This window comes from Sciurus carolinensis, chromosome 14, assembly GCF_902686445.1.
Source record: "Sciurus carolinensis chromosome 14, mSciCar1.2, whole genome shotgun sequence".
NCBI classification, from domain to species: domain Eukaryota; kingdom Metazoa; phylum Chordata; class Mammalia; order Rodentia; family Sciuridae; genus Sciurus; species Sciurus carolinensis.
The window spans coordinates 13940365-14083132 of NC_062226.1; the positions used below are offsets into that span (position 1 = coordinate 13940365).

Sequence of the window (142768 nt, forward strand, 5' to 3'; positions counted from 1 at the left end):
CGCAGAGTGCAGACCTCGCGGTCCTACATGTTGTAGGGACAGGTCACAAATTGCTCATTGAGCAGCCGAAACTTGATCCCATACAGTTGACAGTGTGCATAAACCACTGATATACCAGTTGCTGAGGCAAAATAAAACTCTCAGAGGCCCCGAGACCAGAGAGGTCTTTTTCTAGTGAGTTGGCATGAAGAGAACACTGTTGAGTGTAAGAAGCAATGTCCCAAAACAGCTTTCTAATTGCACGTACAGCACAAGTCTCAGGGGCTATTTCCTGAACCCCCCTCCAGGCTGGCCCGCATCCCAAAGAGGAAGGCTGCACTGAGAAGCTATCTGCCCCGCCTGAAGCAAGCCGCTCTTGCAGCCTGTGCCACGGGTCTGTTCAGGCAGCCTAGCACTTGTAGCACATGCTAAGGCTCAACGCAGTCTGCAGGTGAGCTTTGTTTGGCCTGACCTTTTTATTTAAATGATCTGCACTAGTTGTTAACTTGAAGCAGTTTTCTTCTTCTTCTTCTTCTTCTTCTTTTTCGCGTATGCTAGGTGAGTGCTCTCCAAGAGGAACCACCGCTTCAGCTTCTTCTTCTTCTTAAACAAACAAAAATAGACATTTTTGTCAGTCCCTAAAAAAAATTTAAAAAAATAGGATATGACAACAGGGGGATCCAAATTCTCAAAGAACTAGAATTAGCTAGAGCAGGCCACTTCCTCCCTCCGTAGCTCCCTGAAGGAGCCTTGCTTTCACGGTCCCTACCTGGCCCTGCAAGTCTTGAGTTGCCAGAGTGCATTAGAATCACCATTTCAGGGTCCCAGGTCTGCTCCTTGGATTGGGGAGTATAGGGAGGTGGCAGTGGCATACAGGTGACTGATGCAGATGGTCTCTCCTAAAGGGCACGGAGGGCTAGGTGGGGCTCGCACACAATTATACGACCACCACTGATCCAGACAAACAGATGCATAGTTTTCTTGCTGCACAACTTTTGGCAAATACGTGGGGTTGGGAGTTCAGTGTTGCAGTCCCGGACGGTGCGTGCCCGGAGTGCAGCACCGGTAAGTGGCTGGGGCAGTGCTGAGTCCCATGCTGTAAATCAGTGCCCTCCACCCAGCTGCACAGGAGAACCACTCCGGGGAGTCTCAGACCCCCTGCCGAAGCCACTGGCCGGCCCAGTTAAACGGAGTCTGCGAGTTGGAGAGAATGGACTGCGCGCTCTACCTGGCAACAGATGATCGTGCACAACCGAATGTGAGGAGCAGGGCTTAAAACAGCACCCTTTGCAGGCCCAGGTCTGGTTTTGACTGTGGATGAGCAAGAGATGAGCAGAACTCCCAAGGGAGGGGAGAAGGGGGGCAGGTGAGCAGCGGGACTATTACATGATGAGTGGGAGCATGGGGACTCTGGGGGCCCCAAGCAGGGACACCTAACCCAGCCTGCCGGACTCTGACCCCCCACCCCCAGGAGAGGTTTGGGCTGAGTTTAGGAATGATACCACCCAGCCACGTAAAGAAGGGAACAAATCCCAGCCAAGGCGAGAATACAGTCCAAGGCTCTGAGGCCCAGAAAGAGGGGCCGGGGAGTTAGAGGTTGTCAGGCTCAGCTGGGTCAAGGGGTGGGGGTGGGGAGTATGAGAAGAGGTCACAGAGGCAGGAAGGGGCCCTATGATAAGGGTGTTTAATATACCAAGCTAAGGAGACTGAACTTGACCTTGAAGCTCAGAAGATACCCCCCCTTCCCCCAGGGCTTTAAACTAAGGAGCTACACGGATAAACAAACCCCTGAAGGGCAGGGGTCACCCAAGAGGGCTTCCTGAAGGGGGTCAGGCTTGAGGTAACCCAGGGAGAGGATGAGGAAAATGGGGGTTCTGATCAGCCGCTTCAGTTAAAGCTGCGGAAACCCTTCCCTCCCCCATGCCCTTTGAAACAGTTTGAATCACAGGCTGCCTGCCTTAAAGATGTGTTTGTCTGTTATTTGAAAACTGCGGTTTCTCTTTAACAGATTCTGGGCCCCATCCTTCGACTAGGAACCAGGAAGGAATGAAGGCTGCACTTTCCTGCCCAGAGCTAATTACTGAGACGCAGCGGCCTCTGGGGTCTGGCGTCACCGTCCCTTCCTCCAACAGTTCCTAATCTCTGACTGGTCAAAGTTTTCAGTACATTTTTACGGGCCTCTCCAAAGCCAGCTGGAAGCCCTTTTTCCATAAACTCTCCCTGAGACAAGTAGCCAGGTTTCACATATTAAAATGAAAATGTCAAAAGAGTTGCTAAGAAGGGGGAACAAAAAAGCTCACTGTGAGGCCTCAGCTCACGGAGCTGGGATCGGGGTCCAGCAGCAACTGCCCATCTGGTTGGGTGTTCTCTCCTTTCTTTCTTCCTTCTTTGTTCTGTTTGATGGTCAAGTTAAGCCCGTGATAATAATCATTTGTTTATTGATTCACTCAGAAAACACTTCCTGGACATTTCCTGGATGCCAGTCTTAAACTGGGTACCAAGAAGAGAAGCTATCTCAGGCATGACTGCCCCTCCCGATGGCCCTCCAGGCTGAAAACACTTGATCATTTCCAGTGTTTTCAGAGGTAATATTTCCAGCTGCATGTGAGATTATTGCCTCATTCTTCAGAGGAGGAAATTGAAGCCCTTAGAGATTAGATATCTTGCCCAGAATCACAATGCTAGTCAGTAGTAGAACCTGACCTTGGGCCATCCAACTCCATATCCAAATCCAGGGGTGCTCTACCTCTGAGCCACATCCCAGCCCTGTTTATTTTTTATTTGGGGACAGGGTCTTGCTGAGTTGCTTAGGGCCTTACTAAATTGCTGAGGCCAGCCTTGAACTTGTGATCCTCTGGCCTCAGCCTCCTCAGTTGCTGGGATTACAGGCATGTGCCATCATGTGCCTGGCCTCTTATTCCTTCTTAACACCATTGAGTCACAGCTCCAAGAGGTTTAGCTGTCACTTACAATCTGCCCAGCATCTAGATCCACCTTAAATCTCTGGCTTCCCTTTTGCCTGGAGACCCCATTTTTAGAAAGGAAAAGCTAGCACCCACCATCACACTACAAGCCCAGTGGAGATACCCAGATACTTCCCCGGTATGTCTTCCTGCCTGGAGAGTGGACAGACATGTGTGAAATGCAGCCCCAGCCAACCAGACAAGAGTCTTAGAGTTGATTTGTGAGTGAATGGTGGAAGGACCCTTGGAGAGGACCCTGGATCAGACTGTGCCTGCAGCCCTCCCTTGGCTGGAGTTCCTGCAGCAACCTGGGGCTCTGCCCTTTGTCCAGGACTTTTCTCCAGCCTCTAGTTGGTTCCCTAGTGGGTCCTTCCTATCCCTTAGTAAATTTGCCTCTCTGATTAAGATGCTAATAGCCAAGGACTTGACAGACAGGTCATAGCTCTCTGTCCTGTTTACAGAGCTGGCAGGAAATAGCCACCTCCTCGGTGCTTGGGCACTTTGGGATGCTGTGAGAATGTTGGCACAATCTGTCTCGCCAAGTTCTGAGACTACAGCAGACAGGCCTGGTGCTCAGGCTGCGGCATCCTCGAAGCCAGGTGGACTCTCCCTCTCCCGCTCCTGTCTCAGTCCTGGTTCCCACCTCTCAGTTCTTCCAGCTGCCATTGAGCTCACTCCTCTTGACGTTCCATTCCCATCTGGGCCCTTCTGGCCTTTCAACGGTCACGTGTGTGGAGAGGAGTCTGAAGTAAAGGCCTCGGGTGGGTCTGCTGAGGGAGGAATGCCAGGCTCCACAGACAGAGGGTGGGAGGGGCTCAGAGTAGAGACACCCACACAGGCAGCATGAGATGCTCAGGAGGGACTTGAGCATCTGCCCTCAAGACCATGAGAGATGATATTTTAGTCTCCGGAGAAATAGAACCAATAGGACATATATATTTATAAGATATATTCATTTTAAGGAACTGGCTTATGTGATCATGGAGGCGGCAGGTCTGGAATTTCCAATAGGCTGGAAACTCAGGCAGGAATCAACAGTCTTGAGGCAGAATTTTTCTCCGGGAAGCCTCAGTTCTTACTCTTAAGGCCTTCAACTGATAGGTTGTGGCCCACCTATACCATGGCGGGGAATGTCCTTAGTCAGTTGACTGTGGATCTGAACTACATAGTAAGATTCCTTCACAGTGACACCCAGACTGGCATTTGATTGCCTAACAGGGACCATAGCCCAGCCAAGTCAATGCAAAACATTGACCCACACAGAGGACTTGGTCCAGATGATGGCTCCTGGTGATCAAGAAAGGGTGATTGCAGCCCTGACAGATCAACTGACATGGGGTCACGAAGAGGACCTGTCCCCACAGTCACACCAAGAGTGCACTGCAAAACCCTGGGGCTGGCCGAGGAGTGTGGGTGATACATCACTCCTGGTTTGAATCTGTGCCTTGCGTTCCCTGTGACCTGCACAGATAGAGCCTCCGTGGCAAGGCCTGTCTCTTGCAGCTCCCCTCCTCCTCCCAAACCTTTTTTTTGCCCGGCTTTGGTAGCTCTTTTGGTTTGATGTGAATCTGAATAACGCATGCCACCCTGCTGCACACCTCCCGAGAGCCTCCCCCGCATGCATGCCGTCTGCTCCAGGTTCCCCGCCCTTATCTTCTGACCACCACACAGGCACCCTGGGCCTTTTGAAGCCTCACAGGTGGGATCCAGACCCTGTGGTCTGAACCACATCTGGAATGAAGCACTGTCAACTCGCAAGCTCCTACCCCAGGGCGTCTTCCCACAAGACCGGTTCCCTCCACGCAGCTCCGGCCCACGTGTTCCTTCCCGCTGCAGCAGGAGGCACACGGGACCTGAATCGTGATCTTCACAGAAGCGACTCAGGCGGATGTACAGGTCACAGCTAAACCTCTTGGAGCTATTGCCCCAACCTAGGCCGAAGGACTAGGAGTGGAATGGGCAGGGGGAGGGGAGGCGCAGAGTTTCTTCTGGAAGCCAGAGTGAAGGTTATCTCTGAAGAGCCGTGGAATTCTGGTGACAGAATTACAGCTCTCCAAGCAGAAAGAGATCCCAAAGGGGACTCAGATGTTTCCTGGCCCAGGAGGGATTTCCTGTGAAACTCATGAGAATGTGACATGTCAGAACACTCAACACAAGGGGTTTTGAATAATTTTGGCAATAGAGAAACTCAGAGGACTGCTAAAACACCATCCGCCTCCGGCAGGGGAGAGACCTTGACCAAATTTCAACTCGTCCGCTGACTTTCTGCTTGACCTTGAAGAAGCCTCTTCTGCTGTCTAGACAACAGCTCCTCACCTAAAAATCAGGATTTGAGAGACGACTTGGTCCTTTCTAGGTGACCACTGACCTGAGTCTGTCATCTTAACACTTCCCAACTGTGTGACCTTGGGCATGTCACTTAGCCCCCTTAGACCTTGATTTCATTATCTACAATATTAGGGGGTCATAGCGCCCTAATGCCTTGCTCCACCTGCAGATTTGCAATGGGGATGGGATGGGAGAAGGGAAGCACTTTGCATAAACTCCAAAAAGCTACGCATATCTGAAGTGTGGTTGTAAATGAGATATCATTACATGCCATCTAGGATGTCCAAAGCTTCAGAAGGACCTATGAGACCAGCGGTCACAGGGCCAGAGAGATGCGGTGGCTAGAGACTGACCAGTGAGACCACCGGGTTCAGGGCTCAGCTCTGCCACATTTATCCATTCCCTCATCCATAAAATGGGGTCACAACAGCACACATGGGACGCAGGGCGGTGCCTGGTATGTGGTATGCTGGGGATGTCCACACCAGGGATCACCATGATTGTCAGTCATGGCACGTGGGAGGCAGAGGATGGGCAACAGAGTGGGCACTAGCTTTTGAACACTCGGGGCCTGAGTTCGTTACCAGCTGAATCCTTTCAAGGACTGTGATGTGCCCGTTCTCCTCTGATTATTTCTTGACCAGTTGCACTTGCCTCCTTCTTTGGGGTCAGTTCTCCTGTGTGACCTCTGCCTCCTTTATGTCCACCTTGGGCTGGGAGCTCAGCCACCTCGAGCTGATTGATTCATGGACTGCTCTATTCCAGAAAAGATGCCTTGTAAATATTGGAGTTTGCTAATAAAATGACTCCTCTGTATTTTAATGTGGGGACAACTTGAAAGATATTTTCAATCCTTTCTGGAAACATCTACTATAAAATAGCATACATGAACAAATTACCCAGTATCCCAGGCTAGAAATCTATCTACCTACCATCTGTTTTTATTATGCTAACTAAAAGCTCTGATTGAATACTCTATGTTGACTTAATTCATAAAATCCAGACACAGTAACTCTCAAATTTAAATATGCAATGTTTTGGCAAGTCAAATCTTTATGTAAGACTCTTTACTGAGATTGATCAGGAACCCCTCATTTGTCCTAAACTTTATAGTTCCACCCAGTGAGGAAATCTGAGGCCCTGATTAGGGAAGTGACTTATTAAAGGTTACCCAGAAATAAACCTTGAACTAAGTTCATAGGATCAAATAATTTTGCCATCAGGGTCACCTTAGAGGCCTCAGGATGTGCTCAGAGCTGACCACTCCTTGTCTGATCCCCTCTCTTCACAATGACCCACTGATGTGTCTGTCCCCAACCCCGGGCACCAGCTCTGGACCAGGAGCCTCTGGCGGTGGGAAGCAGGTTCTTCCTCATGCTCAGGACACACCCCAACTCCCGGCAGAGTGCCTGCCTGAAGCACAGTTCCCGAAATAGCTGCTGCATGTAGGAAGTGTGAATAATGGACCACTTTTCTTTCTAACAGGTGTAGAGACTGAAATTCAGAGAAGGGAAAGGACCTGCCCTGTTTCACCACCATGTGGAGGGGCGACCCGGAGGATGTCCTGCCCCCCTGGTGAAGGTTCTTTACTGCACCTCCTGGGCTCCCACACAGGACAGACCTTCTCTCATTTCCCCACAAAAGCCACAGGTACAGGTGTTTATGGTTTGACCACTAACCAGAGCCAGACATTTCAGTAGGTCACAGTCTGACCCCATCAACCCACTTTTTAAAATAGTGTTAACGATCAGCCTTTCTAATATAATTAGAAAAACTTCAACACCTGCATGCTGAGGACATTATAAAGTGACCCCAAATTCAGGCAATGAAACACAGACCTGTCTAACTGGTCACCTGTGTTATAAGTATTTCCAAAGACTACTACAATAATAATTTTTCATGTTTGTGCAAAGCGTGTTCAAGATGCTCAGATGCTTGAACAAATGCTTCCCAAACAATATGTTCTTTCAGAATAAGTTAGTGGCTATACTGCTAAAATAGGTGAATTTATCATGTGTGAATTATATTTCAGTACGACTGACAGAGTGTAGTACAGAGAGGCCTTCCATGGGGTTCTCTGGCCTTTGTGCCATCACCTCTAACAGGTAGGTGTTGAGACACAGCAGAGGGGAGGTCGACAGGGTGCCCTGACACTCTATTGTACATGCCCCCGAGGAAATCACTCCAATGTGCTGAGAATTATGTCCCCAAGTTGTGACAAGACTCAGGAGGGTCACAATGCCAGATATGACAGGACACTGCAAACTACCCTGCACACCGAGCAGCTAGCCCTGCATCCAAAACCTCCACTGCACAACCCTGTGCTCATCTCCCAGACCCTCCCAACTTTACAAGGACCAAATAATTCAAATGCACAGAAAATGAATGAAAAGTTGGAGACAAAGAAAAAGGATCAGAGAGAACAACCGTGGACCAGCCACACAATGGGGTCGAATCTTGACACTTTGCTATATTTACTTCAAATCTCTTTGTTTTCTTTTTTTTTCTCCTAAGGAATAAAACATTACAGATATAATTCAATTCTCTGTCTACTTCTTCCTGATCTCATCCCCATTCCTCCCTTCTAAACTTGGTGTCCTTCATTTCCCTTGCAGGTTTTAACCCTTCTACATACCACCTGACTATGTCACTAAAACATAGGCAGCATACTTGCAAGTGTTTTAAAAAGACTTTTTTGTATCACCCTGTTCCTATGCTAGGACTCAATGTTCCCTTTTTCCTAAGTGTATCTATGTTAAGGTTTACAGCCTTGTTTAAATCATGGACCGAGAGCCTTAGTTTTGCTACCAGTGTATTATTTCGTTGTATGAATGTATCCATCTGGACTGCTCCTGATAATTTCTAATTTTTTACCATTATATACCAAGTGAAGCCATTATGTTGTAGATATGAGCATCTTCAACTTTATTAGATGTTGCCAAAATGTTTTCCAAACTCACTGTGTCCATCATAGGAGTATTAGGGTCCAGAGGTCCCACATCCATCCCCACACCCCCAAATTGACAGACTTTTTACTCGTTTCCAGTCTGAGGGATGTGAAGTGGTGTAACACGGTTCTTTTCATTTGCATCTCTCACAAAACCAGTGAGGTTGAACATCTTTTCATATTTTTGGCTACTTGGGCCATTTAGGCTTCCTCTTTTGTGAATTACCTGTGGATGCCCTTCACTCATTTTTTTAAAAAACTTGGAATTTCTGTCATCTGATTAAATTTCCTCCAGCTGGAATACCCACCTCCCTGTTTCTACATCCTATCTTCTAAATGTCACCTTCATGAAACAACCTCTAAACGACCACAAATGACACTCTACCTTTCTTGTGGCATTATAATTTCCTGTCTTGTAATTGTAACAACTTCTCATTCTACATGCCGCTTTGTAGTTTACCAAAGCACCTGCTCCTTCATTATTCTAGCACTGTTACCCCTTAGAACAGAGAAGAAAACATGGTGTAAACAAGGACTAAGTCACCCAAGACCCTATACTGGCTCAGAGGCTGAGCTGCACTCAGAGCTGAGACTCCCCAGTTTCACATTCAGGTCACTGCACGTGTCCCTTTTAATTGCACACAAGTGTTGTTGCTTGCTTGGACACTGACACCCATGAGACTGTGGGCCTCTTGTCTGCTATGCCCTTGTAGGTCCCTAGCCCCTAGCTCCAGCCCCATACAGGGGAGCATCAGTGAGTACAGAATTCTTGAGGAAGTACAACACTCACCTCTGCACACCCACTAGGTCGGGGGAGGGGGGTCTGGAAACAGGCTAACCCGTTGAAGGGCCACTCAGGGCTCCACAGCCAGTATAGGTGGAACTGGTTTGTGAACCCCAGAGGTATGCACTTCCCTACAGTCCTAAAGCAGACCTGGGAGGGTCCTACTTGAATTTCTGTCCTGCCCCGGTTGGACTCTCTGTCGAATGTGGGTAAAAAACACACTCCTGCAGGCCCCTTTGGGATTTGCAGGTTTACTCACCGGGACTGGGAGACCCTTTCCCATGGGGCTGCTCAGTACTTTTTTCCCAGGCTTCAGCAGAAAGGAGGCAGGTTCTGTGTTGGTTCAAGGAACCAGAATGGGGTAGTGAGATGGAAGGGACAGCAAGCCCCAGCGGTGGAAAAAAGTGAGGGAGTGCCTGAGAGGACCCCTGGGTCTCAGCTGAGGAAGTGAGGGGGTGATGGGCCTGCCGTACTGACCACACCCTAAAGAGGCAGAGGACGAGGTGAACACCGAAGGGGCTCTGCGGGGAAAGTGCTGTCCACTGGCCACACCCATGAATGCACACACTCCCCCAGCCTCGTGATGGTATCTGCAGCGTGTGATGGCAGCAGGTGGGGCGGGCAAAGGGGACCGATGGCAGGATGCAGGTGAGGGAGGATTTGTTGCCCAGGGTTCTTTCCAGCCCTGCCCCTGAGAGTGAGTCTGGGTGGGCACATGTCTGCCTTTTCTCCAGAGAGCTGGGTCCTTATATGTCGGAGCTAAGCCCATTGCCCCAATGTGCTATCCCGGGACTGTTGTCCTTCATTGGGTGTCATTTTACTTATATGTCGTATTTGTGCGTACGGCATATGCATCCTCTCTTGTGGCTATTTCTGTGCACTGTGTGTGTGCATTTTGCTGTTGGCACAGCCCCGTGTCTGCCTCTCACTGTGTCGCGGCTGTGTGCCTGCTGTGCTTGCCTCCTTGGCGCGTTCTTCTGGCTCTGTGCTCTCTGCACCTCTCCTTGGTGTGTCTATGTCTAGGCACTGTGTCGTGTCCACGGTGACTTGTCTGTGCTGTGCACTGCAGCGTGTCCGGCTGTGCCGGGTCTGTCTGGGCGAGTGTCTAGGCTGTAAAGTGCAAGGTGTTGGGCGACCCGCTGGGGCTGTGTCCCAGCCTGCGTCCGCAACGCCCTGCCGCGTGTCTCCTAAGCTGCGTGCCGGCCTTGAGCGCGAGCGGCGTTTCCTGCACAGCGAGCCCGCGGGCCGCTCAGCGCGCCGGGCGGCGTCTCGGGCGTGCGGCGGGTACCGCGCCTCCGCCGTGGGACCGAGTCCGGCGCGGGCTCTGTGCGTCTGCGCCCGCGCGGGCGGCGGCCGGGGGCGGGGGCGAGGGCGGGCGGCGCTGCGGGGCCGGGGGGCCGCGGGCTCCAATGGCGAGGCCCGCGCGGCCCCTGCTAATTACATAAGCGGGACGTCAATAATTCGCGGGAAAACGCGAAAAAGATGGCGCCCCGCGCCCGGGGGGCCCCTTCCTGAGCGCCCCGGCCCCTCCCTCCCCCGCCTCCCCTCCTCCCCGCGGCGCCCCCGCCCCGCCCCGCCCCCGCCGAGACCCCGACCCCGGCCCCACGGGCGGACACTCGGCCAGGCAGCCGCGGGCCGAGCGCAGTCGCCTCCGCCTCCGATGCGCCTGGTGGCCAGACTCCAAGTGGGACCGGCGGACACGCAGCCTCGCGGTAAGTTCCGCGCTGCGGACAGCTGGCCCCGGCCGGGGACTCCCCGCCACACGCTCCTCTCCCTGCACACATCCTTCTCTTTCCGAAAGTTCTCTGAACTTTGGCGGGTCGAACGCCCTTAGGGGGTTGGAGTACTGCGGAGCCGCGCAACCGCGGGAGGGGGAGAGGGAGCGAGTGGAGCTCGCAGGGCAGCGGGAACCCCCTCTGGGCCTCCGGGCCCTGGGGGGGCGTGGGTGACAGGTCGCTGTTCCTGGCCCCAAAACTTTTCTTTTCCTGTTGGTGGGGACGGAAGGAGGGTCGACGGGGCGTTTGGATTTTGCTCACGTCCGAAGTCAGGTCGCAGAGGGTTGGGACAGGGGAGGTTTGGCGTCGGAGCAACCGGGGAGAGGAGCTCTTGAGCCCGAAGGGGGCACTTCTGCAAGCTTTCCCCTCCTGAACACCCTTTTTAAAAAACCAACGGCCGCCCTGGGAGAGGCCGCGGCGCATGAATCATCCTCGCTTCCTGCCCCCGCCCGGCCCCGCGCTCCGGGTGCCACGGATTTGAACTGGACGCCGACGGGAACCCGCAAACAGGCATTTCTTTGCAGATGGGTTTGAATCAGCCAATCACAGGCCGCGGGGGCCCGCTCCGGGAGGATGGAGGCGGGGGTGGGGGCCGCCACCCGGGGGCCCCCGCCCGGTCGGGCAGGGGGCGCGGCCACCGGGCCAGCTCCCAAAGGCGCAGCGGGGGAGGAAGTGTCAGTTTGTGAACCTGCTGCGGCCTGGCCCTGGCGGCCGCAAGCCAAGCGGGCGGGGACCTCGCAGCGCCCAGGGAGCCAGGTGGCAGGGAGAAGGCAGGGGTTCAGATGGCATCCCCCGCGGCCGCCCGGTCCCTGTGTGCTCTGCTCTGAGAAAAGAAGAGGAATGGGAGGGGTGAAGGGAAGTGACCACCCACCCTCTGGGAAGCCAAGGCTCCTGCAGTGAGTGCCCTTCCTGCCCCAGGGCGCCTCACATGCACACACATGTGTTGAGTTTCACACACTTGCGTGCACACTGCTGTAAACATTATGGTACCCGTCTCCCCGGAGTACAGACGCGCTCACGTGGAAACTCGCACCGGACTCCATCCTTGTCAGCGGATAGTCATGACACCAGCTGCCCAGCGCAGCGGCAGAGGGAGGGGACCAGAGTAGGAGGTGCAGGGAACAGAGCAAGGCTGTGTGTGGCTGTGGTGAGGAGTGTAGGGAGGGGCATGGAGCCAGGGGAGCCTGGAGAGGGAGCAGGGGGCGCAGAACACCAGTGAAGGCACTGGGGAGTCGCAAGGTTTCTGGAGAAACCTGGGGGCGAGGCAGGAAAGCGGGAGTGGGGACTCCTGGGAGTGCCGTTCCCCATCCAGGCTGCCCAGCGTAGGTGAGCCCCAGGCCCAGGTAACGGTATCAAAGGGTGAATGAATGGCCCAAGAAAGATGAGGCCTAAACTCAGACCAGGACAGAAGACGGAAAAGAGCACAAAGGCCAGAAGTCATTGCGCTCAAAGTAGACTGTGACCTGTGACAGTTCATTGGTTGAAGTCTGAGATGCGGGGGCTTCTGGGGGGCCATGGTAGCACCCTTAGCGGGGAGAAGGAAGACCCAAGCTAAGAGCATATCTAATAGGATGGCGAGAGCCAGGTGTGGAGGGGCTGGCAAGCGAATGACTGACTGCTTGAAGCAAACGCACATCTGGGTAAAGGCACGAGCCGGTTTAAACCTCCCAGAATTAAATCAGCACACAATTGAGAACAGAAAAGCGGATAATCAGAGACATAGACGGCCAAGTCACAAGCCACCCATGAGTTTTCCTTCCTAGTTGTTTTCTCTGGATGGATCTCAAGGTGGACACTGGGGTGGGGGTGTAAAAACTTCCCGGTGCTCCCTTGGAGAAGGCCCTGGACCTAGAGAACATGGAGTACTTCTGCTAAGGGATAACAAATGCCTCGCCTCTGGCACAGCGAGAGCAGGCCAGGCCCCTTGGGCCTCTGCTCTGTGTTAATTGAGAGATTCATTTTCTTTAAAAGCAGCATGGTATGGAGCAAGACAGCAGGACTTAGAATCAGCTCACCTGGTCATCAGCCATAGCTCTGCCTCTGACTGTCACCCACTTCTTGTCACACTTCAGTTCCCTATCTGCCAAACGGGAGTAATAATGTCTCCCACCTGTAGCTTCATCATGCAGATTCGGTGAGAAAATAAACATGTGTGACACTTGGAAAAAGGTAGTTTCTTCCTTCCCCTGATGGGCTTTTGGGAGCAGGGAAGCAAGAGAACGCCATTCTCTTTGTTTCTCAGTGTCAGCAGAAGCTGATGGAAAATCGGGCTCTGGATCCAGGGACTCGGGATTCCTATGGTGCCACCAGCCACCTCCCCAACAAGGGGGCCCTGGCTAAGGCCAAGAACAACTTCAAAGACCTGATGTCCAAGCTGACAGAGGGCCAGTACGTGCTGTGCCGTTGGACAGATGGACTGTATTACCTCGGGAAGATCAAGAGGGTAGGTCTTTCCTCTGGTCCCTCTTCTCGGGCTTGCCATCTCTACTCGTCCCCTGACCTGACCAGTGATGAGGGAAGGGGAATTGCTGGGAAGTCCCCTTCTTGTCCTCATGCCCAGAAGCTAAAAACAGGGAGAGCCAGAGCCTGGGTTTGCAGGTGCCATCCTTGGGGCCAACATCAGCCAGTTCTTTAGGAAAGTGTTGCGAGAGCCTACAGAGCGAAGAGGAGCAGGGATGACCATCTGGCCTGTTCTGCCCCCAGTATTCCTACCAAGTTGTCCCCTGCCCTGACTGTCCAGTCCAGGGTGCAGGAGCTGCCGTCCTCCCTCCTCTGCTAGCCTGGCTCTGCTTCTGAAGCACAGGGAGGCGGGAAGGGGAGGAAGACTGCAGCTGCTCTCTCACCTCGCTCCCCTCGCGCCTCAGGTCAGCAGTTCTAAGCAAAGCTGCCTCGTGACTTTTGAAGATAATTCCAAGTACTGGGTCCTGTGGAAGGACATACAGCATGGTGAGTATTCCTAAGATTTGGGGTGCCCCACCTTCCCCTGTTCTCCCTCCTCCACCACCTTGAGTTTTTCCTTCTATCCTTCATCTCTTCTTCCTGGCACCTGCCCTGGTTCATGAACCCCCAAGCCCACCTGAGATGGTGATCAGATTACCAGTTGTGTCACATCCGTGTCCTCCCCTTGAGCGCTCATGCTTGTGAGGGAGGCAGGGCAGATGGGGAAGTGGCTCACGGGGGTACCGTGAGATCCAGGGCTAGAACCCGTGTCCTTGTTGTACTTCATCTCCTTCTAAAGCTCTGGGTCCAGTGGAGCTGGGAATGAGGAGGCCAAGCAATCAGAATTGTCACCTGTCGGTTTGAGCAGTGCCCCAGTCAGCATGTGAAGGAAACTAGTGGAGCAAGGAGTTGGGCACAGGGAAAGATGAAGGAAGCAGGTGGGGGGGACCAGTTAACACGAAGGTGGACATGCCTCTGTGGAGCTGGACAGCCTCCAGGATGGATAGGGAGCAGGAGCAAGTGCCATCGCTGTCTGCAGAGAGCTGACATCGTCTCATGGCAGATCAGGCATTCTGACGCCATGCTCCTTTCTGTACATATGACCCAACACTCAGATTTTTTTTGTTTTTTTTGTTTTTTTTTTGTTTTTGGAACTGGGGGTTGATCCCAGGGGCACTCGATCACTGAGCCACATCCCAGCCCTATTTTGTATTTTATTTAGAGACAGGGTCTCACATTTAGTGTCTCGCTTTTGCTGAGGCTGACTTAGAACTCAAAATCCTCCTGCCTCAGCCTCCCAAGCTGCTGGGGTTACAGGCATGCGCCAGGGTACCCAACTGCTCATAGATTTTTAATTTGAAGCTCCCAGCAGCTACCATCTATCAGGGTTGTCATAAGAGAAGAAATCTGTTTGCCATTTATGCTTCAGGAGAATGGATATCCCTGCAGAGGGAAGAAGTAGGTTTTAGGGTCATAAGGACCTTGGACCAAGTTCTAATTCTGCCATTAATAGCCTTGTGCAACTGAGTCTGGGTTTCTCATCTGACATAAGGAGAGTAAAGTGTTGGCTTCATAGGGTAGTCAGTAAGATTAAATGAGATAACCATGTAAAAAACTTAGTCTAGTGCTATTGAGTTACGGGGAAACAGTTTCCAAAGAATGTGTCACCATAAAAGATTTAAATACCTCCTTTTTGCAAGAAATTGTGGCCAAGGCAGACTGATACCTTCTCCCAGCCCCTCTCATCCTAAAATTATTATATAAAGATCCAAAGCTATGGAGATCTCTCCTGGTTACCCTTTTATTGAAAGTTTAAGGAGCCAGCTAGAGACGGTGGTTCACCTTAGCAGGGCTTGCATAGAAGGCTCACTATGTGCCAGACACCATCGTGTCGCCCAGAACAACCTGTCTCCCAGCCAGATGACTGCTCCTCCAGGCAGAATGGTGGCCCCCTGGTGTTGCTGGACATGCTGTAGTTATGATCCATCTCATTGCTTCATTAAGCCAGCGAGGATTTCCTGAGATCCATTGTGGGCACCACACTCCTGGGGCACATTCAGGAAGAAGAACCAGGTCCCTGCTTGACCATTTATTCAACAAGCCTGTCTTAAACACCTGTTCTATATCCCATATGGGTTCCTGGGGATACCCAGATGAAATGACATCATTTCTGCTATTACAAAAAGATGAGGCTGGGTGTGGTGGTGCATGCCTATTATCCCAGCAGTTCAGGAGGCTGAGGCAGGAGGATCACAGGTTCAAAGCCAGCCTCCGCAACTTAATGAGGCTGTAAGCAACCTAATGAGAACCTGTCTCAAAATAAAAAATAAAAAGGGCTGGGGATGTGGCTCAGTGGTAAAATGTCCCTGGGTTCAATCCCTGGTACCAAAACAAAAAACAAACAAAAAATCCCATGAAACCCACAGATGACTGGAGAAATGAGATAGAAGCATATCAAAATGTATTTAGTGTTTCCATATAAGCATTTCAGATATAAAAACATTAAAATGGAAAGAAAATCAATGGAGAGGGAACCAGTAGATAAAAAGCAATTCTAAAAGCATATTAACTGGTCACCATATGTAGACTTTTTTGGATTTTGATTCAAAAGCAAAAAACAAATTTAAAAAACAAATTTAGAATCATGACATTTTTATTTAAGAGAGAGTTGGGAATATGAACACTAACTGAACTTGTTGATCTTAAGGTTCCATTGTGATTTTTTTTTTCTTTTTGTAATGGTGGGAATTGAATCCAGGACCTTATGCATGCTAGGCAAACACTCTACCCCACAGCTACATCCCCAACCCTATAGAGATGCCTTCTAAAAAAAAAAAGTCCTAACCCTAACCCTAACACTAACCCCCCCCACCCCTGATAGCAGCTGAAATATTTATGGAAAAATGGTTGAGTATCAGGATCTTGATTCAAAATAATGACGAGAGAAGTGGATGAGAACCTAGTCAAAATAAAGTTAGCTGTGAGTTCATAATTGTTGATGAGAACATGGAGTTACAGTGTAGCATACCATTATTATCCTATAATAAATGTTTTTTTTTATTGTAAACAAATGGGATACATTTTGATTCTCTGTACATGGAGTAAAGGCATACCATTCGTGTAATCATAAATTTACACAGGGCAATGTTGTTTGATTCATTCTGCCATTTTTTCCCTTCCCCCCGACCCCACCCACCCCTCTTTTCCCTCTCTACAGTCCTTTCTTTCTCCATTCTTGCCCCCCTCCCTAACCCTAACCCTAAACCTAACCCTAACCCTAACACTAACCCCTCCCACCCCCCATTATGTGTCATCATCCGCTTATCAGCGAGATCATTCGTCCTTTGGATTTTTGAGATTGGCTTATCTCACTTAGCATGATATTCTCCAATTTCATCCATTTGCCTGCAAATGCCATAATTTTATCATTCTTTATGGAGGAGTAATATTCCATTGTATATATATGCCACAGTTTCTTTATCCATTCATCAATTGTATAATAAATGTTTTAATTGTTATTCAACATAAAAATGTAACAAAACAAGTTAAATTAGGAGAGAGAGCATGCTGTGATCAAAAGAACAAAAGATTTGATGTCAAACAGCCATGAGTTTGAATCTCACCTCTTGTTAGCTGAGCAAGGGACTTCCTCTCTTTAGCCTCAGTTCCCCTTCGTTAGAATGGGATATGGGCAGTGAGCACCTCAGAAGTTGGACAGACTCAGTGAGGTGGCATGGGGACCTGGTTCTAGGTCCACTGTGCAGTAGAAGTCCGGGACCTGTACTATCATTTGAACTCTTCTAATTGCTGTGAGCCAGACGTGACCTGGAAGGGCCTCTCTTTCAGCTGGTGTTCCAGGAGAGGAGCCCAAGTGTAACATCTGCCTGGGGAAGACCTCGGGGCCCCTGAATGAGATCCTCATCTGTGGAAAATGTGGCCTGGGTGAGTGGGGTGAGCAGGGCACTGAAAAGGCACCATCCTGTGAGTCTGCCCTGCACTGGCCTGACGGTTGCTCTTCCCCACTGCTGGGGCCTCTGGTGGCTCCCTGTTTCTCTTGAGCTCCGGATGAAAGGGGGCCAGCCTCTGAATGAGGGCCCAGAGAGGTGACTTTGGGGAAGTTGAGGAACATGCAGTTTGGGACCCACCTAGGTGGAGAGGAAGAACGGGAAGGAAGGGGTGCAAGTGCTGAAGCCAGACCTCGGTGCCTCCCCTTCTGGCCAGTGCTTTCGTTCCCCAGCCTGGATGCCAACTTGGCTGCCTGGGTGGGCATCACCAGCCAGTCCCCAGCAGCTGGCAGGCAGAGCTCCCAGGGCTCTCTGCCACCTTCCCAGCCTTGCTGTCTTTGAGCGTACTGGCCTTGAGCCACTGCTTCCTCCAGGGTCCTCACCACCCCCTCCTCTGCCGTAGGTTACCACCAGCAGTGCCACATTCCCATAGCAGGCAGTGCCGACAGGCCCCTGCTCACACCCTGGTTCTGTCGACGCTGCATCTTCGCACTGGCTGTGCGGGTGAGCCCTCCATCCTTCCCAGACCCTGCCTCTTTCTCCTTCTCCAGTCCAGCAGCCCAAAGTACCCCTGGGCTCAGGCTGGACTTCCCATCCCAGACTCTGAGCTCCAAGCAGAAGGACCCCACTTGGGCTTCAGAGATAGATGTGCCTCTGCCACTTAGGAGCTGTATGTCCTTGATCAAATTCCAGCGCCTCACTGAGCCTGGTTCCCCAGCTGTAAAATGGATACTGTTTGATGTCAGGAGTAGCAGGCCCTTGATAGATGGTGCTTTGCTATTAAAAGAGAACATTCATGCCAATGCCGGTGCTCAGTACAGATAGGTCATTACGACCTGTATTGTGCTCATTACCATTAATACTATTAATGAAGATCCTTCTGGGATAGAGAATGGCTTGGGGATTGGTGAAGAAAAGTCCCTTGCCTTTCTGTCTATCTTGGAACATCTGTGGGTTCCCCCAAGCCCTGGGCAGTATTTCCTTTGACAGCCGTGTAATGACACGTGTGGCCCAACCAGGACAGCGGGTGATTGGGGCCCTCGTCTTCCCCCAGAAAGGTGGCGCGCTGAAAAAGGGCGCCATCGCCAGGACGTTGCAGGCAGTGAAGATGGTGCTGTCCTACCAACCCGAGGAGCTCGAGTGGGACTCACCGCACCGCACCAACCAGCAGCAATGCTACTGCTACTGCGGTGGGCCCGGAGAGTAAGGCCACCGGGATGGGGGTGTCCGAGCGCATCAGGCAGCCAGCCTGGGCCTGACCAGGGCGGGCCCGGAGTGTCGGCCGCGGGGGCGGGGCCTCGAGGGGGCCCCCCCGAAGGGGTGGGGGCGGGGCCTCGGGAGGCGGGCCCGAACTGTCAGCCACGGGGGTGGGGCCTCGAGGGGAGGGCCCGAAGTGTCAGGGGCGTGGGGCGGGCCCAGAGGGTGAGCGGTGCTGGGTGGGAGGTGGAGGCAGGGTCCCCAAGGAGGCAGGGTAGGTCCGGGTGCATCCTGCGACTGAGAGTCGCCAAGGGGCCTCCAGGGGCGGGCCCTAAAGGTAAGGCTTCGGAGTGGAGTCCAAGGGGGCGGGACCTCCAGATAAGAACCTGAGGATTGGGCCTCTAGGTGGCGTCTGGCACTTTCAGGCAGTTGGGGGAGATAGAGGTTTTTTGCTTGGAACCCGGGAGGAAAGGAATAAGTATAGAAGAGTAAGAGCCTAGGCCTGATACTCGTCCCAGATCCTCCCGGGACGTCCAAATCCAGGCCCTGCCCTTACCAACTATGCAACCCCCAAGCTTCAGTTCGCTTAAATTTTCCCCATGTGGAGGTTGTGCACCGTGTTAATTAGATATTCACGTAAAGGCATACACAGATCCTGGTACTTGGCACACATTTAAAACACGTGAGAAGCTGGTGGTGGTGCCACCGCTGCATGGAAGTTACGATTATTTATTCATTGTCAGAGCCAATGAAACGAGTGAGATACAAAGATTCTTCTCCCTAGAGAAGTGCAAGCAGGGCTGATTGCAAGTGCGAGCCAGGGTCTGATTGATTCTTCCTTGGTGCCTGGTTCCCCTCCTAGCCATAGTTCTTTGATTCTGCTCCTGAGCTGACTGCACCAGGCATTGTGAAAGGAACCTTAGACATAAGAGGTTGGGATTTTGCCTTAGGAAACAGCCTGTAGGGCCCCTGAAATCCTTAATCTCATACCCCATCTGATGACAAGAACTAGAGGTCTAGAGGCTGTACTTACAGCCCGCTGGGAACCTCAGGCAAATCACTTGAACTACTTAATCTCTATGATTAAGTATTACCTATGATTCCTAACAATAGCAGATGGAGAAATGGTTACAGAAGCCTTTATGGACTTAAGGCAGTGTGTTTCAGTGTTTGATGGGTGATTGTTAAAGATGCATCTCCTGGAGGCTTCCCCAAAGATTGCACAGGTCTGAAGTGGACCAAGGAACCTGCATGTTACCCTGGACCACACCTGACAAAGTGCAGAGCGTTAGTGGTTGTTAAGGGAATATCTTTTTGCTCTTTATTCACAGCTGCTAATTGTTGAATGACCCTAATGAGCTAGTTATAGTATCAGGAGAGAAACACAAGGTGTAGGCCTGTGCCCACATAGCTTAAAAAGAACCATTATTCTTCCATGAGTTCTAAAGATGTGTGTGATGTTAGGGGAGCAAACACAGGCCAGAGGTAGAGGCTCTGATATGGCATGGCAGGAGAATGCAGGCTTTGAAATTGGGGAAACCAGAACTTGAGTCACCATCCTGGACTTTCTGAGTGATCTTGAGCAAGCCATTCATCCTCTGACTCATCTGTAATATGGGGGCAGTGGTTTCATCTTCGACCAGATGGTAAGGTCCAATGAGGTGGCATGCACCTGGCTCCCAGGACCTCCTGGCACAGTCTAAGTGCTTGGTAGCTGGGGGTTTCTCTTCCCTCTCTGGTGGAGGGCTTGGGTAGCTGAACCTCATGCCTAGCTGTGAGTGCGGCTGACTGTTTTTTCTGCCTCTCCAGATGGTATCTGCGGATGCTGCAGTGTTACCGATGCAGGCAGTGGTTCCACGAGGCCTGCACACAGTGCCTCAACGAGCCTATGATGTTTGGAGACCGGTAGGTGCTACTTTGGTCCAGCGTGGCTTTCAGGGTGGCAGCTCCTTCAGATTGCCTGCCAGGCCCACACAGGGGTCTGTGGTAGCCTATACCCATCCACAGAGGCAGCTCAGGGTAAAGGAGGCCCCGCTCGGCTGTTCTGTGCCCCTAATTGCCATGGGTGTGTAAACACTTTAGGCATATCTTTACCTCCCTAAGCCCCAGCTCTTCAAGTGCCTGGGGAGGGAAGGGTGACGTGGTCCCTGCCCCAGTTCTGCCCAGAGGTATCGTAGGAGCCGCCTAAGGAAATGGATGCCTTCTGACCAAATGGCTAGGCTAATGGAATGTACTATATGTCAAACCAGATATTTTGTTTTTTTGTTTTGTGTCATTTGTACATGGGTGTGTGTCAGGGGAGGAGGGTGATCACTACAGTCCAGCCTAGCTCAGTCCACTCCCTTATGAACCCGGCTGCACCCCAGGGTAGGTATTTGGGGACTGAATGTAGGGGATTACTCCTTGGTCCTGTCCAGCCTCGTCCTTAGCCCTCCATCCCCCCAGAGGCCACCTGCCCCAAGAATAAAGGGCTGACTATGAGAAGGCAGGTGTGGGGGGCTGGCCTAGGGTGGAGTGTCAGAGCCCTTCCCGCCACCCACCCACAGGTTCTACCTGTTCTTCTGCTCCGTGTGTAACCAGGGCCCAGAGTACATCGAGAGGCTGCCCCTGCGATGGTGAGAGGGTGGGGCTTGCTTCAAATTCACCCCTGCCAGCTCCTTCATTCCCTCCTCCCTGCGGGTTGCCCCTGCCCCTCACCCGGCCCCACCCCCTTGCCCTCTTGCTCAGGGTGGATGTGGTTCACCTGGCCCTCTACAACCTTGGGGTGCAGAGCAAGAAGAAGTACTTTGACTTTGAGGAGATTCTGGCCTTTGTAAACCACCACTGGGAGCTCCTGCAGCTTGGCAAGGTATGCAGGGCAGGGGCTGACAGAGTGGCAGGAGACAGGTGTCTCTGCAGGGCTGTGCAGTGAGGTCTAGGTGTGTGAGCTCTCACCTTGTGGCCTGAGTCCAGGCCTCTGCTCCCTGATTTTGGCAGAGGGCATATGGGGACTTACCAACTCAGCCCCTGGGAGCTGGAGTCCTGGATCAAATCTGGCCGGAGCAGGGTTCTCTGCTGAGGTGTCTGGCCCACTCCAGATTTCTTAGCTAGGATGGAAAGTAGAGTAGGCCTGCCCCCTGCTGATGCTGTTCTGAACAGTGGGTCACCAGGGGCCCGGGCGCCTCTGATCCATGAGTTGAAGTAACAAATGCAGACTTTGAGAATGTCAGGGCTGGAGCACCATCTGCCCCTGGTCAGCCAGCCTTGAGGCTGAGCCAAAGCTGGGACCAGGACGTTCCTAGCCACTTCCACAGTGGGGATGAGCCCCTTTGTCCCTAATGACACTCAGAATCCTTGCTACTACATGCAAGAGAGGCTTCTTCTTTACTGATTGCCCCAAACTCTTCTTTGGACAAGGATTTTTTTCTTAAGTAGCCTATATGCTCTGCAAAAAAATTTTTACATACCATCTACATTTATGGTGTTGGATAATTTATAAGATATACATATTATAAAGCCTTCAACTGTTTTTTAGTTACTTTGTTCTGATTTACAAAAATATCATGCATGTTACTGGTAGAAAATGTTTAAATTACCAAGAAACCTAAGGAAGTATACTTTTTTAAAAAATCCACATTCCCACATCACATGACCCAGAGATAACTAGAAATGATGCATTTCCTTTGAGCCTCTCTTTATGCTTATTTTTTCTTTTTACATGATTTGGATGATACAATATGTATATATCATTTTAATTTTCCTTTTTTCAGTTTGTTTTATTTTCAGTTGCTTTCCCATGTATTGAAGAATCTTCAGTAGCATTTTTAGTGGCAGCACTGGTTTCTACCATTGTTTACTGGTTTCCTTCCTGTTGGGCACATAGCTTTTTTCCCTCCTGTCCACATGCCATCATGAACATTTTTGTATGTAAAGTTCTGTTTGAGTCCCATGTCCTATCGGTACCATAGGTCCCATGGGAGAGCAAAGTTGGGTCAAAGGTATGTACCGTTTGAAAGCTCTCAATAGAGTTAAGCCGGCAGTTTTTCTCTCCATTTTCCCCTGAGAGTGGGGGAAAGGCTTGCCTGAGATATCGTGGATCAATGGTCCTCACCTGGAGGACTCAAGAGTTTCAGGAGATGGGGGGACAGGGTGGGGCCTCCTCAGACGCCAGGCCCCTGAGTCTGACTGTCTCGCTGGCCTGCTCCCCCAGCTCACCAGCACCCCCGTGACAGATCGAGGACCGCATCTCCTCAATGCTCTCAACAGTTACAAAAGCCGGTATGTGCAGGTGGGAGGGATCCTTTTCTTTGCCTATCCCCTTCCCATCCTTCATGATCCAGGGAACAAAGGATCCTGGGACCTCCCTTTGCAAAGCTTCTCGAGCACCCAGCAGCCTTACTCAGTTTGGTACTGGGCTCAACTCCATAGGGTTGTGTCCCCCTGCTCTCTGAGGGTCCCTCCTGCTTGAGCCAGCTGGGGCTCTGGGCCGTGCACTGAGGCAACTCAGCATCTTTCAGGTGTGCCTCAGCCCCTGGCCCGTCCCCAACCAGTGTCTTCCCATTCTGAGTTCTCAGCATGCACAGCTGGCCACACCACACAGGGGATGCCCAGCTCCCTGTCCCAGCATTCAGGGCCTTTTTTGATCAGGCCCTGCCTGCACATCTTCCACCACTGTCCCTTTGCTTTTTGACTTGGTGCCAGCCAGCCCCACTGAGCTCTTGCTCCCTGACCAGGGCTTTCACTCATCCTCTTCCCTCAGCCCAGGATGCTCTTTCATCCCTTTTATTCATTTGTCTCTTCAACAAGTACTTATTGAGCTGCTGCTCTGTCCGGCCCTGTGTAGGTGCCGAGACCACAGGGGGAGAAAGACAAGACCCCTGCTTCTACAAAAGCTTCCAGACGCCTCTAGAATGACCCACCTTCACATTCACATGGATTGGGGCCCAGACACAGCCTGCTCCTCAGTACAAGGCCACTGCCCAGTGAACAGTCCCCAAGAATGGGCCTGGGTGTGAACTGCCTCTGCAGCTCAGGGCCATGCAGCCAGTGTTGGAAGGAAGTGCCTGGGGGTGCTTGCAGCTTCTGTGAGAGTTCAGAGGACAGCATGGGGTGGAATAAGTGTCCTGACCAGAGTCCCACTGTGAGCTGAAGGAGGTCTTGCTGTAGGAGGTGGTCTTGCAGCTGGTTGAGGCAGAGGGGAAAAGGGAGAGCAGCAAGAACCCCCCCACCATACTGGAGGAGGGATGGGGAGGAGCCACATCCTCAGCCGGGACCCTTCATCCCACTCATGGTTCCTAGGGGCCACTCTGGATTTTAGTTGTGGGTCCAGAGAGGCGGACAACCTCATTTAATGCCCACCAACACTGCCCTGGAGGATGGACTTACTCGGCCTTCTCCCCTGCCCATGCCCAGGTTCCTCTGTGGCAAAGAGATCAAGAAGAAGAAGTGCATCTTCCGCCTGCGCATCCGCGTCCCACCCAACCCACCGGGCAAGTTGCTACCTGACAAGGGTCTGGTGCCAAACGAGAACGGCACCTCCTCTGGCTCCTCCGAGCTGCGTAAAAGAGGAAAGAGCAAGCCTGGGTCAGTGCTGGGGGACCCAGGGGTTAGGGCTGCAGTTGGTTTCTCTGCTCCCAGCTCCCAGGATGATGGCTATGATGTGGGACCCAAGAGCATGGTGACATTTGCATAAGCCAGAAACCCCCTGCAGCTAGTCCCAGCATAGGTGCCCTGAGAGGGCTAGTCAGTGGCTCCCAGGCTCCTTCCGCAGCCCAGGAAAAGCCAGGCCTGCCTCAAGGCTGGGTGAAGAGAAGGGGACGCTGGAGTGTGGACAACGCCCCGGCTCCAGGCTGAGCTGAGACCCCTCCTGGGCATCGGGGGCAGGGCAGCTGGACACACCCGCCCAGAAGCACCTTTTCTTTTTCCACCGACAGCCCTTCCACATCTCCTGCCCCAAAGCACGTGCCCTCCTCCCCAGACTCCTGGTGAAGGCAGCCGTCCCTACCCCAGCCACTGGCCCCTGCCCCTGGGCTCCTGAGGCTCTTCCCTCTGGGGCCCCCTCTGGCCCTCAGGCTCTGACTGAGCCACCCTCTCCCTTTTGTCTCCACAGTTTGTTGCCTCACGAATTCCAGCAGCAGAAAAGGCGAGTTTATAGAAGAAAAAGATCAAAGTTTTTGCTGGAAGATGCTATTCCCAGTGTTAGTTCCTTGTTTTCTCATCCTCCACTTTCACATGCAGGACCGGCACATATTAGGGATTCCTCTGCAGAAAATGGAGTCCCCCAGGTCCAGGGGACTCTCCCATGTCCCATTTCCTATCTAGCAAAACAAGGAAAAGCCAGGTGCTCCCATACCTCTCCCTTGCCTCCCAGTTCTCCCAAGATCCCAATCCTTGTCCCCTTTGTCAGGTGGGGAAAGGAGAACAGGGTTGGGCAATGACTTTCCCGAGGCGCACAACAGTGGCTGAGCCCGGCCTGGAACCAGGGCTCCAGGGCACTTGCTCTTCTTCCCCAGCATCCTCACTGAGGCCCTCCTCCCTGGGGGCAGTGATACCAACCATGCCTCATCTCCCCAGCACTTCACAGTCTACAAGGCATTACTTAATTACTACCTTTGGTAGCCAGTACTTAATTTTCTGGGCTCTCTGACACCTCTAAGAGGGAAGCAGGGCAGGGTGTCTTGTCCCCATTTTGCAGTTGAGGTAACTAAGGCCCAGAGAGGTCAAGGTTACCCAGTGGCTGGAGACAAAGCCAGGATGAGAATCAGGGTAACTTGGCTCTCTGGTCAGGACTTGGAATGAAGAGGAAGTGGCAGGCCTTACCCAGGGAGGGTGCAGCGCTCGGCAGCTCTGGCTGTGTGGCCCTCAGCTGGGGCAAAGGTGCTTGGGGAGGGCAGACTGGACACTGCTGACTGACCCTTCCTCTTTTCTTCCTCTGTCCACAGAGTGACTTCACCTCAGCCTGGAGCACCAACCACCACCTGGCTAGCATATTTGACTTCACGCTGGATGAAATTCAGAGTTTAAAAAGGTAACAGTGGGTCTGGGGTGTGGCTCAGTGGTAGAGCACCTGCCTAGCACGTGTGAAGCACTGGGTTCGAGCCTCAGCACCACATAAAAATAAATAGTTATTTAAAAAAAAAAAAAAGGGTACTGGTGAGGGGCCCAGCAGAAAGGTCTGCTTGAAACTGGGGTGGAGGCAGGGGTGGAGGCTCCCTCCATTCCCACAGCAATGCAGGAGGCTCTGGAAGGGGGCAAGGCAGAAGTGTTCTGAGGGAGGAGTGGGTGCTCCCTTGGGGTCCTCCTAAAACCCCAAGTTAAAGGGTCTTTAGCCCTTTGCTCTGCCCACCCTATCCCATCTGAAAACCCAGGACCTGGATCCCTCCAAGAGGCCTGCACAGATCCTCCCAGGCTGTGTGGGACACCTTTCTGTGTGTGCTTGGGTACACTCAAGGGCAAGGACTACATCTTTTGTCATTTGATTTCCAAAATCACTAAAAGTCATTCAGTGTTTACCTAAGACCATGGAGGAAGGAGTGAGGGATTGAGAATCAGACAAATCTGAACTCCAGACTCTGCTTACCAGTACTAGCTGTGTGGCATTAGCTAAATTTCTTAACGTCTCTGAACCTCCTATGTTTTCCTCAAATAAGATACTGAAAATGCAAACACTTTGACCTGTAAAGTGTTGCAGAAGTGCTTCATGGCTCATTAAGTATTATCTGTGCTTCTGTCACATTTATTTAAAAGCCTAGTGGAGGGTAAGGTGGTAAAGGAAGGCTCTCCTGCCTCCTGGATTGAAGGCGGATGGATGGGAAATGGACAGGCAGGTGTGATGGTGGGAAGCTGAGCAACGGAAAGATGGGCCTCCACTGGGAGGAACAATGCTTAGAGAGGGGCAGAGAAAAGCTGGAGAGGTCCCAAGGCTCCCCGGGAGCAGGTTGGCAGGACTTTGCTGGGCTGGGCCAATGGCAGGCTCACCCTTGCCCCCCTCTCAGTGCCAGCTCAGGCCAGACCTTCTTCTCAGACGTGGACTCCACAGACGCCGCCAGCACCTCAGGCTCTGCCTCCACCAGCCTCTCCTATGACTCCAGGTGAGCCCCCAGGGGTCAGCCCTGACCTTAGGCTTCTCAAGAACCATAGTCCCTCCCAGGCCTCCACCTCCCACTTCTCCTCTGTGGGGCCCAGTTGTGGGGCTCATTTTGCATACTGAGCCCCAGGCTGGAGGACCTGGCCTTCTACAATCGTGAGAATCTGGCCCTGGACCTCTAGTTCGAGTCCCTGGCATTAAAGCAGATAAGGACAGGCATCCAGGTTGCTGTGGTCCCATCTCTTTGGAATGCTCTCCGCCTGCTGCAGAACACGGGGACATCTCTGGCTGGATGGTTCCAATTCTGAGGTCGTCTGACCAGAGATTCTTCCACTGGGGTTCTTGGTCTCTGCACGCCATGATTTTGCATGCCTGTGCCTCTCAGACTGCAGGGTCCCTAACCCTGGTTTTCTGGCTGTCTGAGTTGGGTGTCTGTGTTCCAGGGTCTCTAAGGGAAGAGCATTTGTTAGGAAGCCTGGTGGAGGGAGGATGGCATCCTGTGGACTGCAGGGCTTGGGAGGGGGACAGAAATCTCTGGGGGCCCAGCTGTGGGGCTAGCCTGCTTGGCAGTAGTTGGTTGTCAGCAGCACAGGGAGAGTGGTCTCTGCAAAGCAGGATTTCTTCTGGACTCAGGCTCCTCTACTCTAGGACGCATGAGGCCCTTGCAAGAGTAGAATTAAAAGCACAACACTTATAGACATGTGTCTTGAAGTCTTAGTCGGCAGACGTCTCTGACATGTCTTTTTCTGATGTTGCCTCTGTATTTTATTTATTTATTTTTGGTTCTGGGAATGGACCCCAGGACCTCACACAAGCCAGCAAGCGCTCTACTGCTGATCTGCGCCCCAGCCCTGTATTTTAATTTGTTTCTTCCTGTTTCTTTGGTTTTCACTAGTGCTTTGGGTCTTGGCTTCCATTTCTAAGCATCTGTGGATGTGACTCTGGTCTTGGATCCCTTCTCTAACACATCTGCCTATGTAGTACAAGGTCCTTTAGTCCATGACCCCTGTCCCTATCCCTGTCTGGCTCTTCTAGCTCCACATGAGCACAGGTGAGGGATAAGCATGGTACCCAGGGCCTCCATGCTGCGTGGCCTCAGGAGGCTCAGGGAGTCGTGCGTCTGCACCCAGAGCCCATGCTTTAGAGCTGGGCAGACCGGGGTTTGAACCTGGCTCTGCCGCTCCCCAGCTGGCTGCTTCTCTCCTGGAGCTTCACTTTCCCTCCTCTGGGGTTCTTGCAAGGTGAGATGATCCATGCCCAGGGGCTGGCACAGTGCCTGGTACCCAGGAGACTGCTGGGGGCGAGGGCTTTGTTACAGTCTTCCCACCTCATTTCCCTCATCTTCCTCTCCCCGCTCCTGGTGTAGACGGACAGTAGGCAGCCGCAAGAGGAAGCTGGCGGCCAAAGCCTACATGCCCCTGCGGGCAAAGCGGCGGGCAGCTGAGCTGAGTGGACGCTGCCCCTCAGACAGCAGTGCGGAGGGGACTTTGGGCCCCGAGCGGCCAGATGAAGGCATCGACAGCCACACATTTGAGAGCATCAGTGAGGACGACTCGTCTTTGTCACACCTCAAGTCATCTATCACCAACTACTTTGGCGCAGCAGGACGGTTGGCCTGTGGGGAGAAGTATCAGGTGTTGGCTCGGAGGGTCACACCAGAGGGCAAGGTTCAGTACCTGGTGGAATGGGAAGGGACCACCCCTTACTGACTACCCCTCGGGGGCTAAAGGGAGCCCTGAAAACCAAAGGAGGGACAGCAGAAGCCACAGGTTTCCCTGTTTCCTCCAGGCTGGGTGGCAGAGGGAGGCAGCACAGTGGCAAGAGCCTGGCAGAGGTCTTGCCACAGCTGAGACCTGCACCGCTGCTGGGCCAGCTCTGCTCTACTCTTGGTCCACTTCCCCCTAAGGTCCCACTGCCCTTTTTATTGTCTTCACACTCCACACCCCTCAGACTATTGGTTCTTCCCGAGTTTGTGTCCCTCTGGCTCTGTGACTCTTAACTCCGGAGGCCCAAATCTTTCTCTGTCCTCTCACCCCTTTCCATGTGCACATCTGTCCCTCACTGGACATTCTTTACACCTGATCCATGGAGGCTGCTCCTCCCTGGGACCACATTATGAGTCAGGAACCCCTGAGGGAGAACAGGTGAGGGGGGCCTCTCTCTCCACTTTCCTGCCACTCCTCCGGCCCCTGGAGAGTGGGTAAAAGTCCATGTGGCAGAGATACTTGGACCCAATACCAGAGAGCCAAGAACCAAGTCTCTGTGGCAGAAGGCACAGCTCCTGGGCCCCCTTATTAAAGCTGAGTGTGAAGGCTGCTGGCCTCAGCTCTGAAGGCCCAAGAAGTTTGTCTGTCCCAGACCTCGCCCCACTTAGTTGCCATAGAACTGGGCCTCACCTTCCTGGAATGGAGACATCCATGAAAACCAAGGGGATGGGGGCAGCTGTGGAAAGGGAAGCCATGTCATGCTACATTCTGGACCCACCACACGCAGCCAGACCATACGCATGCCCTTGCACAGAAGCTTCCATTCACATGTGGACTTTTATCCATCAGGTACACGTCTCCTCCCAGCACACCACCAAGCATTCACACACAGCCACATGGCCCCTCAGGGCCGCTGGCTCCTGCCCTTGGCTTCCTCTTGGCCCCTTCCAGGGGCACGGGCTGCAGATGAATATGAAGGTTCAGCTCCTGCCCACTTCCTCCAGCACATGGACTAGCTTTGACCCCATGGGGGACAAAGCACAGAGGGCTCATACTCTCCTCCAGATCCCCAGCCCTGCTGCAAAAGTGATCATCGCTTTTGGAGTTAGGTGAGGAATTTTCAAGGGCCTGTTTCAGTAAGTTCCCTCAAAGGACAGTGGTTGTCACTTGGGCTTGAAATAGAATTCTTAGAACAGACATTCAGACTCAGCCCTGTCTGGAGGGAAACCAAAACTGGGAGGGGGCCAGGACCCCTCATTTTTGCTGCTTCCAGAGATATTAGAAACTGACTCACTTGACTGGGAAATGGGAAGAAGTGCCTTGACTGAGGAGGGTGGGCACCAGGTTGGGACCAGCCTTGCCAATTGCTCTGGCCTCTGGTTTGGCTGGGTTTTCTAGGCCGCCAGCTGGAAGACGAAGGTGGGAAGAACTGAGCAGCAGGCCCAGGAACCAGGTTTCCCATAACTATGCCAAACCCCCTCCCACCCTGAGCACTTGGGGCCTTGGACAGGCTAGGTGGCCCCTGCCTTAAACCTCAGCTCCTATAGTGCCTTCAAAGGAACCTCACCTCAGCCCCTGTGCGTAGCCTGCCCACTTCCCTCTCCTTCCCCTGCATGGCCCAGGCAGGGACAAGCAGGCTCTGGGCCCAGCTCTCAGTCCCACAGCTGCTGCCACTAGGCACCCAACTAGGGCCGGGTGGAAGGGGAGCTGAGAAGCCAGCCCCAGCCCAGCAGGGATGTGGGACCTGGGATTCAAACTGGCTTCCTGCTAGCCTCAGTACAACCTCTGAGGTCTGCCTTCCAGGCTCCGAGAAAGCCAGGATGAACAAGGCCTGTCATCTGTCTTTCCCCACTTAGGCTGGGAAAGGCTCTGGGCCTGAAGAGGGGGAAAGTGGGAAGCGGGTACCTTGCCCACTGGGAGCCAGCACTAGGCCTAACAAGGTCACTCGACTCCCCACCCCAGCTTTCATTCATACCAGATAATAGCTGCATTACTGCCAACTCACCTTATAACCCTGTGCACCTTCTAAGAGATACATGGATTTGAATTGCTGCTTTTAATAATGTTTGTTATATTAAAGTTATAATTAATGTGTCTGGTTTACAATGTAAAAGTTCCCTTTGAGAATCATCTCTACTGAGTGGTGAATTATCAGCTGTTTAACACTGAACTGATTCTGGCTTCTGCAGCTGGCTTCCTGAAGGTTACAGGAGGATGGCGGGACCCCATCCTGTGGCCACCTTGCCACTCCCTATGACATTCAGTAATGCTTCCACCCGTACTGCCAGAGAGAATGTGGGACCTTTTTTCTACTAATTATCTGACCCATAAGGGTAAACAACTAACTGAGGGCTACAGGTAAAAGACAAGAAATAAACTCAGAAATTGAACCTGTTATAATGCCTAAGTGCAGACACTGCCAACACTGCTCAATACACATAGGCACACAATTCTAGAAACTGAATTCCATTCCAGAACCCAGCTCTATGGTTTTAACCAGTAGCACTGGTCAGAGTCTTTCCATTTTCTCACCCTTCAAATTACAGCCATAACTGCCACAGCACCTGGCTCCCAAGTTTGGGAGGGGACCCTTTACATTATTGTAAATGAACCTTTTAAGTTTAGTGTCGTTTAGAGAGAAAAACTGCTGTGAGGGCTGGGCTGTGGCTCAGTGGTAGAGCGCTTGCTTAGCACGTGTGAGGCGCTGGGTTTGATCCTCAGCACCACATACAAATAAGTAAAGGTATTGTGTCCATCTACAACTATTTTAAAAAATTTTAAAAATAGTTGTGAAGGTATAGGGAAAAGGTCGGCTTCAGGAAGATGGCAGCCACGAATTCACCAGGGTGAAGCGTGCCCTGCTAACCCTAGTGGAAGGCTGCCTAGGTGTACTGATAACGCCCATCTTCAGAACTGCTCCTTTGGCTTCCACCTGTTAGCTGCCCTGGAAATGAAACCACAATGGGAGCCAGGGGGCAGCTTGAGCAGCTGTTTAGATGCACCTGAGACCTGTGGGCCTCCTGGGCTGGAGGGTGCCTGCTTCTCTGTGGTCGAGGTTAGTGTTTCCCAATTCACAACACTTATCTTTGGAATTTAGGAATGAGAAATTAGAACTCCTAGAAATTCGAAGTCCCAAGTCATTTTTAAGATATTTCACTCTTCACATGCTTCTTGGAATTATAGGTTAACTGACAAAACTTTGTCTAACAAGCATATTAAGCTTAGTACTATGTACAAAGGACTAGCCTGTAGGGAAAATTAAAAGACTGGAAAATGCTGGACCGTGGTAGATACTATCCAAATAATGTAACATTCGAATATCCTAGAACGGTAAACAGCACATAAAATCAATCACATGTCCAAATAACTAACTTAAGAATTTATTTTGCATCTAAAGTTTATTTTTTGGAGCACCATTCACAGGATTTGTATAATATATACTATGTATACAAATTATTTTATTTACAAGAAAAATTCCCTGATAGCAGCAGACAGGACCAGACACACGCACTTCTGACATGGCAACAACCAAAGCAAGACTGACTAATTCCATGGCGACTGTTTGCCTCTCACAAGCCTGGGCTTGGGATCTCTTCAGCTCAGCATGTTAGTGATTCCTCCTCTTGTTTTCTGCTTGATTAAGGCAGATGCTTTTGAACCAGTAATCTTTCCATACTAATAAGCTTTAATATTCACAGGATAGTTATGATACTTTCCCTCATTTCCTCAACTGATTTTTCTAGGGATTCTAGATCAAAAAAACATGTTATCTAAGAAATTCTGGAAAAGAGTTCCCACATGGACACGCTGGTCTAGGACCCAGCCCTGGCTTCTACAGCAGTGTTCTGGGAGGGTGGTGTGGGATGGCAGCCACGCCATGTAGGCTGGAGTTACGCAGACCCTAAGCATCACTGGACACCTCTAATCCACTCCTTCATTTATGGAATGGGTCACCAGCTGCCAGATCTGTGGTAAGAAGTACACAGTGCAATATATGTACAAGCACCAGGCCAACTGGCTTCTACGTCTTAAGAACTAAAAACTCCGCTGGCTCGGTGTGCACACCTATGATCCCAGCAACTTAGCAAGACTGTCTCAAAATAAAAAATAAAAAGGACTGGGGGTACAGCTCAGTGGTAAAGTACCCCTGGGTTCAATCCCCAGTACCAAACCAAACCAAACAAAAATAACTCTTCCTTTAGAGCTGGCTATAGCAGGTTCTCTGAGTCTGTGACCTTCAAAGGGATCTATTTAGCCTCTTTCAATGAGAGGCAGTAAAAGTTTTAAGTTTAGAATCAGAGATCAGGTTCGCATCTGAGCTCTACTGTCTGATCTCAGATTTCACCTGCAAAATGAGGATAACAAATAAGGACGACTGAAAATATAAGAATAAGATAATGTCAAGAAGCTAGGGACAGTACAAAGCGGACAGAGCTGCTATTTAGTAAATGTCCCTCTCCCCTCCTGTGTCCTACATAGTCAACTCTGACACTGAGACAAAGGCAGGCCACCAGGAAAATTTTCTGGCAATATAATAGCACAGAAGATTATCCAATGAAGGCCACAGATAGAAAAATCTTTGGAATTAATCCCACTTTAAGAAGGTCAAAGGAAAGTTGGATTTTGCCAATTCCACAACTTAATAGTGACTATGTATAGGGAAAGCTTTGGTCTTTTAAATCCTTAAAATATCAGCTTCACAAATATCTGCCAAATCCTGCACAAGAGGTCAAGTAGATTCAGACATGCCCCTGACCTCCAGAAACTCATGATCTAGCAATACGAGGCTGACTGTAATGCAGAAAGACAAAGGGAACACCAAGGTGAGGCTTCAGAAAGGTCTTACAAAGGAGCAGTCACATGTCACAGGCATTTAGGCAGAAGGGCACTCCAGGCAGAGGGAATGGCATGAACACAGGAATAACATCAACAGCAGAGTGAGCTGTCTGTTCCCAGAGTGGGAGAGGAAATGTCGAGGAGGATGATGGAAAGGCGAGGAAAGACTGCAAAGGGCCCAGAAAGTCAGACCTAGAAAAGCAGACTTTAATCCTAAAAGCAATAGACACAGTCCATTTGGGGTTCCCAGTACACTTTTAAGTAGGGTTTACTTTACACAAGATTTGCCAAAGTATCAGCAACTGATTTAAAAATAAAGCAACAAACAAACAAACAAAATCAACAAGGAACATCACCACTAGCTCTGTTCCTCTTTTCAGGCAGCCCCCAAAATTACCACTGGCATCCTCTGGACCTCTGGAAGTGAACTAGAATAGGAGGGGCCCAACACTCCCCAAAGGGTGTTATTCCATTTTTCTATGCTTTTGTGTTTCTCTTAGGTACAAGTTGTTTATGCAAACAGCCAGACCTAAAAGTCACCAAATTCCCTCAAAGCTCACTGAGGGGACTTGTCTGCAGCCTCCACAGGGTAGCAGGTGTGAGCACCTCTGCCACCTTTTGTGAGCCAAGAGCAAATGTACCCAATTCACAGGGGCATGTAGCCAAATCAAGTGCAAACCTTGAAGCTGGGCACAGAAAACATAGGAGATGTGTGCTGAAGTCCTACACTGTGTGCAGTACCCACCAGAGCTCCCACACCAGCCACCAAAGACTGTATTAACTATACCCCACAGTGCCGTTCTGGGAACCCTGTCACACATGCTATCTCCCTTGTGTTTGAGCACAGCCCTAATAAAACCTTGTTTCAGTGACGCTGCTTGCCTCATCAAGATTTCTATATCAAATTGAGCAAAAGAACTTTGCAGTCTCTACAAGGTCTTCATGGCTGGGCCTTGAGATCCTCCCCATTTGTTACATGGAGGATTCTCAGGAAGGAGAAGCACAGCAGCTATCAGAACTAGGACCTGGGGCTGGGTATAGAGCTCAGTTGGTAGAGTGCTTGCTTTGCAAGCGCAAGGTCCTGGGTTCGATCCCCAGCACCGTGAAAAAAAAAAAAAAAAGAACTAGGGCCTGGGACCTGACACTAACCAGCTCACACATCCTCCCTCTAGGAGAGACCAGGATATACCACATCAGTCTTTCAGTCCCCATCCAAACCACCCATGTTCTACTCAGAATGGAGCCACTTTGTGACAGATTCACGGAGGGGGCCTGGGACAAGTCTCTCTGGAGCTCACCACCTAGGGCTCAGTATCCCCTGCTCTCTTCCACCAGAGACTCATGGAGCAGGAAGAGGAGAGTCCCAAACGCAGCTGAGCAGCCATGGCTGTACTGTGTGGAACTGGGCATACCACCCCCTTTATGGATCTCTATGCAGTTCAGTTTTCTTGAATAATCTATAAAATCTACTCTATGGCTTAGAGTAGCTGTTTAAAATTTTTCAATATGGAAAACTTTCAAAACACCCCAAATCTTACAAGGGAACTTACCCAGAGTAAAGCCACAGTTGCCTGGTAGGAGTATGGGTATGTGTGTGTGCAGGGGTGGGGTGTCTTATGCCCTTACCACCACCCATGAAGCAACAGGTTAGTTACCCTCTGACAACCCCGTGAGGAAATGATACAGCAAATCTGAAAAATATTGGTCTCGAAGGTTCCCATGGAAATAGGGTTCCATTTTTATACTTAGAACCTGTTAGGGTTTAGATCCAAAAGCTCATGTGTGAGACAACACAAGAAAGCTTAGAGGTGAAATGACTGGGTAATGACAGCCTTAACCTAATCAGTGTATTAATCCACTTGAGTGGACTAACTGGGTGGTAAAGATAAGCAGGTAGGGTGCAGTTGAAGGAGGTGTGCCTTTGGGGTTTATATTCTGTCTCTGGTGAGCGAGTTCTCTCTCTGCTCCTGAGAGCCACATCCTGAGCTGCCTTGATGTTCTACCTCACCTCAGGCCCAGAGCAATGGAGTTGGTCGTATGTGGACTGAAACCTCAGAAACTGTGAGTGCCAAATAAACTTTTCCTTCTCTAAAATTGTTCTTGTCAGGTCTTTTGGTCATAATTACAAAATTGCTAATCAGAACTGAACCTCTTCACTGAGCAAGGCACCAGAACCTCTGATGTCTGTCACACTCAGGCTAGGAGAGAGTCAAAACTTACTGCCAACCCATGAGTCTGTGTCTAAGCACTAACATTCCCCAGTCACACACATACTCCCAGTCCCACCTCTCCAAGACTCAGGAGCAACGGAAGTCTCTAACTAGGAGCAATAATCCTGTTGATCCCTGAAATTCCACCATTACAATGCATCCTTTTGAACAGAGTACTTTCTAGTCGCTCTAGGATGAGGCACACACTTCCAGGTGAACAAGGCCGTTGGGTCCATTCTTCCCCAGGAGAAGCTGGGGCACAATTATACCTTAGGCACTCAAGGTCATCCTAGGCACTCAAGGTCAGTCCAGTGACCAAAGATGACAAACCTCACCCTGTCACTTTCCCTTGGCCTCTACAAAGAACCATCCTGATCCTCCCATCCTCTGGCAATCTTTAAACAAAGTTTAAAACCACTGGGTTTTGCTGGTATGACTGGTCCAGCCTTCTCCAGCCTTAGGAGCTTTGAACACCTTTAGCCACACAGGTTAGCTGCTCCTCTGTGCTAACAGGAACATGGAACTCACAGATCCTGGGAGGTAGAAAGAGGCCTGCTCTTACCCAGAGTTCAGCTGCTGAGGGCTAGAGGCAGCCAGCATCGTGCACAAGAAGCTTCCCCTACTCAGTCCTCCTCCATGCCCTCCTCAAGCCACTTTAAATAGTGCACATCTCCTTGGTCCATGGGAAGACTGAAGACCTCTGGGATTTCAAAAGGATGCACCAACCTTTGGAAAGAAGGGAGAGCCCTGTGAATGACCATGATTAGAATCAACCCGTGTGATGAAATCCAACGAGCCAGACTCTTGAAAGGCCCTCTGAAATCTGCTTCAGTCCACCTGGCCAGTACCGTAGCCCACCGTTTCTAAGTCCACGTTTCTTAGCAGTCAACAGGTGGTTAAGTTGGGACAGGTGGCTTTAGAATATCACAGACATGGGTTCAAATTCTAAGTTTGTCCTTACTAGTTGTAAGGACTATGCACAAGTCAATTTTTCTGGCGATAAAAATAATTCCTATGTGATTAGATTGCTGAGGACTAAATAAGACAAGGTACATAAAGCACTTACCTAGTACACCAACGGCACCACACTCATTCTATTAAATGTTAGCTACTGTTTTCATCCGTCTCCTATACACATTTTGTGCCTCCCCTGCCTCCCCTTCCACAATATCTCTGCATTCTTCCCCACCTGGAAAGTTCTTCCTGCTCCTGTTGATGAATCAAAAACCTCTCTTTCGGGGCTGAGAAGATAGCTCAGCTAGTAGAGTGCTTATCTTGCAAGCACAAGGCCCTGAGTTCGATCCCCAGTACTGCAAAAACAAAAAAAAAACAAAAACAAAAAACCTCTCTTTCCCTCAAAGCCCAGCTCAACCATTGGCCTTTTTCAAGAGATCCTCACTGACCACTAGGCCACAGAAATCCCTCGCTTCTCTCCTGTTTGTTTCACCTGGCTGTTGTCACACAATATAAGTTCTCTTCACTTTCCAGACTGACCAAAGAAATATGAGAACTGGTTTCAGTTCTCATTTGTCAAACAGGATAATAATTCTCTATGTCCTTTCTGCTGAATGAAACAATTTAAAGTTCTCATAAGATAACCAATCACAATGTGGGTATAGGTGCTTAAACATGTGAAGTTGGATAATTTTATCCAGTGCTTGAGGATAATGGATTTTGTTAACTTATTTTGCGGACATATAGGTAATTGTTTTTTATAAACAAACACACAGAGGTCAAATAATTAGATATTTTAATAAACACTTTAGTAGTAGGAGCTGATTGATGATGGCAAAGCATCATTTCATATATGTACTTCACATATTAATTCTAAAACACATAACAGTATGATCCCCATTTCAAAGACAGGACAGTTGAGGCACAAAAAGTATTTTGCATGTACTTATGGTACAACTAGCTAGTGGGAAGCCACATTTCAACATTAGGAGGTCAAGATCTGGAGTTCTCTCTCTTAACCCTGATGCTGTCCTTCATGAGTTAAATTATTTCTTGACAAGGCAAAGATGTCTTATTCCCTCAACCTGTTGAGATGGTAGCATGAGGGGCTTCTCTATAGCTACATTTGAGACTCAGCTATAGCCATACAGTCACAGAATCCTAGTCTCTAAGAAGTGAAGGGAAATACTTTTATTGTCCAAATAGGTGGTTCGTATCCTTGGTTGCACATTTGAGTCAACCTGGGGTGCTTTTTAATAATACCATGCTAGCTGGGGTACAGCTGTAGTACCAGTTGAGGCAGGAGGACCCTTTGAGCCAGAAATTCAACACCAGTTTGGGCAACATAGCAAGACCCCATCTCAAAAATAACAATAACAACAATACCATGTTTTGTCCCCATCCTAGACAAATTTAAAGTGGTAGTTTAAAATGCCTCCAAGCAATTTAATACCCACTCAGCTTCAAGAACCACTGGTTTAGACCATGAGAACTCCTGGGGAATCTTACTAAGATGTAATCTGATTCAGTAGGTCTGGGGTGAGCAGGAGATTCTGCATTTCTAGCAAATGTCCACTGAGATCAATTCCAAAACTCATCCTTTGAATGATATGAGTTTACAGCACTGGTTCTAAAAGTGAGGTCCACTAACCTCTAGGGGTCTCCAAGACTCCCACAGGGTCCAAAAGTCAAAACTATTTTCATAATACAATCTGTCATTCATCTTTTTTACTGTATCAATATTTGCCATGGTGGTGCAAAAGCAATGATGGATAAAACTCCCTGCATGTTTATATATATCAAGACAGTGGCACCAACCACACTTGCTGTCATTAAACTCTTCACACTTGCATTTTTAAAAAGTCAGTTTCATTTGACATCTTTGAAGTGGTAAAATTATAGCTTTTATTACATTTAACCCATGAATAAATGTCTTTCTAATATTCTGAATGGCAATAAGTCATTACACATAAATAAGTCATTTCTGTTGTATACCTAGGTTCAATAGTTGTTGATAGCTTAATCTGAGTCACAAGCTAAACTAGACTTGCTTTTTTTTTTTTTTTTTTTTTTTTTTGGATACTGGAAATTGAACCCAGGGGCACTTAACCAATGAGCCCCATCCCCAGTCCTTGTTTTTACTTTGAGACAGGGTCTTGCTAAGTTGCTGAGGCTGGGTTTAAACTTGCGATCCTCCTGCCTCAGGCTCCAGATCTGCTGGGATTACAGGCATGCACCATGCCCAGCTAGACATTTTTTTTTTTCAGAACATTTTTGCTTTCACACCTGACTGACTGTAATTTGTCACTTTTACAAATTATGATAACTCATTCTTGAGTATTAGGAACACATTTTCTCAAATAGAAACAAAGTAAGCCCAATACTCAAATGAAGACAATTTATATCACTTATTGCTAGTAATAAAATTCATGTTTTGAAGCAAAAATTAGAATTTTCAAAAACTTGAATTTATTACTATAAACTTAAAACTGTCTCAATACTTAAAGGTGCTTCTGAGGAGATCCGGCTGTTGTACTAGGCCAGATTTTGCAAAAATATAAAATGTTGCTACTTTTCTCACTCTTTTTTGGTTTTGGAAACTATGATTGCTTTCCATAAAAATTCATGTATATGACTGGAGTAAAATTCAGTGGTAGAGTGCTTGCCTAGCATGCAGGAGACCCTGGGTTCAATCTCCAGTACTATAATAAATAAGTAAATAGCATTATTTGTGTTAATATATAATGATTTATTACTGTTATTTTTAATAACCTAAAGCATTTTTTAAATTTCTCAGCTTTAATGTTTAAAACAGTTAACACTTTTTTTTTTTTTTTTTTTTTTTGGGAGAACAGACACAAATTTATTAACATAGAGAAACATGGGAGCCACATACCATGTTTGAAAGCTAGATAGTAGAAGGTTATGTACCTTTTCTCAGAGGGGAAAGGGAGATGGGCATGGATATATGAAAGTATCAGGGAAATGAATGGACCCTGGAGACAGAAATTAGTTCGTGAAACGATATTCTCAAAACAGTTAACTTTGATTAACCCACAACAAAGCTCCTTTTGGTCTAAGTAACTTTTTAAAAGTATGAAGGGTTCTGAGACCAATATTTTGAGATCCACTGGTTTACACTATCTCATTCTAGCTCCCTATTTTATAAATGGAGAATCTATGACTCAGAAAGGGACAGGGACTTCCTGAGTTATATGGGAAGTTGCTGGCTAGGTTCCAGCTCTTCTGTTTCTGAAGCTCACTCACTTGGTCCCCAGAATCTGCCTGTCTGTCCTGAGAATGAGTGAGAAGAGATGCCAGTCTTACCTGATAAAGCTGGACAGCTTGAGGACCTTGGAAGTCTTTGTCTTTATTAACTGTAAAAGAAGAAAACAACCACTACTTTAGTACCTGAGCCCCTTCTCTGCCCTGCTCATTCACCTAGCCATTTAGCACTTAGCATTCCTCCCAGGTCACCAGGTCATGTCATGAGCTCAAAAGTGAACCTCGGGCCCCTGAAGTGAGCAAGAACTGCAGTCAATTGATTTATGCTAATTTTCAATGGAACCTGGGAAAAGGTCTTGGTCTTACTCATTCCCTTACCCAGACCTCCTCTGCTCCTATCCTCACTCACCAACAAGATCTCAGTGGCTTCTTCTATTTCTCCCTTCCAAAAGAACCTGGAAAAGAAAACAAAACCAAACTGTATTGTTCACGAGAGGAGCCCAGTGAATTAAATGTCAAACCTGGCCAGAATAGGTGGCTAACTAAGAAGGAAACTAACATCTTTTCCAATTCCATATCAAGAAGTCTAGAGTTGGCCAAGGCCTCACAGATCATCTAGTTCAATCATTCTATCACATGCATCTAGCATTTTCCAGAACCTTCCTGGAGGTGGGAGTTTCACCATCTCTTGAAGAAGTCCATCTAACTTAAAGGTTTTCACATGAGACTTTTTTTTTAAAATGCAGTCCTAGGGATCAAACCCAGGGTCTCAGGCATGCTAGGCAAGCTCTCTACCACTGAGCTACACCCCAGCCAGAAATGTTTATTCTTGACACATGTTGACATCTGCCACCTCACCGTTTTCCCCAACTGGCTACCTGAAGAACCACCCCAGGACAATTCTGTAGAAACTCCTATATCTTCTGTCCTCCAAGTTCATCTCCAGTTCTTTCAACGTTCATCCCATATTGATGGCTTCCAGTCCTCTCCTCACCCTTTGACTGGTGTTACTATGACCACTGACTTTCAGCTGAGTGTACATGAATGGACGAATGAAAATACTCACAAGGCTTCAGGGGAGAATTAAGTCTTGTAAGATATAGAAACTTTTAGAAGTGAAAAATAAAATCATAATATTCAGAAGAGAGTATAACAGTTGGGCACAATGGCACAAGCCTGTAATCCCAGCAGCTTGGGAGGCTGAGGCAGGATTTTGAGTTCAAAACCAGCCTCAACAACTTAGCGAGGCCCTAAGCAACTCAGCAAGACCCTGTCTCTAAATAAAATTTTTAAAAGGGTTGGGGATGTGGCTCAGTGATTGAGCATGCCTGAGTTCAATTGGAGGAGGGAGAGGAGGACAGTAGTATAAGAATAGCATCATGGGAAAAGGGAGAGATTTAGCCTGAGATGTATATTGACCAGGGCAAATCTAAGATGACCTAGGCCATGGGCCCTGCTCTGTCACAGCTTTGGTAAATATGAGACTGCTAGGCTGATATTTTATTCTAGTTAGAAAACACTCATTTCCAGAATGGATGAATAATGAATCACCTATACAACTTTTTTTTTTTTAATTTTTTTTTTTATTTTTTTATTTTTTTATGCTTGGGATTGAACCCAGGGTCTTGCACATGCTAGTAAGTGCTCTACTGCTGAGCTACCTTCCTAGTAAGATTCAAAGATTCAAAGACCTGGGCCCCCGCCTCAAAGACCAACTGAACAAATCTAGGCTGAAGTTCAGGAATCAAAATTACAGCCAAATTTGGGAGCCATTACTATAGATGATGTGAGTAATAATAGAGTGACATCACTTTTTCCTTCTTTCTCTATAAACAGCACATTTTTGCTTTCCTTAGATGAGATAAACTACCTGATTGATCTCCTCTGAATACAAGTCAACTGTGAACTATTGACTAAATTAATGCCCTTGAGTTATTCTTTGGTAATTCCCATTAGTTTAGTGCTCTTTCCACCAGGCAGGACCTGTCCCTAACACTCCCACTTCCCCTTCTCTGGTCACAGCAAAACTCACAGTGATGATGTCTTGGGCAAGATGTTCACGGAGGCAGCCAATTTCTTAGCCAGTATGGTCCTAAAGCAAAGAGAGAAAGTAGCAGTCATTGGGGTAAGTCCCAGGGTTGAAAGAGAAAGGATGGGGACAGGGGTTCTTGGGAATTACCCTGGAAATCTGAGTCAAAGTAGATAATCATTTAGGATGTCCCTCCCCTGCTTCAGTTTGGTCCCCAGAATTCATGTGTTGGAAATTTTATCCTGTTAATAGTATTTGTGGGTGGGGCCTTTGAGAACTGATTAGCAGAGTAGGAATGTGGGGCTGAAGCTGCTGCAGGATCCACGAGGGCAATGTCTAATAGAGCCACAGAGATTCAAGTATGGAGAAATCAGTTCACCCAACTGAGCTGAGGCTGGGCTGAGCTAGAGGCTGGGCTGCCCATGGCCTCAGGGGTCTACCCCCTATCCCAGTATATCCAGGAAGGGGAACAAGCACTCAAGGAAGATAATTCCAGAGCCTTCAGATTTAATGCTATTCATCTGTTCGGTTTTGGACTTGCATGGAGCTGGTGACTCCTTACTTCTTTCTGTCTCTTCTGTTTGGAATGGGAACGTTGTTCCTATGCCTTTTCACCACTGTGCTTTAGAAGTATGCACCTTCTTTGATTTCTCAGGTCACCCTAGAGTAAGTGTGCCTTTGGCGCGCTTTCAGTCTCACCTGAACATGATTCAGATGAGAAAATGCACTGTGGACTTTTGTATTGTTTCTGGAACCAGTTACAATTGGGATAAGAAGATTGTATTTTGCATGTGAGGACATGGATATTGGGGGCTAGAGGCAGAAGTTATGGTTTGAGTGGTCCCCTAAATCATGTTAGTGGGTTTGGAGGTGGGGCTTTAAGGTAATTAGGATTATGTGAGGTCATGAGGATGGCAGCACCATGAGGGCATAGGTGGCATTATAAGAAAAGAGAGACCGACCTAGCATGCTTGCTCTGAATCACCATGTGACATTCTCTGCCATATTATAAGGCAGGAAGTAGGCCCTCACTGGATGCCAGCACCATGCTCTTGGAGTTCCTAGCCTCCAGAACCATAATTTAGATAAATCTTTTTTGTTTATAAAGGACTCAACCCGTGGTATTCAGTTATAGCAACAGAAAACAGCCTGAGATATCATTTCATCTCCTCCCTTCGGCACATTCCATAAATGCCATGCATAGAGACTCTGAAGACAGAGCTGTTTCTAAGTCCTTTTCTGGGTGAGAAGTAAGAAAACAGCTATGGGAAAGCAGTTTTAAGGAGAGGCCCAGACTGCCCAGGGTATGGGAAGTAATTAACATTGGACCTAAAGAAGATCTGAGTTCCATTTCCAGTCTTGCTGTAAGATGGCTATGTGACCTTAAGTCTTTTTGTCCAGAAATAAGAAAAAGGCACTTTTTCCTCATAATCTGACCTGCTACACAATAGGTTTGGTCAGTGGTTTTCAACCTCTAATATTCCCAATACCTTTTATTATGCTACCTCTATCTTTAACCATCAGAGATACATCTAGCTGATACTAAGTGCTTCTGACTATAGATACCCATGTGACCATGCCAAACTAAAACGACTCCAAGCGAAAGCAAAAAGAAAAAGGCATCACATTCAGTGTTTGTTTTGGCAAATATAGTATCTTTTCACTTTTTTTTTTTACTTTCTTTTATTTATTTATATTTTATGTGGTGCTAAGGATGGAACCCAGTCCCTCCCACATGTCAGGCAAGCACTCTACCACTGAGCCACAATCCCACAATCCCAGCCCTCATCTATCTTTCTTTCTTTCTCTTTCTTTCTTTTCTTTCTCTCTCTCTCTTTTATTTTTTTTAAAGAAAACCAAGGGAGCCTCATCTCTGTTCTCTGAAGTGCTTAGACCAAGCCAAACAAACCTTATCTGTGCCCTGCTCACTGATTCCTCCTTCCCTCAGCTGTTACCAAGAGAACTGACCTCCTTTCTTTTTCCTTGAGTCCAAGCTGAAGAGTATTCTATTTAAGGCTCCATATTCATGTGACATTATCACCACTGGCACTCCCTTGGAAAATTACCAACTGTAAGAAGACCCATCACACTAACTTGTTCAAGCTACTGCTCTGAGCCTTGTTCACTCAATCACCCGCTGAGAAACTACATTTTAGTGGTTCTCCAAGTGTCAAGCAAACGCAAGGAGTGAATTACACACCCATGAAAGACAATCATATTGCCTCAGAAGCCCTTTCCCATTTTTTTTGAATCTGAACTCCTTAGCAACTAATCACAGGAACCTGTCTTTAAGTAAAAGATTTTAGAACTATGGAGGGTTTTTATACAAAAAGTCCCTAGAGTATTAAGAAATAGAGGAGGGGGCAGGCTGGCTGAATTCAATTTTAAAACAGGCATAAGAACACTCGGGACCAGCAGAAAGTCACACAAGGGGTGCTCAGGATCTAGGACGCAGAAGGGAGAAGTGCAGAGCTGCCAGAGCACCTAAGAACTGCAGAGGTCACACAGGTTAGTGACTCACAGACTAGATACACGTTGGTCCTCATGGAATTTTTAAAAATCTTGACTTTGTTACCAATATTTAATATCAGAATATTTCACACCCCAAACAATACAGATTATCTAGCTTCTAGCAAAGAGAAAAAAGTGAATCTTCCAACACTGGGCCTGCAGGTCACATTTAGCTAAGCCAGAGCTGAGCAGCAGCTGCTCCCTTGAGGCATGAAATATGATTCTCAGGTCAACACAATTCCATTGCCCTTTCTTCCCAATGCCTAGGATGCACCAGGGTTGCCATCTATCATTGAACTCAGGGGCACTTAACCACTGAGCCACATCCCCAGCCCTTTTAGCATTTACTTAGAGACAGGCTCTCACTGAGTTGCTTAGGGCCTCACTAAGTTGCTGAGGCTGGCTTTGAACTCATGATCCTCCTGCCTCAGCCTCTCAAGCCACTGGGATTACAGGCGAGTACCACCAGCTACCTATAGGCACTTGACTGTTATTTTGATGCTTAACTAGTTTTAGTCTACGATTAACTTCAAGACGGCTGAGTTGTAAAGCAAGAAGAAAAGGAGCACAGAGTCACACCCATTACTTTCCAGCCTCACTAACTCTCTTCAACCTGTACCTATAGACAGAAGGGGGGAAATTCAGATAAGACACATTTTCTGAGCATCTACTATATTTACTGGGGTATGCATTGTTTATATTTCATCTCATTTAATCCTCACAACAACCCCATGAGTTGGCATAATGCCATTTTATAATTCAGAAAACTGATGCCTCAAGAAGGGAAGCAGATGTGACTCAGTTGTACAGCATGCTCAAGGCCCTGGGTTTATCCCTAGCACTGACAAAAAACAAGAGGAAAAGGAGGAAGAGGAAGAAGAGACAAACTGGTCAAGATCACATACATAGTAAATGGCATAGTCAACACTCAAACCCCAGCCTAGTTCCAAGTCCAGTGCTCTTTCTAGTATATCACAGCTGCTTCTAGAAAACTGCCCAGTGCTTGGAATAGCCTCCTCCTTAACTTAAGAAGAAAGAGAGATGGGTCAGCAATTTGGAGACTTAAATTGCAAACCTGCAGGGTTCCATATTCCTCTTACCTTAACACCTCCAGCAAACCACCTATCTCTCTGGGCCTCACCTCATACCCCTTTTATGCCCTCATACACCACTTGACATTTTCAGGCCCTGGGGCAGGATCATTCAGGGGATCATTTGGCCTCACTTCTTGTATCACCCCAAGCAGACAGCTGTAGAGTTCATCATTGGACAGGCAGGTTAGTGAGAGGCGAGAGAAGGGCCCCGTGTGGCCCCCTGGAGCTTCTTAGAGCTTCCCAAGTCTCTGAGGCAGTATGATAGCCCCTGCACTATACCTGGCAATGTCTCTGGCAATTTGCTCATTGGGACAGTTGACAAAGACGATGGAGTGAGTGCCAGAGATATAGCTGCCGGTGATGGCTGAGTGAAGCTGTAGGCTAAGGGTCCTGAGCATGGGGTACACCAGAAAAGAAGCTGCCAGGATCTACATGGTGGAAAAGAAAAGCACAGGTCAATGACTTCCAGCTCAAGCAGACTGTAACCAAGGTTGATATTTTTTTCACCCCTTTACCCTATCTATAAAATTACCTCTGAGATGTGCATTGAGTTTTTAGAGTTTAAACAAAGTTTTCATATTTTCCTCTACATTTTTTAGATGAGAAAAAAAATGGAGGCTCACAATTCAAAAAAACTTTTTCAAAATCATATAGCTTTAATTGATGAAGCCAGGATTTGAACTCCAGTCCAGATGTCTTCAAATCCTTTTTTATTGTACAAAACTGCTATAGCTGGTGATGCTAACTGGCATCCATTGAACTGCCATAATCCTGAGGGATTATTATGAATGATAAACTCTTAAATCTATCGAGTTTTTTAAGGAGTGATTTCACCTGCATTCACCTGTGTATGCACCAAGGGCTCTGGTACAATCTACTGCAAAAAGTAGGCTTGAAAACAGATCAATTCTGAAACAATGTAACCTGTGCTACCTGGAGGACTAAGAGGAAGGCTCTGCCCCAGGAGCAGGAAAAAGCTTTGAAGAGAAGGTATGAGGTAGGAATGAAGAGAAGATGTCGTCTGAGTTGGATCTGAACTACTAAGTAGGATAATAAGAGGGTGCTCTAAGCAAATGATAATATGTACAAACTCAAGAGGTACAAGGGGGCAGATGAAATACCCAGTCTGTACAGGACTGGCATGTGGGTATGAGTAGATCAGGAGGAAGTGAGGCTGGCTACAATTATAAAGAAAAGGGTCAGGCCACAGAGTTGGGGGTTTGCTTTTAGAGTTTTTTAAGAAGGACAATAATAATATGGCTAAACCAAGTAGTGTTACAAAAGGGCTGGGAATGGGGAGTGACCAGAAGGCAGCCTACATAGCCACTGTAGTGACGTAAGAAACAGACGTTAAGATCCTGAGCTAAGGTGGCACTGACTATGTGAGAGGAAAAGGCATTCAAGATATAATTTTTCTTTTTATTTTAAAAACATCAAAAACTGGGAGGAATAAAAAGAACTGGAGATCCCTTCCATTCCATTATTCTCTGCTTGGTGGATGTAACGAAGCTATTAACAGGGACAGAGGCAACTTGCAAGGAGGCAGGCGGGGACTCAGCAAGGCTAAACAAGAGCTGCTTCTCCTGCCTCCCAGGCCAAGGCTTTGGCCTTGCTCAAACCAACCTTTGTCCTCCCCTTCATTTTACATTATCGCCTGGGTCCTGGCTCCTACTGGTTGGCAAGGCCTGAGTAGGGTTTTTGTATCTTTAGTTTCACTTTGACCTCAGGCCTGTTTGGGTTGGGTTTTTCATCCCCTCCCACTATCTCCACCATGCCTTCAGTCCAACACACCGTATTAGCTCTTTGAACCAAACCAGAGACCATGCAAGAAAAAAAGAACCAGGCTTTTCAAGGACGTTTTTACTGTTATTTCTGTTTTGACAATTCAATTTCTCCATAGGGAGAAAAACAGAAGCACTAGAGGGTGGGATTTAAATGCTAGTGCCAGTACTGACAGCTGCCTATGGCCTCTGACAAGTTTCTTCCTCTCCCTTTTATAATCCTCATCTAAAAACTGGAGATTATGACACTTACGCTGCCTAATTCAAGAGTTTCGAGGGGTCTAAACAAGATAGGAAAAGCAATGTATAATCACTGACTCAATAAAGAGGGGCTGTGTTCAGTTCACCACTCTCCCCACCACAGTCCCTGGCAGACAGCAGCTTCTCAATAAATACTTGTACACTGGTGCATTGGTAGCACACAAGTGAAACGCTGTTGCTAACACTGAATAGCCTTGTGAAGTAAGCAAGGCTTCTGGGTCACCCACTGTGAGCAGTGCTTTCAGAACACTGTATGGTATCTGGCTACATGACTCTAAGGAAGTTTCCAGCACCACTCTAAAGAAAAGGAGCATTCAGTGGGGCATAGTGGCACACGTCTGTCATTCCAGTCTTTGGGGAGTCTGAGGCAGGAGGACTGCAAGATTGAGGCCAGCATGGGCCACTTACGGAGACCAGGTCTCAAAAAAAAAAAAAAAAAAAAAAAAAAGACTGGGGATGTAGTTCCCAGTCAAAGTGCTCCTGGGTGATACCCAGTACTGCAAAAAATAAATACATAAATACCAAGAGGTGGATGGGCCCTCAGGTATTACCCAAGACAACCTTAATTCAACAAAGAAGAAAACCAAGGCAGAACATATAGAAACTCAGTGACAGACCAAGTCTTGCCTCCAAGACCCCCGACTTCCATTCTGATTTTTATGTATTGCAATAAACATGACTATGAATGGATACAGGGGGTCAGGGAAGCTTCATTTTGTCTAGTGCTTCTCAACTTGGGGAGATTTTGCCCTTCTGGGTACATATGGCAATGTGTAGAGACAATTTTGACTGTCATGACTAGGGAAGAGATGTCACCGTCATCTAGTGGGTGGAGACAAGGTTGCTGCTAAACCTCCTTCTGTTGCACCATTCATAGAATACACTGAAATACAGAGTTGTTTCTATGCCTCTCCCATTGGACATCCCTTCCTGTATTCCTACCACATTACTACTCCATGAACAGAGAATATGCCACATGAGCTGAATATCCGAAGCAAGAAAGGCCAGTTTGGTCCCAAAAGTGGACTATAATTTTTTTTTTTTTTTTTTGCGGTACTGGGGATCGAACTCGGGGCCTTGCAAGGCAAGCACTCTACCAGCTGAGCTATCTCCCCAGCCTGACTATAATGTTTTTTAAAGTAACAATGTATGAATGTGAAACTAGTGGAAAATACACACACTACAACATTCCCCAACAGAAAGTTACATAATTGAAAAAGATTCACCATAAATTTTAAAGAAAAGTCTTTTTATTATAAAGACTTCATATTTATGCCCTTTACTATACTATACACCTTTTCATATTTATGTCTTTCATAATATACCTTATCTAATTTAACATTCTTGTGAAATAGTTTACGTACTTTCAGTAGTTTCCTATTGTATTCAACCTTTCTTCCTTTTTTGTCCTAGAGTATGTACATAGTCTTTCAGAGGTCATGGTTGACTTTACAGCCTGTGACAAGGCAGAAGGGGCCTCACTAATCACCTAAGCCAGTGGCACTAAACCTGTAATCCACCTACTTCCGAGGAATCTGTAAATACCCTGAAATTCAATGCAATAATGAGTTTACCTTTACATTTTCCTGGAGTACAAATCCAGAACTTTCAAAAAAAAAAGACATTTACAGTCTCTAAAAGTTAAGAGCCACTGATTTGTGCCAGTTTTGACACATGAGGAAATAATGATCAGCAAATGAAAGCAATCAGTCCAAAAGTGAGAGGAGAGCGGGCTAGAACCCTTGGTTTCTAACCCTCTCCTAGGCTCTTTGCACATTCTCACTTCCAACATTAACATTTTAAGATATTTCAGATGAGAAAACACAGTCCCCAGAAAACTAGAGTCTATCATACAATAGGAAAAGAATTTATCAAGAAACACTTAAGTGGTAATTTACCAGCAGACACCCATTCCCCTCCCCCACTCTAGCAATCAAAGAGCCCAGTCACCTGTCCCCAGGAGACAGAAGTAAAGGTGTGCTGGTAACCTTGAGAACCACCCTGAAACCTCCGAACACTGAGTAGTACTTCCAAGGACCTTACAGTTCACCTCCTACCTATCTGCCCCCAGCTCAAAACCCCAAGAACAGTGGGGAGAAATATGCCTTCTCCTCCTCCATCCTCCTTCAGTCCCCAGGCTGGAGACTTGAGGATGGGGGTGTTCACAGCACTGTATGGGGCACTCACCAGAAAGCATAGGAGGACAGCGGGCCGCGGGCAGCCTGGCAGAGGGCACCATGATCTCAGCCTGTCCATGGCGACGCTGGTAATTTAGCACAAGGTGGTGGCAGTGAATTACAGCCTCAGGCGGGGTGCGGGCTGGTGGGCGGGCACTGAGGCCTTATCTGCCCTCTCCCCACTCGGCCTCTGGCCTGCACACTGCCTGCCCCGCCCCTCCCCGCCCCAGCCAGGCTGGCCAAAGAGCTGTAGGAAACTGGGAAAGGGAGGTTATTTTCACTGGGTGCACCTCTCCCTGGAAACAACCTAAGCACCATACTCAGACCTACAACTCTTGCAAAACTATATGCTATTTTCTCTTCCCATTCCAACAAACAAAAAGGCGTGAAGTCCACGGAGACATACAGAAAAAGAAACCACAGCATAGTAACACTACAACACATACACAAAAACCTCTCTAAAGAGCCTCAAGTCACCTACGACAACAAAGGTAGCATACAATGTGGCCCCCACATTGCCCCTTCCTTCCAGGATCTCCCCTAATTCTCCTTGGCTTAGAATACCCTTGCCCACTACTTCTCTCCCTAGTGAACTTGTTCCTCTTTCCAGGCCAACTGCCCTGGGCAACCTTGCCCAGAGTTAATCTCAGTCCTCTTCTAAGACACACCGCGCATGCTTAAACTAAAGTATTTAGCATACATTATGGAAAGGTGCAAATAAAAGCAGCAAGCCAAGGTTGAGTGTTGTCCCTTGGTAATGTGGAGTCCACTGCTGCCAGGGTTTACAGATTTTTAAATCCAGTTTTTCAATGTGAAATATCCCAGTTTTAAAATGATGACAACTCTGAACCCAAGGGAAAAGATTAGTGCACAGGTAAACTTTGTAAGTTAAGGGAACTATTTTATATCTAGATTGTTCTGGTGGCAGTTACACAGGCATGAAAAAAATTCAACAAACTGTACACTTAAACAGGTGAATTCTATTGCATGTAAATAGTTCCTTAAACAAACCAGGAAATGGTGAGAATCAATTGAAAACATTTTCAAACAGGAAGAAGAACAACTAAATCTTGTCTACAGATTGGCAATTCAGTTTCCCTGTTTATTCTAAATCACCTAGTCACCTATTGGTCTCACTTTTTGAGACTACAAATTCTTTTTCTAGTACTGGGAATTTAACCCAGGGGTGCTTAACCACTGAGCCACATCCCCAGCTCTTTTTGAGACAGGCTCTCGCTAAATTGCAGAGGCTGGCTTTGAACTTGAGATACTCCTACCTCAGCTTCCTGAGCCGCTGGGATTGCAGGTATGTGCCACTATGTCCAACTGGGACTAAATTCTTTTTTTTTTTTTAAACATTAATACGTTTATTTATCTTATTTTCATATGATGCTGAGGATAGAAGCCAGTGCCTCACACATGCTAGGCAAGCATGATACCACTGAGCCATAACCGCAGCCCCTGGGACTACAAATTCTTAAAGGCCTGATAGACTTATGTCTGACAAAGTAGTTAATTATTTTAGTCCTAACGCTGTTTTTTACATTAGCTGTGCAGACTCAGGCAAGTTACTTAACCTCAGTGGGTATGAAGGGAGATTTTCCGTAAAGGTAGGGTTAATACTTCCTTCATGTCTGGAGTGAGGATTAACAGAGATTAAGGTGGAGTGCTTTATAAAATATATGATTGTATCACCATTTCAAGAGCAGTCTCATGTCAACCACTGACCCCTATTTGTAATTGAAAAATTTAACATCAGTAGAAAATATATGGTTAGAGGCTGTATGGTCTTAAGAAAACCTTTGTATTTTAAGCCCTCTAAAATAAACCAGGGCCCTGATCTTTCATACCTATTACATCCATAATAATGGGTACTGTTAACGATCATTACCTCCACTCCTCAGACATTTCCTGAGTTGATGTCCCTAAGTTTAGAATAGGACTTTATAGAATTCACACTCAATATCTGTTGAATGACTAAGTGTTACAGATGTGTGGCTGGTAGTTACAAAGATGACGGCAGTGATGAAGGTGATGTTGAGATAACGAGGGAATGATGACAAGATGAAGTGTTATTTGGAAGAAGCGACCTCTGGATCTCTATCCTTCAACTCTGACACCTCTACTCTTTACAAATTTGATTCCAAGGTTAGATTTTATAAGTCCAATTATGGCTTTGGAGTTTTTTCAGCTAATATCAAGTCTTAGTGCTACTGCCTGAGAGTCTAGGCCATTATTCAGGAAGTTTTTATTCTATACCTTTTCTCCTTCCTTCTCCTCCTCCCTGTGGGATTGATTGAGGCTAACTCTGAACAAGACTCAGACTTCCCCTACAACTTCTAACTTCCCTTAGATATTGCATCCATTCTTATCACTTTATTATTTCTTCCTTCAACTCCTTTCTTTTTCACCTCTTTATAGACATACAGCAATTTACTGAAATCTTTTTTAAACCCAGGAAAGGATCCATATCAACCGCAGAATCAGTGAAATCTGAGGCCTGTGTAAGACAGCAATTTCTTTAGATTTATCTTTACCTCTAGTTTTGGGGACTGGTCTTCTTTCTCATCTATGGATACAGACTCTAAGTTATTCCCAAAGATTGAAACTTTAGTAATTCATTAATTTCACTTTCCTTCACATTGATGAATTTACAACCCATCCATTTTGCAGACTTGGATTTTCTTCAACTTCTTCATCAGTTCTAGGGAAACATGCATAAGCATTCAAAGAGTGTTCTTCCAAAGTTTCCACTAAGCCTTATTAAAAATGACTGGTTTTATATCATTAATCACTTCTTTTATCACTACTTCAGTAGTATAGCAATGTTGTCATGTTTCTTTTAAAGTAAGCTTTGATCAATGCAGTCAGTAAGGTGTCAAACATATGCTTGGTGTAATACCTCCTGGATGCCTCAGTTATACCATGATTCAAGGGCTGGAGAAAGCTAGTGCCTTCCAAGAGAAGAAACACAATAACAACATCAGAATGAGCAAATAATGAGTCTGGGTGACTAGGACTTCTTTCCACAATTGGCAACACTCTGAATTCAAGGTTTTGTTTTGTTTTGTTTTCTGTTAAACTCACCTTAGTTTTCATGGGTAATCTAATTATAAAAACCAAGACACAAAAACATAAGGCACTGTAAAAAATCTTTTTTCCAAAAGAAAAGTGGGATTAGGGTCTTTGTAAAGCAGTAATAGGTTCATCATTTTGTCACCTGAGACACTGACACAAATAATGAAGGAAATCCTGTCCTTGTTTCCTCTAAGCTTTCAGATTATTATCTATTTCCTTAAAAGTATGGGAAGGCATGCATTTCCAAACTAGGCTCAGGACCTGTTGAGGCACATAGCTTTTATCTCTGATCGGTCTCTCCAATCGCTTGGAATACTTGGGTGCCAACTCAGCATTTAATGGTTCTTCCTTCCCCATCGACTTTGCATTTCGCAGACGGTACTTATTTTTAAACTTCTCAGACCATTCCTTGCTGGCAGGAAACGTGTCTGAACTGCCCTGACCACCACATGCCACACAGATGCGTCCAGCCTGGGTGCAGACGGCCTTTGCAGTCCGAGGCCGCCTTCCACACTCTGCCCCTTCACTCAACAGGTTAACGAGGTCTCCATCTTCTTGGAGTCTACCTCACGGGAATCTTGGAGCAGACAGGCAAAACACTTTCCAGGCCGGCCCAAATGGCCCTCTCCTTCTCCATCACGAGTACTGTTCACTCATCGATACCAAAAAGGCGCCCCACGTTCCTACTACTCACGCCTTCGTCCAGCTTCTCGAGAATTCTCATCGTGCCCTCCAGAGGCAGGGCCTTCAGTCTCCTCCGGACTTGCGTGGGGTCCAGGATTTAATTCCCCCAGGGCCCAAACCCGGGCGGCTCCACATAGGCGCTCTTCCCGCTGCCGAAGGCCCGAACCGGCGAAGCCATCTCCCAGGCCGTTTGACTGCAGACCGCGCCTCATCCTCTCCGCTCAGCTTGCTGGGCATCCTGCGAGGGTTCCACTCCGCCTGCTCACCAAGCGGGTAGGAAAGCAGGAGGTGTAACTGAGCACAGTTCTTCGTGACGTCACATCGAGGCCCTCGATCACTGACAACCCGCGACACTTTCAGCAGTGGTTCTATCTCGCGAGACTTGGAAGACCGAAAAGGAGGCTGCGCTCGACCCATCTCGCGAGGCTTGGAGAAGCGACCCGGGAACCTGGTGGGCGGGCGGGCCGGAGCCGGCAAGATGGCGGCGCAGGCGCTGGCGCTGCTGAGGGAGGTGGCGCGGCTGGAAGCGCCTCTGGAGGAGCTGCGTGCGCTCCAGTCGGTGATACAGGCGGTTCCGCTTAGCGAGCTTCGGGAGCAAGCGGCGGAGCTGCGCCTTGGCCCGCTCTTCTCCCTACTTAACGAGAACCATCGGTGAGAGATCCCCGGGGCTTGACCTGGAGTGAGAACACCTCCAAGTGTGGAGACGGGGTGGGTGGGGGCGAGGAGAGTGACTTTCCTTGTTGGGGAAGCAAACATTAGCCGAAATTGCAGAGAGAAAGGACCCCGGGCAAGAGATGGATTCAAGCCCAACCCCTGGGTGTGTGTTCTCCAGTCGCCTGGCCTCGCTCCCTTATCCATGACGTGGGAATTGGAGAAGAAAAGCAAGGTGGTCCACCTACAGAATCTCCACAACCATGTGTATGAGTTCTTGTCTTTTCTCTTTTTTTAAAGAAGGGTCCTGTCCTGGGCTGGGGTTGTTGGTCAGAGATAGAACGCTTACCTAGCATGTGTGAGGCATTGGAGTCAATTCTCATAGCCACATTAAAAAATAAATAAAATAAAGTTATTATGGCCAACTGCAAATAAGAATATATTTTTTAAAAAGGGTCCTGGCCGGGCGCGGTGGCACACGCCTGTAATCCCAGCGGCTCGGGAGGCTGAGGCAGAAGGATCGTTCAAAGCCAGCCTCAGCAAGAGCGAGGCCCAAAGCAACTCAGTGAGACCCTGTCTCTAAATAAAATACAAAATAGGGCTGAGGATGTGGCTCAGTGATCGAGTGCCCCTGAGTTCAATCCCCAGTGTGTCCCCCCCCCCCAACACTGGTAATTCACACACATTTTGAATTCACACACATTTTGAATCATTCCTGTTACAGGATTGCATGTATATTCGCATAATATGTGCTCTATATACAAGGAATATTCATAACAGATAGTGTGTGAGAGCAGAAAACCCAGAAGCAACCTAAATATCCATTAAAAATGGAATATAAATTAATTATATGGTATTACCATATAACACTATGCAGTTATTAAAATATTTGTGATTAAAAGTAAGTGCTAAGATTACTGCTTTGCAACATGGAAGTCAAAGAAGATAGACTGTAGATGTGGATATAGAAGGACCTCTTTTTAATAGGTTCAGTGAGAAAAATATAGCAAAATTTGTGATCCCATTTTCTGTAATTTTTAAAAAGAATAACAGATCCTAACCCACACTTGCCTAAATGGTGTAACATGGGACTGTCAATAGCAGAGATTCAGTAGAAACTACTAATATGGTAATAGAAGTTAAAATGTTAGGACTGCATCTTTTACTTTTGATTAATACACATTTAAAAGATGCCAATTGCAGTTATATCATTTAAAGGAATTTGATATCATTTAAAGGAGTTTTGAAATGTGATACAGAATTTAAAGTGATCTTATTACTTGAAAAGTTAATGAACTTCAGAATCAACTCTGGATGATTTCAGGGGGCTTTCTCAGCTTTGACCTAAGATTTCTCCCTTTTTTTGTAAGTTTATCCCTTTATTAAATCCATAAGTTACCATTATTCAGCTGTACCTATGAAATATCTCTTGATTTTTTTCTCTCTTTGAGGTTCTCATTCTCTCGCTCTTGCTAGGTCTGTTGTATTAGTCTTAATCCTCATTACCTCTTAAGTTTTCTTTTCTGACTAGTCCTTCCCAACTTGTAGCCACAGGGAACGTCTCAGGTCATTTAGCTCAAATTTTTTCCATGGTTTCCCTTGCCTACAGTTTGAAATCATGATGTCTTCATCTAGTATTTGGGCCCTTCCAAGTAGATTTCCATCCTACTTTTCCAGTCTTATCTTTTTCTTTTACTCCACTTATATTTCATCTGTTCCACCTACCATGTGGCATCACTTAACATTCCCTAGAGCATGACTTGCACTTTTCTAACTTAATTCATACCCATCCTACTAACTGAATGCTGTCTCCTCTCTACAGATTCTGTCGATTCCTTAAGGTCCAGCTAAAATGCCATCCTTACCAGAGTGTCTTTCTCACTTATTCCAGTTGCATACTACTGTTCCTCAGATATCCTAAAGGACATCATCATTTCTGTTAATGACACTTGATATAATTGCCTTGTTTTGTTTCTCTGTGTATGTGTTTCTAGTTTGTAAGTATTTTTAAGTCGGGGCTATATTTTGTTTATCTCTGGCCCAACATGCAATACTCTGTGTAAACTTGATACAAAATGAGGTTAATAGAATTTAGAGAGGGCACCTAGGTCACCTTCTTCATATTATAGATGAAGTAACTTTCAAAGGTCATGCTGCAAGTTGGCAGCAGAGAAGCAGCAGAAACTGAAATGATAGAGCTTAAGGAGTAAGGTCTGTGAGGAAGATTGTCCTTGAATGTTGGAGTAGTGTCTTAGGAAATAATATTAATGGAAATTTAAAGAGCAATTCAGAACTGGATACATAATAGATAACAATTGCAATTTGTGGGAATAATTTTTTTCTGGATAATATACTGGCAGTCTCCAGATATATTGCTATTATCCTGCAATAGGTTGCTATGTATTGGGTCAGGTTGTGCTCTTGTAGATATAAACCTAGAATCTTTTTGTTTTTTAATTTTTTTTTTTTCAGTTATACGTGACAGTAGAATGTATTTTGACACGTATACATGGACTTTAACTTCCCCTTTTGTGGTCATACGTGAAGTGGAGTTACACTGGTCATGTATTCATATATGAACATAGGAAAGTTATGTACAATTCATTCTACTGTTTCCCTTTCCCATCCCCCCTCCCTTCCCCACTAAACCTAGAACCTTGACAGGAATTTTTATGAGTGAAATTAAGTTCTAAGATCACTGCTTTATAAAAAAGGAAGTCAAAAAAGACTGATTGTAAGTTACTTACTCTTTGGCTTTTGGTACCAAAGGGCTACACATGACCTGAAATTGACACACTATGCAATTTAACTTAATACTGCTTTTAAAAAGGGGGGGGCTTTATTGAGGGAAAATTTATATACAAAGAACTGCATATAATAAAATGTACAGTTGGACAAGTTTTGATATATGTATATAACCATGAAACCATCACCACAGTCAAGATAATGAATCTATCTTTCACGCCCAGAAGTTTCTTTACTCCCCTTGGTAATCCTCCCTATCTCAGCCAGGCAACCACTGATCTCCTTTCCGTCGTTACAGAGGAGTTTGGTGGTTTGAGTTTGCTGGGGTTTTGGTGGTGTTTAATGAAAGGTGTTTTTTTTTACGTGGAGTCTTGTAGTATGTAGTCTTGTTTGATATCTTTTTACACAATGTAATTATTTTGAGATTTATCCATGTGGCATGAATGAGTAATTTATTCATTTTTATTGCTGAGTTAGAGTCCACTATGTGAGTATACCCGAATTGATATATCTATCCCCTGTTGAGGAACATTGAGTTGGTTTTAGTTTGGGAATATTGTAAATAACACTGCTGTGAACATTGATGTACAAGTCTTTGCCAGGAATGGAATGGTTGGATAGTGTGTAAGTAGGTATATGTTTAACTTTTTCAGAAATTGCCAAATTGTTTTCCAAAGTGGTTATACCATTTTATATTCCCATCAGCAGTGTATGAGGGTAGATTTTTCTACGTATAAAACCTAAAACTATAAAAGTTCTGGAAGAATGCGTACAAAAAACTTTTTGTGACCTTGAGTTTAATGGATTTATTCAATAAGACACCAAAAAAACAAATTGAGAGACACAGAAAGCAGGATGGTGGTTTCAAGTGGCTGGGAGAGTAAGGATGGAAAATGTTCAGTGGGTACAGTGTTTCAGGTTGGGAAGATAAAAAAAAATCTGGAGATGGATGATGGCGATAGTTGCACAAAAATGTGCGAGTATACTTATTGCTATAGAACTGTGTTTAAAAATTATTAAAATGGTGAATTTTATATGTAATCACAATTCTTTTTTGAGCTGGGGTCTTGCTGTGTTCCCCAGGCTGACCTTGAACTCTTTCTGAGCTTAAGTGGTCCTCATATCTCAGCCTCCCAAGTAGGTGGGACTACAGACATGTGCCACTATGCCTGGCTTTGATGGCATTGTTTTTAAAAGGAGAAGAAACCCATATCCAGAAGCAGTCATTCTCCATTTCTCCTGTATTCTTGTCCTCCAGGCAATCAGAAACCTATTTTCCATTTCTATGGATTTGTCTATTCTGAACATTTTATATAAATAGAATCATCAAAATGAAGCCTTTTTGCTGGGCATAGTATCACACATCTGTAGTCCCAACGGCTCAGGAGGCTGAGCCAGGAGGATCACAAGTTCAAAGCCAGCCTCAGCAAAAGCAAGGTGCTAGGCAACTCACTGAGACCCTATTTCTAACTAAAATACAAAATAGGGCTGGGGATGTGAGTTCAATTCCCAGTACCAAAAAAAGAAGAAGCCTTTTATGTCTGTCTTCTTAGCGTAATATTTATAAGGTTTGTTCATATTATAGCATTATGAGTACTTCCTCCCATTTTATGACTAAATAGAATATTGTATGACTATACCACACTGTATTTATCCATTCATCAACATTTTTGTTGTTTCTACTGCTGTAAGTGTTAATATGTAGGTTTTCATGTAAACATGTTTTTAATTTTCTTGGCTGTAAAAAGTCTTAAGTATTCCGTTACGCCTAGTTATGCAAGGCAGAATCCTTAAGTTAAAAAGAGTATTTTTATTTTTTAAGACCTTTGATTTGTATTCCTTGTCATCTAGAAAAGTTGTACCAGTTTAATTGTATTCTCCTGTTACCAATATATTAGCCCATTATTTGTACTGTTTATTAAGAGACAGAAAATTGGTCTTGAAACAGGCTCTTTTCCTTTTGTATTTTTTCCCCCTCTTCCATCCCCACTGCTATTTCTCTGGTCCACTTCTTCGTCACCTCCCACATGAACTGCCTTCATATTGAATATTCTTTCTTTAATGTTGATGAATGATTTTTTGTTGTTGTTGTTGTTTGTTTTCATTTCTATTCTGTTCTGCTGGTGATGGAACCCAGGGCCTTGCACATGCTAAGCTCATGCTCTATAAGTGAGCTGTGTTCTTCAACCCCAGGATGATTTCTGTAAGTTAGATCTCATTGTTACTTCTCTGTCAAAGCTATCTCATGACTTAACATTGCTTTTCTGGAAAAAGTCTAAATTCCATGTATGACATAAAAGATCTCTGGCTTCTGTGCATCTCTCCGGTTTCATTTCTTGCTACTCATGTTACCCTTTTTCCTTCTCTCTATCTCTTCCATTTTGACCCCAGTCATACCAAGTCCCATGTGGTTCCTGAAAGTATAACAAGATGTTTTATTCCTGTTTCTTGTGTGCTACTACTCCCTCTTCTTAGAACACCTTTCTGTCTGAATCATAGTTGCTTTTTATTTTTCTGTATCTTCCATTAGACTGAATTCCTTCAGGCTGAAGAATATATCTTAATCCTTGTTTGTAGCCCCAAAACACGCATAGCAGATGTTATCGGGTACTTACCAAATATTTAATGAGCAAATAGAAGTTGCTTTTTCAAAAAATAAAATCTTTATGGAACTAGTGAGCCAGGCTTCACTACTATTATTAGACTGTTGCTTCCAATGTGGCAGGACATGAACTAATGAAATCTATGGTGTCTCCTTTAGGGAACAGACTACTTTGTGTGTATCCATTCTGGAGAGATTGCTCCAGGCTGTGGAACCAGTTCACGTGGCTAGGAACCTCAAGGTTGACCTACAGAAGGGACTTACTCACCCTGATGATTCTGTTAAAATTCTCACTCTGTCCCAGGTATGAAACTACTAGCACACATAAGAAGGAACCAACATTTACCACCTTCTCAGGGCCAGGTTCTATGCTTGGTTCCAATCTCTCTGTGTTTCTAGGGTGTGTCTATTCTATTCTATTGGGCCTAATGATTTATAACCTGACAAATAGAAGCCGAAGTAAAAAGATCCGCTGAGTACTGTCTCAATCATTCACTCACCAAATAATGACTGAATTCCTTTGACATGCCAGGCATTGTGCCATATGCTGTTGGAGTTACCAACATAAATCTATCATGGGATTTTTTTTTGTAAGAGCCTCCTAGTGCTAGAGAAAAAAGATTAATAGCTACCCTGCCTAACATTGTAGTCACATGAACTAAGTGCTATAGTAAAGGTCATTAAGCCCAAAAATTAAGACAGTAACTCTTACTCTCTTGGAAACCAGAATATCCTACTATTTGAATAAAGAGCTTCTGTTAAGGATTATGTTGTGGAAGTATTAGAAACTAAGCAGTTAGTTCCCTAGTAAATACTCTACTGTTCTTTCTTCTTAAAGGTGCTTATTCAGTAAAAAAGGGAGAAGGTATCAATTTATTCATTGACCACATATGTGCCACACATCACAGTAGGTGCTTTACTTGTTTAGTCTCATTTAATCTTCAAAACTGCCCTGGAATTAAGTGGTATTATTTCCATTTTACAATTAAGAAATTAGGCTCAAAAAAATTATTTAATTTGTCCAAGGTCTGTGCACTAAAAATTGACATAAATTGTTTTCATTCACTAACCTACCAATACTCTTGACCCACTGTGTCTGCTTGTTTTTTCCTGTTCATTTAAAGGTGGTAAAGATATTACTACACCATCTGTGTGTTTGATTTTAATGAATTTGAGTCATTGTGAATTTTTTGTGACCTGTCCTACAGCTGTAAACACTAACTTCTAAACTAATCTCACACTAAGGAAATTAGACCATCATGTATTCACATATTACTGTACCTTGTAAGAGTGTTTCTTATTTTTTTTTTTCTCTCAGGTTGGAAGGATTGTTGAAAATTCTGATGCTGTTACGGAGATTCTGAATAATGCTGATCTACTAAAACAAATTGTGTATTGCATTGGTGGAGAGAATCTATCTGTAGCCAAGGCGGTGAGTTTACTAGAACCATCAACTAACATATAGAGACAGTAGTGTGCTAAAGTCAAAAAAAGTCCTTAGGAATTGAGAGGTGAAGGGTTAAAATGAATGATTTGGTAGTGAACTTCTTTTGTTTTCTAGGATAAATGTATCTACATTATTGGGCTTATATTGGGTTATTTGATCTTTCCCAGTTACAAATAACAGTAACTAAAATGTCATGACTGCTCATTGGACAAGTACATTTTGTGCACTGATTTTCACATCAGTCTTAAGAAGTAAATATAAATACTCTGTATTTTTGTGACTTAAGAGATGTTTTCTTTATCAGGCTATCAAATCCCTGTCAAGAATATCACTAACTCAAGCTGGACTTGAGGCTTTATTTGAAAGCAATCTGCTGGATGATTTGAAAAATGTAATGAAAACAAATGATATTGTTCGGTACAGGGTATATGAGGTAAGTTAAAAACTTTGTGACATTTACAAAACAGAATACAGAATACAGTATACAGTAAACTTGAATTGGAAGGCAAGATGGCTCATTTAATGTGCATGTATTGAATGTATAATCTGTGTTAGGCCCTATCCATGGTGCTAGGAATAAAGGAATTAGTATGAGGGACAGTCATACCAAAAAATAGTGCAGTATAAGTACTTTATTAGAGGAGATAGCATTGAAACTGGACTGAAATATTACTCATCTATTAAAGGAGTATTGACCCAAGGCCACACACTTAATAGACTGCATACTCAAAATGGAACCCTATACAGTTTAATTCCCTCTTCACAAAGCTTTCTTACTTCACGTGCCTTGATACCACAATACCCTTATTTTTATTTTGCATCTCTATTTCTTCTCAAACTTTTGGCTCTTTATTCTCTTAGAACCTTCAATTGTTTGCATTCATGGAGGCAAAATCTCAACCCCAGATGTTATTGTATCCTGTATTCATTTCTAGGCAATTTTTTTTTTTTTTTTGTGACCATCTTCGTTGCTCAGGCTAGTCTGGAACTCATAGTCTCAAAGGGTCCTCCCACCTGAGCTTACTAAGAGCTGGGACTACAGCTTAATTTATCTTATAATTTCAGTTCCCAACTATGTGATGGTGGCTCAAATGTAAATTTCCAACCCAGATCTTTTTTCTGAAATAAGACCTTCATATCCAACTGCCCACTCACTCTTGCCCTAGTGGAGGTATTCCAGTCCTCTCATACTCATGCTCAAACTGAATGCCTGATCTACCCGATCTACCCCATACCCATGATAAAATACAGCAGCAACAAACTGGCCCTGTCCCAAAGCTCACAGAGTTGTGTATTACACCTTGAGCTCATTCTTTATGAGGCCTTGTTCTTGCCACGTATCCATTCAGTCATCACATTGTGTTGGTTTTACCTAAACTTACATATTTCTCTTCATTGGTATATCACCACAACCATACCCTATGATAACCTACCACTACTGCTTACCTGATCTGCTTTTGTCATTCATCTCTCACCTATCTTACATGCAATCAGAATGATCTTTTTTATTTATTTTTTTAAATTGACATGTAATGTATGTATTTATCATGTATAGCAAGATGTTTGGAAGTGTATATGAATGATCTTTTAGGGACTGAATTTTAGTTCAGCAGTTGAGTGCTTGCCTAGCATGTGTGAGGCACTGGGTTTGATTTTCAGCACATAGAAAGAAATAAAAAATAAAGATCCATCAACAACTATATATATATATATTTATATATAAATATGTATAAAAGAATGATCTTTTAAAAATTTTTATCTGGTTCTGTCATTTCTCTACTTAAAACTCTTCAGTGTCCTTTATCTCTCAGTAGGCTCTCAGGACATACTTGTTGAATGAAGAAGTAACTGAACAAATGAACTTTTTTTTCCTTTGTGGTGCTAGGGATCAAACTCAGTTCTTCATACTGCTCTGCAAGTGCTCTACAACTAAACTACATTCCTAGCCCATAAATGAATGTTTTTTATAATCTGCTTATTTTTGCTAATTTAAGTTCTTATACCTGACTGATGATTTTTGGAGACGGGGGGAGGAATGCAGATATACACAGATATAATGGAATATTTTGGTGCCATGGTAATTTTTTATGTGTTCAATGAAGTTTTTCTAGAGACAAATAATGGATTTTTAAAAACTCATCATTTCAAATACATAGTTCTGCATTTAATTTAATGAGATCTACTAGGTTTGTGGCTGTCTTGACTTTTTCTGTTTTGTTTTGTTTTGTTTTGTTTTGTTTTCCAGCTAATTGTGGAGATTTCTTCTGTGTCATCAGAATCTTTAAACTACTGTACCACAAGCGGATTGGTAACCCAGCTTCTGAGAGAGCTGACTGGTGAGGATGTGCTAGTCAGGTGTGTTCACTGACAGAGTTCTTAAAGAGAGTTCTTAAAGAGTTCTTAAAGAGGCCCTCTTTTGGAAGACCAGGAACCAGCCTTGTGACCTGCCATGATCTTCCTTATTAGGGCCTGTGTCTAGTCTGCAACCTCAAGACTTTTAAGCAGGGCATGTTGGTGCACACCTGTAATCCCTGCAGTTTAAGAGACTGAGGCAGGAAGATCATGAGTTTAAAATGAGCCTCAGCAATTAGCAAGGCCCTAAGTAAGTTAGTGAGACCCTGTCTCAAAATAAAATATAAAAGAGAGCTAGGGCCTAGCATAGTGACGCATACCTGTAATCCCAGCAACTCGGGAAACTGAGGCAGGAAGATCGCAAGTTCAAAGCCAGCCTCAGCAATTTAGCAAGGCCTGAGCAATTCAGTGAGACCCTGTCTCTCCTGTCTCTAAATAAAATACAAAAAAGGACTAGGGACGTGGCTCAGTGTTTGAGTGCCCCTAGGTTCCTTCCTTAGCATCAAAAAAAAAAAAATTTGCTGGGGGACAGGGGATGTGGCTCCATGGTTCCGTGGTTAAAAGCCTCTGGGTTCAATTCCTAGTACCAAAAAAAAAAAAAAAAGACTTAAGTGAAATCACTCAAGTTACATTATGACAACATACTGGAACTTAGCAAAGCCCTGCAAGACAATTCAGCTGTTTTCAAATGACTGTGTCCACTGTCCCTGGGCAGGTGTGCTCTTAAACAGCTACAGTCACATGGAACTGCCATTTCTGATTACTTAACATTTTATCAGAGAGATCCATTGACATTGTTAAATAACAGCAGTGTGACTTAATAGAAAAAATATGGGCTTTTGAAAAGGAGATGGATTTGAGCTTGCATACCTCTCTTCTACTTATTAGCTATTTGGCCTTGGACAAATGAGTGTAGACTTTCTATCCCTCAGTTCCTTTATTTCTCTGATGGAACAATAACAACTCTAAAGAAGAGATGAGGATTTGGGCTGGGGCTGTAGCTCAGTGGCAAAGCACTTGCCTAACAAGTCCCTAGCACCCATAAAAATAAACAAATAAAGGCATTCTGTCCATATACAACTATAAAAAATATTTAAAAAGAGAAATTATGAAGATTAAATGAATTGACCATAGAAACCAATACAGTGGTAGATGTGGATCCTCAAATGAATGTTAATTCCAATCTTCTTCCAGCTCCCTAGTCTACTTGCCCCCTAAGTTCGTTTTACTATCTGCCAAACATCTCCTAATGATATTCCAGTTTGCTATTACATCCTCACTGTTGAACAATTTGTTTCAAGTATTTTGCTATTATCATATTAGAGCTGTCATCTTTGTGTATGTGAGTTTTAATTTTCCTCTTTCCAAATGACTTTCTTTTTTTTTGTTTGCTTTGTGGTGCTAGTGTTTGAACCCAGGACCTCTTGCATACTAGGCAAGCTCTTGGCCACTGAACTAACACACTGAGTCCTGAAATCCAGATTCTGATTGTCCTGTGTTCTTTAAATGTGACTGAACTTGTTACACCTATATGCATAAATCAGTCATTAGTTAAATTTCAAAGCACTTGTATATTAACCTAATAAGGACGTATGAAAAAACCTGCAAATAGTCAGTTTTTACATATGTTAGCATCAACTATTAAAATTCTGTTTTAGTTATTTGGAGTAATTTTATCATGGTTGAAAATTAGTTGATACTATAGAATTATTAAGTTGTTAATATGTGGTAATTACAGTATAATTATGTAAGGAAATATTCATGTTTTTTACAGATGCATACTGAAATGTGTAGGGGTAAATGGCACGATAACTAGGATTATCTTTAAAATAGTTCAGCAAAAAATGGGAAAGGAAGATGAAGTAAGTAAAGCAAAATCTTGATAGTTATAAAATCAGGGTTATGAATGCATGGTGGTTTGTTGTACTGATCACTTCACTTTCATGTGTGTTTGACATTTCAAAATAAAAGCTAAAAATTTCTTGGAAAACAGCTATGTTATAATAGAAACAATATACTTGGACCTAACATCAAAAAAGTCAAGATTCAAGTATAAATTCTACCTTGTAACAATAAGTGATATTCCATATAAGTCCTTGTAGGTCTTGTGTCCTCATCTAAGAAGTAGAACCAAGGGTATGAACCTTTCAGATTTGGTAAAAAGATTAACTAATATGAAAGCAATTTTGAAAGCAGGCTATTCATATGCACAATCTCCTTGTTTTTGTTGTTCTTTCATTTTAGAGCCACCTGTATAGAGATGGTGACATCTCTGGCATATACCCATCATGGACGACAATACCTTGCTCAAGAAGGAGTAATTGACCAGATTTCTAATATAATTGTTGGGGCAGATTCTGACCCCTTCTCTAGCTTCTACTTGCCAGGTAAGAAACATTGGTGCCTATGGAAGTGACAGTGCATGTTTTGCTTCTGAGTTATATTGACTGGAAGAGGCCAAGAATTATTTTGCTTTGAGCCAATTCCTTTTAGAAGATACCCATGGCCACCAAATTTAGCAGGATGTTAAAAGGATCATTAATCACAATCAAGTAGGATTTATCCCAGAGATGCAAGGATGATTCAATGTACAAATTCATAAATGTGGTACAAGAAATTAACAGATGAAGGACACAAACTCATTTGATTGTCTTTGTAGATACAGAAAAGGCATTTTGATACATTCGACATTCTTTCATAATAGCTCTTAATACAAGGTGTAGAAGGAATAACCTATTCAATGGTGAGAAGTTAAAAAATTTTCCTCTTTGATCAGGAACAAGACATGGATGCCCACCACTTTTATTTAATATAGTACTAGAAGTCCTAACCAGAGCAGTTATGTAAAAGAAAAAAATAAAAGGTATCCAGATCTGAAAGGAAGACTTTAAATTGCTCTTATCTGCAGGTCACATGATCTTATATATAGAATACCTTACAGACTCTGCCAAAAAACTTGAATGAATTCAGTAAAGTTGCAGAATATAGTAGTAACATACAAAAATCAGTAATGTGTCTATACTCTAACAAATATATGAGAAAGAAAACAACCTCCTGGGCTCAGGATGTAGCTCAGTGGCACAGCACTTCCTAGCATGCTTCAGGGCCTAGATTCCTACAAAAGAAGAGAATAATTCCATTATGATAGCATCCATAAAAATAAAATACTTAGGAATGAGTTTCACTAAGAAGATGAAAGATCTGTACTCCTAAAACTATAAAATAATGAAAATTGAAGACACAAGTGGAAAGATACCCCAGATATATGGATTGGAAGAAATGATATTGTTCAAATTTCTGTGCTATTACCCAGAGCAATTTACAGATTGAATACAATTTCTGTCCAAATTCCAATGACATTTTTCACAGATGTAGGGGGATAAAATCCTAAAATTCATATAGAAACACAACATAGCTGAAATAGTTTAAAACTTTAATAATCAAAACAACATGGTACTGCCATGAAACAGGCACATAGACAAGTGAAATAGAACCCAGAAATAAACTGCATTTGTGGCCAGTTGATTTTCAACCAAGATGCCAAGAACATTTGATGAGGAGGGACAACCTTCTTAATAAATGGTGTCAAGACACCAGATGTATACAGCAGAGAATGAAATTAGATTCGTATTTCACACCATATGCAAAAATTAACTCAGTGTTTTAAAGACTTAAATATAAGACTTGTAACCAGAACTGCCTAAATAAATAAATAAATAAATAAATGTAGGAGAAAATTCAGTGACATTTTTCTAAACCAAGATTTTTGGAATGTGATCCCTGAAAGTACAGGCAATAAAAGGAAAATGAGACAAATGGAATTGTACCACACTAAAAGTTTTTTTGCACAACTAAGTGAACAACAGTGAAGAGGCATCCTATGGAATGGGAGAGATGTTTGCAAGCCATATATCTGGTAAGGTATGAGTATCCAAAATATTTAAGGAATGCAAATGATTTGGTAGCAAGGAAACAATCCAATTAAAAAATGAGCAAAGAATCTGAATAGACACTTCTCAAAAGATGATATAAATACCTGAGAGGTATATGAAAAAATGTTCAGCATTACTCATCAACAGAGAAATATAAAATAGAACCACAAGGAGAAATCATCTCATACCTTTTTAGAGTGGTTTATTTCAGAAGAGATGAAAGATAGCAAGTGTTCACAAGGACAAGGAGAGGGAAAACTCTTGCACACTGTTGGGGAAATGCCAATTAGTATTCAACCATAATGGAAAACAGTATGGAATGTCCTCAAAATGCTAAAATGAGAACTAGAAGATGATCTGGCAATCCTACTACTGGGTATATATCCAAAGGATGTGAAATCAGTATGTCAAATACATACCTATATTCCCATGTTCTTTGCAGCATTCACAATAGTCAAGATATGGAATCATCCTAAGTGTCAGTAGATAACAGATAAAGAAAATGTGGGGTTATGAATATAGCTCAGTAATAAGAGCACTTACTTAGCATGCAGGACTCTGGTTTTGATCCCCACATCACCAAACAAAATAAAGGAAAGAAAATGTGAATCATATCCACAATGGAATACTCTTCAACCTTAAAAAGAAAGAAATCCTGTTATTTTTGAGCAACATAAATAAGGGACATTATGTTAAGTGAAAGAAGCAAGGCACAAAATGGTAATACCATGTGATCTCACCAGTACACAAACTAAAAAAGTCAAATTGACAGAAATAGAGATTAGAATAGTGGTGAGGCAGGGTTGGATAGATGTTGGTCAAAAGATATAAATTTCAGTTAGGGGATGGGGTTATAGCTCAGTGGTAGAGCGCTTGCCTTCCATGTATGAGGCACTGAGTTTGATTCTCAGCACCACATAAATAAATAAAGGTATTAAAAACAAAACAACTAAAAAAACAAAAAATTAAAAAAATAAATTTCAGTTAGGAGACACATTGACTAGTTAATAACAAATGTATCATGTTCTTGATTTTAAAGTGTTCTCATCATAAAAAAGGTGTGAGATAATACACCCTTAATTTGTTCAATGTAGCCATTCCATAATGTATGTAATGTTTTGCTTAATACATAAATGAAATTTGTTAATTCATAAAGTTAATTTTAAAATAATGGTACCCATAGTCCCTTAATAGGTAGAATCCATTGCTCTGAGAACCATGCATGCACTATTGACTGATTTTCTTGAAAAGTTAGTGCTTTTTAGAGCATTAGGGTTATTTTCTTTAGAAGCTCAATTAAAAGAAATGATTAAAATAACGATAATAACGTTTACAGTACATGTCAGATTGATCACATCTCTGAGTTGGAATCTATATGGTATAGGTTCTGCTCCAGCCATTCTATTTTAGGGCTTGATTAATTAATCTTTTTTAAACACTTCTCAAAAGTTGGGGATTTATTGCTTCCTCAGGTAACCTACTTTATTTTATTGAGCATATATGTTTAAAAGTTTCTTCCCAATAATGACTCCAAGCTTGCCTTAACTATAATTTGTATCTATCGGTCCTTGTTCTTTGTTCTTCCTCTGCACCTTTGACACCCGGAGGTACCTGTTTTCTCAGGACCACATATCACCAGTCATTTGGATGTCTGGATGGTCTCGGGTTTCCAGGCAACATACTAGCCTTTCGCCTCTTTCTGTTCCTTGGAAAACATAGAGCCCACAATTTGTACTGTTTAACTCTTCTATTAAGATATATTTTTGTAAATGTCTTTAGGATTTGTGAAATTTTTTGGAAACTTGGCTGTCATGGATAGTCCTCAACAGATCTGTGAGCGTTATCCTGTCTTTGTGGAAAAAGTGTTTGAAATGACAGAAAGTCAGGACCCCACCATGATTGGTGTAGCTGTAGATACAATTGGAATCCTGGGATCCAATGTTGAAGGAAAACAGGTTTTACAGAAAACAGGTCAGTATAACTTGTCTTGACTTTGTTTAGGTGTGTCTTATTTTTTATAAGGGTGCAATAACTCAAGTTCTTTTGCTGGTGGGTTAATTACATTGTAGAAACTACTTATGCTGGTAGGTAGCAGTCTTCATTCATGACTATGAACTCATCCCTAAAAGTCTCATAATTCAAAGTCCAAAACCCTTTCATTTTTTACTTCTCAGTGTTCTACCAATTAGGATGAAATACTCTTTCCTATATGTCTTCTTTGAATAGTAGTAACGGTACAAATACTACTCTAACATTAGCTTTTTTAAAAAATTATTTATTTATTTGTTTTTATGTGGTGCTGAGGATTGAACCCAGTGTCTCACATGTAATAAGCAAGTATTCTACCACTGAGCCACAACCCCAGCCCCTAATATTAGCTTTTTTAATTTCACTTACCTCACTTCTTTGGGCCTTATTTATAAAAAGGGCATAACAATTACTTATCAGGATTGTTGTGAATATTTGATGAATTTTATTTATAATGTCAGAAAGGAAACAAATACTCATTATAAGACTTGTTAAGGAAAATACTTCTATGACACATCCATGACTATCTCTCTCTTTTTTTTTTTTTTTTTTTTTTTTGCGGTACTTGGGATCAAACTCAGGGCCTTGTGCTTGCAAAGCAAGCACTCTACCAGCTGAGCTATCTCCCCAGCCCGACTATCTCTTTTTTAAAAAAATTTTTTAGTTGTAGATGGACACAGTGCCTTTTTTTATTTGTTTTATGTGGTGCTGAAGATGAAACCCAGTTTCTCACATGTGCTAGGCAAGCGCCAAACACTGAGCTACAACCTCAACCCCAACACATCAATGATTATCTTAACGGCACAACAAATTCTGCACAAAATAAAATATGCAGCACTATTATGAAAACCCTTTTGAAGTATATGTTGAAAATTAATATGCCATATGTATTGCAGCTGATATCCCTGCTGCATGTACTTTTCTAAGTGCTTTTACCTATGACATATAATCCTTTTATAGTCCTGCAAAGCACATACCATTGTCATTCTCATTTTACAGATAAGTAGCTGAAACTCAGAGAAGTTAAGAAAATTTTCTAAGATCATACAGACTGGGGCAGCTGTTCTCAAATCCAGGTCCTTTGGTTCCAATCCTATACACTTTGCCTTATGTGTGCTGCATTTCATATAATTGTGTGTTTTAGATCTGTCATGTGATCTCTGACTATATGCTTATTTTTATGTTGATTTAGGTTGATGGGGGTCATAATATATGAAAGTATACTTCATATCCATTAGGATGCTGTTATTTAATTTTTTAAAATTTCACAAAGTAACAAATGCTAGGATATGGTGAAGGTACAATCCTATTTTCTGATGTGAGTATGAAATGGTGCAATCCCTGTGGAAAATAATATGTAAGTTCCACAAAAATGAAGCAATTACTATATAGTCCAGAATTTCACTTCTTAGTATATTGTGAAAAGTATTGAAAGCAAGGACCCAAATTCATTGATGGATAAATGGTAAACAAAATGAACAAAATGTTAATGTACATATAGTGGAATCTTACTCAGCTTTATAAAAGTGTGTGACATGTGCCACAGCACAAAGGAAGTATGAAGACATTGTGCTAATGATATAGACATGGAAAGCATACTCTTAAGAATCTCCTTAGATGAGGCACACAGAATAGTCAGATTCATAGAAACAAAGGAGAATAGTGGTTACCAGCAGATGAGGATAGGGAAGAATGGGAATTATCACTTAATGGGTTCAGAATTGTAGTTGGGTTGTTGAAAAAGTTCTGCAGGTGGATATGGTAATAGTTGCACAATAGTGTGGAGGTATTTAATGACAATGAACTGCATTAAAATGGTTAAAATGGTAAATTTTATGTTGTATATACTTTACCATATTTAAAAAAATCTCAAAATCTCATTGTTATCTTCAAAGGAACTCGCTTTGAACGCTTGCTCATGAGACTAGGACATCAAGCGAAGAATGCCTCCACAGAACTAAAAATTAGATGCTTGGATGCAGTTTCATCTCTTCTGTATTTACCAGTAAGTGGACTGGGAAATTAATGAACAGTGGCTTATGTTTGGGACAGTAAATCTGATCTGTGTGAGTCTACATAATATTAGTTTATGTAAACATTGACCAAATAAGTGCCATCTTCTCACTTCTAGTAAAAGAAGAGAACTTCATTATATGACTAGTGGCATTTTAAGTTAAAGTGGAATCATAGAATATCAGAACTATAGAAGCCATAGTACAAACAGAGAAACAACATGTATCCCATTTGTTTACAATAAAAAAAAAAAAAAAAGAAGCCATAGAGCTTGCCTAATCCTGTCCATCAAAAACTGGGAAGAATCTGGACTGGATTTGAAGATGAGTGCTTCAGACTAAGCTAGGAACACACAGCAAATTAATGAATGAGAACCTTCTAAACCCAGGTTTTCTGACTTTGAAATGCATGGTTTTCTCCAGGTAAGGTAACCTTGTGAAATTTTCCTTTTTTGTCCTGTAGCCTGAGCAGCAGACTGATGACCTCCTGAGGATGGCGGAGTCCTGGTTTTCCTCTTTATCTCGTGATTCGTTGGAGCTCTTCCGTGGTATCAGTAATCAGCCCTTCCCTGAACTACACTGTGCTGCCTTAAAAGTGTTCACAGTAGGTATTCTCTTCTCCTCCTGTCCTTCTGAGGCTCTGCTCATTCAACACATGCTTACCTGGAGTGATTCAGTCCCTGTGCCATGCTTTGGGGATGCACAAGGGTAGAGCACAGATTCTGCCCTCTGCTGCTTCAGAGACCAATGAGGAAGATAGATGTTAACAGATTGTTCAATAAAAGGTATAGGGGCTAGAGATGTGGCTCAGTGGTAGAGTGCTTGTATGGCATGTATGAGGCCCTGTGGGTTCAATCCCCGGCAGCCCCCAAACAAAAAAATATTAGTTTCTTTTTGAAGTTTGAACTGGTTGCTATGAGATCATGGAATTAATTCCAAACTCCTTACCCACCATGCTCAATTGACCCAGCCTTCAGTTTCTTCCTGAGCCTTACTTTCTGCTGTTCCCCTTCTGGCACTGAATGTTCTAGGGATGCTGACCTGCTTTTTTCAAGTCTCTGGACGTTTGCTGTGCTCTCTGCTTTCAACACTCTTCCCTAACCTCACTCGTTAACCTCTTATTTGTTCTTCAAGAACTAGTTCAGGTATCTTTTCACACACTTTGCCCAAACTGATAATTAACTCGATGTTAAATTTGAATTTTAAAATTTAAATAAATTAAAACTTTTAAATTGAAAATGTGGAGAATACAACCCTGAATAAAATAGATTAAAAGTTTTCTGAAGTTTCTTGTGTGTTGAGGGAGCCAGGCAGTAAATGTGATTGTAATGTTACTTATTACCTGTTTCTGGGTACTTACTCTCTTCTCCCATTAAGCAGTTTGTGGAGAAAAGGACCATATCTGATTTGTCTTTGTAAGCTCAGCACTTGCCATGGTGCCTGGGCTCATAGAAATGTAGTTATGTCTTTGATAATCTTATCATAATGGGATTCATGCAGCATACTAGACTAGAGTATGACCAGAGAGGGAAGGCTTCCTGACAATGTGTTTTGTGATCTAAGTCTTGAAGGATACAGATATTCCTATCATCTTCAAGAACATCTGCTTTTAGACTGCTTCACCCTTGTAGTCATTGTATGAGAAGGCCATTTTGGCTCCTGCATTGGTGTCTCATTATTAGTTTATTTTAATTTTGCTATTCTACTTTATCCTCCACTTAGTTGGTCATGATTGTAGAGATAGTTTTTTTATTTACTTGTTGGGATAGTTATTTTTATTTCAGTCCACTTTTCATCCTCAGCTATTGTTAGGTCAGTATTTCTCAAATATTAACTTTAGGGATCTTGTTGAAATGTAGATCCCGTGGTAGTTCTGAGGTGGCGCTTGAGATCCTGAATTTCTAATAAGCTCCAGTTGGTGCTAATGCTGCTGGTCTGTGGAACACAGTTTGAAGGAAAGAAATTATAAGCTTATTACTTGTTCTTTACTAAAATGTAATGGTGAAGTTTTCATAAACATAAAGTTGCTTATTCATTTATTTTATAAAATTTGGAAAATACTAAGAAGTAGAATTTTTTCAAATCACATGAAGTTGTATGTTTGTTGTATTTCAATATAGTTTTAATATTTATTTATTTTTATTGAAATATTTTGAACAGTCATACCTTGCCACCTCTGCCCAATCCCCTTTCCCTTCCTCCCTGGATGTAATCACCAGCACAAATTCAGGATTTCCAAACCTATATGTCATTTCATATTTCTACTACATGTTGCCTATGTAAACAAAATGCATTATAGTGTAATGTATATAGTATATATTGTAGATTCTTAAATTTTGTAAATAGTATCACACTAGTTTTATCATTCTACAGTTTGCTTTTTCTCTTCAATATGTTTTTAAAAATATATCAATGAGTGATAGGGATGCAAAATGGCAGCCACCACAGACTCAGACGATTTATGAAAACCGAGTATACAACCTTAAAATAGAATGTGGAGGACTGGGGTTGTGGCTCAGTGGTAAAGTGCACTGGGTTCGATCCTCAGTACCACATACAAAATAAATAAATAAAATAAAGGTCCACCAACATCTAAAAGAAAAAATATAGAATGTGGACCTTAATACCCAGAAGCACCCCCCTTTGTAAGATTTGTAACAAAAATTAATATGAATGGAGTTAATAGTTCTAATGGAGTAGTGACCCAAGAGCCACATCAGTGCTAGCAAAATGGCAGAGTTCATACAGCATCAGAGTTGTTCTGCAAGAGCTGTAGCACTTAGTGACATCTGAAGAAAATATGAAAAACTCCCTCAGCCGCCAGAAGGACGGTGTTACAGCAATTAATCAAAAAGAAAAAGCACAAGCCTTCCCCCCATTTGATTTAAGCAGTCTTTATTTTCCACCATAGTAAATTTTCCAGATACGTATTGTAGACTTCAAAGTACTGGAAAGGAAGCCCCTATTCAAATGTAATTTATCTTAAGGTACTGTAAATGATACTAATTTTTTGTCCATTTGAAATATATAAGTTGTGCTATATATATCAATGAACTGGGCAGTGGTATATGCGTATAATCCCAGGTACTTCGGAGGCTAAGGCAGTGTAATCAAACAAGTTCAAGGTCAGCCTTGGCAACTTTGTGATATCTTCTCTCAAAGTAAAAAATAAAAAGCGCTGAGGAGGGCTGGGGTTGTAGCTCAGTGGTAGAGTGCTTGCCTAGCACATGTGAGGGCCTGAGTTCAATCCTCAGCACCACATAAAAATAAATAAATAAAATAAAGGTGTTGTGTCAATTTATAATTAAAAAATATATTATAAAAAAAGTGCTGAGGATACAGCTCAGTGATAGAGCATCCCTAGGTTCAATTCACAGTACCAAAAAAAGTGCATGTGTTTATGTATGTATGTATGTATGTGTGTGTGTGTTTATGTTTTAAAAGAGGTAATTAGAAAGTCAGTATTTATTACATGTCCATAATGTATCATTCTCTAAATGAAGCCTCATTCCAAAGCATCTATTACAAATGGTACTATAACAAACATTCTCAAAAATATCTTGTTTTAGGGTAGTCTTCTAGTTTTTGCTTTTTGTTTTTCCACTGTTGTAATCATGCCTTGTGTATAACTGGAATCTGCCTTTGTCATGTAACAGATTTACCCTTGTCTTTTTTGCCTATTCTTTGTAAACAGTCTTAGTAGTTTCTTTTATTTCTGCATAAGTTACTTAATCATTCCTCCATTATTAGACATTTATATTGTAACTTTCACACTATGATGAACATCTTATGTATACAAAGCTTTCTAGTATTTGGCATTTTTTCTTAAATTTGTTTCTCAGGTAATTTATTTGGGGGAAAAGGTAATTCTTGAAATGTTTTTATTAGTGCACTGTAGTCATACAAATAGTGGTGTTCATTTTGCAATATTCATAAGTACATATAACATAATTTGCTTTATTTCAATCCCCAGTACTTCCCCTTCCCCCCCTCCTCTTTTCCCTGATCCCCTTTCCTTTATCTACTGGTCTTTCTTCTCAAAGGTAATATTTAAAAAAAATTTTTTTTAATTTGTTCTAATTAGTTGTACATGGTAGTAGAATGCATTTATAAGTTTTGGTGAATCATACATAGAGTCAAAGGTGATATTTTTAAGGTTCATCCTACCACACTTCTTCCTAAATACTATTCCATCCCACTAACAAATTTAATTTCTCAAGGCCCAGAGAAATTGTATTTTTTCTGCCTTCTATTTCAGGCCATTGCAAACCAACCCTGGGCTCAGAAACTTATGTTTAACAGTCCAGGTTTTGTAGAGTATGTGGTGGACCGATCTGTGGAGCATGATAAAGCTTCAAAGGATGCCAAATACGAACTGGTGAAAGCACTTGCCAATTCCAAGACAATTGCAGAAATCTTTGGGAACCCAAATTATTTGAGACTGAGAACTTATCTGAGCGAAGGTCCATACTATGTGAAACCTATTGCCACAACAGCAGTAGAAGGAGCTGATTGATTTCTTCAAGAGTCTAATACAGAGGACCATATTTCAACCAGAACTAAGACATTTGACTCCATCTGTATTTTATAAAACAGAGAGTCCCCCAACCTACTCCAGCAGAACTATCATGAAGTATCTGATGGAACTTTTATCACCAATGTTACGTTTCTACATTGAGACACAAAACAGAACCAGAACTTGGACTACTTTAAGAGCAAACAAAGATGGTCATAAAAGAATGAGTGTTTTTCAGATTCCTGAGACTGCTTTAATCTTTGCTACAAGACAAAAGTTTGTTCTTTCAGATAGCTTCCATGGATATAGTCATGGTCTTACTTAAAAATCTACTTCAAATAGAATGAACCAAATTATGACTTCTCTTCACTACCTTAAGAATTTTTTTAAAAATTTTTATTTATCCTTTTTCTTCTTCTGATTCTTCTTTTAAAGTCCGGGATATATTCTTCAAAAAATAAGTAGTTTGGAATCTTCAAATTATGATCTGTTTACAAAGAATGCTTTGAATAAGATCTATTGACTTTTTGTTATTCCTTTGAAAAGTGACAAAGTAAGTCTCTAAAAATATGTGGTATTCTTTTGATACTTTTTGCTATTTATCAATGAATTTTATCCTATTTGGCTCTGAGGGAGGAAGAGTGATATTTAAATCATAAAGTTCCCTAACTGCAATTGTTTATTGGTGGGTCATCATTGTCAAGGGTTTTGCTGTTAACTTTTCATATCGATCAAGTCAATCTTGAGTTGATCAGAAAGGGAAACTGAATTTAAACAACCAGCGAAGGAAGAATATGCCATCTCATTAAATTACAAAGAGCAGGCTTTCTTTTCAGTTATGGAAGTTATTCCTACCTGTTTTACAGTGTCCTCTCTCAACAAAGCACTCTGCATATCAGCTCACCTGTCCAGAGGTTTTCTAATGAGTTTTTTGTCAGAGTAACAGCTTCAGAATTGAGAGATGTGTTTATTTTAGATCATGGTGAAGTTGCTAAACTATCCTTGCTCTATAACAAAATGATTCTCAAGTGACTAGATTCCTGTTCCCAGATTAATCTCCTTCACCATCTCTGGTATCTAAGTTTTCTTTTTCTTGTTTTCAAACTGATTTTTCTCTCTACTGTTAGTACCACTAATTAGACTATAGCCAGGTCTTTCCTGGCCTGAAATATTGTCTTTAAAGTGACTTTTGCTTTGTTTCATGTTGTTTATTGGTTCCTGATTTTTTCATTATAGTGAAATTTTTGTAATAAATATGTATATGACCTGGTAAAATAAAGTTTACTATCAACCATTTCTAAGTGTGCAGTTTAGTGATTAAAAATGTGCAAAATGTTTAACAACTACCACCACCATCCATCTCCAGAATTCTTTTTTATCTTGTGGCACTTTACCACTGAGCTGTAATGTAATCCTTTTTATTTTGAGATAGTATCTTGCTAAATTGTTTAGGCTGGCCTAGAACATGTGATCCTCCTGCCTTGTATCCCAGGTCACTGGGATTACAGGCATGTGACTTCCTCTTTTTCTCTTATAAAATTTAACACTTTATACCTATTAAATAGAACTTCCGTCTTCCCATTCCTCCCAGCATCTGGTAACATTATTCTAATTCATGATGCCTTCCCCTCTGCCCCTCACCTCTGTCCTGGGGCTTAAATCCATGACCTTGCACATGATGATGTTAATAATTTTATTTAACATAACCGTTCAGAAGGGTGCCCTGACCTACGTATGGCCAACAAGACATACTCATTCTGATTTTTGTACCTGTGACTTTTGAAAGATTTAATAAAAATTGCAAGCTATTATTTTGCAGTTAATAAACATTGTGTGTGTGTGTGTGTGCGCACTTGCGTGCAGCTTTTCATCAAATGCCCAGAGAGCAAAAGCTGGGGGGAAAAGCTAGAAATTTTTAGAAAAGGAATAGGCCGTCTGTATTAACTATACAGCGGGAGCCATTTATTCCCCAGTGTACTGCTCCTTGGAGGACACCTCCATCTCAAGTTGCTGTGCTGTTGAACTGCTTTAGGGAAAGAGCTGTCATGTCTCCAAACCTCTAACAGACCCTGACCCCATAGGTGCAGTCCCTTGTAGAATGTCTGCACTACAGACTCAAGCTCTAGGTGCATTCAGATAGCCCGTACCTCAGATATCACAGCTACCAGCAGAGAGCTAGTTTGTACTCCAGGCTGCTGAGACAAACTCACTGCATGTATCCATACTCCAGATCCTAGTGCAAAGCTTCAAGGACCTAAGCTGTTACAGGAAAAGAGGAGCCACTGCTAGAGTGCATAGTACTGTGGGGGTCAGAAGCCACTTTACCTCTGTGTCTGAGGTTCTGCCATTGTTGCACCATGCTCACACATGGTAGTGCATTGTTCCCAGACAAGTTGCTGCAGCTACCCCACACTTTGGTAACAAGCTGTCTAGGAAGCACTCCCATCTCCCCATCCCAGTTGCTGCTGCATCCTGCCTCTGACAACTTGGGGCCCGTCAAAACAACTGAGACCCCAGTTCTTATGCCCACATGGTGGTCCTGTCCCTCAAGGAATGGACAGGCCCAGTGGAAAAACTACATTCAAGCTAGTGAAGCAGCCGTGACTCCTCAGTGCCTGACCCAATCTGTTGCCCTGATCCCAGGGAAAGAGTTTTGGCCCATAGGAATAACTCTGACCTTGATGCTTGAACCAGCACAGCAACCAGCCTTTCATGATACCAATGAGAAACAGCCTTGGCTGATCTGTATCCCTCACCCTCAGGACTGAATATCCACAGTGTCCACCTCTGAATCTGAACCTACCCTTCAGAGTCCATGCTGCTGAGCACCCCACTTTCATGGGGAGTGAAGCCAACGTAGCATTCCTTCCCATCCCTCAAAGAGCAAGCCACAACTGTGCCCAACCATTCCTGGTACATTGCTGCCATTACACCCCACTTCACAGACCCTGTGCCACTGCTGTGTCCCACCCCTCAAGCATCCAGTCACCACTATGTAGTATGCTGTGTCCTGGTGTTCAAGTTTCCACTGTGCTCTACTGGCTTTGGAACCCAACTTGCAGATGTGCCCTGCTCCTCAGGGTCTGAGCCTCTGTAACACCCCTTCCTGCGTGAAGCCATGCCAGTGATGGGTTCTCATCTCAGCATCAGAGTCACAGTTATGTCCTTAAACTATTGGACACAGTCACAGTCTTGGCTTAGTGGGAGAACTGCATTCAGTCATACCTAAAAGAGTGGACCTGTGTCCATATCACAGCCATGCCAGTAGTTCAACAAGACACTGAACCCTGGACCTGAGCTCCACAGCCACTCTGAGCACCTATGACCTGGAATAGTGCTGCCTTGGCTGCATGTGACTCATATCAAATTCAGCACCATGACAGATTCCCTCAGCTAAGTCTCTCCACTGTGGAAAATAAGAATAGGAGGATCCCTAGAACCCTTGTCACCAAACACACTAACCATCTTACTTGCCACCAGATTGTCACAAAATCCTGGACCGTAGGCTATTGGGGCTTTCACATCATTGTGGCATTGATTAAGAAGTTGCACCAAGGCTACACTATTCCAGAGCCAACACACACCATCCAACAATCACCCTAGGACCCAACTGCAGCTGAAATTCATTCCCAATGAAAGCCACTCTAAAACTGGAACAGGCAACTGTCTGATCAGATGTGCAGAGATCAAAACAGGAACACAAGAAACATGAAAAGGAAAGAAGCATGACACTACCAAAGGAATAAAATAACTGACCCCAGAGGATTGGAATTTATGAATTTACCTAACAAATCAAAATAATGATTTTGAGGAAACTCAGCAAGATACAAGAGAATACAGATAAACAATTCAGTGAAATCAAGAAAACAATTCATGATCTGAATGAGACTCATGCAAAGCCCTGGTTCACTCCCCACCACCTTGAAATAAATAAGTAAATTTTAAAAAATTAAAAACTGCCAATTTGTTACAGCCAGACCTGCCTTACAAGAAATGCTGAAGGAAGTTCTTCAAGCTGAAAAAAAAAAAAAAAAAGAATGCTAACTAGTAATACAAAACCTAACAAAACTCACTAGTAATAGTATATACACAACCAAATTCAGAATATCCAAATACCAAAATGGTGGTATATGAATCACTTATATCTTCAGTAAGAAGCTTGAAAGACAAAAGTATCAAAATAATAACATAAAGTAATTTTAAGAGATATGCAAAGGTGTAAATTGACATCCAACAAATGTGTCTAGGGGGTGAAATTAAAATGGAGTGTTATATTATACAAGCAACATTAAGTTATTGTCATCTTAAAATGGCCTTTTATAACTACAAGATATTTTAAGAAAGGCTCATGGTAACCACAAAGCAAAAACCTGTAGTAGATATACAAAAGATGAAAAATAAAGAATCAAAGCATGCCATTAGAGAATGTAATCACAAAGGAAGATAGGAAAAAAGGAAGAAAAGAACAAAGGATCTGCAAAACAACAGAAAACAAACAAATGGGCAGGAGTAAGTCCTCACCTATTAATAATTATCTTGATTATAAATGGAATAAATTCTCTAATCAGAAGATATGAAGTGGCTAAATAGTTTTAATCCAACAATATGTTACCTATAAAAGACTGTTGAGTTCATTTTCTCTTGTCATACAGAATACTTGAGACTACGTAATTTATCAAGAAAAGAGGTTTATTTAGATCACCATTCTCCAGACTGAGAAGTTCAAGATCAGATGCTGCATCTGATGAGGTCTCATGTGGCATAATAACATGGCAAGAAGAAAAAGCAGAAAGGCAAGCCAGCATATGTAGAACAGAGAAATGGGGTTCAAACTCCCAGAATAGCTGTGTCCCATTTTAAAAAAATTATTCCACAGATTAGAGGTCTGTTCACATGACCCAAACACCTCCTACCAGACCCTACCTCCCAACATTGCTACAGTGAGCAACTAAGCCTCAACATAAATTTTGGTGGGGACAAACCATATTCAAACCATAGCACACTAACTTTAATGACACATATAGTTTGAAAGTGAAAGGATGGAGAAGATATTCCATGGAAATGGAAATGAAAGCAGAAACAGCTATGCCTCTATCAGATAATAAACTGTAAGTCAAAAACTGTAAAACCAGCCAGGCAGAGTGGTGCATGCCTGTAATCCCAGTGACTCAGGAGACTGGGGCAGGATGCTCACAAGTTCAAAGCCAGCCTCATTAACTTAGCTCACAATGAAAAATAAAATGGGCTAGGGATGTGACTCAGTGGTTAAGCACCCCTGAGTTCAATCCCTGGTACCAAAAACAGAAAACCTAAAATTAGACCAAGAAAATAATATATAATGATAAATGGATCAATTCATGAAGAGGATAACAATTATAGGGTATATGTGCATCTGACATCAAAGCACCTAAATATGTAAAGCAAAATTCATAGATCTGAAGAGAAAGGGATGGATGGGAAAAAAAGGAGAAGAGAGAATCCATCAATAGATGAACAAATAAAATGTGAATTATCAATGAATGAACAGATAAAGAAAATGTGGATTATGTCCACAATAGAATATGTTTTCAAAAATTTTTTAGTTGTAGATGGACATGATAACTTTATTTTATTTATTTATTTTTATGTGGTGCTAAGGATCGAAACCAGTGCCTCATCTGTGCTAGGCATGTGCTCTACCACTGAGCTATAACTCCAGCCCCCACAATAGAATAGTATTCAGCCTTAAAAAAGAAAGACATCCTGTCATTTGCAATACCATGGACAAACCTGGAGGACATCATCTTAAGTGAAATAATCTAGGCACAAAGACAGTTGCCACATGATCTTATTTACATATGAAGTGTTAAAACATCAAATTCACAGAAACAGAGAGTAAAATAGTGTTTACTAGATGCTAGGAGGTGGTGGGACCAGGGAGATGTTGTCAAGGGACAAAAAATTTCAGTTTGACAGGAGGAATAAGTTCAGGAGATGTATTGTACTTCATGGTAATGACAGAGCAATACATTCTATATTTGAAAATTGCTAGAAAAGTGTATTTTAAGTGCTCTCACCTTTAAAAAATGCATAAGGTAACACATAAGTGGCTGGATTTGACTATTCTGGAATGTACACATATCAAAACATGTCAAACACCATAAATATATATATAATTGTTATTGAAAGACTTGGTTATAATTTAGTGTACTAGTCTTTCTTTTCTGAAAGATTTTATTTTGAAAAGAATCATGCCACACCAACTTAAATTTCTTAAAATGAGATCTCAACAACATAGAGTACATCAAAGCACAAAAAACATCTTGTATCATTGCTCAGTGTGATTAAAGATTCAGAGAAACTACATAAAACACAGGGACAGAGGGCTGCTCTCTATAACAGGAAAAAGGCAATTTAAAACCAATGGACTTATAAGAAAAGCAAAGAAATCTTAATTACTGAGATACATATCATTGTTTTTTACAGTCCCCATGTGAAAATGTTTAAAGCTGTCAAGGTATGTCAGAAGTTTGCAGGAAATGAGCCCATAGTAAGTCTCAAACAGTGAACATTCTTTCCCATCATTAATTTCCATCCATGCCAGAGATATTTCAGCATCCATAGTGTCTAAGGATGTAAAAATGAACTTATAGCAACATCTGTTGTATCTGATGTGCCTTTTTCCAGAAAACCTTGAACTGTGGATGGGTATAAGTCCAATAATCTTAGCACAAACCCCTACAAACACATCAGCAGGCACCATCACAGATACTTCTTTGAAAACCACATACATCATCCGAGCCACATCTTGGGACATCACAAAGGCCTCACCACTGCAGTAATCTGGGTAATATTTTTCTGAATACTCACTAAGAGGGACAAATTTTTGACCACGAGGGTCTCTGTTGGGTGTATCCTGATGGATGACTCGTCCTACATAGATATTTTCAAGGTTTTCTTTCAGATTGAGAAGATACTCTACCAAGCGTGGTAGATTGACAAACATCTCTTCATCAACTTTGAGAATGAACAGGGCATTAGAGCAGAAGGTCACAGCCCACTGTATCATTGTGATGGTCTTCAGGGTTTGGTTCTCAAAACTGTCCAAGAAGTTTCCTTCAATTATATCATTATTCTTATGGGACTCCTTGTCTATCTCTTTCTGAGTGGTTACCATAACAGGCATTCCCAAAGCAAACAGTGTGAGAATGGGGTGCCCCTGGACACTGGTCACATTACCCCAGGTTTTCCTAATGAGGTCCCGTCTTGTTCCATTTCCTGGGCTGCTGAAAATAAGAGACAGCAAAAAAATGTTCTTCCCTTTGCAGATATCAGACTGGCTCAGGACATAGTATTTGGAAGGATTACTTCTTAGAGATTCCATGTTCAATTTTCTTGCCTTATCCTTAATTTCAAGAACTTTCATATCTACATGAGGTAAAGACTGCAGAAAATATTCTTCTACAAAGTCAGCCCCAAAAAGCAATGCATGAAACAGTAAGACATTAAACAGGATGAAGCACCACTGGTGAGTCCGAAGTCTGCAGAATGTCACCTAAATAAGAAAAGGATAGATACATTGGTCACTCAAGCTTGATCCCCATTCCTGTTTTTGCTACCAGCGAACCCTGCAGGAACTTTTTCACAGTTTTGGGGATTGAACCCAGGGTCACTTTCCCACTGAGTTACATTCCCAGCCCTTTATTTTATTTTATTTTTACTTTTGAGACAGCGTTTGCTAGATTTCTTAGGGCCTCATTAAGTTGTTGAGGCTGGCCTTGAACTTGCAATTCTCCTGCTTCAGCCTCCCGAGTTGCTGAGATTACAGGTGTGTATCACTGTGCCCAGCTCTATGGATTTCTTATAGCACTCAGGAGTACACTCTATGTTAAGTGTTTATTATTTATCACTATTCTCTGACTTTTCTACTAGATTGTGATCTCCTGGACAGTTCTCTCTTCTCCTGTGTTGCTGAGTCCAGTATAAGGCACAAAGGGGATACTGAGTAAAATGTTATTTAGTTGTTCTCTTCTTTATTTGGATAAAAGTCTACTTATTATAACTGTTATAATAAGTATATATAGAAGTTGTATTAGCCACCGGGAATTGCAAAGAAGAACCAGATATAGACACGAATATTACATAACAAGTGGCATCATTGTGATAAAAACCTATAGGAAAATATCTGATGTCCTTTCTTGAATGGAAGGACTTGGATCAGTTTCTTCTCTGATTACAAAGGTCATGGGCTATTTTTCCATGAAGTGACTGCTTTTATTGGCCGTCACACAATGGTATTTATCAAACATTTACATTCTTCTAGTATGACTTTCCAATTTAATCTAATTCTGAATCAGAGTCTGTTTTGACAGTGTCTCCTAATCCATCTGGTTTTTGTCAGTATGAGTAGATTCCCACTATCTGCATGGCTCCTCTTCAGAGGTTTAGGATGGACCTGTGCCAAAGTTACTTTACCTCAGTGAAGGAAATTAAAAACTTTCCATCTGAAAGGGAATCTGCAAAATTTTAATGAAACTGGGGAACATTAAAGGAATTAAATCTCTATTCATTGGAGCTTTGATCAAAAAAGACTTCTATAATAAGAGTTAGCTCTTATTGAGCACTTGCTATGTGCCAGACACTGTGCTAAGCTTTTTATGCCTTAACTCATTTAGCCCCAGTAAACAGATAAATTGTGCATCTGAATAGTTTAGGTATTTCCTCAAGAGCACACAATGAGCAAGGGCTTGGGGTAGACCCATGATTTGAAGTAAAATCTGTCAGATTCTAAAACTTACTGGTTTTTTTAAAATTTTTTTTAGTCGTAAATGGACACAATACCTTTATTTTATTTATTTATTTTTATGTGGTGCTGAGGATTGAACCCAGTGCCTCACACATGCAAGTGCTCTACCACTGAGCTGCAACCCCAACCCCTAAAACTTAACCTTTTTTTTTTTTAATTTGTAGTTGTAGATGGGACAACATGCCTTTATTTTACTTTTTTTTTTTTTTTTTTTTTTTTTAATGTGGTACTAAGGATCAAACCCAGTGTCTCACACATGCTAGGCAAGTGCTTTGCCACTGGGCTGTAGTCCCAGCCCCAAAACTTACTCTTAATCACTGGAGAATCCTGGACTCCTTTCTTTCCTAGTCCATGTCTACTAAATAGAAATAAATAAATAAATAAAACAAATTTCTACAAGTATAATCTGAACTCCTTTCTATTTTCTCAGTGCACATAGAAGAAACTTCAACTTCTTCAAAGCGTATTTTAATTGATGTCAAATGTTTCAAAGATCATAGGAAACTTACCTGCATTTTGTTTGTGAACAATTTTAGAGCTTTGGAAGTTACTGGTCCAGATGCTGTAACGTCCAAATGTATCTCAGGATCACTCCAGTCTAACCGCAACTGCAGTAAAGTACTTTGTGCCTCACACTTTAAAGATAAGGTTTCTTGCCAATCAACCTGAGCTTTTGTCCCAGAATACCTACTACCCGCATAGGAGAGTGAGTGCTGATCATGTTACAGCCAGAGTAAATCCAGAACAAAGAATAGAAAAAGCAAACCTCTTCAAGTGTTTCTAGTCTGTGTATCTTGTGAAACTGACCCCTTGTCTTTATGCTGAGTTCCTGGTGAAATATATTCACCCACATCACCTCTCCACAGCATCACTGACCAAGGAGAAATATTGTACAGTGTTTTTTGAAGTGCAATTTTAAAAACTAAACCTTAGGAATAATGCCCACTCCCTGGTATGTGCACATATGTTAAAAGTGTTTGAAACATTAAGGAATACTTGTCATCACTAATGGATGCATTTTTTTCTCACATCAGTGAGATCTGATGAATCTTTTTATTTATTTACTTATTTGTTTGTTTTTAGTACCAGGGACTGAACCGAGGGGCACTTGATCATTGAGCCACATCCCCAGCCCTTTTTAAATATTTTATTTACAGACAGGCTCTCACTGAGTTGCTTAGAGCTTAGTTAAGTTGCTGAGTCTGACTTTGAACTCGCCATCCTCCTGCACTGGCCTCCCGAATCTTTGGGATTACAGGTATGTTCCACTGAACCTGGCTTGTCTGGCCAATCTTATTGACAAAGATTCTGAATTAGGGTATCAGCTATGCAAGAACTTTACAAAATCAATTACAGACTATCTCCTCTAGGTAAGTTAATCTCCAAATAGAAAACTTCAGATAGCTCATTTTAGCCTGAACTGAGGAAACTAAACATTTGATGCTTGCTGTTTTTTTGCAGCATGTAGGAATTATCCTAAACACCATTTCTACTGGTAAGTTTATTTCAGGAAAGGAAAAAACATCCAGCATATTTTCATGTTCCTGTCACAAAAGCAGTTGCATTGAGCAGTTTGCTCTCATACCGGGCTATATTTTATCTTTTTTTCACATATCTTTTTTACTACCTGACACAGAGAGTTTTTGTAATGATTTGTCTAGGAATAATTTCTTGTACTTAAAGTTGGCTGTTTTTGATCCATTATCATGTATTCTTGGAAACTATTACCAAGTGGGAAAATCTAACCTAAAAATTCAAATGAAAGATAAGTTTTACATATGTTAAATTTAACAATTAAATGGGTCTTTAAGTATTTAATTAAATATGAATACCATTTTGCAATTTTCTTTTTCTTTTTTTTTAATATTTTTAGTTGTCAATGGATCTTTATTTTCTTTATTTCTATGTGGTACTGAGAATCGAACCCTGTGCTTCACACATGCTAGGCAAGCGCTCTGCCACTGAGCCACAACCCCAGCTCCTCTTTTTCTTTTTTAAAGTCATAAATTTTGCTCCTAGATCTTCTCTGTGCTCAAATTTACAGAGTTTGGATTTTTTTGTGTGTAAGAGGGACTCAACATTATCTCTGGGGTGGCTCCATCTGGAATTTTCAATTTGATTTATCAGATTTCTAACTTACAGGCTTTGAGACTGCTGCAAAGAGATATTGGTGCTTGTTTTTCTTTTCTGACCTCCTAGAGGTTTCCTAGAGGTTATCCAATATACATCACTTGCCAAATATCTTTTAATGTTGTCACCAGTAACTGTCTGGCTTACAAGTATACAGTGGCTTCCTCTTATCTGCCACATATTGTTACTCTCTTGTGCCCTGACTTTGAACACCCAATACCTGGCTTTCATCCCTCATGATTTTAATTTCCCATGCCTCAAGTATCCTAAATGGAGTCAGGACGCTCGGAACCTTGGATATGTGACTCTCTTATTGTCTATATTACATGTTATGCCTTTACATTGGACTGTGCTGTGCAACATGGTAGTCATTAACAACATGTGGCTATGTAAATTAACTATAAATAAATAAATTTAAAAATGCATTTCCTCAGTTACATTAGGCATTTTTCATGTGTTCAGTGGCTACAAGAGGCTAGTGACTGCTTTATTGAATATCACTGAGAGAGAATATTTCCATTATTGCTGAGGGTTCTACTGGACTGTATTGGTAAAAAAAATGCATGCGAATGTGTATGTGCACATATGCATGCTGGAGTGCATACCTGAGTGTGGATAACTTGTGCTCTGAAGTGGATTTGAGTTGAAATCTTATGACAGTTACTATGCCCTTAGGCAAGATACCTAAATTTTTTGATCTCCATTTTCCCATTTCTAAATATGAGATAAATAATAGTTAGCTCCCTGCCTGTCACTGTGACACAATGCTATAATCCCACCTACTCTGGTAAGTTTTGAGGCCAACCTGGGCAACTTAGTATAGTAACTACCTTGAAAGGCTGTTGGGGGAATTGAGACAATACAAATAAGTGTTTAGATGTATAGCATAGTTTTAGGGGTTTTTTCTTTATTTTTTTTAGAGGAAGAAAGTTTTTTTTGGGTCATGGATTCAGAGATTTAGTCCATGGTTGGACAACTCCATTGCTGTGGGCCTGAGGTAAAGCAAAACATCATGGTGGAAGGGTGTGGCAGTTCATGACAGCCAGGATACAGAGAGAACTTGAGTATAAGAAGAGAGGGACAACATAATCCCCAAGGGCTTATAGTAGGTCACCTTTACCTACCCATAGTGACCACTCACTAATCTATTCAAATGATCAATCCACCATGGATTAATCCACTAATTTACAGTTCTCATAATCTAATCATTTCACCTCTGAACATCACTGCATTGTCTTACACATGAGCTATCAAGGGACATCTCATATCCTAACTATAACATTCTGCCCCTGGTCCCCAAAAGCACATGCCCATATCACAATAAAAATACATTTAGTCCAAGAGTCCCCATATTCTTAACAGTTCCAGCATTGCCCAAAAGTCCAAGTCCAACATCTCATCTGAGACTCAAGGAAAACTCTTGACTGTGAACCTCTGTGGAGATCAAAAGCAAGTTGCATATGTCTAATATATAATGACACAGAGTAAACATTCCCATTCCAAAAGTAAGAAATAGGGACATAGGAAGAAGGGAAGAGGACCAAAATCCAGCTGGATAATCAAGTCCTGCAGCTCCATGTCCAGCATCTAGGGCACATGGTTTTGTGATGTACTCTCCCAAGGGCTTGTGTAGTTTTACCCCTATGGCCTTGCTGGGGGCAGCCCACATGGCATCTCTCTTGACTTATTTCTACTTGATTTCTGCAGCTTTCCTCAGCAAATGTTCCAGTTACTGGCATCTATTAATCTCAGGGGTCTCCACTGCAGCTTTGGCTTCCATCTCATATCTGCACACATTAGCCTCTCAGGAGCTGCATGCAGGAATTCTGAACCTGCAACACTTTGCATGGCCTCCCAGATCTTTCTTTGAAATCTCAGTAGAAGCCTCCATTACCCCCTAACTATTGTATCTTACATTCCTGCAGAACCAGTGCCATGTGGATGACACCAAGGTCTGCTGCCATCTTAAAGCAGTAGCCAGGCCTCCTGGGATCACAGCTATAGCAACCTGTGAGTGCCTGAGCATGATGAAACAACTTTCTTGGCCCTCCATTCAAGCAGGGCCCTCATGGTCTCTGCTGAAAGGAATTTTCACTTTTACACCCTTGAACCTGTGATGGGTAGGATCTTGCCAATTCCTGAGATGCCCTCAAGCTATCTTTCTTATTGTTTCCTGTGTAAATTACTTAGCATCTCTTTAGTGGCTATAATCTCTTCAACAGCCACAGCTTCCTTGGTCCCAGTTTTACTTGCACTTTTTTTTTTTTTTTTTTTTTGGTGGTACTGGGGATTGAACCCAGGATCTTGTGCTTGCAAGGCAAGAACTCTACCAACTGAGCTATATCCCCAGCCCCCTTACTTGCACTTTTCTGGCCAAATTGTAAGTTTTTCAAATCTTTCTGCTCCTGATTATCACAGTAAACTTGACTAAAAGCTGTCATCAATATTCATTGACTACCTTTAAATTTCCTCTTCCAGATTAATTAGTCCATCACCTTTAAATTCAACCTCACAGAAAGTCTCAGGACACAGGCAAAAGGTAGGTAACGTCTTTGTCAGAATTTAACATGAGTGGCCTCTTAGAACCGCATGGTAGAGGAAAGATGCTCAGTTCATGATAGCTGGGAAGCAAAGAGATTTAGTTCTTGACATTAAATATTTGCAAACTTCATCTCCTTCAAGAGGATGAGGAGGGTGCTATAATTACTCTGCAACTTCGGAAAATAAACACTCAGAGGTTAAGTAACCAGATGTTTGGCATAGCCAGTTTAAGTGTTGTGATTCAAATCTACATCACCTGACTACCCCCTTGCAAGGTTTATTTATTTATTTGTTTATTTTAGATGTAGATGACACAATAGCTTTATTTTATTAATTTATTTTATGTGGTGCTGAGCATCGAAACCAGGGCCTCGCACATGCCGGGCAAGAGCTCTACCACTGAGCCACAACCCCAGCCCCGTAAGGTTTATTTTTCTCCATAGCACCTGCTAAGGTTTGTCCCGTGCCTGCTTATTTACCTGTCTTTCTGCTTCTACTAGATGTAGGCCTCAGGAGGTCAGGGATTTCTGTTTTTCTACCCTAACCTATCTCCTAGAACAATGTTTGGGTTATAATAGTTGCTCAGTGGATTGAATCTGGACACATCTCGACTTCTCTGAGCCATAGCTCCCTCTCCTCTGTGAATTGAGACTATTAAGAAAACCTGTGGCTGAGTGGGTGCAAGATAAGATTGGATGCGGGACATAAACCTCGGCAAATTTGGATATTCCGCATGAAATCGAAGACACTGTAGAGCCTCCACTGAGTTATGAGCTTGGGAAGGACCCCACTGCGTGCCCCGCCTCTCTGGCTAACCCCTTTCCTTCCCATCTCCCCCTCCGGGCGGGGCCGGAAGTGCAACCGCTTCCGCCGAGCGACTTGGGGCAGCGGGACGCGCGGAGATGACGCAGGCAGCACCGGAAGCCGCTCCCCAGTGAGGCTGCGGACCCAGAGCGGCGGCCGCAGGTCCAGGTTCGTGTGCGAGGCGGGGCCGTCAGGGAGGGGATTCTCTGGCACCCGCGCCTGTGCTGACCCGTGATTCCTTGGGCTGTTTGTCTTTCTCCCCCTGCAGGCGCCATGGCTGCGGAGCGGACCCGGCCGCTGCGAGGCTCTGGAGGCCCGAGCGCGCCTAGTCGGTGTGAACCCGGCGCGAGGTCCCGGGCCCCGGGGCGCTCGCTCAGGTCAGTGCGCGCGGAGCATGGTTCCTGGAACCGGGGATTTGGGAGCGACTAATGGGCTCAGGGATCTGGAGTTCATTTTAGAGATGGGAAAATTAGGTCTGGGAGTTCTGCCTCCTAGTTTCTCAGTTTTCTTAGGTGCGAAATGAGATAACTGTGATGTCCCAGGGCCACCAGGAGTTGAAAGATGATGAAGTGTGGCGAGGTGATTTATGAAGTATAAGGTGGTGTTGTGATGTGGGGGACTGCGCCATAATTGTGGGTATGCCATGGAAACACGTGTGTATGTGGGGTGCTGCTTGGAAAAAAGCAAAAATAACAATATTAATTCTAAGTAACAATGATAATGCATTTATTGTGTGCTTACAGGGAACCAGGTTCTATACCAAACGCTTTTTGTGCCTTATACTGTTTAAATCCTCACAAACCCCAGTTCATGGGTGTGAAATGCTGTTAGTGGCTGCATTTTTTACAAGTAAGGAAATTGGGCTTGAAGTAGGTGAAATGATTTGCCCAAGTTCACTTGGCAACAAGTGGATTTGCAGAGCCCTTATTTATACAGTTAAAAGGAACCTCTCCTTTTTCTCATCTCTCCTTTTTTGAAGGCAACAATATTATCAGTTTCTTCAGTATTCAAAATGTTGAGTGTTTTGCATATGTAAGTTTATAGGCTAATGTACATTTTCAAAGCCATTTTTTAAAAGCTGGTTATGCTTGATAGGGAAAAAGAGGGAAGAGGAAACTGCCTTCTTAACATATGTCTGGCTTTCATTCTTTACTAGGCTGGGTCCTGGTGGAGTAGAAGAAAACATTCACACTGTTTTATCTAGAATTCCTTGTCTTAAGACCTAGGAGTGTAGGTTTTGTTTTGCTTGGAAAGGGTGGAGACTGGCCAAGATGTTAAGCCTGATATTTTCTATGCAGTTCTGGAAATGCCACTTCTTGGGCCATAAATTTCTCTTTTGTTAGACAAGGGCACTAATACTGACACCCTTCAGGAACTTGTGAAAATCAAATGAAGTAATGTTTTTGAGCAGTACTACAACCTTTGAAACCAATTTAAATAAGAAAGTTACCTAAGGGAACACACAGAATTAATTGCAGAACCAGAGATCAAACCCAGGGTTTCATCTCCCAATTTAGGAATCTTCTCAGTACAACACATATTTCCTCAGAGCTTTGTGATTGCTGATATTAAAGGCAGAAGGGCAAGTTTAATATTTAGTTGAGGTGGGGGGGGAGGGTAAGCAGGGGATGTGGGTAGAGAGGGAAAAGTACCTAGTGAGCAATTATACTTTCAAGTCAGTAACTACTCTTAATTATAAAATTAAACCCATTAAGTTTGAATCCTTAAATTTTTCTTCTAACTATTAAGAGAAACTTTGTGATAAGGATGTTAATGGGAGGGATGTTAGTGGTCTTGTCATTCCAGCCTCAGTGGCACAAAGAGGAATCCTTCCCAGGTGTACATAGAAATGAGACTAATAAAAAGTACTATTTAAGGTACCCTAAATTGGGCACTGTGCCACACACATCCCTGCTTTATTTCTTATATCAAAATCTCTCAAAATCCTGAAGTTGAATAGTAGTTTCCATTTCACAAATGACAGAATTGAAACATAGAAGTTAGTTGAACGTTCCCATGATCACATAGGAAGTGGCTGAATCAGTGAAAAATTCGACTCCAAAGCATTTTCGTTTATCCCATTCTGCCTTTGTCTGTATCCAGCTGTCCAGATTATTCACAGTAATGGGAAGCTCACCACTCTGGAGGTGGTTGCTCCATTGTTGGAAAGCTCTGATGATTTAAAAGCTTCTCCTCATGTTGAATTGAAATTCTGCTTCCTGAGGTTTCTCCCTGGGGACCTTGTGCTGCCAGTACATGATATTCCTAGAGGCACTCTAAAAGAGTTCGGTTTAGACCTATGACCTTAAGGAAGTTCCCTCCAAAGTTATTTAATTCTTTTAGAAAAGTAAAATTGGTGGTTTGTTTGTTTTTGTTTTGTTTGTGGTGCTGAGGGAAATTGGTGTTTTTAACAGTACATTCTGCAGAGTTAATGAAACCTCCTTTATTTAAAAAAAACAAAAAACAACTTTTATAATCAGAGGTGAAGAACTAGAAAACAGCCTCCTATAGATTTTCCCATAGCCTCCCTCTTTTATGTAAGAGCTGGACCAAATAATTCTTTTCAGGACTTAGGAGAATATGTAAATCTCAGAAATGACTTTTTTTTTTTTTTTTTTTAAATAAAGATGCTCACTGGAAAGTTTGTGGGCATATTATTTGCCCTGTTGTAGGATAGCTCTTAAATATTCAGGAAGGTGAGAACCTGATAACATTTTAATGATTATTTTAGATTTGCCTCGTGGCCATTTAATTCATAAATGTAAGCAGATGTGTGTCATAGTTTGTAGGTGGGTGGGTGTGATGAAGGAAGCCCCTCTATACTTCACTGAAGAAAAAAAGATTCTAAGGCATGTGTTTTTAATTGATCATTATTATTAATTAACTCTTTTAACATTGTGTGAATCCTCTCAGGAAAGGATTGTTCTAGAAGATTGCTAAGATACAGAGGATTGTTATCTTGTGATAAGTTGATAAAACAGTGTGAACTATTCTTGGCAATGAAATTATCTTTAATATAAATTAATTAATGTATCTTTTAGCTCAAACCCTTTAACTTCAAGAGTATTATCTTGAAGTTCATTCACAGTTCCAGAAACCCAAATTATTATATAGCAGAAGATGTGATTGATGTGAACTAAAAATCACAGTTTTTGTTTGAATTCATTTTTGCCAGATTTGATATTGGAAACTTATGACTTTTGCTCACCTTATATTAAAGGTGGAAGATGAGATCTGACTTTTTGTGTAGATGTGATCTAGGTGATCTGTTTGGAAAGAAATTTATTTCCTTTTTCAGTTATTGTGGACATAAGTTTTAAGAATTTAGAGGACAACCTTGTAAGAAACTAATCAGAATAAGATTTTTTTTTAAAAGTCACGTGGAGTTGAGTGTGGTGGTACACGCATGTAATCCTAGTGACTTGGGAGGCTAAGGCAGGAGGATCACAAGGTCAAAGCCAGGTGCGGCAATTTAGCAAGGCCCTAAGCAACTCAGTGAGACCCTGTCTCAAAATAAAAAATAAAAAAAGGCTGGGTATGTGGTTCAGTGGTTAAGAGCCCCTGGGTTCAATTCCTGGTACCAAAAAATAAAAAAAGTCTTATGGAAATGTCTAATCATGAAAATAAAATAATTAACCCGTATCTACTTGTCACCTACCTATTAGTACATGTCCAATCTTGGGGAAAAGTTTTTTTTTTTTTTTTTTTTTTTTTTTTTTTTTTAATTGGTTTGCTTTATTTTCTTGTTCTCTTTCCATTAGTTTAGTCCACATTGTGAAGAGGAAATTGACCCCTGTTGATACTAATGCAGGATACTTTAAAATTATTTTGTCTCAATTAGCCCTGGAGCAATTTGTCATTCTTCTGAAAGGGAAAATGGTATAATCAGATAGACATAGTCCCCCCCCCCCCAATCTTGTCACCAAGTATGGTTCTTCTGGTTGTCACTGACTTAAGACAGACAACTTGGTGTACTGATCTTGAGAGCACTGACTTCCATTTCATTCTGCTCTTTCACTAGCTCTGTGAGTATAGGCAAATAACTTCTATTACCTGTAGTTTCCTCATCTGCAAAGTAAAGATGGTGATAACTTTTTTTTTTTTTAAAGCATCAAGATGATTATTTTTTATTTTGTGATGGGGAAGGGCAGGTCTCAACTTTGTTACCCAGGATAACTTAGAATCCTCCTGCCTCAGTGTTGCAAGTAGCTATGGTAACAGGCATATGCCATTGTGCCCCATAGTATCAGAGTTATTAATTTGCCTTATTTGTGCAGGCTTCTAGGACCCTCAAGGGTCTCGGGCACACATGTTTAAGACTTACCAGTTACTCATCTGAGGCTTATAAAAACAGACTGTGTAATTCATGTTCTAACTGATAATTCCATAAGGGAGGTAGAAGAACCAGAATGTCTGAGGCACATAGCCTACTACATCTGCTTATTTTTTTCTTCATATCTTTTTGCCTGGATATCTGTTGGAAAAGCAAGCAGTCAATTCTGAGATTTTGGTGACAGGTTAAGTTAAACCTAGCAAGACAACTAATGTCTTAGGTTACTGCTCCAGAGACTTGCTTTCTGGTTATTGTACCTAATGCTTATTTTTATAATTCTAGTGTCCAAATAGAGTATATTAAGGAATTCATTAAGGAAGTAATTTTATAATGGTCTTGATGAGGGGGATGTATTGTAGAATACATTGTTTCATTATGAATGAATACTTTATAATAAGTCTTTTACTGTGATAATGCATGTAGCATGTGCTAGACTTCAAAAGGAACAAGTCAGACACACCAGCCTGTTTCACTGATTTATGTTTCAGAGATCATGGTTTGTTAAGGTGTTTTCCCAAATGTATTTTCTTTTATGTGCATGGAAAAGTTTTCAGGTGAATATAGAATATTAACTGTAAAATTGTAGTGACTAATCATAAAGTTGTAATGCTAAAATTTTTACACTAATATTTAATACTTCATTTGTTAGCAGTCTTGCTTGAATGATCTTTTTGAGCAGAACTAATACAATATTTTGATGTGCCACAGGTAAATTTTTCCATAACCTTATGGAGAGAAAGGACTTTGAGACATGGCTTGATAACATTTCTGTTACGTTTCTTTCTCTGACGGACTTGCAGAAAAATGAAACTCTGGATCACCTGATTAGTCTGAGTGGGGCAGTCCAGCTCAGGCATCTCTCCAATAACCTGGAGACTCTCCTCAAGCGGGACTTCCTCAAACTCCTTCCCTTGGAGCTCAGTTTTTATTTGTTAAAATGGCTTGATCCTCAGACTTTACTCACATGCTGCCTCGTCTCTAAACAGTGGAATAAGGTGATAAGTGCCTGTACAGAGGTGTGGCAGACTGCTTGTAAAAATTTGGGCTGGCAGATAGATGATTCTGTTCAGGACGCTTTGCACTGGAAGAAGGTTTATTTGAAGGCTATTTTAAGAATGAAGCAACTGGAGGACCATGAAGCCTTTGAGACCTCATCACTAATTGGACACAGTGCCAGAGTGTATGCACTTTACTACAAAGATGGACTTCTTTGTACAGGTAAGAAATGCTGGTTGTTGTTTTTGTTTGTTTGCATTTGATAGGGTATAATCTTAAAACACACCACTCAAGCTTGTGAAGGCTAAGTGTTGATTGTATGAGCTATCTGTAATGGCATGCTCTTCCTAGCCCGTGAGTGTATTTCTCCACCCCTCTTTATCCTCTTCTTTCCTACTACAGAGGACAATCATTTTTGTAAGGTTTAATGAAAGAAAGAAAGAAAAAAAAAAAAACTTCAGACATTCTTTTAAGCATAAGGTGAACAAGAAAGCTGTAGATTACTTTTTCTACATTTTTCCTCCATGTACGGCTCTCTGTGTTGGTTAATTTTCTTTTTCTATCAGTGATTTTTTGGGGGGTGAAAACCAGTAGGCGAAAACATTGGACTCTAATTCTAGCAAGTAGTTAGATCATTTTGGATGAATTTTTTAACCTGTTTCCTTGTCATTAAAATATGGGAAGGGAAGATTTTCTTTCTTTCTCAAAAATCCTGTGATTCTAAGAAAGTCGAGAGTTTGGGCATAGGAATGAATTGTGTATTTTTAAACTAGGCAATTAAGTGACTTTATATAACACATGTAATCCTTAAAATTTGGAACTTTTGTGTACTTCATGTATTACTGTTTAATTATAATGGGTATGTGTTTCTACAAATAGTAATCTCTGCCCACATTTTAGGCAACACATTTTGACAGGCAGTGTAAATAATTAAGTAATATTTGGAATTGCTCTAGGCAGTTCTAATCAGTGATCCCAATGCTTTATTGTATTGTATATAATGTATAAGGCTACTCGGAGTTCTTTTTTCACCCAAGATAATTTTTTTTTTTAATTTTTTTAAATCATTGATAGACTTATTTATTTATATGCAGTGCTGAGAATCAAACCTAGTGCCTCACACATGCTATACAAGGGCTTTACCACTGAGCCACAACCCCAGCCCTCACCCAAGAAAATTTCTGACAAACATTTGTACAGGTCCAGAAGTATGAATGATTTTATAGCTCCACTTAGTGACTTTGCAGATATACTGAACTGATGCCATGTCTACAGCAAATTCCTAAATAACTTGCCTCTCTTTTAGTCTCACGAGATGCAATTTTAACATTTTTAATAGTTAAGAGATACGTAAATTCTCAAGGTTGTTTTAAAATTGCATTTCCTTCTTATGGATGTATATTTTCCCACATAGTAATATATTCTGTGAAATGTCTGACACCTTGCCAGTTTTATAAAATAGACATTTGATTTAAGGCAATGGTTTATCATCCTGAAGTTATTTCATGCTGACGTTATTTTTCCTGTCTCATAAGTCTGATTGTTGGCTCTTCATCATCTGTACCTCTGTCCTTTGATGTACTTTCCCATTTGTGGCGATGGCTCTTCCATGCCCTTTTGCTTCATGATCTATGGCAGGTGTTTTTAAAAGATCAAGATGTAGTATTGCCTTGGAGCTCTTTTCCACTTAGGTAAATGTTGACTGTTGACTCATTGTTTTCACAGCCACCCCAGCTTTACAAAAATTTTCTTCTCTCATAATACTTTACTTTTGAAATACAATAAAAAAAACATCAATTACTTGGAGCAGAAATCAATGGGAAACAGTCACTGAATTCTCTTTACTTTTTGGAAAGTAAATATCTACAATAAATATGCCTAGCCTTGTCCCCCAAGTGTATTACCATTGAGCTACCCACATTTTAAAATTAGTCTCTAAGTGGGCTTATCTATTAATTTTTTTATTAAATTCACCACATTTGCATATTGAAAATTATGCTATAGCTGTTAAATGATCTAATGCTTTTTTCTAACAGCATCATCCCTGTGAGTTCACTAGTGAGAGAAGTACCTGTTACAGAATTATATATGTGTTTATGTCATCTTGTTTCTTAAGAGCTTGAATTTTCACTTGAATTGTGAAATCCTGAATTTGGCAATAAGCTTGGTGACTTTTAGATTAGCACCTTGAGCAAACAATGAAGATAGTATTATAGCTAATGCTAAATAGCTGATGCTAAAAAATTGACATGGTGTAGACTGAGTTCTCTTACTCTTATGCATTTATTTTCTCAAAATACACACTGGCATGAGGAAGGTGACCTAACTTAGGTAAAGTTTCCATGTGGACTGTGGCAAGTCAGAGAACACTTGCCTTCCACAGAAGTGTAGCCTCTGCACCATTGTATGGATTATTGCCACGAAGGATTCAGGGTCGGAGTACCCAGATCTTACTTTTCAAGAGAAACCTCAAATCTAGATTTTTGTGAAATATTCTGATTTTTTTTTTTTTCCTGTATGGATTTTTATTCAGACTTTAAAAAATATTGTGGTTGAGTCATATTTAGCCTGGGGGCTGCTGTATTGTAACCTCTGGCTTATAGTTGATAAGAGAATCAAGAGCTGTAACAAGTCAAAATGACACAGTTCAATTGTGTGGAAAGTTGTTCAGAAGAAAGGATTTCTTGCCTATGGGAAAATTGAGCAGTGTTTACGTTGGGACTTGAAGATTGGGTATACTTTAGAGAGATGAGATACAGAGTGAGAGCTTTCCAACAGGAAGACAGGCATAAGCAAAGCTATGGAAGGGACTAAGCATGGAGCACGTAGAAGAAAACAAAATGCATTTTAATTGAGCTCTTAGGTTGTAAGTAGGGCCTCTTACAAGGGTCACTTAGAACCTAATCTGAAGAAATAGGTTTGGACTGTGTTGCAAAAATCCTTGAATGTTGGGAACATGAGTTTGGACAGCTCTCTAAAAAGTAAAGCCATGAAAGATTTCTAAGCATACCAGGGACTGTGGTTAGATCTTTTTGCTTCAGGTAGACCAGTAGTTCTTATTTCTGTCAGACTCAAGTCCTCTTTTATCTTATCTTGAATTTGTGGAAATAAATTATCTACACATGCACATATTTTTAAATCTGTGTAATGCCTAAACTCTGATCCAGAAGAGAAATGAGGGCTTTCATTTAAAACAAAATACATATTTAAACATGTAATGTTCAAGCATGGCTACAGTAAAGGCAGTGAAATGAACACATTTGCACCCATAAGTACCGTCGTTATGAACATGACAACAGAAAGCACGTGCTGGATTTGTCTTAAATTTGGTGTAAGACTCTTCACAAAGTTCCAATGAAACAAGGCACATCTTTCCTCAGTTTACCTGGCATTTACACTCACAGAAAATTTGGTATGTATTTAAGCATATGCTTTACAAAAAAGATTTCTGGTCTCAGGTGACTAAAAATAAGTTCATTTATGAATATATGGCAGAACCATCAAAAATGTCTTGCAAAATGAAGACAGTTCTTTTTATGCACTGTCTCAAACATTGAAGGGTATCTAGCATTCCCATCCTCTGCCCAGTTGAGGCCAGTAATATCCCTCCTCCATAAGTTTCTAAAATGATCCCTTTAAGAGATGATACCATTCTGACAGTTCTCAGTACCTCTGAGTTCTGAGCTTTCAAATTAAAGTGTAAACTGCTACTGTGTCGGCCAGGAACATAGGTCTAGAATTAGGATAGTAAGGATACAGATGAAAAAAGCAGCAGTTGAATAAAAGAGCAGTCATTAAAGTAGAATTGATAGGATTTAGCAATGGATTAAATACCTGGCAAGGAGAAGAGGTTTTAGAAATGGCTGAGGTGTCTAGCTTTGTGTGTCTGGGAAGATAATAGCACTAATAATAAGACTAGAAAATGAAGGAATGAATTTGAGAGGTAGAGGGAATTCTGTTTGGGATGAACTGAATTCAATTGCCCATTAGATATCTTATTAGAGTTGTCATGGTATTTGGAAATGCAGTCAGAGCTTTGAAGAGTACTCTGGGCTCAAGAGAAAGATGAGGAGTTGGTAACATCACAACTATGACTGGAGCAGTGACATTTTAAACGGAGAGTTAGGAAAAAGAAGAACCCTGAGTGGATCCTTGATTAAGAGTACTTAAGAGAAATAAGAGAAGTGAAAGAAGTGTGATGAAGAGTTTCAAGGAGAATGACGCCTGTTTTGAAGAGGTGCTGGTTTTGTTTATTCAGTTGGTCACCAGAGTCACATGCCTCAGGGTGTTTCGAGAGCTGAGATCTGATTCTACCAGTTACATATTTAAACTTGATAAGATAGTTTACTCCATGTGGGTTACAGTTCATTTTTCTCCTCCCTTTGTTACACACCCATCCTTGTCATTTTTCGTATCAAAGTACTGTTTTTAGAATTGAGAGTTTTTTATCCTTTCACTAGATATAAGAGTCCACATTTATTTGATCTCTTTCACCTCTAGACTGCATTATTGGTGACCTCTTTCAGAAAATGTGAGGATAGCAAATGGGAGTCCAGAAGAGAGGCTCACAGTAATGCCAGAAAGGTGCGGAGAACAGTGGCTCCTAAAGGTTTAACAATTAGGAGTAAACTTGAACCAGTGTAAAATGGAACCCAACCTGATTTTCTTTTTTCCTTTTTTTTTTTTTAAATTCTTAAATGTATAAACCAAATGACCCATTTTTCTGTAAAATTAGTTTAAATAGTTTGGAAAATCCCTCAGTTTTTTCTCTTCTCAAATTGTGGTGCAGACAACAAAAAATTTACCCCTTTAAAGCTTATAGTTCCATCTCACTAAGTACTTTCCCAGTGTTGTGCAACCATCGCCATCATCCATCTCCAGAACTTTTTTGCATCTTGCCAAACTGAAATTGTAGCAGCTGAACACTAATTGCCTATTATTTCAGTCTGTGGTAATCTCCATTCTACTGTGAATTTGACTCATGTAATAAGCTCAACTAAGTGGACTCATGTAGTATTTGTTCGTGACCAACTTATTTTTCGTAGCATAATATCTTTAACATTCCTCCACATTGTAACAGTGTCAGAATTTTGTTCCTTTTAAGACTGAATAATATTCCACCGTATATATGGACACACTTTAGATTTTCTTTTCTTTCTTTCTTTCTTTCTTTTTTTTTTATACTGGAGATTGAACCCACTGAGCCATATCTCCAACCCTTTTTTATTTTTTGTTTTGGGACCTGGTCTTGCTAAGTTGTTGAGGTTGGCCTTGAACTTGTGATCCTTTTGCCTCAGCCTCCTAAGTCTCTGGGATTACAGTTGTGTGCCACCACACCTGATTCCTTTTGATTTTTATATATCGTTCTTGCCTCTAGTTTTGTCCCCCTTCAAACCATTTTCCACAATGCGGCCATGTTTATCTTTCAGAAATGTAGATAAGGTCACAGTCAAAAATCCTCCTGATTCAGTGTTCCCACTTGACCTTGCTACTATTTGCAGTCAGTCCAAACTCTTTTTTGTAATTGTCCAAGTTTTAGGCCATGAAATCCTTCAGATTTCAATTAGTAAAATCTTGAAAAGTTTTTTAAATCATAAAATCCCTTCTTCAAATATGCCTGGCTTAAAAACCAAAGAGAAGTATAGTTGAGGAGCTGGTCCTGCTAGCTCCTGAGATAGGTTTGTAGAACACATGCATGTTGAGAAGCACAATCAATCTCAGTGGAGCCTCATCTGAAACTTTTTTGCTTTTTATCCCGTTGTGTGTTGTGTTTGCTGTGGACTTTTGTGCTGTTTAACACTGAATTGTTAGTCCTTGTTTAGCCTTTCTGTCTTCCCAAGTAGATTTAAGTCCCATGAGACCAGGAACCCTGCCTGATAGGGAAGTCCTATAAATATATATTGAATGGGTAAATCAGTGAATGAATGAGACCCCAGTTGAACACTGGAAGTAAATCAGAACCAAGCTTATTTAGGGCCTAAAATGATATATTTTCCTGCTCTAGCTCCTTAAGAATACAGTTACAAAATGCTCAAGCTGAAGAAGCTTAAAGACCTTCTATCTAGACTGCTGCCAAGTATAGTAGCTACCAACTTCACTTCACTTTGGAGTTCTTGAGCTGTAGCTAGTTCAAACTTGATGTGAAATACCAGAATTCAAAAACTTAGAATGTAAAAGAATATGAAATATTTCATTAAAATTTTTTATATTAGTTACATGTTGAAGTGTTAATATTTTTAACATATTGAGTTAGGTAAATACATTTTCTTCATGTATTTTCTTTAATTTTTCTAATTAACAACATTTTACATTTTTTATACAGTTTATGTTTTTCTGTTGGATAGAAATCTCTGAAGATAGGGTCCTGCTTGTGTGTGTGTGTTTATGTGTTTGTTCGTTTTATCCTGTGCTGGGGATTGAACCCAGGGCCTTGCACTTGCTAGGCAAGTGCTCTAGCACTGAGGTATGCCCCAGACTCCTGCTTGTCTGTTTCATTAAAGCTCCCTGATGGTTCTACTGTTTCAGATACCCATTGAGAACCAGCAACGAAGTCCAGCCCTACATTTTATGGGAAGAGAAACTGAGTCCTAAACAGCAAAGTGGCAACAAATAATGGTCTTCATTTTATTATACTTTATAGAGTTTGCCAAAGTTGAGGTCATGATCTTACTCTTTTCTGAGTGATGGTTACTTTTCCATTGTTTGAAATAATGGCTTTTAACTAAAGGTGGAGTTGTGTCTTTATTTAGTTATTTCAGCTTTTTTTTAAAACCAGGGATTAAACCCAGGGATGCTTAACCCCTAAGTCACATCCCCAACCCTTATTTTTTATTTTGAGACAGGGTCTTGCTAAGTTGCTGAGGCTGGCTTTGAACTTGGAGTTCTCCTGCCTCAGTCTTCCAAGTCTCTGGGATTACAGGTGTGCGCCACCATGCCTCAGCTCTTTGAAAACTGTTTATATGGTGCTTTCCTAGAATGTGGTGTCCTGATCATAGTGCCTATACTATCCTCTTAGAAGGTCTCTTTATTAAGTCTTTAAATTAAAAATAAATTATGAGATATGAGTCAATCATTAGAATTTTAAACTTATAAGAAAACAATGTTGAATTGTCATCATGATTAGTATAACATTTTCACCAGAGTCAGAAGAAAAACCTAATTTTTTCTACAGAATTTTAAGTTGATTCTATAAACTTCTTGTAGAGTTGCTGTGAATGTCTGGGGGTAATTTGTTCATTTTTGTTTTGTTTTAATGTTCCTTTACATATTTCAAGATGGCTCAAAAAATTAGCAGTTAGCTTTTGCAGAACTTAGCCCATGATCTAAGGCTTATCTTTGACTTGTCTTTGAGTGGACTACCTTCTAGCAGACAGCTCTGCTATTCAACATTCCTTATTTGTTCAGGACTGTTGTGTAGTGGACAAGCATGCAGGTGTAACATGCAGCAATAAGGAATACCCACCCATTTCAGACTCAAATTAGAGCTTGTAATATATTATGAATTTTTTTAAGTGGAAGCACCAAGAGATACTTTAGTCCTGTTCTATAGCCTGGAAAGTTAAGGGAAGGGACACCAAAAGGCTTGGATTTTGTCATAGTGTGCTTGATAGCATTTTGGTGACCGAGCAAGTCATGTTGCCCTCTCTATGCTTTGGTTTTCTCAACCTTAAAAGTAGGAGTGCTAGAGAAGGTGATCATTGAACGTTTGCTTTGAGAATACCATGGTTTTGGGATTAATTGTCCTTGCAGGGTGTTTGTTTTTGTATTAACCTCCCTACTTTTCTCTTGAAGGGTCAGATGACTTGTCTGCAAAGCTGTGGGATGTGAGCACAGGGCAGTGCGTTTATGGCATCCAGACCCACACTTGTGCAGCGGTGAAGTTTGATGAACAGAAGCTTGTGACAGGCTCCTTTGACAACACTGTGGCCTGCTGGGAATGGAGTTCCGGAGCCAGGACCCAGCACTTCCGGGGGCACACGGGGGCGGGTGGGTTGCCTTTTTCAAGGATTTTTATAATTTAGCATCATTCTTTGAAACCAGGAGCCAAGTATGTTAAAAAAAAAAAAAAAAAAAATTTTTTTTTTAAATTTAACCTGCTATTTTTCACTCTTCTCAATCACTTGAGTTATTTCCTTTTATCTCAGTTATTCCTATTTGGGATGTTTTCAGCAGTTTTGTTTTTCCTTGGCTCATTTAAAAATTCTTCCATGTACCCTTGTGCTGGGAGGGTACTTGGAGAGAGTTGTCCCTCTCCTGTTTCATTTTTACCCTGTCATGCAGTCACTTTTGTTTTATGAGTGTCTGTACTTCCAAACTGAGTGAATCCTACACTTGGGAATTCAGACCACTTTATTTGTAGATTTAAGACTGAAAATCCTTTGGAGAGATGGTGGTTCAGATAGTGTGATCTTTAGAGGTTACATCTAATTGGAGCTTGTTTGACCACCAGTTGATGCAAGCAACCACCTAAAGATAGAATGAAAGGAATATATCCCTGAATGTTTCTTAATAAAGGCGCATCAGATCTATTTTGCAGAAAATTGGTCTTTGGAATATAGCCTAAGACTTGAGCTCCCTATGTTGTATTTTGTTTTGGAGCTTTGTGTAGAAATATTGAGCTATTTCCTGGCCTCTTGTGCAGCAGCTTCCCTCTTCCTTTCCTCCATATATGTACTGCTTTCGCCTCTGGGGTTACAATCTATGCTCCTAAGCCTCACATTTATGAGTAACCTTCTAGGACTTCCCTGAGCAGGTTGGACCCCTCTGCTATAGGTTCCCCGTAACCTGTATTACTGTCGTAACACTCATCATGCAAGTACACATAACCGTACTTCCCCACCAGATTATAAACTCCAGAAGACAGAGATCTTGCCTGTCTTTTTCACCCTTATGTCCTGGATTCCTTGCACTGTATCTGGTGCTCAGTATTCTTCAAACTAAACCTAGCTGTTTTGCTGCTAAAACCATTTTTTTTTTAACATTTTGTTTGTCCTCCTGTATGTTTTTCTTCAGTCTTTGCTATCTACTACCACTTACCTGTTTCAGAAATTATTTGTTGTTTATGATTTAGTATAGAACTTAGATTTTAAACTGAGTGTAACATTCCACAATGTCAAGATATACAGTGACTTACAGGTCATTTTATTCCTGATCAGCTTTGAGAGCCCTGCTCTAGAAAATGTTCTACTTGCTGTTTCCTGGACATTGCTGTGGCTTTTCTTAACCCCGTGCCTTTGCTGTTCCCTCTACTTGCAATTTTCTTTTTCTTTTCTTGATAAACTCTACTCATCCTTCAGGGCCCATCTCCAATATCGCCTCTTCCCTGAAGTCCTCCCTGATAGCCCTGGGCAGAGTTAGTCATTCTCCTTGGTGTTTCCCTAGCAAGAGGTAAACTTTTATTTTTTTCTGGACTTCCTCCTCTTCTCCCCACTTAGAGTTCCTTAAAGAAGGGACAATGTCTTCATCTTTGGGTCTCCACTGTCCTTTAGAGCTTGGCAGGCATTTAAAAACAAATAGTACTTCCTGTGCTGCCTGAAATGATTTAGGTACTAGGTATACAACTGTGAAGAAATTCAGACATTGTTTTAAGTGAATGGCTTAGACTGACCTTTAAGATCCTTGTATTTTTCTCTTTACATTTTGTTTTACTCTTCAGATAATCCTAAGAAGGAATGCTATTATCTCCCTTACTGGTTTTGCTTCATGCTGAAGGTGGCACAGATATTAGAGATTACATTGTTCCCAGGACTTTCCAACCTTAGAATAATAAGCTATCTTAAGAATTTTGAAATAGATTTTTTTTTTTTTTAATCATAAAATTGCTGATTGAGTAGCACCATTCTTATAGTAGATCAGGTTAGGAAATTATATAGTTGGGCAGCTAGGGAGAATAAAGATGACTGACCACTTATTATAAAAGAACCATTGACAGAGAGGCATGTTTTAACTTTATGTATTTATATGTACTAGTGTTTAGTGTGGACTACAATGATGAACTGGATATCTTGGTGAGTGGCTCTGCAGACTTCACTGTGAAAGTATGGGCTTTATCTGCTGGGACATGCCTGAACACACTCACCGGGCACACGGAATGGGTCACCAAGGTATGAAGACCGAGAAGAAATCTTGATAACAGGCTTTTCATGGGTGGGCAATGGAGGATGGTAGACATTGCCTTATAAGTGGTAGATGAGTCAAAAGTGGAATAAATGCAGTCACAAAGCATGATAGTGTACAGTAGTACCAGAATTTTGAAGGTGATTATTTCTGGTAGGATTGGGGCACTTTTTTCCCCTTTCAGATGCTCATATTTCGCTTTTCTTTATATTTTTCGTGTTTCTCTTCTAATCAGATGAGCAGTCATCACTTTTTTTTCCTTCCAGTTTTAAAATGGGGCAAAGGACTGTCAATGTAGCTCAGTGGTGGACTGCATGTCTAGCATGTACAAGGCCCTGGATTTAATCTCCAGCACTGCAAAAAGAAAACACATCAAAAGTGGGGCAAAGAAAAGTGTAGAAGATTTCAACAAAATGTTGCGTTTCCTAGTTTTCAGAACAAGATTTTTGCTAGGGTCAAATACAGTATATTATTAATGGATATGCCATGCATGAGCACTTCTCTTGAGCTTCTCATACCATTTTCTGAGGCGCTGAGGATACAGGAATGAGCAGAATAGTCCTAGACCTTATCCTTATGCATGTTGGTTTAGTAGGAGGAATACTTATTAAACAGTATTTTCACAAATAGATGTTTTATAGTTACAAATTCTGTTAAAGAGGAGTACAGTGTTTTATAAGAAAATCCTGGAAGGTATCTTATTTAAGTAATTTAGGGAAAGCCTTTGGAGAAGAAGCACACCATGCAGAATGAATAGGTAGTAGCTGTGGGAAGAATAGCAAAAAGAGTGGTTCAGGTATAGGAATGAGAAAGAGTCTGGAACATTTGATGACCTGGAAGAAGGCCAGTATAGCTGTTCTGTACTTGGGGAGACAGGTGGAGGTGGTCATCATGTATGACTTACTAGGCCAGAGTAAAGATGGTAGATGCCAGAAGTGTAGTAGGAAGGAATTGGAAGCTCTGATTCAGGGTCTGATTTATGTTTTAAGAAATATAAACAGATACAGGGCAACCAGTTAGGCTTAGTCTAAGCAAGAAATGTTCACAACTTGGACTTGAGTGATAATGAAGGAAAAGGGGTACACATGAAGGACATGTTTTTAAGGTAAAGCCATCTAAACTTACTGATTCGTTGTGGGGGATCAAGAATCAGATGAGTGATAGATTTTAGATTGAGTAGGTGTTTGTCTTTTTCTGAAATAGGTGGAGCTAAAGGAAGAGTAGTTTGTGAGAAGATCAATATTATGTTTTGAGCAAATTTCATTTTTAAACAGAGACATTATATAAGGCAACTTGATGTTAGAGAAAACAATAGACTTGAGCCAAAATATGCCTATGATGTCTCAAACAAGTTACTCTCACCTTTAGGAACTGAGTTTTATCATCTGCTAAGTTTCTGTGACTGACTTAAATGAGATGTTGGGAGCATACCCAACAAGGTACCTAATACTTAATAGCAGATCCGTCAGTTTCAGTTGAATCTCTAACCCAGATTTCTGAATGAGTGAATCTTGCCTCCTGTTTCACCTCATGCTGATTTATTTTAAAGAATTACCTGGAATGTAGTGTTTACGGATTATTTCAAGTGTTAATGGCATGTTAGTTTTTATTACAATACTAATATTACTTAAATGGTTTTATTTTATGTTCATTGCAATTAAGTGAAGTAAGATAATAGGTGCCTTGCTTTCTGTTTTAAAGGTGGGGAAGGTAAGAGGTTAGATAGGACTGAGGATGTAGCTCAGTGGTAGAGTGCTTGCTTTGCTTGCATGCAACCCTAGCATTGAAAGAAAGAAAAGGGTTAGATGGTCTTGCCCAGGGTTGCAGAGTTTAGTATATGGCAGATTCTGGTCCCAAGTCCAGTGCTTTTTTTTTTTCTTTATAATGTACATGCTTATGAAAACAGATCATTTACTTCTACATGTACGTACCATTTCTGTTGCTTATGTTTTATATTATGCCACATTTTATAATTTTTAAAATTAATTCTAATATCTTCTTTCATAATTAAATGCTGCCAACATGGACACTTTTAGATACTGCTAATAACAAAATCTAGTTGTAGCAAAAATCTTAGGTTAACTTGGTAATAGAGTTATAGCTTAGCTATTGTAGCATAGTATATCGTTTCAAGTTCATTTTCTATTTTAAAAGTGAAATAAGATAAGTTTTGGAGCAGCATTAAAAGGATCTTTCTGTAACATAGATGTTGATATTTGTAGGTGGTTTTGCAGAAGTGCAAAGTCAAGTCTCTCTTGCATAGTCCTGGAGACTACATCCTTTTAAGTGCAGACAAATATGAGATCAAGGTGAGTTTTTTTTTCTGTTGTTAATTTGTCTTATCAAAGAAAAACTGACAAATAGAAAAAAATTAAAGTGTATGGCAAAGGGAGAATGTTTCAAGGGGAAGACCAAGAATGTCTTAGTCTAAGTTCTCTTAAGCCCATTGGGAGAGAGATGTTTGATAGCTCCATGGTATGCAGTTTCTAACTCTTAAATTTGCTGATGAAAAAGAAATACACAAAAAATTGTTTTCCAGTCATTCATCCTCTTAAGACCTATACCTCCTGCTTTGGATCTAAACTTCATGTGTTATAATGATTTGTGAGGAATTTACAAAACACTCTTTACAAAACATTCTCGTTGCATCTTTTTAATCATCTGTGTGGTAGGCATTTTCCTTGTAGAAGCAGAGATTCAAAGAGGTTAAATATTTTATCTAGAATCATGCAAAAGAATAAGGATTTTAATATGTGACTTTTTTCTGTAAAACCTGAGTCTTTGCAGTATATTTCACTTTGTATCTGACTTTAGCATATGCAAGATATTTTAAAGACAAGCTTTTCTGTGGTGATGTTCTCTGTCATCTTTCCTAACTTTGTTTTTTCTATAGATTTGGCCAATTGGAAGAGAAATCAACTGCAAGTGCTTAAAGACATTGTCTGTCTCTGAGGATAGAAGTATCTGCCTGCAGCCAAGACTTCATTTTGATGGCAAATACATTGTCTGTAGTTCAGCCCTCGGTCTCTACCAGTGGGACTTTGCCAGTTATGATATTCTCAGGTAATGTTTCCTTGGACCTTATGCTTTACCTTTGAAAGTCTTTTGAAAAGTTCAGTAGTAAAGACAAGACTAGATTTTTGAATATACCAATCAGTAGCTTGCTTTTATGAAACATGTACTGTATCAGTTACAAACAGGATTATATGTATTGAATATCTCACATAGGCAAAATGATTTAGACAGTAAGTGACCAAGAAAGGGTTATATGCTGAAACCTAAGGATCTGGGTTCTGTGCCTTCCCTTACTCTGAGTCATGAACCACTTCTCCTTTTAGAATTAACATACTGTTTTGGAAAATGAGGGACTTGGATGAGAAGAGCTTTCAGATCTTCTTTAGTTCTAACAATTAAGTTCTGCATAGTAAGTTGGAATTATTATGTGAGCCTGGTCAACCTCAGTGGCTTTAGGCATCAAGTGACCTTCTATCGATTAGTAGAAAGATAGCTCGCTAGAGGAAGTGTAACTTGCATGGTTTCCCTTCAAAGAAATAAGTAAAAGGTCCATGGACAAATAATTTTGTGACTTATTGCACATTATAGACCCCTCTTGGACGTTGGAAATATCTATTAGCATATAGGACTGATGGAAGCCAGTGCCATATAATAAGTGAGAGAATTTACATTAGTGTTGAGACTTTGGTTTAAGAATAGGTGCCATCTCTCTTGGGCTGCATGATTTTATGTAAATGTCTTGACTCCTCTGTGCTTCAATTTCCTCATCTGTAAAGTGAATGTTAAATGAAATGCCTGTGGTGAGGATCTAGTACAGGACCTAACAGATGTTCCTAGCAACTGTGAGAAACTCTACAATAAGAAACCTGTCTGAATTTGTTTTAACTCCCTATACTTTACACTTGTGGTGCACACATCTATTAATAATTCATAGAAATAGTGTTCCACAGCATGGTTCAGGAATTGCCAGCTTGGGGGAGTAAGAGAAAATTGAGAATTCTCTTCATTGTTTTTATACATAACTATTTGAGATCATCTTGAATGGGATCTGTTCATACTAGCCAACAGGACTTTGGTGGGCCCCAATCTCTCTGGTCACAAGTTAAATTGTCATTTGTGTCACCTGAGTCAGACCAACTTTTCTGACCAGTTAGATTTCAGAGCTTTCAGAATAATTTCTAGAAGTAATTGATGCTTATGCTTTGAGAAAAAGAGTGAAACATCTCCAAACAATGTTAGTTGTAAGCTCTTCATTTTATAGACGGGGGAAACAAACTGAGATGTGATAGGGGCCCTGCCTTGCATTCCACATTTTACTCTAATCCAACACTCATCCATCCTTGACTGGATTATCTGGTAGGCATAAACATAACACCAGGAAGCCAAGAGTGCCAAAAAGTGAGAAAAGAAATTTGTGAAAGAATTTGATATTTTGCAAAGAAAAGAGTTCAAGTATTCACCATGGGAAAAATCACATCTTTTACAGTTTAATATTACTTTTATTTTGAATTAAAATTTTGAGAGGAGAATGCAAAAGGAAGGTGTAATAGAAGTATCATAAACATTTCAATGCTTAGAGTCTTTAAAAGCTTCAGTTTGATCTCGCGTCTACCTTTCTCATGTATACTTCCTATTCAGCCTGGTGTCCCAGATGAAAGTTCTGCTGGTTTTTAGTGTTTGGATGCACTAACTTTAATTAAAGAACATGCAAGATTATTTGCTGATAGGAAGCACATGGTTCACAGTTTTCTTTAAAAAGAGGCTACTTTATATCTGCTTTTTCTCTTCTAAACGCAAATAAACTAACCTCTTTTGAAACACTAGTACAAATCCTGTTGCCTCAGTTGCTAAGATCTGATTGGACTACTTAAGCTTTGAAGCTAATAGGAAAGAAGCAAAGCACACATGACAGCATGTTACTCAATAAGTGTGAGATGTGATGTAATCTCTTGAGCTAGGTTATCTCAGTACAGCATGCGTGGTTACTTAGGTTCAAAGGCTCAGACTGCCAGCAGGGATGTCTGTTTATAGGTCTAATGTGACACAGGAGTTAAAGGGCCTAAGCCTGTCAAGACCTGTGTTCTATTTCTGCAACATATTTGTTTGGAATCAGCTTGTCTTTATATCCTTGTTAAACCCTATCACCAGCACTACCCAGATTCCAGTGTTTCTAGTTATACCATTCTTTACACCGATGATGTAGAACTTACCAGACTTTCTAGCTGTTTTCTCCAGCTTTCTTTGTATCTCTCTTATAGCAATTTGTATTTATGTTCATTGTACCACTGTTTTATTCATTAGCAGGTATTTATTGAGCACCTGCCTTTGTGTCACATATTTTGATGTGCACTGGGAAGCAACAGAAATACTTACTAAATTCAGGAGGGAACGCTAATATTCAATAGCTAATTATAGGAGCTGGGGGTAGCTCAGTGGTAGAAGGCTTGTCTATCTTATCTTGCATGAGGCCCTATGCTCACAAACTCCAGCACCAGTGAGCATGCACAGAAGACCAAATACAATTTTTAAATGATTGGAATAGAGAGAACATAATACAGGGTCATTCCTTTGAAGAAGAGGTATTTGAAACTGAGCCCTAAGGATAAGTACCTATTGGGTCTGTTGTGAGGAGTGTTGCAGACTGAAAGACTGGTCTGTTTGAGGAATTCATCATTGTGACTGCGGATATAGGAGGATGGTAGAGAGCCATCAAAGAGTTTAAAAGTTTAAACAAAGTGGTAACAAAATCAGATTTTAGTGTGAAGAAAACTTATTGAAAGGGGTTAAGTGATTTTTTCTTGGGGAGACATCAGTAGAAAGCTATTGGCAATAGTACAGACTAAGATGGTTTCTTGGACCATAACTGTGGTTAACAGAGATAGTAATGAATACATTAGAGAAAAATTCAGAAGATAAAATCAATAGAGATTGGTGGTTGAATTTCTGATTTGAGTAAGGAGGAAAGTTAGATAGTTGCCATGTTTCCTAGCTTGAGCAGTTGGTGAATGAGCAAGTGAGGAATTGGAGAAACAGGTTTGGCTAATAAATTCAGTTTTACACAGACTGTGTATAAGGAACTATACCTTTTTTTTTTAACTACTTAATCCTACTTCCAATAGTAGCTAGCACATTTTAGATTCTCAATAAATATTTGTTGGGTGAATGAACATGTATCACCACGTAGAGATTGACGAATGAGTAACTGATTATATTTCATCTGAGGGACATTGATTGGAAGCTCTATTTCCCCTTTTCTTGAGATTAATCCCAGACTTGCACAACAGGGAGTGTTCAGTGATTGAGTTTGGATGAATGCTGTTCTTGAATATAAGCATCTAAATGGTTCTTTTTTAGTAGGAGTTTCTTCTATTTAAGGTGAACTTACTTTCTGATCTGTGTTTTAAGCACAGGACCAGCACTTCTTAAAGTTTTCTTAGTTTTGTAGAAGTGTTGTCCCTATAGATATTGTTAGTATCGCAGAATTTTTTTAAATCAAAGATTATCAGTTTGTAAGAAAAACACGTCTTGTGGTAGAGAACTTGTAAAATTTAGAGTCCTTTAATAATGTCTTCTATGTGGAATGCCCTTCCACTTCTTCAGGAAAGAAAGAATGCTCTTCTTCCAAGGCCATCTGATAAAAGGTAGAATGATATGCTCATTCCTTGATGTTCCCACTGTATCCAGTGTAGTGTCTGTGCTGAGCATGCTCTTATAGTCTCTGACAGTTATGTATGCTTTGCCTTCCCCCTTCCAAGGGACAAACACCATTTACTTGTCTTTTCTCAGGGACCCAGTCATTACTTAGCATGTCTGACACTAAGACCACATCTGTTCAGTTGAAATCCATTCATTTGTGCTGTTATCCATTCATTTAGGAGTTGTATACATTGACTGGAGATGCTCACTGCTCTCCTCATAGAAAAGAGCAGATTATAGAGCAGAAAAGAGGGTAGGTTCTAGAGTCAGACAGATCTGGGCTGAAATGCTAGGTCTGCATCATATTAGCTATGTGAGCATGGCAAGACATTTTACTCTTCGCCTCAGTTTATTCACTAGTAAAATGGAGATGAACCTTTACCTCACCTCATTGTGAGGATTGTGATAACATGTTAATTGCATCTGGCACTTGGTAAATGCTAGATAAAACATCAAGTCTCCTCCCTTCCTAATATCAAACTGAAACCTGCTTTTTTGTAACTCTTTCCCTTTGATCCTAGTTCTGTCTTCTAGACCTTGTGATGTTTGGCCTTTGTCTTACACACATCCTCTGCTGTTTAGAGGTAATGATGTATACCTTCCCTGCCATTCTTTTTCTCCCACTCTCAGCTAATGTCCTTCAGGTGTTCCTTACTTGTTCTGACTACCAGGCCCTCCCAGTGCTGACTGGACTCTTGGACATACAATGGTTGGTAGTGTCCTTATTAACACATAAGCTGAACTTCCCTCCCCCAGGAGCCCAACCATATTGTAGAGCAGTAGTTACATACCTCATATCTTATAACTTTTTCTAGTGTCTCCAAAGAAAACAACTTTTCTTATCAACTTTTTGCTTTACTAAGGGTGCAGATTGCAGGAAAAAAATTTTTTTCATTTGTGTTGCTGCCTAGTTAGGTCTCTCCCAATTTGTGCCTTTAATAGTCTAAAAACTGCCAATCTGCAAAAATTGGAGCTCCCTCCCAGATTGCCCAGTCTCTAACAACTTCTTATGAATTTTCAGCCTTTAATTTTGGAGAGAAAACCATGTGTTTGCCGGCTGGTGAGCAGAGTAGAACTGTAGTCACTTGCCTTTAGGTTTGTTCTGGACTGCAGGATCCTATTATTTAGGATTTTATGAATAAGACTTTTTACCTAGTGCTAGGAATGACTCTTGGCATTCTAGTTCTAAGTGGTAATTGTCAAGTTGTGAATCCTTAGCTAAAGGGTGTACCTTGCCTGGGCTTTAGTTGTTATATTTTAAAAATTTAGATTTTAACTTAGATCATCTGTAAGATCTTTTCTAACTTGGATGGATGTTTTGTGCTTTTATAAAGTTTCATCAGGTACTACCTCCCTCTTACTTGCCAATTAGACTGAAAGCACCCAGGGTCGCTTTATCACTGAGCTACATTCCCAGCCCTCTTTGTGTTTTACGATAGGGGCTTAGGGATTGCTGAGCTTGGCCTTGAACTTGCAGTCCTCCTGCTGCCTCCTGAGTCATTGGGATTACAAGGGTGCACCACTGTGTCTGGCTTCATATTTTCCTTTTTATCAAAAACTTCCATTTAACTCTACATTTACTTGAATTTTATGCTGGTTTTAAATGTACAAAAAAGATTACAGTGACATAAACAGAAGCAAAGTTACCTTCTACTTCATGATCCCTAACTCTCATCCTTGTAGGGTCATCAAGACTCCTGAGATAGCAAACTTGGCCTTGCTTGGCTTTGGAGATGTCTTTGCCCTGCTGTTTGACAACCGCTTCTTGTACATCATGGACTTGCGGACAGAGAGCCTGATTAGCCGTTGGCCTTTGCCAGAGTACAGGAAATCAAAGAGAGGTTCAAGCTTCCTGGCAGGCGAAGCGTCCTGGCTGAATGGACTGGATGGGCACAATGACACAGGCTTGGTCTTTGCCACCAGCATGCCTGACCACAGTATTCACCTGGTGTTGTGGAAGGAGCACGGCTGACACCACAAACCACCACCACTGACTGACTTTGGGTGCCGGGGCTGCAAGTTTTGAGTGCAACCTCTGTGGCAGCCCACTGCATGAACCAAAGTTCTCACCTAATGGTATCATCACGCAGTGCACAATCATTTATCTATGTTTGCCAGGGGCCAGGGCTTAGGGTGGGGGAGGGTTTGTTTTATTGACATATGGCGCAGCATGCTAATGGGGTACACCATTGACTTCATTTGTACTTAGTTATGCTGGTCAGGATAAGAGGATGCTTTTTTGGTTCATCTTACTTGAGTGGAATATTGGTTTTAAGTAAAGAAAGTGAAATGGTTCATTAATCTGCTAATTGGTTGCCTATAAAAATCACATTCAGTCTGTTATTAAAGCTTCTTACCATAGCCTTTTTTTCTTTTGAAGTTGAAGCAAAGGTGCTATGATGTTGTTATAGCAACTTCTCTTACATGGGGCTTAGCTTTTGTAAGAGGTAGTGTTAAAAAGACCATTGAGTCCTGTGACACTCACAAACTTTCCACCAAATACAAGTTCCACAGAACTTCTGTCTTCCAGTGCAAATCTAATTCTATAAATTGTTCACAACTCATTCTAAGCCCTGGTTCTTGGCAGAGTCAGTGTTGGCCATGGTTAACATGTGAGGATCTCTGTAGTTTGTATTTCCATGTGGGAAACACTGGTCCCTTCCACCTGCCTTGATGATAGCACAGGTGCCATGGAGTCACTGAACTGTAAGAAGACTGGGTGTTACATAGGAGCTTTGCAATGTCAGGCACTTCACTTTTGTGGTCCCCAGATTCATTGTCTGTGCACCCAGGTGTTCACCTAAGATTTCTTCCAGTCCAGCATCTACTGAAGTGTGCAGAAGTTGATACTGCAGTTTCGTCTGATCCCTGATTCATTGTTCCTGTCAGGTGGGAGATGAGTTATTAAGGAACTTGATCATATGAAAAGGATGAGTAAAGAGTGAACGTAGAAAATATGAGTTTCCACTTAGAAAACTAAGTAATTCATGTAGTTGAGGATGACAGGAGTCTGAGTTCTGTAGGGAGGCAGTCTGCTAATTGAGAAGGAAAGATGTCTGAATCTGACTTGTCATCTTCCTTTGCTTCAAACTTGACCTGTGGCCTCAGGCAGATTAACTCCCTCCCCACCAAGGAATTGTCCTGAGTTAGTATTTAAAAACCAAAATGCCTAAGGGAGTCACTAGGTACACATAAGTGAATAGAATGTACTGTGGAGCATTGTGCGGAACCCTGGAGAGTACATCTCAGGGCACCTATTCAGCTCTTACTGTTTTGCCATTAACTGAAATAAGCCCAGTGTTGACAGATTGGGGGTTTTTTGTTGTTGTATTTTGGTGGGGTTGTGGCAGGGGGACAAGACTGAACATCTAGAAATCCTCTGATTTTAAAAATATTGACAACTGATTGAAGATAATTTAAAATAAGGTATTCCAAACAAAACATGTCTATGTGGTGCCAGTTTGTGTCCTCTGCTCTCTCACTCTGAAGTTAGGTAATTTTGTGGCAGAGGAAATGTTGTAACATAATTGTCACAAATATTAGGAAGAAAGTAGAGGGAGCATCAGTAAATGCTGTTCCCCTGTGTTACTAGGGGAGTGAGGAGGTGGCATATTTCTTTCCCAGACCTGCCAGGATGTAGTTTGAACATGAACGTAAGAATTGGAACCTCAATTAAAGCCTCTGCCTAGCAATATGACTTATTCCTTGCTTCCTCCCACATAGAGCATATCTTTTGTCAGCTGGGGGAAAAGGGTTGCTGGCAGAAGTGAGAATGCAAACTCTATAGATTGGGAACCCAGTTCTCCCCAAATCTGCATTAGCATAGAGCAAGATGGTGGACTTCAGAATGCTGTGTAGTTAGTAGAGACTTGTGGTTGATTTCGAGGACTGGTTTATTGTCAATAACCATGTTGAAACTCCAGGGGGATAAGGCTAAAGAATAATATCTTCCTTAATATCCAGTTTAATCCATGTCACATTTGAGTTCTGTGCATGAACTCTGCTTTGTCCTAGAAATGGAACTAGAATTGTAGCTGGAATCTTTTGCAGAAGCCCATGGAGACTTTGGACAATAAGGGTAAATCACTTTTTCATTTCCAACCAGCCTGAATAAATAATTTTTGAGATTACTGGTCTAAAGACCATCTCTCCCCTCCACGTCATTTTCAAATTCATCCAATAGCTTCATTTGTGAAAAAATTTTTATTAAAAATGACTGATGTGAAACTTTTAAGTTTTTAGTGGTATGGAAGTTATTGTCAAGTTGGTGCTGCTGGATTTTGACAGCAGTACTTAAGACAGTAATTGGAGTCCTGGCTTTGATTCTTCCTCACACAGGCCTTTATTTCACTTGAGCATTTTATTTAATTGCTTTACAGATGATGAATTGATTGCTAGCTTTTATAAAAAGTAAATGGTAAGCTGGGCATGGTGGTGGACACCTTTAATTTGGCAACTTGGGAGACTGAGGTAGGAGGATCACAAGTTCAAGGCCAACTTAGTGAGACTGTCTCAAAGAAAAGAAAATAGAAGGTAGTTCATCCTTTTTACAAAATAAAGCAAGGCAGGGTCAGAGAAAGGAACAGGCAGAGCATAACTAAAGTTACGCTGTACTTTCTTAGTCTCCTTTGATTGAGTTGAGGGTTGTCTTGTGTACATGGTGACTCTGCTTCTTAGCCTAGAGGCAAGGAAATGACCTTTGCCTCATCTGTGAATATTTTCATTTCTGAAAAATTCTAAGTTATTGATCTGATAGCCCATCCTTTTTTTTTTTTTTTTTAAATGAGGATTGAATGTCTTGGGTGACATTGGCATGGCAGAAGCGAGGGGTTTCTGTCTCTTCTCTCAGGTTCATAAAGGGTACAGTAACAACTTCACTCTCCAGGAGAGAACAGTAGCGCTGAGTGGGTGTGAGGTTTTAGCAGACTTTGTTCCCATTCCATTGAAAGGTAGTTTTCTCTGACTCCATTATTCGAAGTCATAAGTGTTGTAAAATATGACCCTAACCTGATCCTTTAAACCTATCAGAGAAATAAGAAAGACCCTCCAGTGGAAGGACTGGAGATTGAGAAAGTTCCACAGGAAGATACATATATTTGGATAGGTTTTCAAAAGTGAAACACGAGGGGAGCATTACTATTACAATCTGAGGTTTGGACTTCATTTCTCATAGTTTGAAAATTCTTCCATTCTGGCAATTGAAAATGATAAAGTTTGAAGATTATATTTTCATTCTGGTACTGCTAACAGAATGATTACTAGTATGCATTTGTAAAATAAGGAGAAAAGAAAATACCTTTGGAAACAGTATTGTTTTAGACATGAAGAAATTGTATCGTTTAGGTTAGGCATTTTGACTTAACGGAAGCAGACAAGGACAGTGGGGCCTGGATTGATGCATTGCTTTAGCCAAAGCCAGCTGACTCACTGAAGCTGTGATTGTGTTCTGGGTCCGTGGGAGCCTGGGGATGAATCTTCTTACTATCACTCTTACAGTTATCTGTGCCTCTTCCCTGGGCCCTGGTGTATGAGCCACTTGCCTTTCTCTGTAGCGAAGTGAGAAGAATCTGATTGCTACTCACGGATGCAGTCTTGGGTAGGGCACACTGATCCCTTTGCCTTTAGGGACACAGAGTTGTAAGGATAGGAGAGACGCTCTTTAGGTCTGTCCCCTTGACACAGCTTCTCTACCTGTTTATGCTGGTGCTTTTGCCAAGATAATTGGGACAACGGAGACTCTTGAGAATTAGGCAGTCACAGAGTATCTGATGAAAAGAACAGTTTTAACCTTGACAAAATGCCTACTGGCCATCGTTGGCAGTGTCTCTGAACAGAGGCTCCCATGCCTGCTCTAAGAAAGTGAAATCTTTCCAGAGTAAATCCTCCAGTGTATTTCTGAATGGTCCTTGCACCACTCCCATCAGGCTAAGTGATCATGCCCAGTGCAAAATGGTGTTTTGCTGTCAAGTTGTTTCAGTTTCCAGTCTTGCCCAGACCCAGAGCAATTCAGTTGCTTTGTTAGTATTTCAGTCCTGACCAGCGTAAACTCAGTTACTGCGGCCCATGGATTCCAGCTACTTGTGTTCATGAGTGTGCCTAAATAAAAAATGTTTTTGCATATTCAAACCCAGGAAATTATTAATTCAGATGACAAACTCAATGTTTTGGTGTCCTTATACTCACATAGTGAACAGACAGATGTATTTCACTAATTGAGACAGTACTCTTGATGAGAGTGCTCATGGTCCACTTACATACAGCACCATGGTAAAATTCATCAACTCACGTCTCACTAATTTTTGATGTATGTTGTGATCTAGAGGGAATAAGTGAAGTTTATATATGAACTGTGTGGGGTGGGGGTCAGAAGGGATTACTTAAGCAAATAGTGGAGTGATTTGTGAAATAAGATGTTTTTATAAAATGAGAAGTTATTTTCAAGCATCACAGAATCGTTCTTTCACCCATGAGTGATTGTGCTAACTATAAATCATTTATATCTATACGTGAAAGCAGATTCCCTCAATTAGGCAACATTTGGCTAGCCAAGCCCAAGCTATTGTTTGTACTTGAAAGTAATAAAGCTGCATTTCCTTACACACACGTTCTGTAGTTAAGACTTTTGCTTGTTTTTTTTCCAACCAATTTGGACTTTCTCCTTCCTCTAACTAGTTCTCGGTGAGTGTTTTGGGGGCTTGGGGTGTGGCTCAGTTGTAGAGCACTTGGCTATCATGAGAGAGGCCCTGAGTTTGATCTCCAACACTCCCCCCCCCAAAAAAAAATTTAGAATGTGTTTTTAGAAATGGAGCTGCCCTTCCTGTGACCTAAAGAGGCTCTGTTCTGCTTTTTCCTGCATGTTGTAGAGTATAAAGCTCAACAATGTAGCAGTTTCTCAAGGAGATCCAAGAGGGAAAACAGTAAATTTAAAAGCAAAATTGCAAGGAGAAATTTTGGCACCCTTCATGAATAGATGCAAATGGAGGGAAAACTACCATTTTGTAGGTTTTAGATCTTGGAATTTTCTTCTGCCTTCCTCTCCCCTCTTCTAACCAGCGTGTTCTGTGGTGGGTTTATTCTGAATGAGTAGGGCTCTTTGTCCTTTGCTTAGCATGATTCTGTACCTTTGATCTCCCAACAGCACCCTTACAGGGCAGATTGTTTTTTCTTTTCTATTGATGAGAGAGCTGAGGCATGGGAAAGTAATTGTCTAGAGGAGTAGTGGGTAATGAATTTGAAGTCCTGATTTTCAGCTTCCACAGACCTGGATTTTTCCTGCCCTTTTTTCTTTTCCTTCCTTTCCCCCTGCCCCACATCAAATCTCTTCAAACTTGGACGGCTGCCTTCACCACCTGTGTGCATCTTTGAAGTTGTGTTATGATCTATTTGCAAGGGCCTCTGAGCACAAGGCTTGGGTTACCAGCAGGACATATCTAGATTCCTTAACCTAGCATAATGGGAGCCCAGGTAATCTCTTCCTGCAAACAGTATTTGGTATGTGTTTTCTTGCTCTTGTGCTTTGGGCCTATTCTCCCCATCCTAGTGGTAAGTTCTCCATGTTCCTTCCCACTAGTCCTAGGGCCAACCTTTAGAATCCCATTGGCCTCTCACTGTCTTCAAAGCCTCTCCTGACCATCATTCCCCCACTCAGCCCAACCAAGCATTTTTGTCTAGAGTAGTTAGTTTTTCGGGTCATTTGGCAATGAATCTTATGGTATCTTTCATACTTGACAAGCTTTGAACTTTGACCTTTGATCCAAAAATTTTTCAAAATTCAGGTGAATACTCTCTCTGCCCAGAAGCATTTTAAGATTGATAATAGGGATTCCATAATGCTCAATAAGTTGTTGATAGTTTAATAATAATTTTAAATGATAAGTGAACTAAAATAATTTATTGGATTCTCAGGATATTAGAAATTCAGAATGAAATGTCACAAGCAAAATGAAAGACCAATTCCACACAGCTCTTGTTCTCTCAGGCTTTCTGCCACATCCAATCATCATCCAAAGTGTACTCTGTGTAGTTGGACAGAGTATTTTCACATGCTGTGATTAGACATAAATAGTCCTTGCCAGTGGGCTGTTCCTGTCCTTTATGTTTTAACCACATGTTTTCTGTTCTCTGTGGTAAAGATAATCTAATAAAAACTTGTAAGGAATATTACCCAGAGCTGCTTCATCATTACAGTTTTTAATATTATCTTTCAATGTACATGTGTATATTTATGTGACTGCAAAACATTGTTTTATAGTGTGCTGTCAGAAATGTACTTTAAATCTTTATAATCACTGTAATACTTTGCAATACATTCTTTTAGTACTGTAATTTGATTAACTATTCCTGTTTTGGTGGATAATTAGGTAGTTTCCAGTTTTGCTTTCTAGATAATGTTGTAGCAAATTTCTTGTATTTTGTTAGAACAAGTTTCCAGTAGATTTGTTGTTAAAAGCAAAGGAAGAAATTTTAAACATTTTTATGCTACAGATAGGTACGTGCATAAAAATAGTTTTATCAATAGCTACAGAGTGAACATCTGTCTGTCCACTGGCCAAGAAAAACATTTCTTGTGCCCCAGAAACCTACTCTTTGTCTAGGAAAGAACTCTGGCCTTTACTTTATGTTTAGCCTGTAGCTTTCCAAGTGGAAATTGATGTATGTTGTCACAGTGCTGGATCAGTGTTGTTTTTCACCACATCAGTTCTGAGTGGTTGTTTTACTTTTTTAACCCAGGACACTTTACCACTGAGCTACATCCGCATTCTGTTTCTGTTTTTCTTTTCTTTTTTTTTTGAGACAGGGTCTCACTAAATTGCCCAGGCTCACCTTGAATTTATGATCTTCCTGCCTCAACCTCCTGAGTAGCTGGAATTACAGGTGTGTGTCATCACATCTGGCTAATTGATATTTCTTTCACATGTGAGGACAGATTTATGTGCTTATTTGAATTTCTTGGAATTATTCCTGCATCTTTAATCCATCTATTTTTATTACATTTTCAAATTTTGAGAGATTAATCTTGGTTATAAATAAAATTTCACTATTGTATACATTTTAAGAAATATAATTAAACTCAAGGTATATGTTAGTTTTTTTTTTAATTACAGGAAAAGGATGTGTGTCAATTAAACTTAATTGCTATTTGCATACTGTTAATTAATGTAGTGTGTCAAATTATGCATTGTCTGTTAAAGTAGGTCTATTAAAACTCAAACAATGGAGCTAGACAATACTGGATATATAGTATAACCATATGTGTGTGCATATATATATATATATATATATATATATTTAAGTATCCATATCTATATGTTTGCATTATTTGGTGGTATTGGGGATTGAGCCCAGGGCCTTGTACATGCTAGGCAAGCACTCTACCACTGAGTTACATTTCTAGTCCTTTTTATATTTTATTGTTTAGGACAGGATCTCACTAAGTTGTCCAGGCTGGCCTCAAACTTGCCATCCTCCTACCTCAGCCTCCTTGAGTAGTTGGAATTACAGATGTGTGCCACCTTGGCTGGCAGTATTCTTTTAACTTTTTCCCAATGAAGATATATTGCAGGTCATCAATAATATTGAAAGGAAAACACAGCCAGTCCTAAATAAAAATGTTTTTTTCCCCAGAACTAATATGTATTGAAATTAAAATGAATTTATGCAGAAAGGAACCAAGTTCAGATTCCTTCAACATAGGAATCCTGATTGTTCTTCATTAATGCAGAGTCAGGAAGGAGGCGGCCACATGTGCTTTTATATCTCAGGCCCTAAGTTGGGAGATTTTCCATCTCAGTTTTCACAGGATAGCAAACATTCCTGAGTTTGTCAATTCAGATTTAGCTATGTAAGGTGACTCCTGAACTTGCTGATCATTCAAGTTTTAAGGCACCATGGCCTGGACTCTGAGAGGGGATCAGAGAAGTAAGAAAATTAACACCTAAGTGTGTTAGAGGCAATGGAGAGGCAGACATAATAGATGAAGAGATTTGATTGCTTTGTTTTTTCACTTCTCCTTTTCTCTTTGGAGAAAAATAGCTGTGCCTTGTTCTCTGTACACATGTTGGTTGCCTGGTTCTAGTACAAAGTAAACAGGAGGGATGGGTTGCTGGGGTGGAGGGGAGGGGCTTTGATTAGTCTACACTGACTTCCTGTAATCCAGTCTTTTCAGTATGGTTCCCTTCTAGCAAATTCCCATCAGCTGAAAACTTGTTAGAAATATGAATTATTGCCAGACTCAATCAGTTGGCGCCCCACAGGTGATGTGGCCCCAAAATTGAGTCTCTGCCATTATCAAGCCTGTTCTGCCCCCTGGTGGAATTTTGGGGAGTAGGAGCTGGTGATGAGTTAGAGCCAGATTCTGTTGCTGTTGAATACATTAATTATTCTGAGGACTTTCTTGCACTTTCAGGACACACCCTGGATGTGTCCTGATACTACTTAGACCAAAAGCCCAGGCAATACTTAAAACAAACCTACATGATAAGGTAATCCCATAAGCCCCAATAAACAAGTGGTCAGGGCAAAAACCTACTGTCCCCAAAACATTATGTAAGAGTAAAGGGATGGCAGGAACAGGGATAGTACCTAGTAAGTCTGTGGAGAGGAGAACCCAAAATAGGCTCCACAGATGATCACTGAACAGCTGGGCAGCTAATCTTAACAGCTGCTGAACCTGGGAGAGGTTCTGTCCTCTCCAGTGACAGGGGTGTGAGGGTCTCACTGAGTTGCTTGGTATCTCGCCATTGCTGGGGCTGGCTCTGAACTTGTGATTCCCCTGCCTCAGCCTCATGAGCCACTGGGATTATAGGCATGCACCACCACGCCCAGTGGCAATCTTTTTTTTTTTTCAATACCTTTATTTTATTTATTTTTATGTGGTGCTAAGGATCAACCCAGTGCCTCACTCATGCTAGGCAAGTGCTCTGTCACTGAGCCACAATCCCAGCCCCCTTGTACATTCTTGAGTCCAACCTGCTTTCTCCTAGGATAGGGCCCTACAGTAGAGAACATTTCTGGGGCTAAAATAAAAATTGAGGACAGGGACCAGAGAAAGAGATGACCCAGACTTAAGTAAGGATAAGGTCAGAGGCAGGAAATCCCAGAAAGCAAGCTGCCATATGTTTAAACTCTACACAAAACAACAGAGGATGGGGCTCTGTGAAGGTAGAAAAGTTTGCCTGAAGGTAACCTCACTTCAAAAAGTACAACTAATTTTGTGTAAAAATAAATAATAGAAAGGCATCCAGGCAAAATTCCAAAGTTATTGGAGCAAAAAGAAGGCTAAAAGGAAGCAGAATAGCATCATTACAATGAAAGCACATCAGGGGTCAGAAAACAGATCAAAACTGAGGCTTATTTAAAAACTAAAAAACACGTTGAGCTGTTGATGTAAGATCTGGGAGAACTGCATACATCAGAATGAGAAAAGCCAAAAAAATGAAGCAAATTCAGAAATTAGAATTACATTAAAAATGAAGACCAAACCAAAAAGAATGCAAGAACTAAACACAACAGATAACACCTTAAGAGATATATTGAAAAAGAAGAGTATGTCTAAAGAAAAAGGAAATGAAGAAATGAACAAAGCTGAGGACTGGGGAGTGGCTCAGTGGTGGAGCGCTTGCCCAGCATGTGTGAGGCACGGGTTCGATTCTCAGCACTGTGTGTAAAGAAATAAGTGGTTTTTTTAACAACCTAAAAATTTTTTTTTAAATAAAAAATTTTAAATTTGATAAAAGTTGGAGGGGAAGTGACAGATACTTAAGACTGGCAAAGAAAATCAAACACAGGTACTAGGAGTCCCTAAAGAAGAAAACCAAAGCAAGGGAGGAACAGAACAAATGTTAAAAAATATAACACAAGAAAACATTTTGGAAATTTAAAAAGGTTGAAACCACATACTGAAAGTATAATAGAATGTAGATAAGAGAGACCAAACAACAAAACACTCTGTTCCACTTACCGAACTTTAAAGAAAAAATTACTTAGACATTCAAATAGTAGATAAGGGGAAGGGTCTCAAAACTATTCCAACTATAATGGGAGAAAAAGAATATTGCCCATTTGTAACCTCACTGAATAGATAGGCATTACGCATCAGAAGCTGCGAAGGTCAAAAAGAGGCAACCGGACACAATCGTAGGCCACTGTGGTGTAAGCCTCTGTTTGACCCTGTGCTGGGGTTCTTTGGCTGAATTCCAGCTCCTTCCAGCTTCTTCCAGGCTGCAGTGGCCAGGTGGAGGGGAAAGAAGGACTTCTCTTAAGGGTCTGTGCTTTCTCAATGCTCCCTAGACCTAGTCTTTCTGGGCACAGTCCCCCAGGACCCTCTCTGGGTGGTTTCTGTAGGCACCACCTCTTTGTGCCAGAAGTGGTCTCTACAGGTGCCCAGCCAGCTCCCTCCTTCCACACTGTGGTGGATGAACACTTGATGTACATCCCCTTTGGACCTGTGTGAAAATATTCAACATGACTAACTACCACCAGATTATTCCAGGACGGCCACCAAGACTACTGCCAGCAATTGAGGATATTTGAATGGCTAAGAGTACAAGGTGCTTAACATCATTAGCCACCAGGGAAATACAAATAGAAAGTACAAGCTGGCTGGGTGTGGTGGCACATGCCTATAATGCCGACTACTCTGGAGACTGAAGCTAGAGGATTGCAAGTTCAAGGCCAGCCTGGACTACTAGAGCAACCATGTCTCAGAGTTAAATGAAAAGGGCTGGCGATGTAATTGAGTGGTAGAGCAATTGTCCAGCATATGTGAGGTCCTGGTTTCAATCTCTAATACCATAAAACGAAGGAACAAACAACAATGAAAACCAAAACACTGTGAGATGGCATTGCACGTCCAATAGAATAGCTAAAAAAAAAAAAAAAAAAAAAAACAAAAAAAACTCACAGAACCAAGTACTGAGGAAGCTGTGGAGCAACTGAATCTCTCATACACTGCTAGTGGGAACACAAAATGGTTCAATGGTTTGAAAAAAATGCAGTAGGTTCTTTAAAAGTTTTACAAGAATCTACCATATGACCCTGTCTTTCCATTCCTAGCTTTTTTACTCAAAAGAAATAGAATGGCTATCCACACTGCCTTGTACATAGATATATTTATAGCAGCTTTATTTGCAGTAGTCCCCAAACTGGAAACATTCCAGATGTTTGTTCATGAACAGATAAATGGATAAACAAATTGAGGTATACATGTGCAATGGAGTACTACTCAGCAATGAAAAGGAAAACTATCAATGCCTATAATAACATGGGTGAACTGAAAAATTATACTAAAATGTCAGACAAAAAAGAAGGCAGACTGTGATTCTGTTTATACAGCATCATGTACATAAAACTAATCTCTAGTGATGGGAAGCAGATCAGCGGTTATCTGGGATGGAGTGGAGGGAAGGTGAGTTACAGGGTGCTATAGACTGAGTGTTCACATCCCTCTAAAACTCATGGTTGAAATCCTAGCCTCCAAGATGGTGGGAAGTGTGGGAGATGATTAGGTCATGAGGGTAGAGCCCTTGATGTTTTTATAAAAAGACCCCAGAGGGGGCTGGGGAGATAGCTCAGTCAGTAGAGTGCTTGCCTTGTAAGCACAAAGCCCTGGGTTTGATCCCCAGCACCCCCCCCCAAAAAAAAAAAAAAAAAAAGTTTAAAAAGACCCCAGAGAGCTTCTTTGTCCCTTCTCCATGTGGGTTAATAGTAAGAAGACAACTGTCTCTAAAGAAGCTGATTCTCCCCAGATGTCTTGATCTTGCACTTCCTGCCTCCAGAACTGTAAGAAATAAATTTCTGTTCTTTTTAGCCACCCATTTTCTAGTATTCTGTTTCAACAGCCTGAGTGGACCAAGGCAATGTGGCAGGAAGAAACTGGAGGTGGTGGAGGTGTTCATTATCTTGCTCATAGCAATGGCTTGTTGCATAGGCACGTACTATGGCAAAACTCATCCAGACGAATCCTTTAAATATGTGCGTGTTAATTACATTTTATTAAAGAGGTAAAAATGATCTTGTGCTTGCTTTATATTTTCAAATTCCTTATTTTTCTAGGTTTGCTTACCTCTTTTAAAAAGAGATTAGTAGGGCATGGTGGTGCATTTGCATAATCTTGGCAACTTGGGAGGCTGAGGCAGGAGGATTGCAAGTTCAAAGCCAGCTTCAGCAACTTAGTGAGACCCTGTCTCCAAATTAAAAAATGACTACTGGGGATGTAACTTAGTGATAAAGCACCCCTGGGTTCAATCCTCAGTACAAAAAAAAAAAAAAAAAAAGAAGAAGAAGAAGAGGTTCACATGACTGGTTCAGTCTAATGCATTTATTTGCCACGCATATTCTTGGTTGTTCCATGCCAGTAGTTTTGCTTGGATGACAGACACTTGTTGTCCTTTTGCTGGGTTGTCCTCCTCGGGAGGCTCATTTGTTTGGTCTGTGAGCTCCCATTCTGCTGGGATGTCAGCTATCCTGTGTGGTAGTGTTTAGGAGATGCTAAGGCCCAGGCTCTGCTCCATGTATCTCCCATTGGATTTAAGGAGAGAGGCAGGTCAACAGAACCTCAGGATCCACAGGATCACTTTCGATCCTTCCAGTCTGATACCACCTTTCTAAGTAGGACTCACCTTCTGTTCTGGAATTCACCCCTAAATGTGTTGGAAGCAGCAGCGTGGTGCCGCAGGCAGTCTCTCTGGTATACGTATATAATCTTTGTCTGTTTGCTCTTCTTGGCTGACCCATGTAGCCTGGCTGTGCTTCTGGTCTCTAAAGAGAATGGATAGGCAATGATTACTCAACACAGCACCCGCTAAGGTAATGGCCGGCCTTCCAGGTCCTTCCTCTCTGCCCCTTCTCAGCCCTGCGCCAGGGCTGTACCTGCCTCCCCGACTGGCTTCTGTCTCCTAGAAGCTGCCTCTTCTTGCTTTCTGGGTTTCTTGATTCCATTCCTCCATTTCACTCAAATAATTTCTCCAGGATGGATTTTGGGAGAGAGAGAATGCACTCAGTATTAGTGCATTAATTAACTTAGAACTGATTATTTTTTTCTGATTTAGAAACGTTTAATATTCTTGGAAGAGACGCTGTAGATCAGAAAATCATTTGAAACATCGTAAGAGAACGCTAAAGACAGTAAAAACCACAGAACAGCAGAAAATAGTTTGCTGATTTAAAATATAGAAAAATAAAGAACTTTTAGACCATATTTTAACAAATACTTTAGAATGATACCTATTTGAGTCAGCACATAATGAATAGGAATGGCCGGCATCACCCTGTACTCAGTGATGGGGAAATCGAAATATGAGGAATTCGAAATAAGTTAAACTGCTGGGACCTCCAGTCTGTATTCTGAGCGTACTGATATTTTTTGTGCTTTGGAGTTTTTGTACTCACTGTTTGCCTGGAACATATTTCTCTCAAATATTCATAGTTTTTTCTCCTTCTCGGTACTCAGGGCTACCCGCAAATTTCATTTTTCTAGAGCTTCCCATGCTCACTATCCCAAACCTGTCTCTCCCCAACCTCAGTCACTCTCCAGCACCTTACATGCTCTGTTTTTTCATAGTGTTTATCTCCTTATGAGATTATATATCTGGGGATTTACTTATTTATTGTCCTTTCCCCCCCATAAGTGGCTGAGGGCTTCTATCTTGCTCCCACAGGTACAGAGCCCCCAAATCTAGAATGACAATTCTTGGTATAGAGAAGGTCCTCAGTAAGTAATTGTTCAATAAATGTAAAATCTGCTGTGCACTGCTGCTTTTATCAGTTATCCATTGCCATGTTATAATCTGTGAAACTCAGTTGCTTAAATCAATGGTTTAGCTGGGCGAGGTGGCACATACCTGTAATCCCAGTGACTTGGGAGACTGAGACAGGAGGATCATGAGTTCAAAGCCAGTTTCAGCAAGATCGAAGCGCTAAGCAACTCAGCAAGACCCTGTCTCTAAATAAAATACAAAATAGGGCTGGGGATGTGGCTCAGTGGTTGAGTGCCCCTGAGTTCAATCCTCTGTACCAACAAAATAAAACAAAAAATACTGGTTTATTTCTCACAGTTCACTGGGTTGACTGGTTGACTGGAGTCTGGAGGGTGCAGTCTAAGATGGCCTCACCCACATATCCAGGGTTTCCACTGGGACCTTGGGGTCCCTCTGGTTTTTCAACCCGAGCTTTCTACTCAGTGACAGGTGCCTTCCAAGAGAGCAAAGGTAGATGCAGCAAGGCCTTAAGGTCAAGGATCTGGAACTCTAGAAATCCCTTCTACCATGTTCTCTGGGTCAAAGCAAGCCAAGACACCGTTCCAGAATCAAAGAGTGGGTTAATAGATTTTTTTTTTTAATATTTTTTTTAGTTGTAGATGGACACAATACCTTTATTTCATTTAATTTACATGGTACGGAGGATGGAACCCAGGGCCTCACACATGCCAGGCAAATGCTTCTCTACTGAGCTATAACCGCAGCCTAGATTTCTACCTCTTAATAAGAAAAGTCCAGCTTTTTAACCTGCCACATTGCTATAAAGTAGCTTTCCTAGTTTGTAAGTATCAGCAGAGTTAAAGGAATCACCCACCAGTGCCCAGCCCAGTACTTGATGCCTGGTAGGCCCTCACTCTTGGTTCAGTGAATGAATGAATGTCATCAGTGGTAATAATCTTTGACCGTGTACAAGTTCTGTAGAAATATTGGTTTGTACTGCCCCCTAGAGGAACCTGAGGATTGGTATGTCTATGCTGGTGCCTGAGCTGTTCTTGGAGATGAACTGTAGGGTTAGGGCAGTGGTTCTTGCCATTTAGCATAGGGTATGAGTTATATGGGCATGTTATTAAGAATGGCAGATTCCTGGGCTCCATCCCGGCAAGTTCAATAAATCTAAACAGATCCATTGAGTCCTAGGTCTTAGTTGATGAGTGGATGTTGCAAGGTGAGGCTACACCACTGGGAACAGGACCCTATGTTAAGGCACTGAGATGTGTTGGAACAGAGCTCTGCACCTTCTGTCTGTAATCTTGGGACATTCACTCAGTGTCTTTATTCTCAGTTCTCTCATTTGTTAAGTGGGGTTAATGGTACCTACCTCATAGGGTTGTTGTGAGATTAGAATTAGTTATAGTGCTTAACAGACCCTAACTCAGAAAGTGGGGGTTAATATTATTATGGTAGTATAATAGACAAAGATTTGTGAAAATATGTGATGCATAGATGTTCAACAAACATTAACAGAATGTAGAAACTTTAAGCACCATAAGAACAAGAAGCATGTCTTCACCATTGGTTTCCAAGATCTAGTGTTTAAAAATGGAGTGTAATCGGTGCTCAACAATTTTTTTTTTTTTTGATACAATCCTGAACCCAGGGGTGCTCAACTACTGAGCACCTGTTTTATTTTTTTATTTTCATTTTTTTACATTTTTAAATTTTGTTCTATTTAGTTATACATGACAGCAGAATGATATTCTCCAACTCCATCCATTTACCTGCAAATGCCATAATTTTATTTTTTATTTTTATGTTTTTGGGGTACTGAGGATTGAACTCAGGGGCGTTCAACCACTGAGCCACACCCCCAGCCCTATTTCGTATTTTATTTAGAGACAGGGTCTCACTGAGTTGCTTAGCACCTTGCCCTTGCTGAGACTGACTTTGAATTCATGATTCTCCTGCCTCAGCCTACTGAGCTGCTGGGATTACAGGTGTGTGCCACCGTATCTGGCTTATTTTTTTAATTTTGAGACAGGATCTCGCTAAATTGCTTAGGGCTTCCCTAAGTTGCTGAGGCTGACTTTGAACTTGTGATCCTCCTGCCTTAGCCTCTCAAGCTGTTGGGGTAACAGGCATATGCCACTGCACCCAGCTAACAAATATCTTATGAAAGAGTAAAGGAAGTGCTCAAATCCTGCCTTTATCAATATGGGCGTTCTCCTGGTGTATAGTACATCATCAGTACTGTTTGTACAAGAAATACAGTGCACATGGCATGTACCTGTGTATGCATGTGTATGATTTTGTTGTCAGTCTTCTTAGGACTTGCAGATACTTTGCTTTGTGTACACCTCAACACTGCCTAAGTTGCCAGGCAGTAAGTTGTTTTTAGAAAGTTTTTTAGTGGATATGGTGATAAGTATGGAGGCGTAAAGACAGACTGCTTTAATTCAAAGTCTAGTTCTGACCAGTGGTGTTACTTTAGGCAAGTCTCTCACCCTTGCTGGGTCTCCCTTTCTCTGGCGAAATGCAAGACAGTGGTCGCTGGGCACTCTTCCTGCTCTAACATGGTAGGATTCTGCACATTTAATTCAATGGTTTAAGTAGCACCTTTATTACAAAAGTTATATGTGTTTTTGTAAAAATATTCAAAAAAATAATAAAAAGGGGCAGCAGGGGCTGTAGTTCAGTGGAAGAGCACTTGCCTAGCACATGTAAGGCACTGGGTTCAATCTTCAGCCCCACATAAAAAATAGATAAATAAAATAAAGGTTAATTTAATAATAATAATAAAAAGAATAAACAAGGATGTAAAAAAAATCACTGCTAATACCACTCACCCAGAAGAACAACTATGGACGTGTTCATGAATGTTCTTCTAGTCCTTCTGTGCCTTTAGTTTTTGCCAAAAAATCAGAATTAGAACATATACATTATTTGTAATGTGCTTTTCCCAATGTTATCAGACTTTTCATATTATTAATGTTCTTCAAGAGCATGAATCCAATGGCTGCATAACAGTCCATCATATGAATTATGATGGATGTATCATAATTCACTTAAACAGTTCCCTGACATTGGATATTTAGGTTGATTTCAGTTTTTAACATTATTAAAAAGTCTTTAATGACTCACCATTTACACAAATCTGTACCCATATCTCTGAATTTTCCCCTTAGGTTAAATTTGTAAAACCTTTGAAATACATCACCTATTGCCTTCAGAAAAGTTGCACAAATGTACACTTTAATCAGTAACGTTGGAGAACAGCCATTTCCTATTATCTCCCCAGCATTGACTACCAGGTTTAAAAAAATATCTTTGCCAATGTCACAGATGAAAATAATTTATCATTGTTTCAATCTAATGTAATTTACATCATATTGTCTTATTTCTGGTAGAATGTAGAATTGCATATGTACAATTTTTGCACCTTTGTAAATGTAATACACATTCATATCAAGTGAGAAGTAACAGAAGCGTTAGTAAGTTGTATGATGAAATTGAGGTGATTCTTTTATGTCGTAAACTTTTTTTTTTTTTTTTGGTACTGGGGATCGAATTCAGAGGTGCTTTACCACTGAGCTACATCCTCCTTTTTATATTTTGAGAATTTTGAGATAGGGTCTCGCTAAGGTGCTGAGGCTGGCCTTGAACTTGCAATCCTACTGCCTCAGTCTCCAGAGTTGCTGGGACTACAGGCATGTACCACCACACTCAGCTGTATTTTAAATTAAAAAAAAAAAAAAATCTCTGTAGCAAATGGCTACTTGCTTCCTTAAATTCTTCCTGCCCCTCTTCTTGGGCATACTTGCCTAGCGAGGCTCTACATTTCCCAGCTGTTCTTGCAATTGGGCGTAGGCATGTGATTACATGGACTTAAAGGACATGCAAGGTAGTGCTGTGCACATTTTCTGGGCATCTCAAAGCTTAAGCTCCTTGTTTTGGATGTTGGTTCTTTCTCTTTCCCAGGAGTAGCAACCCAGCTTTGGTTTAGCAAATGATGACCCCCTAGGGGATGGCAGAGCAACAGGGAAACAGTTTATCACAGCATCACCTCACCAGCCTGGCCTGGCTCTTCAGTTTGGTAAGAGAAAAATTGATTTTGATCATTTTTGGGCCACTATTTTTTGGTCTCTTTCTTCCAGTGACCCTAACTAATACATACTTCTCCCTAATACTGGGGACATCTTGGTGACACCACTTTATGTTTGTGGAACTGGTAGCAGAGCACTTGGAAGTCATTGTCACTTTACAAAATGCTATAAAATATTGGTCTTTTATATTCCTTCACACAGACTTTTCTTTAATCTTTTAATTTTTTTACAGACCGCATTTTGATTCATTGTACACGAATGGGATACATCATTTCATTTCTATGGTTGCACACGATGTAGATTCATATGATTTGTGTAATCATACATGTACATAGAGTAATGATGTCTGTCTCATTCCACCATTTTTCATACCCCCCTCCCTCTCATTTCCTTCTACATAATTCACACAGACTTTTTAACAAAAATTATTTATTAGTTTTTTGTTTATAAGGTTTGGGAAGAAATATAACTTGTTATAATTGATCCAAAATACAAAATTGCAATACAGAAATCACAACCATAAATATACAATAAATAAATATATATTAAATGATATGAATATTAATATATATTAATAACATTGATTATATTAATATAGTAATGTTTATATATATTCTTTTTTTTTTGGCCACTAGGACTTGAACCCAAGGCCTTGTGCATGCTAGGCAAGTGCTCTACCATTGAGCTGCATCCTCAGTGCTCCCCTATTCATATTCTGAAAGCACATGTTCATCACTGGTGTAGAATTATGTACAGCCATGGAACATTGCTACATTGTGTACTCTTTTTTTTTTTTTTTTTTTTTTTTGGGTTCTGGGGATCGAACCCAGGGCCTTGTGCTTGCAAGGCAAGCACTCTACCAACTGAGCTATCTCCCCAGCCCCTCTTTTTTTTGTGTGTGTACTCTCAATGGCAGTGATTGTAGTATACGTGACTCTGGCAACAGGAGGCACACATTTTTTTTTTTAAAGTTTCACCAGTTGGTTCAGTTGAATGTGCTCACAATTCCTGTGGTTGAATGTCTTTGCAGTCACCCCTCTGAAAAGCCCAGTGTCAAGTGGTACTCTGAGGAGTCAGCCTTTGTCTTAGATACTGAGTGTTGGCAAGGGGCTCCAGCACGGTACACAGGAAGTTCAGAGGTGCCATCGCAACAGGTCACCCATTACCTTTATGAATGACCAGTTCCACAGCCATTGAGATGACCCAGGTCTGTGATTCCTCCAAAATCTAGGAACATTAGCTCCCCTTTGTCCCGTGGGAGGAGAGCATTCCTTCCTTTTCAGAGCAAGCCCTCTCCTGGTATCCTCAGTAGGTGCAGGGTGGCAGTGGTTCCCAACTTTGCTTCTTAGTGAGGAAGACTGACTTCTCGTCACCATGGAGATGTAGCAGAAACAGGCCTCTGAAAGCCAGCAGGCAAGGATGTGCTTCCCAGCTCCACTTCTCACTGTCAGACCCCGCATCCTGCATGGGCAAGGGAGGCCCTTTGGCATCTGTGTGTGTGTGTTTTCTTGGCTTATGATGACCATTAGCGATATACTTGCTGCTAATATTGCCTTTGTAATTACCATTTTTAGCAACTGTACTTTATTTTATCAAACAACAGAATTTATCTAAAGAGTTCCTTATTGTGGACCCTAGCTCCCAATTCGTGTTACTATGGAAATTGCTGCACTCTTTTTCAATGTAACTTTTTGCCTCCATTGGAAAATTTCCTCAGGAAATGGGTAAGTGTTGACTACCTCCTATGGAAGACTGAATAGATGTTGTGGCAATATGTTTTTGCATTATCAAAAAAATGAGAAAGCAGGACTAGGATATAGCTCGGTTGGTAGAATGCTTGCCTTGCATGCACAAGGCCCTGGGTTCAATTCCCAGCACCATTAAAAAAAAAAAGAGAGAGAGAAAGAAACCAGAATCATCCTTCAATAGTAAATACATAAGTAAAGTATGCTACATCTAATCTTTGCACTGCTGTGCAACTGTTAAAGAGAAATGGGTTTATTAGGAAAGTGGTATGGAGATTCCTCAGAATACTTAGAATGGAACCACTATTTGACCCAGCCTCCCACTTCTTGGTTTATACCCAAAGTACTTAAAATCAGCATACTACAGTGACGCAGCCACATCAATGTTTATAGCAGCTCAACTCACAATAGCTAAACTATGGAACCAACCTAGGTGTTCTTCAACAGATGAATGGATAAAAAAAAATGTGGTCTGTATATATGATGGAATATTACTCAGCCTTAAAGAAAAATGAAATTATGACATTTGCCAGAGAATGGATGAAACTGGAGAATATCATACTAAGTGAAACAAACCAGGATGCCAATTCACAAAAAGTGGGGCAGGGCTAGGGAACAATAGTACTTTTTTTTTTTCCCCCCAGTGCTGGAGATTGAACCCAGGGCCTTGTGCTTGCAAGGCAGACACTCTACCAACTGAGCTATCTCCCCAGCCCACAGCAGAATAGTACTTTAGTTTAGGTTGAGGGGAGTGAAGGGAGGGTAGGGGTTATTGGGTTAGGAAGGATAGTAGAATGAATCAGACATAATTACTCTATGTACATATATAGCTATATGACTGGTGGGATTCTACATCATGTGTAACCAAAAAAATGAGAAATTATATTCCATTATATATGATGTATCAAAGTGCATTCTACTGTTGTATATAACTAATTAAAACAAATTAAAAAATTTAAAAAAGGAAATGGAATTATTCACAATAGCCAAAAGATAGAAACAGTTCACATTGTCCATCAACTGATGAATGAATAAACAAAGCATGGTTTAAAGATCCACACAATGGAATATTATTCAGCCATAAAAAGAATGAAATTCTGGTACATGCTACAACATGGATGAACCTTGAAAACCTTATGCTAAGTGAAAGAAGTTAGACACAAAGGCCACATATGTGTGATTCCATTTCAGGAGAATGTCTAGAATGGACAAATCCATACATCCAGAATATTTTCAGTATTTATGGGAAGCTGGGAGGATACAGGACCGGGGAATGATTGCTAATGGGTATAGTTTCTTTTGGGATGATGAAATCGTTCTAGAATTTGATAGTAGTAATGGTTGCACAACCTTGTGAATATACTAAAACCCATTGAATTATACACTTTAAAAAGGTGAACTTCATGATATGGGGATTATATCTCAATTTAAAAGAATGAAGAACCATATGTATTGAAGTGATTTATTATTCGTTGAAAAAGCTAAATGCAGAATACAATCTATTTTATAATATGCCATTTTTGTGAGAATTTTTTTCTGCCTTTAGTGGCGGAGACTGGGCTTCTCCAGGAATATGTCAGACCTACCCTCACGCTGCAGTGAGTTTAGGCAGGACAGCGGCCACTTCCTCTTGAGACTAGAGAGGACCTGCCAAGGGTCAGGTGTGGAGAATGCACACTGATTTCTAGGTGATCTGTCCTTATTCCCATTTTTCAGATAATAAAACAGATAAGAGAAATCGGTGACTTGGCAAGGTTACTTAGCAAGGACAGGCATCAGCCCCAGGCCTAATCCAGAGGAGGTGAGTCTGAGGCTTGGGCCAGGTGGAGTCTAGCTCCCAGCTGTGTTTGCTCCCTGTGGGTTGTCAGGCCCGGGGCATGGAGGCTACTCTGCTTCAGGAGCACGGCTTACGAGGATGCTGGCTTCTGAATTTACACTGAGAGATCATTTGTGGCCCTTTAATTGAGGACGGTAGAAAGTGGATTTCAGAGGGTCCTCTTGTTCTGGGCTAGGCCCTTATAGCTTGATGGCAATATTTCAGTAGTTCATTCTTTGTCCACTCATTTTGCCTGAACATTCCATACTTCTTCAGGAAGCTGTCCTTGATGTTGTTTCTAACTAGAAGACCCTGTCTGTCAGCCCCTCAGCCAACTTCTTATTGTTGTCAAAACCCAGCTGATGTGTCCCTTCTGTTGTTTTCTCCTTAACAACACCCTTTATAGATGCCTGACTGGAGCCTTTAAAATAATACTAATCGCGTTAACACGGGCAGTTATCATTAAGTGAGCTCCCTCTACTGCTCACTGTTCTAACTGAGGCTGTACTTATTCCTTTAAATTCTCGTGGTAATTATGCAATAAAAATACATATATAATTACTTACACTTCTGCCAGATTAGGAAAGAACCTGGAGAGGTTAAGAAATTTGCCCAAAGTCATACGACCAGGACATGAAGAAACAGGTCTCTCTGACTCCAAAGTTCATGTTTTCCCCTTGCACCACATCCTTTCCTTGCACCAGTCACCTCAAATTGCAAATAATACTTGTGTCTTTCTTCACTGTTGTCCCATAAGCCCTAGGAGGCAGGTGGTGGCTCTGATTCCAGGATTGCCACCCCGCTGCCCAGTATGGGGGCTGCTCCCAAGTGGCCAGTCATAAAAGTTTAAATAAGAGTGAGGCATTCCATTTGCCCAGCCTGGAAAGTACAAGCAGTATGTTTGTCCTTGCCCTGGAGAGGGGACAGACCTGCTATCTCCTCTAGAGTGGTGATAAGGGGCAGGTTGTGCCTCCTTGAGGACTCACAGATGTTTCCTGAGGCCCCAAGAGCACTTCTGCTTTGGAGCTGCTTCGGCTGCCCATTAGTGTGACTGCTGGAAAGCCAGTTTCATGGCCCTGCTGGAGAATGTCAACAACCCACTCTAGCCAGCTCTCTGGATATTTCCCTGAAATATTAAGGCCAGCCAGGGCCCATGAGGTCGAGGCCCCAGGTGCTGGCTTGCTGGATTCCTGCAGGGTCTTCGTTGCAGAGACAGCAGCAAGGTAGTTGAGACATCAAGCTCGGTTGTTAGCTCTTGTTTTGAAAGCCATCGCTCCCACTTACTAAATCTGTGGCAATGGGACAAGTTTCTCCGCCTTTCTTAGCCTCAATTACTTAATCTTTAACGGGGGATATTGCCTCCTTTTCAAGGTCACGGATGAAAGGAGATAATACATATAGGGGGCCTCACACAGTGCCTGCATACAACACTAAGGATGATAATAATTTTTATCAGAAAACTACCATAGCAGGTTTTAGTGGTTACCATAGTAGATTTTTGTTCGCAGCTCTTATTTAGGGGACCAGAACAGTTTTCTACGAGGACAGGTCCCTTGGGCCTGGTGCGTAGTTTCCCCTGGTCCAGTGCAGGTCTGCCTGAGAAAGTGGTTTCCATTCTCTGATGTGCGCATGTGCTGTTCCTGGGTAATCCTGGGAAGGTAGAGGCTGGGTGAAGAGGAGATCCCATTTTTCCTAAATCACCGGCAGCAAACAATCATTTCTCTATCCCAACCACCTACCATGGGGTTGAACAATTAGCAGTTGTCTAAAGTATTGATTTTTATTTGAAAAAAGAAAAAGGACAATGACTTTATATTGAATGATATATGAATTAGCATTTTCATAAGGATTGTTTTGTTTACATTATTTAAGCACACAAAATACCCATCAAGAAAAAACAAATACCTGGGCTTTAGTTAAATTTCTTTGAAATGCCTGTTGAACTCTGTCAGTTTTCATCTGTAGGCCAGAAGAAACAGATTGACTTGTGCAGTTTTGATTTCTAACATTTTCCCCACACATTCTTTTGTATATGCTTTTCCATGTTTCAATGAACTGCATATTTGCCATTTTATTTTATTTATTTTTTATATTTTGGTATCAGTTATTGATCCTAGAGGTGCTTAATTACTGAGCCACACCCCCAGTACTTCTTTTGAGATAGGGTCTTGCTAAGTTTCTTAGGGCCTTGCTAAATTGCTGAGGCTGGCCACAAACTTACAGTCCTCTTGTCTCAGCCTCCTGATTTGCTGGGATTAGAAGTATGCATCATTACACCCAGCTAATATTTGCCATTTTAAAGCTTGTCATATTATTCCTTCAAACAGGCCAGAGTTTGTTCATCCACCTGTTATTTGGTACTGGGTTAGTTCCCACTTCATGCTATTATAGATATTATCAACCCTTTTGAAACAAACCTTGTTTCAAAACAATCTTTGGACATATTTCCTTAGGACAAATTGTCAGAAGTGGACTTAGGAGCCAAAGGAAAGGAACAGATTTTCCTGTTCCTGTTACTTAAGTTTAAGTCATCCTGAAAAAAGATAAAACCGACTCACAGAGATTGTCCATGCGTTCACTTGTGGTCTGAAATAGGAAAGGAACACAGAACCAGTGCCAGTGAGAGGACAAGGCACCCTTTGCTGAGCCAGGCAGCATTTGCTGGAAGGGGCTGGGCTGTTTTTCCATGGGAATATTCTCCACTGATATCCCAGTCCTCTGACTGACTGTTTATTCAGGGCTACCCCACCCCCGCCTCAACTGCCTTTGCGGGAATTGTGCAGTTGCAGTTAATACATAGCTTGGCAAGTTCTAGAATCTCCCATGAATTCCCAAGAGTCAAATGCCTGTGGTGGGTGGGAATAAATGTGTTACCTGAACAAGGCAGCGTGGCCTGCTGGAGGGAGCTCTGCACCAACCAGGCAGGCCCTGCGTCAACCTGCTGACTCAACAGGCACTCCCCCTCCTGATGGCGGAAATGTTATGCAACTTTAGATGCTTTCCTTTGACTCAGGACTTTGACTCTTGATAAAATATGGGACCCCAGGGTGAAGTGTTTTACCAAAGCTGGCTCTGAGAACAGGCCTAGTTGGGGATGAAGATGCTGAAAAGCAAGTGAAGGAGTCCACGAAGTTCAGAGTCTGGCCTCCTGTAGTTCATGAAATCTCCTAAAACCTTCTCTAGTCTAGGAGGACAGTGCACCTGGGTGGGGAGCCGGAGACAGGCCCTCCTGAGGTTGTGTGGACACTTAGGATGGATGTTTCCTGCTGGGTTTGACAACTGAGCTGCGGATTCCAGGGGATTTGCCCCAGGGACCCCATCCCAGCCATATATATACCAGTGCTTGACCTTTGCAGGTATCATCACAATGAGGCTGTGGTTTCTGCTTTGCTGTGGCTCTGAAGGGAAAGCATCACTGTGACTTAATCTGTAGCTCAGTTCAGTCTGATAGGTTGCGGCTCAGATCAAAACCTCCTCCCAGATTCTGTCTCCTTTCCTGCTTACCCTCTTTTGAAGGATACTCTCCATTCTGGTGTTTTTCTCCCTTGGATATTCTAAGCTTGTTTCTGTCCTAAAAACTTCCCTCTGCCGCTCCCTCTCTTTGATCTTCCCAAGGCTGCCTCCTCCTCCTCCTCTTGGGCCTCAACTCTGGGCACCTTTTCCAAGAGAGCTTCCTCGGCCACTCTAGTGAAAGTGAAATCCTGCCCATGGGATTTTCTGTTTTCTATTGTCATCAGCCCGTGTTTTCTTCTTAGCCCTGTCTTTTCCTGAAGTTACTTTGTATGACATACATTTACATACACACATTGTCCATCTCCAACCAGAATATAACATTCTTGAGAACAGCAACAGGCTTTCTGCTCTCTACAGAACGGAGAACAGTTCCAGCACCTACGGACAGAGGAATCCGTCCAAGAATCCCAGGCGGCGCAGCTCTCTTCCCCCTGCTTCCTCCTCCTAAGCGAGACATATATATCTCTCCCTATCGAGAGCAGGCAGGGTGGGCCTGGGCTGCATGCAGATGGGGGCTCTTGCCTAACTTAGCAACTTCACTTGTGGCGTGACTTGCGCCACCTCCTACCCAGATCTCCAGAAAGAGCAGACTTGATCTGCAGGCCTCCAGGAGCTGAACTGGGCCCACTGGGAAGAAGTTCAGAGACAGACTTGAGTTCAATATGAAAGAACTTCTGGATGGGCTGCAATGAGGCAGAGTGGTCATGCTGCCACTTTCCTGGGCTAGCTCCCCACCTTGTCCATGTCCCCCATGGTCCACTGTCCACCCTCTGACACTGCATGGCCTGCCATCAGCCAGCTTGTGGAGGTCACTGGTCTCTGGAATGGTGCTCCAGCACAGATCCTGGTGGTTGTGCATCACTGAGGGAACTAGACCATATGGGCTCTGTGGGCCATTTCTTTGCCTATTTCAGGGCTCAGAAGCATTCTTTTCTTTCGGTGGTGTGGGGTGTACCAGGGATTGAACTCAGGGACACTTGACCACTGAGCCACATCCGCAGCCCTATTTTGTATTTTAGTTAGAGACAGGGTCTCACTGAGTTGCTTAGCACCTTGCTTTTGCTGAGGCTGGCTTTGAACTCGTGATTCTCCCATCTCAGCCTCCCAAGCCACTGGGATTGCAGGCGTGTGCCACAGTGCCCAGCTAGAACCATTCATTTTTAATCCATGTTTTGTGGGCTGACAGGCCTCCAGGGAGAAAAGGGTGATGAACTGGATTAAGCTGTTAATGGTGTGCTGGGGTTAAAGCTCAGGAACCCACACGCTAGGGCACTGGTTAGTGACCACATCCACCCACCTGCCGTTTGTTTAGCATGGAAAGTTGATCATCTGCATCAGGAATGCGGCTCATAGCAGTTCCAGGCCTGGTTCTGTTGCCAAGTTATTGTGCGAGCTTGAACATATCTTTTCCTTCTCTCTGGAAGACAGAGTATCTGGGTCAGACCTTGTTGCTTTAGAAAGCTGTCTCTTCTGACTGAAACGTTCTGGGATTCTACCAGTGAGCCTCAAGCATGCAAAAGCAGGCATTGCACAGGGGCTCCTGTCAGGCTTCCATTCTTCAGCAGCTCATCTCTCCTAGTTGACCGCCTGGAGCAGAGCCAAGACCCCTGACCTCTGTCATCAGTAGCTCAAGGCCTCTCACAGTGTTTGAGGATTTATCCAGAGCTCTGGCTGGGCAGATGACACAAGTGTGTGATCTCTCAGTGGATGGAATCTGAGGTGTCCATCATGAGAGACGTGAGCTGAATCTAGCGTAGAGGTACCCTGGAGGCTGTCCCAACAGCACCCCATAACTGGTTTCCTCATCTGGAGGGTAGGAGTGGGATTTTGTGTATCTCTATGATAGTATAGTGAGTCCTTGGGCAGCATTTATGACACCCCATGATCATTTTATGATGTTTCAGTCTACTATACTCTCCTGAAACTCATCTTAATTCGTCTTTGGCACAACCATGAAGGGAGAACAGAGAAACCTAACACTGCATTCTGGGATAAACCTTTGTCCTGAGCCAGGTCTTCTTCTTTCACTTTGTAGGGGTCCTGTAAGAATGAATGATTCAAATGAATGTGATAGTACACATCTGTAATCCCAGCAGTTCAGGAGGCTGAGGAAGGAGGATTGCAACTTTGAGGCCAGCCTCAGCCACTTAGTGAGACCCTGTCTCAAAAATAAAATAATAAAAGGACTTGAGATACAACTTAGTGATAGAATAGCCCTGGGTTCGATCCCCAGTACTGGGGGGTGGTGGGGGAAAGGTTCAAAATGCCTAATACTGCCAGGCACACTGGTGCATGCCTGTAATCCCAGCTTGGGAGGCCGAGACAGGAGGATCGTGAGTTCAAAGCCAGCCTCAGCAATGGCAAGGTGCTAAGCAACTCAGTGAGACCCTGTTTCTAAGTAAAATACAAAATAGGGCTGGGAATGTGGCTCAGTAGTTGAATGTCCCTGAGTTTGATCTTCAGTACCCCCCCACATACCAAAAAAAAAAAAACCCCAATACTTGAGGAAACATTTCACCAGCATCTTCTCTGGGCTAACTCCAATTCTTTGACTTGGGAAATGGAGATTAAAAATGAACTTATTAACTTTTTAACACTCTATACCATACACACACACACAAACGGGGTATAGATTCTCAGAGGAATAGACTTTTCGCGAAGTGTAAATCATTTAGATCGCTGCTAACAGGATGGGTATACTGGCTTTACAGGAATATTGAATACCAAAAAAAAAAAAAAGACCAGATATGGTCCCTGGTCGCAAGAATCATTTTATCTGTTTGTGCTGCAGTTCTGCAAAATGGGGTTAAACTAATCCCTAAGGTTGCCAGATAGAGTGAATAAAATTATAGGATACCTAATTATATTTGAATTTCAGATGATGAATGCTATTTTAATATAAATATGTTCTATGCAATACTTGGGACATCCTTATACTAAAATGATTTTATTATTTATCTGAAATTCAAATTTAACTAGGCATCTTGCATTTTATCTGGCAACCCTATCCCTGTCCAAACCAGTTTAGGACTTTAATGAGGAACAGGAGGAATAATGTGTGGATTAGGAATGAATGAAAGTGCTTTACTCTTTACAGAGTTCCGTGTCAGCAGGAAGGGTTTAGATTGCGTGACTTCTGCTCTTATTAGGGAGAGTCCAAGACCTGAGAAAGATCAATGCTGCGGGCATACGAATGCTTTTTACTCCAGGACAGGGATTCAAAATCTATGGCATAGGAAGGAGCCTGGAGCAGCACATGTGAGAAAACCCTGGGGTTTGGCTCATAGGAAACTGAAAACAGGACCTCTAAGGATGTCAACTGCATCTGCATCTTCTGGCCACATCCTTGGAAGTACAGTGTCTAGACTTGCTACTCAGACTGTCCCCAGAAGGCTGAAAGGGATGGCAATGAACTGGATTCAAGGGGTTTGAAACCAGTGTCCTGGCAGGGGCCAGAGAATGGGAGGCATTTGACCAGGGACATGTGGACTTGGGGGACACAGGTCATAGGCTTCCCATCCAGCATGGGTCTTGCCTTCTGGAAGGTGTCACTTCCAATCAAGGTGGCTTTTTGCTTTGGTAAAGAGACCCAAACAGACATTGCTTTTCAATCTCTGCCCAGTCTAGAGAAACCAAATGCCACCGGAATCAGTTGTTCAAAAGCCAAGGATGGGAAAGCCCTGGGAATCTCCACTCTTCTCTCCTTGCATCTTAGAGATGTGGAAACTGAAGACAAAGCTGGGGCAGTGACTCCCCCAGGGCCATGTAAAAAGTTAGGGGTGGAACCAGGCCTGGAGCCCACACCTGCTCTTTTCCAGCTCTGGGTCAGGATCACAGCAACCCATCTTCTCCCAGGATCCCCTCTGCTGGGCAGTCACCACGCCTCCACAAGCAGTCCCTGCCCTCCAAGGCCAATAATCCTTTGTCTGTCAGAGTGGGGGAGGGGGGAAGGCAGCTATGATGCAGAAACTGTTCATGAACCTCCATGTCATCTCTCTGACCTCTCGTCAAATCCCACTTCCCTGCATCCTATATCTTCTGTACTTGCCGTCAGCCCCCAAAGTTCAGTGCTGTCATTTGTCAGTCTAAGAAGTGGGTACTTGACTATTCATTGTACTGTTCTCTCTAATGTTCTTTCTGTTTGAAGTTTTTCATAATAAAATGCAAAACA

General features: G+C 42.3%; 5 protein-coding genes and 1 non-coding gene across 19 annotated transcripts; 3 read left to right on the top strand and 3 right to left on the bottom strand.

Annotated features, from left to right (window-relative positions):
* Positions 1 to 10556: 10556 nt before the first annotated feature.
* Positions 10557 to 30279, top strand: Phf19 (PHD finger protein 19). Of its 9 annotated transcripts, none has more exons than XR_007104864.1 (15): positions 10558 to 10713; positions 13019 to 13219; positions 13641 to 13722; positions 17062 to 17157; positions 17623 to 17723; positions 18274 to 18422; positions 20226 to 20321; positions 20963 to 21031; positions 21144 to 21264; positions 22606 to 22673; positions 23808 to 23978; positions 24505 to 24537; positions 25337 to 25422; positions 26390 to 26485; positions 27848 to 27893. XR_007104864.1 is itself a non-coding variant. In XM_047523825.1 (15 exons), exons 2-15 carry the CDS (start codon positions 13034 to 13036, stop codon positions 28188 to 28190), a joined length of 1752 nt encoding a protein of 583 aa, XP_047379781.1. In that variant the 5' UTR covers positions 10561 to 10713; positions 13019 to 13033; the 3' UTR covers positions 28191 to 30279. The 9 variants fall into 9 exon arrangements, 7 of the variants coding, with proteins under 7 accessions (XP_047379785.1, XP_047379787.1, XP_047379788.1 ...); XM_047523825.1 differs by having other exon boundaries at positions 10561 to 10713; positions 24505 to 24592; positions 27848 to 30279; XM_047523827.1 differs by lacking the exon at positions 27848 to 27893 and having other exon boundaries at positions 26390 to 26504.
* Positions 13048 to 53368, bottom strand: LOC124963993 (protein CutA homolog). 5 transcript variants are annotated; one of them, XR_007104867.1, is made up of 9 exons: positions 49276 to 50147; positions 45326 to 45474; positions 41445 to 41504; positions 39822 to 39867; positions 39515 to 39564; positions 35796 to 35959; positions 13874 to 14067; positions 13620 to 13700; positions 13048 to 13428 (listed from the first exon to the last, which is right to left on the bottom strand). XR_007104867.1 is itself a non-coding variant. In XM_047523834.1 (6 exons), the coding sequence occupies exons 1-6, from the start codon at positions 49342 to 49344 to the stop codon at positions 28063 to 28065; spliced, it is 408 nt and encodes a 135-aa protein (XP_047379790.1). In that variant the 5' UTR covers positions 49345 to 50154; the 3' UTR covers positions 21096 to 28062. The 5 variants fall into 5 exon arrangements, 2 of the variants coding, with proteins under 2 accessions (XP_047379790.1, XP_047379789.1); XR_007104868.1 differs by lacking the exons at positions 13048 to 13428; positions 13620 to 13700; positions 13874 to 14067; positions 49276 to 50147 and adding exons at positions 21108 to 28096; positions 52353 to 53368; XR_007104866.1 differs by lacking the exons at positions 13048 to 13428; positions 13620 to 13700; positions 13874 to 14067 and adding an exon at positions 21109 to 28096 and having other exon boundaries at positions 49276 to 50145.
* Positions 53369 to 53471: 103 nt separating this feature from the next.
* On the top strand, positions 53472 to 76608 carry Psmd5 (proteasome 26S subunit, non-ATPase 5). 2 transcript variants are annotated; one of them, XM_047525332.1, is made up of 11 exons: positions 53472 to 53678; positions 53799 to 53945; positions 59185 to 59329; positions 60344 to 60457; positions 60777 to 60905; positions 62718 to 62827; positions 65069 to 65211; positions 68536 to 68727; positions 70680 to 70789; positions 71260 to 71400; positions 75055 to 76608. In XM_047525332.1, the coding sequence occupies exons 1-11, from the start codon at positions 53506 to 53508 to the stop codon at positions 75310 to 75312; spliced, it is 1662 nt and encodes a 553-aa protein (XP_047381288.1). In that variant the 5' UTR covers positions 53472 to 53505; the 3' UTR covers positions 75313 to 76608. The 2 variants fall into 2 exon arrangements, with proteins under 2 accessions (XP_047381288.1, XP_047381289.1); XM_047525333.1 differs by lacking the exon at positions 53799 to 53945.
* A 5134-nt stretch (positions 76609 to 81742) lies between these two features.
* On the bottom strand, positions 81743 to 89847 carry B3galt9 (beta-1,3-galactosyltransferase 9). Its single transcript, XM_047525521.1, has 3 exons — positions 89585 to 89847; positions 84607 to 84784; positions 81743 to 82846 (listed from the first exon to the last, which is right to left on the bottom strand). The coding sequence occupies exons 1-3, from the start codon at positions 89845 to 89847 to the stop codon at positions 81743 to 81745; spliced, it is 1545 nt and encodes a 514-aa protein (XP_047381477.1).
* On the bottom strand, positions 88503 to 88575 carry Trnaa-ugc (transfer RNA alanine (anticodon UGC)). Its single transcript has one exon. It is a non-coding gene; the product is annotated as a tRNA-Ala (tRNA).
* Fbxw2 (F-box and WD repeat domain containing 2) lies at positions 89681 to 118329 on the top strand. Its single transcript, XM_047524471.1, has 8 exons — positions 89681 to 89740; positions 89841 to 89949; positions 94614 to 95123; positions 102693 to 102887; positions 104871 to 105004; positions 107240 to 107326; positions 107911 to 108080; positions 113412 to 118329. The coding sequence occupies exons 3-8, from the start codon at positions 94634 to 94636 to the stop codon at positions 113698 to 113700; spliced, it is 1365 nt and encodes a 454-aa protein (XP_047380427.1). The 5' UTR covers positions 89681 to 89740; positions 89841 to 89949; positions 94614 to 94633; the 3' UTR covers positions 113701 to 118329.
* The last annotated feature ends 24439 nt before the right edge of the window (positions 118330 to 142768 follow it).

What these genes read in the sequence shown, in the direction of transcription:
- Psmd5 (XM_047525332.1), top strand. Translation starts at nt 53,506, where the DNA reads ATGGCGGCGCAGGCGCTGGCGCTGCTGAGGGAGGTGGCGCGGCTGGAA. An exon ending in ATCTATCTGTAGCCAAGGCG is followed by an intron (nt 60,458 to 60,776) that starts GTGAGTTTACTA and finishes TTTCTTTATCAG; the next exon opens with GCTATCAAATCCCTGTCAAG. An exon ending in CATCTCTTCTGTATTTACCA is followed by an intron (nt 70,790 to 71,259) that starts GTAAGTGGACTG and finishes TTTGTCCTGTAG; the next exon opens with CCTGAGCAGCAGACTGATGA.
- LOC124963993 (XM_047523833.1), bottom strand. Translation starts at nt 49,344, where the DNA reads ATGGACAGGCTGAGATCATGGTGCCCTCTGCCAGGCTGCCCGCGGCCC. An exon ending in CTGTCCTCCTATGCTTTCTG is followed by an intron (nt 45,475 to 49,275) that starts GTGAGTGCCCCA and finishes TCCACCATGTAG; the next exon opens with ATCCTGGCAGCTTCTTTTCT. An exon ending in AAGCCACTGAGATCTTGTTG is followed by an intron (nt 39,565 to 39,821) that starts GTGAGTGAGGAT and finishes CTTCTTTTACAG; the next exon opens with TTAATAAAGACAAAGACTTC.
- B3galt9 (XM_047525521.1), bottom strand. Translation starts at nt 89,847, where the DNA reads ATGGCGCCTGCAGGGGGAGAAAGACAAACAGCCCAAGGAATCACGGGT. An exon ending in GGGAGATGGGAAGGAAAGGG is followed by an intron (nt 84,785 to 89,584) that starts GTTAGCCAGAGA and finishes TGCGGGTAGTAG; the next exon opens with GTATTCTGGGACAAAAGCTC. An exon ending in TGTTCACAAACAAAATGCAG is followed by an intron (nt 82,847 to 84,606) that starts GTAAGTTTCCTA and finishes TTTCTTATTTAG; the next exon opens with GTGACATTCTGCAGACTTCG.
- Fbxw2 (XM_047524471.1), top strand. Translation starts at nt 94,634, where the DNA reads ATGGAGAGAAAGGACTTTGAGACATGGCTTGATAACATTTCTGTTACG. An exon ending in AGATGGACTTCTTTGTACAG is followed by an intron (nt 95,124 to 102,692) that starts GTAAGAAATGCT and finishes TTTCTCTTGAAG; the next exon opens with GGTCAGATGACTTGTCTGCA. An exon ending in CAGACAAATATGAGATCAAG is followed by an intron (nt 107,327 to 107,910) that starts GTGAGTTTTTTT and finishes TTTTTTCTATAG; the next exon opens with ATTTGGCCAATTGGAAGAGA.
- Phf19 (XM_047523825.1), top strand. Translation starts at nt 13,034, where the DNA reads ATGGAAAATCGGGCTCTGGATCCAGGGACTCGGGATTCCTATGGTGCC. An exon ending in TCTTCGCACTGGCTGTGCGG is followed by an intron (nt 17,724 to 18,273) that starts GTGAGCCCTCCA and finishes GTCTTCCCCCAG; the next exon opens with AAAGGTGGCGCGCTGAAAAA. An exon ending in AGCTCCTGCAGCTTGGCAAG is followed by an intron (nt 21,265 to 22,605) that starts GTATGCAGGGCA and finishes CTGCTCCCCCAG; the next exon opens with CTCACCAGCACCCCCGTGAC.